Source organism: Stegodyphus dumicola, chromosome 6 (assembly GCF_044657685.1).
Source record: "Stegodyphus dumicola isolate Sdum_Otavi_A_Nest chromosome 6, ASM4465768v1".
NCBI classification, from domain to species: Eukaryota; Metazoa; Arthropoda; class Arachnida; order Araneae; family Eresidae; genus Stegodyphus; species Stegodyphus dumicola.
The window spans coordinates 27,800,948-27,938,150 of NC_140773.1; the positions used below are offsets into that span (position 1 = coordinate 27,800,948).

Here is a 137,203-nt window from a genome sequence, read left to right on the forward strand (position 1 = left end):
ATTCCGGCACTTCAGCAAAGACAGTGCCTCAGGGAAATCATTTTCATGCAAGATGGAGCCCCTCCACACGTTGCTGTACGGGTGCAACAGATGCTACGACAGAAATTCACAACAGAAAGAGTCATTAGCCGCTACTTTCCAACTGCATGGCCACCTCGGGCGCCTGATCTTACCCCATACGACTTCTGGCTGTGGGGTTACCTTAAATCCAAGGTCTATCAAGGAGTGGTCCAGGACCTGGTTACGTTGAAGGATAATATATCAAGGACTGTACGGGAGATTCCTGCAGACATGTTACTTTCTGCTGTTGTACATACTGTGCGCAGAATGCAATATGTAGTCCACAACAACGGCAGCCACATTGAACCTCATTTGAATGCAAAATAAAAGGTAATTTCCATATTGATTTGCATTTGTTAACACTCTATTTTCTATTACACAGCGCCAAATATTAACCTAGCGGTGACTTTTGGAACTAATTTTTTTTTCGCGGAATCCTTCGTCCTCCTTCTTGTTTGATCTTCCTACAAAATGTGGCGTCATTCTCGCAAATAGATCACGCTACAGAACACTGTGAGCACTGTCAGTTTAATTATGGCCACCCGTTCTATTGCATTGCGAGTTAAAATATGAATAAGATGTAGCGCTATTAAGTGAACCTCGCCAGAGTATCGGAAATATAGTGAATAAGGAAAATATAGTGAATTTTAAAAAACGATTGTATTCTATTGTGATTTATACGCTATCGACGAAGTATATTTAATTCAATTCAATAAGTTTAAATGAAATGTAGGAAAAAATGCGTATAATTTAATATCCATATAAGGAAGTCATGTGGTGTACACATCAGATTTTTTAATGACGATTTCATAGATGCAAATTTAGAGATCAAAACAGACCTTATTATTTTATATTTAAATTTCTTTTAAAGTTTATTAATTATTTTATATGTAAAGTATATATTTCAGCCACGAAAGAAATATATGCACAAAAAATATACACAAATAAGCATCGAATCTGTATTTTCGCGTGGGATTTCCCATTTTCATACATGTTTGTTTTTCCGATATATTAATTACACTGCACGTTTTTAAGAATTCTGCTAATTTATATTAAAGCTTACTGAAATGTTACATGTATAGATTTATTCTCGAAAAACAAATTTCGGTACATATTTATTCTGCTATTTCAGTAGGCTCATCAGCGGCTGAGGAGTTAAATCACTGAACACTAATAGTTCAACATGGGTTCGTTTCCAGGCAAATGAACTGAGAATATCGGCGTTTCCTTGGTTTTACATGCGTAACGCAGATACGAATCAGTTTCCGTTACAAAATTCTCCAGAAAAGTATCTCGTTCCTTGGACGAGTAATCCTTTGCGTGCTTTGCAACTTAAATAAATCAAACCAAATCTACTATTTCAATAAAGGTTTTGATCACACTTTCAGTCAATAGACATTGTAAAACATTTTAGCACGTGTTTTTCGTTCTTATTTAGAAGGTAAAACATTTCCATTGAACTGAAATGCTTACAAATTGAACTGGAAGCATTCTGTTGGATGTGTAACTATGCACAGGATCAAAAAGCATACTGCATCCCTAAAACTTAAGGGTTTATTTGTTCTGCTAACAGTCATTTTAAAACATTTTAGTGTGTATTTTTCATCTTTGTGACAAAGGTGGAGCATTTTGTTCTTCTAAAATGGTAGGAATATGGAAAAATGGTTGCGAAAACATAATTCGGTCTAGATTCAAAATTGGAAAAGATGGCATAGGAAGAAGTGGGCTAGTTGCCAAAACTGAAGATTCACCAAATATATATTTCAGACGTAAAATCCAAATAATTTCATAAGCATATTTAAACATATGAAAGTTATTGTAATTTGCAGATTCTGAGTACGTCTGATACAACACGTAATATTATTTAAGGAGAAATTCTGTAAATTCATCACGCCTGTTTTGTAAACGTATGGAAGGTAAAGGGAAACCAGAAGAAAATAATTTGCTTTTTGTCTGAAAAAGGAATATGGTCAGTTGCACTGTACAGAGGCTGTTCGCACATTTTTTAGACGATTTTGGTAAGCGGTAATAAAAATTCGTTTGCTGCAAAAGAAGTAATTGCAATTGTACTATGTTTTTAAAAGTCAAAATTATCGTCTGTGGCTTGAAAGTTTTATTTTTATTCAAAATGGCGAATTTAACAAAGCAGTGGTTCGAAGGCTACATTTACACTCTTTCCGAAGAGAAATATGCATACTCCGTTATCCAAAAACTATGTGAGAATCATGGTTTTGTGATATCTAAAGCGTCGATAGGTAATATCATCAACAAGAAAGGAAAAAAAAACGTCAAATTGGAGCCTCAAGTGGGAAAAAAATTCCAAACAATTATCCAAGGAAAAACGGACATCTTCGACTATAGCAAAGGTACGTTGTTTAACGTTAAAAGAAAATCCCCTAGTCAGAAGACAGTTGCAAAATCATTAAAATGCTCGATGTCCAATGTAAACAAAATGATAAACGTTGATTTAAACCTTAAGAAAGCGAAAAAATGCAGTGTGCATCGTCTTCTTCCAAAGCATATCGCTCAACGCAGGACACGCTGCAGAATTCTATATGAGAAACACTTATCCAAAGAAAAATGGAAAACAATTGTCACAATAGATGAAGCATGGGTGTATTTAAATGATTGTAACAAAAAAAGAGCCATTTATTATCACAAAAGGGAGAAAAAAATTTAAGTACATGGTTCAGAGAATCGAAAGAAAGTTTTTCTAAGGGATTCATGATTGTTGTTGGTTTTTCTTATAATAGCAAGTTAAAAATAAGGAGAGTGCAAAACAATGTCAAGATTAACTCCAAATAATATCAGGAACATATTTTATCGCCAATTGTCCTGAATGAAATACCATCCCTTTACCCATAGTGCCATCAATCTGTGAGACTCCATCAGGACAAAGCTACCAGTCACACATCAAAATCCACTGTAAATTTCCTAAAGGAAATGGAAAAAAAAAACTGGTATCAAGGCCATACCCTTCACTGATATCCCTACTAAATCTCCCGATGTGTTACCTATGGAGTTTTGTGCTTTCGGACTTTTAAAAACTGCATTATCCAAACGTTGTCCCAAAACCCTAAAAGGACTCTGGAAAGCTGTTCGGGAGGAATGGGATAGAATATCTCTTCTGCCACTTCAAAAGGCATCATTATCGTGAAAATTGCTGTGTCGAAAGATAGTTCAGAATAAGGGATGTCAAAAAGAACATTTAAAACACAAGAATTTTATATAATTTAGTTTTGTGAATACAATATACATCGTCTAAGAAATGTGTGAACAGCCTCTGTACAATAGTTTAAAATCTGTATGTCGTAGAAACTAATTTTCCTCGATATACAGCAGGAGAAATAAACGTTCGTATTTACATTAATATGGAAGTACATTTATTTTACAGCAAATACGAAATTCTCATTAATTTAGTTCAAATATTTCTTTTTATGAAAATCTGTTCCATCAGTTTTAAAATAAATTAATAAAAAATTCTGATACTTAGAAAATGTAGTTGCGACTCTTGTCATAACTTGAATACTAACATGCGACTTCTACTACTCCGAAATCTGCCACTCCTGTTATAAAGTCGAATACTGCTGTAATGCACTTCAAGGGATCGGAAGTTTGATTCGCTATTATCAGATTAGATCTCAAGACGAAAAAAAAAAACTTGAATGTTAAACAAAACAAAAAAGGCTGATTAATACTTTGACATGTACCACAAAAATGTACAGTGAATCTAATTTTTAAAAAATCCTATTAAACTTCAGTTGCAATTCTTTCTACGCAGATTTCTTAAATTTACTGCCCAATATTTCCCAAGCTTTTGCAAATGCTCTGGAAAATTCACTGTTTTTTGCCTGAAGCATTTTGAACGGCGAGTCATTTCAGCAATGCCTCTTCGATATCCCCGTGCTTTTTAGCTTTTGTTCGTATCCAAAATTTTTTCCATGAGCAATTATAGTCCCTATTTTTTGCAGTTTTGGATAAACTGTATTTATATCAAGTATTAGTTTCCCTGCATCCATTTTGTATTTTTCTACAAATGTTCATCTTATCTTCTGTATAGAAGATTTACTTTGCAGCTAACCATGTAGACGAACTTTTGACCCAGAAAGTGTGTACAAAATATTTGATGGAGGAATATGCGACCGTTTAGCTCTTCCGGAAGTGATGAAAACGAAAGATATATTCGTCATCTAAGTATCTTAGCCAATGTCTAGTGAGAAGACATTCATTTTCCTAAGCTGCATATAACTCATCAAAGACTCAACAGCTTTTATGAAGAATATCTTATATTTTGCAACAGACCTAAATAGAGCAAAATCCCTATTCAATTTGGTTTGGTTTGGTTTGGTTTATTTAATTATGATAAAGGACACTAGGGCTATCTGCATATAGAGAGGTACGCCTTCGCAGAGGACATTCTAAGGGAAACTGGCTCGTATACACGTTACACGTGGGGGAAACCACGAAAACGCCCATGCAGCCAGCCCGTTTGCGGGATTCGAACCTCGGACCGAACTACCAGTGTTAAACGAAATTAACGCTCGGCCGTTGGTAGGCAAATCCCTGTTCGAGTGATAGAACTTGCAGAACGTTTACATTAAAAAAAAGAGAAGAATCAAAATTTCCATTCCTAAAAAAAAAATTAAATGTAAAGCCGCAACTGATAAGATTCAATATTTTCTCTTCCCTGAATAACAATCGCTGTATCAACCTTCAATACAGTTCTGTCTGGCAGCTTAGTCAAAATATTTTAATTAAATCAAAGAAGCCATTCACAATCTTTGGTTTAACAGTCACGTACGCAGCATGATGTATTAAGATATGTTTATTGTATTCTTATTCCCCTAGAGTTTTGTGTCACACTTGTCTCCTAGTGCTTTTGTTCAGAGCATATCAAAATGTAGGGAAAGGGAAAATAAAAAATGACAAATGTGTTTTCCTGTAAGAATGGAATGCTTATCATAATATCCTAAACATGAAGGATTTTAACGGTTCGTAATTTTTACGTTAAAACTTGCAGAAGTTTTCAATCGAGATATAAAATACAGTTCGTTATTTCCAATTTTCATTTTCTTCGAGGTTCGCTTTAATATTATAAAATAACATTATGCGCATAAAAAACCCAATGAAACCAAAACTGTTCCGCAGGTTCGTGTAAGCCGGGTTCATTACAGTGAGCTTCGACTGTAGTCCATGACGTAAAAAAGGACACGTAAGGGCTCGGAGAGATTTGGTAAAAGTCAACACTAAAATGCAAAATATTTGACTAAATATTTGACTATATAAAAAAATTGACTGGTTGCTGTTTCGCTGTAAATCGTCAAATTTTAATTGTAATTTAATTTAATTATAATTATAATTGTAATTTAATTTAATTATAATTTTATTTGTTCTTGCTATGGATAATGCAGTGGAGTTTATGATGCCTCACTCAGAAATTATGGGACTTGTTACAAAGAAGAAAAATAAGGTTCCTAATATTCTTCGACAGCAATGGAGCAGAAGCTAAGGTGCTAACGTGGTCTTAGTGTCTGACAATTTTGCAAATTTCTAAAAATTCAAGTTGACGGAACGAATTTAGTGCGAGCTTTTTCGGCAACAGGTCTTTCACTTTTCTCTCGATTCACTGTTTTCTAAACCTCATTCCATAGTCTGTAAATGACACTTTGAGAAACTCCTCCGCTATAACGAATTGCGTTAGACCCGCCTCTAAACGACCGGTGTTCGTCTAGGCTACCTATTCAGCTAAGTTATCTTGCTGAATCCATTCGCTGTTAAAAAACATTCAACGCATTTCAGTTGTTTTTAATCTCCTCCTACAGAACGAATGCTACTGGTCGATTTTCACTCTTTCTCTCTATCTTATTTTATATATTTGTTTTTTATTACAAATACGTACTATAAAGAATTTTATTGTTATAAACAATAAATACTACTAAATGATGATTTTATATATATATATATATTTATTTCTAATAGGTCAGTTACCTTATACAAGGAACGGGTATATTGGGTCCAGTTGTAGTTAAACATCCCTCAGCCATGAGCAAATAGTTACGCTGATTCGCTTTGTGAGTACCTGCCCATTTTAATCAAAGTTTATTATTGTACTGAAATTTTTCATTTGGGTCGAGACTTAATTATTACTCTAATCTGCAATAAGAAAATTTATTTTTGATATAATATACCTAAGTATTAATTTTAGTAGAACTTTTTAACTATGTATCAGAAAAAATTTTATATTCATAACAACACATACTTTTTATGGGAGATTTATGTAAATAGCTCCTATAAATTATGCTATTGCATTAATAAATTAACTTTTAGAAGTCAAATTAAGATGAGAAGCTCGAAGATTGTGTTTCCAAGCTCCTTCATAAGTACTAACAATTTTTAGTTAAATGTGAGTTTCACTGGTATCAGCGTCCTCTGGCGTGTCTAAAAAAAATCTTATTGCAATATTAATCAGCAGCTCTGAACTGACAAAACTTTTATATATATAAAGCTATTCATAGTAAATAATTATGCACAGAAGTGATATAAAACGTAATAAAGTAAAAAAATAATATTTAGTGACTATCTCCAAACATATTTTAGATAAATTTACAAATTTTATTATGATATTTTAGATACACTCAGATAACGGGAAAATGTTTTAAAACTTTGGTTAGCATGACATTTGAAAACAATTCAAACGTTTCCATCATTTCTTTTCTGTTTATAAGATTTTTTGCATATATAGGAGAACATATTCGGATATCATTCCATTTTTCAGAGCCTGAAAGTAAAAAAAAAAATATGTCTATATAAATAATGCTTAAAACGTAAAAATTTCAAAATGCAAGATTAGTAGCTTTTACCTATTAATTTATATGCATTCACATTGTGACAGTTAAATACAAAAACAGAAGAAAAATACGAGTACTAGCTTGTACTTGTAAGTAAAATACAAGCTTAATGCAACATGTATTAAGCTTGTTTATATACATATATTAAGATTGTTTTTAAAAATATTTAGCAAAAGCAGCTATTATCACATTAGCCTTTAAAAGTTTTAGTAACCTTAATAAAGATTATAAAAAAATAACACGTCGAAGAACAAATGTCAAAGGTATTACAGCAGCAAGAATCAGTTAATTTATGCAAATTTATGCATTGTTTCAAAATTTAAATAGAATCTTCTTTAGCTGCAAGCGTGAACATAGCTTGAGTAAGCTCCCTGTTCCTATTCAGGATACATCATGTTTCCTAAGCAAATAAAAAGACATACAAGTCCTGACATGTTTAATGAAAGTATGCTAATATTTAAGTTGAATAGGACTTAACTTTAAGAAATTTTTAACTTAAAGATATATTAGAAATTTTATGTTATTGTATAAAATGTGTACTTTAAATTTTGTGAAAGAATGTTATTGAATTTAACATTTTGAGTGTTCTTAAGATATCGAAATAAATTTCTTATTGCTTAGTTTTCAGTTATAGTTAGTCATAGTGTATTAAAACTGCGTGACTATAAAACATGGATAAATTTTTTAAAAAAAGTCCTCCTTTACGTGCATTGTTTACAAAAACATGTAATATTCTGAAATGGAAACTAGAAAAGCATTCTTCCGATAAAGGTGAAATTTCTGCTTTGTATGCTAAAATTGAAATTGTCATGAGTGGATTAAAGTTTTAAATAAGAGTATAATATACTTGTTACTTGATAAATGTGATGTGTCCTTCATTGCGAAAGTGACGGATTAAAATGAGAAATATTCTGATGAATTTGTGTTAGTCTTATGTTCGATTGCGTGCTCCGACAGTTGGCGCCATGTTGTTTTTGTAATAACTGACAGCGCATCCTGCCCTTAGCTAGAGTGTAAGGATGTTCGAATATTTGTGTACAAGTTTTCTGTTTTAATGAATAGTTGCGTTAATGTATAGTTGGGTTAATGAATTGGTGTGTTAATAAAGTTGTGCTTTAGCAATAGGGAGTCATGTCTTCTAAGAACATTTACCAATCCCTAACCCACTCACCATAAATTCGCGACCGGTCTACACGCATAAAGCTTCAGGCGCTTCGTTCCAAGACTTCCGTGTTCTTACCTACAGCCACTTCTATGGAGGAAACAGTAACCGTGAAGATACCAATTTACAATCCTATCGAGCCGGGATTACATAAAATCACATAGAAAGTTGAACATTTGATTTAATAAATGTTCAACATTTTATGTAAATATTAGGGAAGAGATATCTGTATTTATGTGATCAGCTGTATGTTTGAATTTCTCCCTAGTGATCAGCATTAAGTGCTTAATTATGTTTTTTATTAAATTATGTGCATGCTCTAAGGTGATAAAAGTAACTATGGAATTACTTTAGGTAAGGTATTCTTTGTATCAGCACTATGTATTCAAGTGTTTGGTATCAGATATCAATTTTACTGACTGCCTGTTCACTTTAACGTACTCAAGTCTGTATTTATTACTTCTGTGTATGTACTATGAAGGTTAATTCGTACTTGGCTATTTAATAATCAGTATTATGAATTATGTTCATAAGTTTTAGCTTTCATGTATTACGTATGCATTTTAAGTGTTATGTATGCAGGTATTAGGGATCAGCTTTCTGTATTTCTGTACTCAGTATCATGTTAGTTTTTCACTTTAATATTCAGTTTTGTACTTATGGATGTATCATTCTGTCTGCAAGTACTACGAAAGAAAATGTAGATGCATGGTTCAATTTGTAAAACAACTCCAGTTTAAGTTTGTGCAAAGAACTAAATTATGCAGGAATTTGTTATCTTAGTGATAACACAATCTTTAAAAGTTTTTTCATAAGAGTCAAGCACATGGAAAGTAATCTGCGTTAAATTACGTTTGGGCGCTAGGATTATTTTTTTTCGGGGGGAGGGGGGTAATTTTTTTTTTTTTTTTTTTTTTTTTTTTTTTAGTTTACTATGTGCAAAAATTTAATAGATTACGTCTTTCCTTCATGAAGGACCAACCACTTTACAAAAGCCAAATCAATGTATGACAATTGTGTCAGGATAAGCATCCGCATATAGGCATTTAGCAAATACAGAACATCCACGGCAGTTACGTTTTCAGGCAGAGTCCTCCTTTCTTTACTTTATCTAACACAAGTTTCTGTCTATTCTAACAGCGATTCTTAGCAGTCTTTTGATTGCTTCATTGCTTAATTTTAAGTAGTTCCTAACAGAATACTCTTTCCCCGAAAAACAATATCCAAGCTTATATGTAGACTTTATGAGGCTCTTAGCCGTCTCTTCGCCTGCGTTCCCGGAGCGGCGTGGAGCAGAGAGTAGATGGTTTCTACCAGGAAGAAAACACAGTGTGCGAGGCTAAGGCCAGGTCAGTAGTCTTCCTTGATGGCGCTCACTCACTCACTACTACGAGCGGAGGCTCTCTTTATATAGCTTGTTCTGAACGTATAAGCTCATTTTGAAGTGTCTGTGGAAATTGAACAACTTAGAAGTGTAATTTTAAAAAGAATTATGAGTTATATAAATAACAGTCGCCATTGGAAATAAGAAACTTGTCTAAATTTCGATGACAAGAATATTTAATGACAATATCGATGCAGACAAAGAATGTATGTAATAAATTATTCTAGCTAAGCAGATATTAAGAAATACATGAAGCAGATATTAGAAAAGAAATACTTCCTTGTTCTCTTCCCTTTTTACTTAAATTATAAGAACGATTTTTTAATTCAGCTTTTTCGCAACAGTATATGCTCTTTTTCGCTTACCTTTAATTGATTGAAGAATAAAGATTTTTATTCTAAGTATAATTTAAGACGTGCATATCTGTTACAGAAATTTGTTTCACGTTATTTTAGACGAATTCAAAAAAATTGCCTAAAATTTATTTCTTCTGAAACGTTTCTGAGAAATGTACTAAATATTTTCAGAAAACATTATTTCATATTTAAGGTGAGCATGAATCAGAAATCAAAAATCCCATGCAACAAGCTAATCTAAGTAATTTGGACCGATTTAAGGCGTAACAGCTAGTGTTATTTGGCTTCAGCTAGTATCACACTTATGGTGAATGATTGCAATTTTTGGATAATCGCAAAGCACGCGAGGGCTATAAAGCCTAAAAAAGGAGTACTTCTTGAAGGACTATGTGAAAGACATATATATTATACATGAAACAACCCATACCAAACTCTCATTCAGCCGGCTGTTCACCGAGTTCGAAAACCGGGCTGAAAGACCAGTTATTTTTATTTGGCCGCCGCCCCTCTAATAGGCTTTACTCGCAAAGGTGTATGAAAAGTAACATATCAAAAGAAGAAAATTTTGAAATATTTATAAATAAAATATAAAATTAATAAAATATATTATGTACAGTTAATTAAGTTATTACTCTTCGCTTCAATATTCAAAAACTGAAAACCGCTAATAAACTAAATTCTAATCTTAATTCATTAAAACTCTCCATCTAAAATATTGCTGTTACAGCTCGTCTGACAATGTAGGAAAATGTAGCAGCAAAACTGTGCAAAATATTTAAGTCTTCTCATTCACTGACTTCTATTAAGCAATCTCATTCACTGACAAACAACGTAAGAAACACTAGAGATAATATTCCGCGAGAAAAATCTTACTAAATCACATAAATTTCTATTTCATTGGCTCTGTTTAATCCTCTTCTTTAAGCAGTGCTCGTTGATACAAAAATAAGAAAATCAAGTACAAAGCAGATGGAATAAAAAAATGGATCCTTAAAATGTAGACAATTAATAACTCTAGACTTTTTCCGCTACATATATTAATAGCGTTAAATATTTTTTTCTAAATACATAAAATAAACTTCGAAACAAAACATTTCAAAGAATGTAAATTATTGGACCAAAAACAACTACCATACATATAAAACTCAATAAAATTAAGAAAGATATTTTGTCAAATGCCGCTTTAATGCTCAAGGTTCCTCTGTTTTTCTTCGAATGAAATATGGAAGCTATTCACCTGTTTAATATTTCTTATGGTTTTATCGAATTAATTTCAGAGCACAATTATTGCAGCTGTATTTGTGAACAGCTCCTGTAAGTTTTAAAAGGTTTCAATTATTTTTAAAAGTCCCGCTCAAATCTCTGTTTTACGCTTTGCTTTTTATCAAATAACGCATGGCAGCTTATAATGTTTAATAAATAAGAATACCTAAAGGTTCATATAAGATTTTCATATTTACCTAAGACTTACCAGAATTAATTTTCATCGTTCTTCTTTTATCACTTACGACCAGCTATGCAAGGTTCAGGAGCAGCCTGAATGATACTTAAAGTAGCCATCGCTAGTACTGCGATGAAAACTAGACTGCGTCTCAAGAATTCCATTTCTTAAATGTCCGAACTTAATCGGTATGAATGTCTGCCTTCAAACCTTCCTTTTATAAGAGAATATAGCCTAGAAAATATGCAGCATCATGAACTATAATTAGGAAATTGAAATGAGGTGCAGTGGATTAAAAAAAATTTCAAAATGTAATGCTGTCTTCAAAACGTTATTTTAATTCATGTGGCAATTAAAATCACGTTTTGAACGCATATAAAAATATGCAATGAAATGCATATTTTTATATGCATTTCATTGCGTAAACACACTTAGAATTCATATCAGAATGAAACATATTTTTTCGACTGCAGTATAATTTTGAGTAAAGCGAAACCTCTCTAAAACGGCCTTTCATGGTTTCAGAGTACAGTAAGACCCCGCTTAACGCGGGGGATACGTTCCATCAAAGTAGAGCGTAATGCGAAACAGCGCTAAACGAGGCTATCTTTACATGTAAATATTGGGGTTAGGGGAAGATGGCTAGGAAATTGGTTAAGTATTAAATTTAAAAACTATGTTTTTTAATAAAAATAAAACCAAACATTTATTTCTTAAAGCCCAAATTAATACCACATTATTATTTCTTGCAAAAATAAAAACAAAATATAAATAACAGAACGAATATTCTTAAAAAAAAAAAACAAATAAAATTCTCAGTCAGTCATATTTAGTTAGCCTTCCGCGTTTTCAGTGTTCTGCCTTTTTGTGACAAAAGCATCTAATGTTGTTTGCCTTTTTCTTTTGCGTTGTTCTCTTAAAAGTTCTTCACAAACGGATAGAGCATCTCTAACACCACGCCTTACTTTTGAGCTCCTGTCAAAATTCGGATCATTTTCAATGAATTGATCCATTATTTCAGTTATGTAGACAAACTCCTTTTTACAAACGCCATCGAAAGTTCTTTTTGCTCTTCTTCTGAATCACTGCTGTCAACATTTTTGTTTTCTTCTTGTTCAGTTAATTCCTTGAGCTCATCATTAGAAAGACTAGCCGCTGCTTCTTGAATTATTTCTTCGACATCTTCCAGATTTACCCCTTCAAAATATGTCTGTACAATACCGCACCAAACAAGAAATACAAGTACACTCTTTCGGATATGTATTTGAAACCTATTGCTGCATAATATTTCGGGGAATCCCCGTATGCTGCGAGCGATTTCGTGGAATCCCCGGGTTGAAATAAAAGAGCGCTAAACCGAACCAGCGCTAAACGAAACAGCGTTAAACGGGGTCTTACTGTACTTTGTTGTTGTGTGGAGGGGATCAGTTTAGTGAAGTGACTAATAGAAATGGTAATATTTTATGAAATGCTTGTTACTTTCAGATGTGGTCGAATATGAAAAACGATCACTATGAGAGAGTTCACTGCATTTTACTTGAATGTGTAAAATACAATTAGTTCGCAATGAATTTCAAGTGTTTAAAGTGCAGATTGAAATTTCTCATTATTATCGTTTGAACTCAGTTTATATTTGTGTTGTACGTCGGAAGTTTTAATTTACGATTTAATATTTTTAAACGTTTCTAATAGATTTCTGCTTAATCTCAGAATAACGTATTGTTCTATTAATCATGCAAATATTATTGCTTATTTCTTATAAAAACATTTTCAACCTTTGTTATTTTAAAAATTCTTCTAAATTATGGAAGTATCTTTGACGGGTTGCCAGTAGCGAGCATGCGCAACGCGCATCGTGAAGACAAATGTTGTGTAATGATTTTGTGCTATGTGTTTTATCTGCCCCGGGATGTCTAAGTGACTGAAATATTCTTTATAGTGCCGCATTTATTTTCATCGCCAAGTAGGTGATGCTTGGAGAGAAGGAGCAGTCTGTTCATCCTGTATAAAAGAAATAGTTTTTTACTCATGAGTCATATACTGGAGTCAGATAATATAAAATTCATCATTACAGAAAGTTTGGTATCGCAGACCTGATCTCTGCGACTGGGGAAGCAGTAGCAATGAAAATTGGAAAGTGAGTGAGTAGCCGACTCACCCCACCTTACACTTATTTCCTTTACAAGTAGTAAGTAGTTGGATTGGAATTAGCTGCAGTGTGAACAATATTATTTCTGAAATTTGTTTGAATGGACAGTGTAATTTCTGTACGAAAAATGACAAAATCGAGGAAAAACATTTCATTGTGTAACGAGAAAAGCAGAAAAGAGCAATTGTTAGGCAGTTAACAGCTAAGTTAATTTCGAAGACAGAAGCGACTTCAAGCGAGTCATTTACGGATACATTTCGTAATAGAATAAACGTATAAGAATTATGTGATCTCTCTAACGAGTTAAAAGGAAAGGTGAATTCACTAAATGTTTTAGATAGCGGAATTCAGAATCATTCAGATTTAAATGAGCTACAACAGAATGTTATTTAGAGCCAAAATTATCAAAAGAAGTCACCAAACGGCTAGGCAGAGTAGAAGGTTTGGTTTGGTTTACTAGATTACGGCAAAGCACTCGAGGGCTATCTGCCTTAAGGAAGAGATGCCTTCGTGGAGGACGTTTTAAGGGAAACTTGCTCGTATACACGTTACACTTGGAGAAAACACCCATGCAGCCAGCCCGTTCGCGCGATTCAAACCTCGGACCGAACTACCAGTGTTCAGCGACTTACCGCTCGGCCGCTGGTGGGCACGCAGAGTAGAAAGAAATATAAAGTTGGTAGTCTAGTAATGACCGGAGTCTTAAGACTTCACAGAACGTAATTTCTGACAGATTTATTAGAAGTACTGTGTCACTGCCGAAGTTAGAAATATCAAAATTTTATGGGAACATATGGTACGAGACTAGACTTTTGGAGCAGCTTTGAAGTAACAGTACGTAACACCGAAACACTGGCAAAAGTTGAAAACCTCAACTACTTGAAATCTTGTTTGTCTCTTACTGCGGTTTCTCCATTTTTCTTATATAATGGGAACTATGACTGTTCCATAGTCTTGCTTAAAAAGTGGTTTGGTCGAACAGATCTTATCATAATATTATTATGTAATTCTTATATAAGCTGCTAGGCTGCTAGCTATCGAGCCAATAATGAATTCCAATAACACAAAAGGATTAAGAAAATTGCATGACGAGGATCAAATACAGTTTACAAATTTTAAAGGTTACCACAGTACTGAAATATATTATGTCTTTTAATTTTTCAAAAATTAACATTAAAAATTAGTTTGGAACAGCGATTCTCAACATTTTTACTAACGCATACCATCCAAACAAAAACTCAAAAACTTTAGTACCACCACTACATATTACAATGATTAGTTTTCTCAATAGAAATATTTTTTAAAAAATATATTTTGCCATCTCCACAACCTTATTGGCTATTTGTATTAAATATGCATACATCAAAAATATTAGATTAGAAATTGGTTACCATTTTAATTATTAAAATTTAAGTTATAATATTACTTTAATTCTAACATTTAGTCCGAAATTTGAGCCTGTATAAGAAAGATCAATTTCCTTATTCTGGCCTTATTTCACTTAGTTTTAACCTTAATTTAAGATCCACTTTTACTTTTGTTGTGTATTTACTTTTCAAATATAACATAAAAGAAAATCCTTGTTCACACAAATACATTGTGCAAAGTTGTGCAGGAAGGCAATAACAATTTAATAGCTATATTTTAAATGCCTACAATTCTTTTTTTCTTCAGCCAAAATTTAACAAGTATCTTATTTTTCGAATCTTGAGTTAGAGTTCGATTATAGAAAATTTCTATAAATTTCTCTTTTTCTTCGCGAGCTAAAATTTCAGATACATTTGAACAAAATGAATTTCTAATCCTATTTTCTTTTCATAATCCTCCGTAAAATACATGTTGAAATTATTCATCAATGAAAAACGATAATTTTTAATGTCGGATGTTAATTATTCTTTTACTTTCAAATTATTTCAGTTAGAAAACTTTCTGAAAGCGGTAAAAATCTTAAAATATTATTATCCAGTTCTTTGATTATTAGCTCGGGTTTTGTTTATCCTTGCATTTGTTTTATCTCTAATGCTAAACAAATTAACACTTTGCCCTTGTAATCCTAAATTTAATTCATTTAATTTTCCAGAAATATCCGCCGTATGAACTAAAAAGGCAAACCACAGCTCACGAAGTGAACGTTTTTAACTACAGATTTTTGAACCATTTTTTAATTCAAATTTTGAACCATAGGGGAAAATTTGAATTTCTCATCAAAACGGTGATTTAAAACTGTTGTGTTGATAATTACAATGAATCATTATGTGTTAAGAACAAAATCAAGTCAATTATTTTTCTTAATTTTATTTAATTCTGAATTATTAATTTAATGTTATTATTATTTAAGTAATATTCGATTGTGCAAAGGCTTATTTTTTAACTATTTTGGCTACTAAGCTTCATAATGAATGCAATTTGAGTGATTTTAGTTCCCGGTCGCGTAATGGCAGACCGCACATTGAGTTGAACAGTGTTAAGCGAATTTCGCTTACTGCGCATGCTTGATGGTGTACCTTTGGCGCGGGGAGAAATATACGCGACTAAGCAACCCTACGTTAGCTTATTCGTGATTTCCATGGCTGTCGAGTGTGTTCGAGAACTGGAGTATCTCGCTTAGTTTGTTAGCGTATATTCGCGCTTTTATTTTCTCATTTCAAAGAATTTAATAACTAGCATTAAAGAATTGTAAAAGTTCTTCAGTGTTATTTGCAAGCACTTGTTATATTCCTCAGTGTTTCTTTATGTATGTACGAATGGAACGTATGGTAAATCCTGAATTGTTTTTATTGCTTAAAAGCATAATGAATAAATTTTCAACTAATATAGCCTAAATTTCAGTCTTTTTCTGAACGAAAATTTGTACAGTTCCAAAGGAATGTGCAGAATTTCATAAGTATTATATTTTACATTTTGAATGTAAACACTGCTTCACATTACTTCGCACGGCAAACACGTGGGCAGTTTTCTCGCCATTTGAAAATTGGACGCAAGTGTTGTTCCAGTTTCTCGTGACGAGCCCCAAACTCCGTAGAGAGAAACCACAAGGGAGAAGGGAAGGGAAAAAGTTCCAGTTAAGAGAGGAGACGGAAAAGAGGATAGATCACTGGGGCTCCAGGATCGTGACACCCGTCGCCCTCCAGCTACAGATTTCACAGATTATAAGGAATGGGATATCGTTATGTTAACAAAAGTATACCTTTTACTTCAACTGAGAGTAATTATTACCTCTGGTAATAATTGTGGTTTTCTTGTGCACTGCGTCTGCGAATGGGATCGCACCCCATTGTTCATAACCCTTGTGCGCTTGTCACTCTGGGCAGATGGCTTGATCCACCAGGCACTGACTCCTGTTGAAATGGCATATCTCGCCATTGGATACGATTGGTACCTTTTCGGACACGACTTGCCTACACGTCTTCGGAATAAGGAAGAGGTCATGCATTTCTGTTTTAACTTCATTTCCGAGATTGCTTCAGATGACTTTTCCATGACCAGAGAATGGCATTCATCAACAACAGCCATAAATAACTTTCCAGTTGTTGGAGCAATACAGGAAAAAAATCTAATTTGACACAGTAATTACTTTACATTGCACGTATACTCTACGAAGACTTAAACGCCGGATGTGTTCACAATCAGATGGCGGTACATCTACCACATACCGTATTTATCTTCTTTTCAAATCGCGCCAACATAATAATTACGCCAAATTTGTTTCTGGGCATGCGCAGTATGCGACATTCGTTTAACACTCTTCAACTCAATGTGCGGTCTGCCATTACGCTTGCCGGTCCGACTTTCTTTATTGCGATTTATAACACCGGAATGTTTTTCCTGTTAAAGCTCGAAGCTCCGTCACTGCAGACGGCAATGCACTTGTTACAAGGAATATTACTCTCAAATATAAAACTTTGAATTACTTTGAAAATTTCATTTGCATTGCTCTATTCTGGAGAGATTCACAAATAAATATTCTTCGGTACTTCGTTTATCTACTTCGAAACGTATGTATACTAATTAATTGAACAAAGTTCACTATACCTTTAGTTTCATCTAATTGCAATGCGAAATACTCAATGTATTTTATATTTTGAATAAGTGTCTCTTTTATGGAATTTGCCATTCATCAATTCGTCGACTTACTATTCGTCATTTGATAAAGAAATATTCATTTAATTTATTAATTAGCCAATATTTCGTTGAATAATTTTAAAACGATATCTTTTACCTGCTGATGATATAAGGTTTTCTCCAATAGTGTGAGTCTGCCCAGTCTTGGGAATTCTTAGGCTTAGTAGTTAACTAGCTTCCAAAGCTTTTCGCTTGAAGTAACAAAGCTTTTCATTACTTGCTTGCTGTTTTTGAACTCCGATAAATTCCTCTTAAAATATTCTTCAGATTTATCCTTTAAATAGACGTGCTTTGATTCAAGTTGTCTTTTAACAAACGATGGTTTCATTTATTGGATAATAGTTCACCTAAAACAACCCATTGAGGTTCAAGGTCCATTTCATTTCCATTCCAAGTAAACCCAAATGATAAACAACTTTCAGTACATTTTCTATAAACAATTTTTCTTTTAAAACAGCAAATCGACAGCCTTGTATCCGGCGTAGATCCCAAACAATTGCGAGGGCAAAAATACTACCCTTTTTGCCCCCGAAATCTATTCGGATTTTCCAAAATCTACGCCGAATATAAGGTTGTCGATTTGCTTGTTTTATTTTCCAGGTCGGCGTGTTTCTCTTTGCATCTTGAATTTTTCTTTTCAGTATTCTTAGAGCTAGTAGATTGTCCTGGATCCATCACCTGTGAATCATCACTTTTGTGTTTTGTTAATCCTTTCCATTTTGAAAATTCAGGTTTGTTTTATTATTTTTTTACAAATATTTAAGTACAGAATATATTACGAGTTCTTCAAAAAGAAACGAAGACGTTCTCAAATCGCGTAGAAAAGTGAAGAATACAAAGCAACATGAAGACAAAATACCTGCTGTTAAGAGATAGCAAAACGACGTAGGGAAATGATTCTAATTGAAAATTGAGCAATATGAGCCTGGAAATGGTGGCGGCAAAAAAGGTAGGCACGCTAATAAAATCCATCAACTCTAAAAGAATTAATGAGATACTATTATCTTTATAAAGGGACTTATATTTATTTTCTGTTAAATACAACATTTCTTTCTTTTATTCTATTTAACAACATCATTAAGGACAAATTTTATGTCTGTGGCTAAACAAGATATTTATGAAACTAAAAAAGGTATTTTGCTAAAGTTTATGAGTGATTATTGACCTTGAACAAAACTGAGATCGCATAAATTTATGAGTGTTAGAGAAAAAACTTAAATAGGATGTCGGGATATTTAGTTTTTGAATTTAATATCTCAAAAATCTTTATTTCTTTGCGTCCCATTTACTTTTGTCTTGCGTACCAGCAGCGGTACGCGTACCACCGGTGAAGAATCGCTGGTCTAGAATACAAAAGAAAAAGCGAATCAACTTCAGAATTTAACGTAAGTGAATTTTTAAAGTTCTTAATAAAAGAAACAGAATGTAGACAGATATCTGGCTTGTTAATTCTTTCTAAGTATGGAAAAGTTAATCGTGGAGTTGGAAGAAAAACTTCGAACAAAATAACGCTTTCAAAAAGATACAGGAAGTGCAGCAGAATTCAAGGAAATCATTAACCAATTCATTGCAAGAAGGCTGTATTTTTTTTTGCAGAGTTAAAACACATAATGTAGAAAAATCTCCCATTTTCAATTCTAGAGAAACGATGAAAGGAAAACTGCAAGTATTGTGTTTTTGTTGTCTGAAATATAGGCACGTCATCAAACACTGGTGGGAGCTCAACATAATTTAATCAGACACATGATGCTAGAACATGCTAGACACATTTCTAGAACTGAGAGAAGTAAAGAAGAGTGAGGCCACACCGGAACCTGAGAGAATGGTCAACTTCAGTTTCTAATTTAAATTATTCATGAAATTAAAGCAGTTTAGTGCAAACTAGTAGTGCTATTTTAAGGGCAGGATGAAAAACAAGAATTAGTGAAAATTTTATATTTATCTCGATCTCAGTGTTGCTTTGCTAAAAGCGACATTGCAGATGCTTAGCGCGAAGTCCAGTTTGCAAGGAAACTGTTAAAATTATATAGATCTCGAGTTTTAAAGTTTATCTTCTTCGATTTACAACATAGACGGTTTGAATCCGCACAACTGATTTAATGGGCATAAGTGGACGAATCGCAGCTTGAACTAAATAAGCAAAACTAGTAGCTCTCTCTCGCCTTTCAATTGTCAGGAAATAAATATAAGTTATTATAAAAAAAAATATTATTTCATTAATTTTTTTAGAGCTGATTGATTTATTAGCATTTCTACTCTTTATTTAACTTTATTATGTATTAGCGTAGCTTTCAGATTTTATATTACTCCCAAAGAGGCGTTTTTTTAACATTTTGTGTGTTACCTTTATTTATTAAATATCATTTTTTCGCACTCAAATCATAAAATTCAATTCAAAAGCAATATCATAAAATAGTTTAAACAGAGCATGTCTTTAGAATTTCTGATACACAGTCTCGCACGCTGTAGATATTTTTTTTTCTCTTCTGTGCAGTGTTGCTATTGCTCTTTTGAAATCGTGGAGTTTGTTAATGAAGAATTCGTTAAAGTTTTAAAAAATATGAAACAGATGATAAAACAAATTCCAAATTTGGGCTTCCAGATGCCCATATTCTAGTGGAGGACTACGTTATTCAAAATTTGATGTGTCTAGGTACCGTTGCTTTTTTTACAGTGCGAGAAACATAGATACATTAATGCAGATTCTTCATTATTTAATTTCTTTAAATGTAATGCAGAACTCTAATATTTGGTGGCAACAATTTGAAAAGTGAAACTCCGTTTATCGTGAACCCACGCAAAATGCCAAAACGAAATTAATAGCACCTCTGGGCAAATTGTCCCTTTGCGCAAATAAAAGAAGAATTGGCATCTGGCATTAAAATTATTGTTTTTCATTGATAAAAACTTTAATATGTATTTTTCCGAGGATTATGAAAAAGAAAATTGGATTAAAAACCCATTTTGTTGAAATGTACGTGAAATTTTATCTCGTGAAGAAAAAGAACAATTGATGGAAATTTCCTGTGATGGAAATCTAATTGATGATTTCAAAAATAACACACTTTGTTAACTATTAGCTGAACCAAAAAGAACTGAAAGGCATTTCAAATGAAGCTACTAAATTTTTATTGCTTTTTTGCACAACCTATTTGTGTAAACAATGATTTTCTTCCATGCTATATTTGAAAAATAAATACAGAAAAAAATTAAAAGAGGTTCCTAATTTACGATTAAAACTAAGTGAAATAAGACCAGACATTAAGAAATTTAACTAAACCAAATGTTGTACTAAATTTTAGAATTTAAGTATTATAACTTAAAATTTAATAATTAAAAAAGGTAATGAACTTTTAATGTAATTTTTATGTGTGTATATTTAATACAAATAGCCTGTAGGTTCTTTAATATATATATATATTTAATATTTCTATTGAGAAATTAAAAAATAATCATTGTGAAATGTAGTGGTGGTGCTAAAGTTTTTATACGTGTGTTGAGATGATACGCGTTAGTCAAAAGGTTGAGTACCGCTGATCTAAAATAATTCTTTTCGTAATCACCTTCTCATATCAGGTTAGTTCTCATAAAGCTATATCACTTTCTCTTGATCAGGAAACTGAGTTATACAACATTAAGGATTTGCACATGTAAAGTGCTATTATATCTGCAGCGTCACGTGTTATCATCAAAATGGAAATTACTTAGGCACAATTAAGTACTCCAGCACTAAAATGGTGGTTACAAACATGCGTAAAAATACATCAGTGGCGTGTCGTCGCCTTTTCTGATAATTTCCGGTTTTGGCTACAATAGCATGATTGCCATATCAGTGTATGGAAGCAGCCATGGGAATGAGAGTTGGAAGCTTACATTTTTAACCATCATACCAGCGCAGAATTTGGATTGACTACATGAGGTTCTTTTGGGTTCATGAGGTTCTTCTATCCCGTTCTTCCCTAGTCAGCATATCTGATACTGGCCAGCGACAGTACATTGGCCAACGATAGTGCATTATTCAGCATTTCGTGCCCATGGTTATGCTGTATCTTCGGAGTCTTAAGCTTTACCACTTCTGAACAGGACAGGAGATCGTATCTTATCCATGTTATTCTGTATTGTTTCAATACATAATTATTCTGCTCTTGCATTGGAAAAGTCTTTTTCCACATCTCACCAACTGAAGACATTTGCTCAATGGATGCAGAGAACGTGGCTCCACCAGCAAGTATGACAAATGAAGTCTGGCATAGAATTCAGCCTGTATGGGCTATAAATATGTATCTACCATCCAAGGTTTGTTTAACTCAACAACTACTATTGCTGTCAGAGGCGGATCTTTAGAGTACTAAACTTTCCAACATCTAAGCATAAAAATTGCCTAAACGTTTAATCATTTCTTTCTTCCCTTATAATACATTGGTAAAAAAAAATTTCTGCTAACTGTTGCCAGTTATAGATTAACATGTTTGTAAAGACATTAGCTATTTTTGGAAACAGGCAAGATGAAACTTGAGCAAACGCCTTCGCCGGGAAGCGAAACACGGAACTCTGGAATATTGGCGCAGCGTGCAGAACCACTACACCACGAACGCACGCTAGGAAAGCGGGAGAAATACCTTATATGTTTAACAAGCAATTTAGTATAAAATGAAGTTCTAAGAGTATAATAGAAATTATGTTTTGAAATGATGTCTGTTGAAGGATGTATGGTTATTACATACAGTTCCATTTATTTCATTATAGTAACATTCAGGAGGGCAAAATTCTGCTAGAGAAAATGAATTCACAGATAATTGTCCTAGAAAAAGAGCCTTGCTTCTAATACGCAGACGTCTTAAGTATCATATTCATTCAATTTTATTAAAATGAGTGAGCGTTCTTCAGCTTCCATCAGTCGGATACCTGAATGAAACCTTATAAATGTTGCAGAATAGAAAGTTATAAATCATAGCAGGAAAAATGTTAAGTATTTATGAAAAATTCTAACTGTACTAATATGTTTTTTCAAATGTAATGAAGAGTAATGCTCCATTAAATACAAACCATTAATTGTCGGATATTTTATATTTGTTACAAAAGTAGAGTAAGGCAGTTCAAGAATGATGATCAGTGAGAGCAAGTCAGACTGAAGAAAATGTGTCTTAAAAGATAACTCTGAACTCACCACTCTTCTAATTCAAAACATCTGAACAAAGTTAAAGATACATCACTTTAAATTAAATGCTTCTGTCACATATAATTTATCTAACTCAGAAAGACTACTACTTACAAAACTTATTTGTAAACTACTTACAAAACTTATTTTCATGAACATTCAATAACATGCAATAGCAATTCCATGTCAGTCCATAGAAAATTTCCTTTTATCTTAAAAGGAAGAAATTCATTTTCCCTAACTGTCGTCTGCGTATATGTTTTTACACGGATGGACAAAAACGACAAAATAAGTTTCCAAGACCCTATTCATCAAATCAGTTATCATTCGGCATTCTCAATGACGGAGAAAATTTTGAGTTACTGCTAAGTATCTCGCTCAAAATCCTATCCTAGTATTTTCATTTCATTAGATAATGTAATGTTGAGTAATTCATGATGCATTTGGAAATGCGATGCAAAGTGGAATAAAAACTAACATTTCAAAATATAGTTCCTGATTTAATAAGCTATTTTCTTCTTTTTTGCATATATTTCACGAAAGAAAGGAATTTTGCAATTCACCGTTTGTTGAATTATTTATTCCAATAGGTGACATAAAATTTTTAAATAACATGAACATTATACCCTAACTTCAGAAGAAGAAATTTCAAAGTCATTTAATGAAATTGGCTACATTTGTTCTTTATGCAAATCATACTTATTTAGAATTTTTCTTCTGCCTTATTCGAAAACTGTTGGATCACTGTTATGCGAAGAAGAGTGTCTGTGCGGCATGGAGCTCTTGAAATACTCACGAGACTCAAGTCCTGTCAAGTTGATTGGTGGTTAGAGAATAGAGTATGAGACTCTGGCTTAGGCTTACAATTAGCGCGTTGAGACTGTACCTGTAGAATAATGAAACTATGAAATACATTTCATAGTTGATCCATTGGAAATTCATGAAAAGCACTTTACTTTCTTGCTTTTACTCAGTAAATGTCAGAAGCGGACGGTACAAACGGAATTTTTATTCCAATATGATTATGAAATTATGAATGCATTTTAAAGCAATAGAATATTCTTCCTCAAGGTTTCATTAAGTTGCTTAACATATTCACATGAATGCGGGTTTATAGATGACATTAAACAGATAACAAATTAAAATTGTTTTTTCTGTTTCAAAATCTAATAATGTAATTCTTTTTCGAATGGTAAATACATATACATAGTTTTCAAAAATCTTCACTTTCATCATAAAATACATGGAGGTATTCTGGAATTAAACTGTTTCATATTTTTCTTAAGCACAGAAAACCTCAGCATCGATCTAACCAAAATTTTCTTAACTCCTGGAATGAATCCGAGGACACAGCAAAAAAAATTCAGCTAACGTTTCACATTCATACTTTACTAAATTAAATTGACCGAACAAAGCTTATGAAATAATCGACCGGTGTAATTTTGACTCACTGTGGTAAATAGTGTGTGTTAAATATTGTGAGCGAATGTAGCTAACATATCCTGTTTTTCTATAGATATAGAGTTTTACTTCGTAATTAACATAACATCTTAAACCCCACTGTGAAAATAATATTATATCACTAGAGAAATTAAGGAGATTCTTGCGTGACAACTTTTTTTCTTATTTTTATTCCCATCAGGTGTTATACAAAAACATATTAGACTGAAATAATCCAAGTGTAATTAAACTTAGAAAAGAAAATAATCAACTAACCTACTAAGCAAAAATGTCAGTTACATTCAGAATGTCTATGTCTTAACACAATTAAGAGGCAATCGGCCTAGTGCGACCTTTACCAATATATTATAAGTAGGATGTCTTTAATGATGAGTTGAATCCAGTAAGATGAAGCGTACTTTTTTGCATCTAGTGCAGAGTCTCTAGAAGAGAAGTAAACGTGGCTCCACGATGTGATCTGCAGCTTGAGGATTTCTGCCGCTCGGCTATGCTTGTCTTGAGAGAAGCTGCGAATTAATCTTTATCTGCACAGTTCAAAATCATCTCAATGGCTTGAAAAGCTAGGCAACGTTTCTGCATATTTGATTTAGCTGATTTAATTCTCTGAACTATTGTGGTTATTGATTTCATGAGATAAAAAAAATGCCTGATCTTTGAAAATGTTAATGATTTCTGCTAAATTTTCCTGCGGGTTTTCTGCTTAGCTTTGTCACTGTGACGTTATTTAGGCATTTCTTGATTAGTTTGGCCTGAAGCTTGAGTGAATTTGGAAAAGTCACCTTTAGTTGGAATTTCTTGTGGTTTTTCTATCTTCTCTAAATGATTGAATTTTTTTCTGTATACCTTACAACCACGATAAAAAGAAACGTGATTTTTGTGACAGCAAATGCAAGTTGGTTTTTCATCTGGTTTTAATTTACAGGTATTGGATCTGTGATTTTGTCCGTACTTACAGCACCTGACCCTTTTAAAGCAGTTATTTTGGGAGTCCCCTAACTCCTGGCAATTGAAACAGTGAATTGGGCGTTTTCTGGGCTGATATTTTTTTATCGTGATATTAAAACCGAACATATTGTTTAAGTGATGAATTTTCTCTCCTGCAGAATTTCTTTTTAGTTCAAGGAAAAATATAGGTAAACGGATAATTTGGTCTTCTTCTTTCTTCGTTAATTGCTTTACTTTAATTATAAGGAAGCTTCTGCGTTCTAATTCTGCCTGAATTGCTTGCTCTGTGTAGGACCTTGGAATATTCTTAAGTATAACTTTAATTGAAGAGGCTGAGGAAATTTGGTACGTATGAAAACTAATCTGTGCTTTCTGAAATTTATCAACTGTAGCTTTATAATCGGCTTCGGTGGTAGTGTAAAGGAAAATCTGTCTGGCTTTGATTGTAACTTCAAATTCGTTTTTACATATTTCTCTGAGTATTTTGTCTATTTCAGGCCAATCAACATCGTTTTCTGGAATGACTAATGGGAGAATTTTCGTTTTATTTTTTGCGTCTTTCTGTGTTGTAGTTATTTTCGTTTCATCTGTAACTTCCATAGCTTCGTTAATTTCGTTAAGAGTTTCAAATCTATTATTTTGCGGAATATCTGGTGGTGGGATAGACTCGGAAGTTTTCGCTGTTTTCTTTGGATTTTGCCAATCCTTCTGACTTATTGTTTTATCATATGTTTTAGAATTTGCGAGTTCGGGGTGTCCTGAATGCTTGCTAAAATGGACTGATTTTGTTGAATTTCTTCTGGTAACTTAAATAACGCATTTCTATCGCTGGTGGGGAGGTTAATGTTTTCATAGACTCAATACAGTTTAATTTATCGGTGATTTCGTTTTCTAATTTTAGTGAGAGATCTTTTCGGTTAGTCAGAAGCTGAATATTAAGATATTCTTGTGAGATAGCTTCTGTTAAATTAGGAAAACCTTTTCTGTGTTTGTTAACTATTACTTCAAAATTTGAAGGGAAGTTTTTGAATTTCTTAGTATTATCGGCTATTTTCTTAGGACTTCCTGCGGTTTTCTTTTCTTTTCTCTGAGATTTACTTTTCTTAGTAGAAATTAGAAACATTCAGAATTCTAAAGATTCGTTTTGATAACCATTTATCACAAGACCTGCCGGGAAAAAGAATTCAGACGACTGCAAACGCACGGTTGTATGGTATCATTATCATTTTATTTTTAACACCTACCAAGACATCCCAGCACAGTTACATCCCGTCTGTGAACGTAACTATAAATTTAGAAGGAATTTTTAAATAACCTTTTTATTTAAACTTTTAAACTGAACGGATGCACATAACGAGAATATCTATAACGGGAATATGTAAAGAAATAAAACTTTCTTCATAAATTTTTATGTTGGCAAAATTTTTAATAAAGTTCCTTTCTGATCAACTTGCAATACAGCAGAGTGGAAATAAGTAAATCACTGCATGTTTAAAAATTGAGAAAAATTTAGAGAATACATGTTGATAGATTTGGTTTGCAACGAAGTTGCCATCATAATATTTTTCGGACAAAAATAATTCTTTATAGCTTTGTCAGCAGACGATGCAGATATTTTATCTTTCGTATGACATTTAGAAAACGAATTGCATTAATACATTTTCATGAGATAAGGGGTTTTCTGAACTTTGAAAATGTTAATGATTTCTGCTAAATTTTCCTGTGGGTTTTCTGCTTAGCTTTGACACTGTGACTTTATTTAGGCATTTCTTGCTTAGTTTGGCCTGAAGCTTGAGTGAATTTGGAAAAGTCACCTTTAGTTGAAATTTCTTGTGGTTTTCTATCTTCTCTAAATGATTGAATCTTTTTCTGTATACCTTACAACCACGATAAAAAGAAACGTGATTTTCGTGACAGCAAATGCAAGTTGGTTTTTCATCTGGTTTTAATTTACAGGTATTTTTATTATTTACAGGTATCTGTGATTTTGTCCATACTTACAGCACCTGACCCTTTTAAAGCAGTTATTTTGGGAGTTCCCTAACTCCTGGCAATTGAAACAGTGAATTGGGCGTTTTCTGAGCCGATATTTTTATATTGTGATATTAAATCCGAACATATTGTTTAATTGATGAATTTTCTCTCCTGTAGAATTTCTTTTTAGTTCAAGGAAAAATATAGGTAAACGGATAATTTGGTCTTCTGCTTTCTTCGTTAATTGCTTTACTTTAATTATAGGGAAGCTTCTGCGTTCTAATTCTGCCTGAATTGCTTGCTCTGTGTAGGACCTTGGAATATTCTTAAGTATAACTTTAATTGAAGAGGCTGAGGAAATTTGGTACGTATGAAAACTAATCTGTGCTTTCTGAAATTTATCAACTGTAGCTTTATAATCGGCTTCGGTGGTACTGTAAAGGAAAATCTGTCTGGCTTTGATTGTAACTTCAAATTCGTTTTTACATATTTCTCTGAGTATTTTGTCTATTTCAGGCCAATCAACATCGTTTTCTGGAATGACTAATGGGAGAATTTTCGTTTTATTTTTTGCGTCTTTCTGTGTTGTAGTTATTTTCGTTTCATCTGTAACTTCCATAGCTTCGTTAATTTCGTTAAGAGTTTCAAATCTATTATTTTGCGGAATATCTGGTGGTGGGATAGACTCGGAAGTTTTCGCTGTTTTCTTTGGATTTTGCCAATCCTTCTGACTTATTGTTTTATCATATGTTTTAGAATTTGCGAGTTTCGGGGTGTCCTGAATGCTTGCTAAAATGGACTGATTTTGTTGAATTTCTTCTGGTAACTTAAATAACGCATTTCTATCGCTGGTGGGGAGGTTAATGTTTTCATAGACTCAATACAGTTTAATTTATCGGTGATTTCGTTTTCTAATTTTAGTGAGAGATCTTTTAGGTTAGTCGAAAGCTGAATATTAAGATATCCTTGGGAGATAGCTTCTGTTAAATTAGGAAAACCTTTTCTGTGTTTGTTAACTATTCCTTCAAAATTTGAAGGGAAGTGTTTGAATTTCTTAATATTATCGGCTATTTTCTTAGGACTTCCTGCGGTTTTCTTTTCTTTTCTCTGGAATTTACTTTTCTTAGTAGAAATAAGAAACATTCAGAATTCTAAAGATTAGTTTTTATAAACATTTATCGCAAGGCCAGCCGGGAAAAAGAATTCAGACGACTGCAAACGCACGGTTGTATGGTATCATTATCATTTTATTTTTAACACCTACCAAGACTTTCAGCCCAGTTACATCCCGTCTGTGAACGTAACTATAAATTTAGAAGGAATTTTAAATAACATTTTAATTTAAACTTTTAAACTGAACGGATGCACATAACGAGAATATCTATAACGGGAATATGTAAAGAAATAAAACTTTCTTCATAAATTTTTGCGTTGGCAAAATTTTTAATAAAATTCCTTTCTGATGCAACTTGCAATACAGCAGATGCGATATAAGTAAATCACTGCATGTTTAAAAATTGAGAAAAATTTAGAGAATTCATGTTGCTAGATTTCGTTTGCAACGAAGTTTCCATCATAATATTTTTCGGACAAAAATAATTCTTTATAGCTTTGTCAGCAGACAATGCAGATATTTTATATTTCGTATGACATTTAGAAAAAGAATTGCATTAATACATTAAAAGTGTTTTACTATACAGTTTTTCACACTATGAAGTGTTCAATAATATGCTATAGGGAATCGAGAACATCACCTTTAAGCCTGTGAACAAGCCATTTACTTAAATTACACAAACATCAAGTGCGGAGATCAAAGAGGTTCAGGTCGTAGGGCGTAAATAATTAATCGTCCTCAAGTTAAACGCCGTTATGAGGTACTGTTTTCAAGAAGATATTATAGAGGACAAAACTTGTATGAGAACTTGTATCTTTACGAGTACCGCATGCGCATTAGGTAAGCAGTGCTGAATCTGTGAAAAACCGTTTATTTTTTATTTGTTTAATTTCTTTTATACATCGTTTTAAATTTATTATAGTATTGGAATAGAACATATGGCAAATATTAAATGATTCTTCAGATGATATATATATATATTGCATTCTGAGTTATAAAATTATTGAGATGTAACGCTGTTAAGTGAACCAAGCGCATGAGTATATGGTAGATAAATATAGTGAATTTTAAAAAGCGCATGTATTCTATTGTGATTTATGCACTATCGACGAAGTAGATTTAATTCAATTCAATAAGCTTAAATGAAATTCAGGAAAAAATGCGTATAATTTAATATTTGTACAAGGAAGCCATGTGGTGTACACATCAGATTTTGTAATGACGATTTCGTACTTGCAAATTTAGAGATCAAAACAGAACTTATTATTTTATATTTAAATTTCTTTTCAAAGTTTAATAATTATTTTATATGTAAAATATATATTTCATCCACGGAAAGAAAAATACACACAAATATGTACCGAATCTGTATTTTCGAGCGGAATTTCCCATTTTCATACAGGTTTGTTTTTCCGATATATTGATTTCACTGCACGTTTTTAAGAATTCTTCTAATTTTTATTAAAGCTTACTGAAATGTAATATACATAAATTTATTCTGGAAAACCAAATTTCGGTATATGTTTATTCTGCTATTTCAGTAGGCACACCAGAGGCTGAGTAGTTAAATCATAGTTCAACATGTGTTCGATTCCAGGCAAACGAACTAACGTTATACATGTAAACTAACGTTATAACACGTAAACTAACGTTATAACATGTAAACAAAACACGTAAACTAACGTTATACATGTAAAACCACTTCCGTGGTTTTATATGTATAACGCAGATACGAATCAGTTTCCGTTAGAAAATTCTCCAGAAAAGTATCTCGTTCCTTGGGTGAGTAATCCTTTGCCTGTTTTGCAACTTAAATAAAGCAAACCAAACCTGCTATTTCAATAAAAGTTTTGATCACACTTTCAGTCAATAAACATTGTAAAACATTTTAGCACTTGTTTTTCGTCCCTATTTCAAAGTTAAAGCTTTTCCACTGAGCTGAAGTGCTTAGAACACAGGATCAAAAACTGCTCCCTAAAACCTAAGGGTTTATTTGTTCTGCTAACAGTTATTTTAAAACATTTTAGTGTGTATTTTCCATCTTTGTGACAAAGGTGGAGCATTTTGTTCTTCAGGAGGAATATGGAAAAATGCTTGCGGAAACATAATTCGGTCTAGATTAAAAATTGGGAAAGATGGCATCAAAAGAATTAGGCTAGTCGCCAAATTACTATAAACTGAAGATTCACCAAATATGTATTTCAGACATAAAATCCAAATAATTTCATAAGCCGGAGATTCTGATTATGTCTTACACAATATGTAATAATATTAAGGAGAAATTCTTTAAATTCATTATGCCTGCTTATTATTATTCATGCCTGTTTTATAAACATATGGAAGGTAAAGTGAAACCAGAAGAAAATTGAGATTAAAAATTGGGGAAGATGGCATCAAAAGAATTGGGCTAGTCGCCAAATTACTATAAACTGAAGATTCACCAAATATGTATTTCAGACATAAAATCCAAATAATTTCATAAGCCGGAGATTCTGATTATGTCTGACACAATATGTAATAATATTAAGGAGAAATTCTTTAAATTCATTATGCCTGTTTATTATTATTCATGCCTGTTTTATAAACATATGGAAGGTAAAGTGAAACCAGAAGAAAATAATTTGCTTTTTTGTCTGAAAAAAGAATGGAAAAAATCTTTTCCAGGCAGAAGCAGCAGCTCTGAAACATGCGCTGTCTTATGCAGCCACTAACAGCCAAAATTCTTTTCGCATTTACACCGACAGCCAATCGGCCATCTTTGCAATAAGGAATCCTTATCATCCCAGCCCACTTATTGCAGATATCCAAGCACTCCTGAGAGCTAGATCGTCGGCATCTCCACTCCCCATATCCTGAATTAAAGCTCACTTTGAGCACCAGGAAAATGAGGAGGCGGACTTACTCGCAAAGGAGGACGCTCAGAACATAGATGCGCAGCAAATAGAGGTGCTGCTTTCCAAAAGCAGCATTAAAAGAACGTGGAAGGATGCTCTAATCCACTGGCAAGAAAACTGGGATTCCATTTCACAGGGCAGACGCACGTACGAGCTCTTCCACAGGGTCAGTATAGACAGGTTCATTTTAGACCCGCATATAACGCGCTTCGTTACTGAACACGGGCCATTTCCCAGTTACTTTTATGATAGGCACCTAACAACTACCAACGTCCGTGTATGTGGAGATGTGGGCAAGCCTGATCATTATCTGACATCATCCCCACTTACACGAGACTTCCACCACACTCTGCCAACTACAAATACAGTCGCCTACTAAAGATTCATGATCAAGCAACCTATAATACAGAGAAAAATACGATTAATGCTGCAAAAACTCCGAGCGCTAGGCACTGAACTCTGCAGTGCGAAACACGGTTCCATCTAGCCATAGGAGTCCAATCCTTCATGGATATTAATATCTTTATACCAGTTAATGCAATGTCAATGCATAACTTTAATGCTCAATTTAATCGAATAGGGAAATGCACATTTTATCTTACATTAATGTAATGTATGTATGCATGTACTATTATTGTATAATGTATAACGATATATATAGTTATAAGTTGTACAATTTGCACTAGTATATGCCTGTAGAATATAGAAAATTTTTATTATTGTAAGCACTAATATATATATACTAGTGCCTGTATTATTTATGTATATAGTTATAAGCTGCGTAATGTGCACTGGTACAGCTTTGCAATATGTCTGTAAAGTTTAGCAAATTTTATTATAGTATGTATTAACATATCGAGTGCTCTATTAATGTATAATGTATTATGTAATTATATTGATATATCGAATGCACCTTTCATGTTATGTATGTATCAATGTAATGGATATGTGTACTTGTTATTAATGTATAATGTATATAGCTATAAGTTGCGTAATGCGCATTGGTATTGCTTTCCAAAATGTCTGTAGAGTTTAGGTACTTTTTTTTACTGTATGGCATACATCGAGTGCACTATTAATGTATTGTGTATCAATATATCGAATGCACCTTTTATGTTATCTGTGTATTAATGTATTGTATGCATGTAATATTAATGTATAATATATATAGCTATAGGTATTGTATAATATATTTGGCATACCGCTCTGCAATGTCTGTAGAGTTCAGAAAATTTTATTATTACACGTATTAATTTATCGTCCATGCATCGACTATTATAATAGTGCACTGTATAATGTAATACGATGTACTACTATTGTGGTAATTCAACATAGTAACAGCACTTTCTGATGCAAGTATATTTTTATTGTATAATAAGCACTGTTATTGTAGAAATCCGCAATATCCCTGTTTTCCTCCATTTGTCCCTGTTTGCAATATTCTTTTTCTGGACAGTTGCGGTATTCAGACGATACCCGAATAGTCAGTGAAAGCCGCCCGGGTGTCCGGACCCTGCTCTCACCTGTCACCTGTACAATACATTAAAATTTGTGTGTCGTAGAAACTAATTTTCCTCAATATACAGCAGAAGAACTAAACGTTCTTATTTTCATTAATATGCAAGCACATTTATTTTACAGAAAAAACGAAATTCTCATTAATTTAGTTCAAATATTTCTTTTTTATGAAAATCTGTTCCATCCGTTTTAAAATGAAATGAATAAAAAATTCTGATACTTAGAAAATGTAGTTGCGGCTCTTATCATAACTCGTAACATGCGGCTTCTACTATTCCGAAATCTGCCACTCCTGTTATAAAGTCGAATACTGCTGTAATGCACTTCAAGGGATCGGAAGTTTGATTAGCTATTATCAGATTCGATCCCAAGTGGGAAAAAACGGCTGTAATGCACTTCAAGGGATCGGAAGTTTGATTCGCTATTATCAGATTCGATCCCAAGTGGGAAAAACTTGAATGTTCAACAAAACAAAAAAGGCTGATTAATACTGTGACATGTACCACAAAAATGTACAGTGAATCTAATTTTTAAAAAATCCTATTATACTTCATTTGCAATTCTTTCTACGCAGATTTCTTAAATTTACAGCCCAATATTTCCCAAGCTTTTGGAAATGCTCTGGAAAATTCACTGTTTCTTGCCTGAAGCATTTTGAACGGCGAGTCATTTCAGCAATGCCTCTTCGATATCCCCCGTGCTTTTTAGCTTTTGTTTGTATCCAAAATTTTTTCCATGAGCAAGTATAGTCCCTATTTTTGCAATTTTGGATAAACTGCATTTATATCAAGTATTGGTGCATCCATTTTGTATTTTTCTACAAATGTTCATGTTATCTTCTGTAGAAGATTTACTTTGCCGCTAACCATGTAGACGAACTTTTGACCCGAAACGTGTGTACAAAATATTTGATGGAAGAATATGTGACCGTTTAAGCTCTCCCGGAAGTGAGGAAAACGAAAGATAAATTCGTCATCTTAGTATCTTAGCCAATGTCTAGTGAGAAGGCGTTCATTTTTCTAAGCTGCATATAACTCATCAACGACTCAACAACTTTTATGAAGAATATCTTATATTTTGCAACAGACCTAAATAGAGCAAAATCCCTATTCGGGTTGGTTTGATTTGGTTTACTTAAGCACATTAGGGCTATCTGCCTAAGGGGAGATACGCCTTCGTGGACCTTCTAAGCGAAACTGGCTCGTATACACGTTACACATGGGGAAATCCAAAAACCACGAATCCGCTCATGCAGCCAGCCCGTTTGCGGGATTCGAACCTCGGACCGAACTACCAGAGTTCAGCGACTTAACTGCTCGGCCGCTGGTGGGCAAACCCCTATTCGAGTGACAGAACTTGCAGAACGTTTACATTAAAAAAAAAGACAAGAATCAAAATTTCCATTCCTAAAAAGAAAAATCATAGGTAAACCCGCAGCTGATAAAATTCAATATTTCCTCTTCTTCTGAATAACTATCACTGTATCAATCTTCAATAGAGTTCTGTCTGGCAGCTTAGTCAAAATATTTGAATTAAATCAAAGAAGCCATTCACAGTCTTTGGTTAAACAGTCACGTACGCAGTATGATGTATTAAGATATACTTATTGTATTCTTATTCCCCTAGAGTTCTGTGTCACACTTGTCTCCCAATGCCTTTCTTCAGAGCATAGCGAAAGGTAGGGGAAGGGAAGATAAAAAATGACAAATGTGTTTTCCTATAAGAATAAAATGCTGAACATGAAATATTTTAAGGGTTAGCAATTTTTGCGTTAAAACTTGCAGAAGTTAAGTTTTCAATCGCGATATAAAATATAGTTCGTTATTTCCAATTTTCATTCTCTTTGAGATTCGCTTTAATATTATAAAATAACATTATGGGCATAGGAAACCCGATGAAACCAAAACCGTTCCGCAAATTCGTGTAAGCGGGGTTCATTACAGTGAGCCTCGATTGTAGTCCATGACGAAAAAAGGAGACGTAAGAGCTCTGACAGATTCGGTAAAAGTCAACACTAAAATGCAAAATATTTAAAAAAATTAACTGGTTGCTGTTTTACTGTAGATCGTCAAATTTTAATTGGAATTTTATTTAATTATAATTATAATTTAATTTAATTAAAATTTGATTTGTTCTTGCTATGGATAATGCAGTGGAGTTTATGATGCCTCACTCAGAAATTATGGAACTTGTTACTAACAAGAAAAATAAGGTTCATAATATTCTTCGACAGCAATGGAGCAGAAGCTGAGGTGCTAACGTGGTCTCAGTGTCTGACAATTTTGCAAATCTCTAAAAATTCAAGTTGACGGAACGAATTTAGTGCGAGCTTTTTCGGCAAGAGGTCTTTCACTTTTCTCTCGATTCACTGTTTTCTAAACCTCATTCCATAGTCTGTAAATGACACTTTAAGAAACTCTTCCGCTATAACGAATTGCGTTAGACCCGCCTCTAAACGACCGGTGGTCTTCTAGGCTACCGATTCAGCTAAGCTATCTTGCTGAATCCATTCGCTGTTAAAAAACATTCAACGCATTTCAGTTGTTTTTAATCTCCTCCTACAGAAAGAATGCTATTGGTCGATTTTAACTCTTTCTCTATATCTTATTTTATATATTTGTTTTTTATTACAAGTACGTACTATAAAGAATTTTATTGCTATAAACACTAAATACTACCAAATGATGATTTTTTTATATAGTATATATTCATTGCTAATAGGTCAGTTACCTTATACAAGGAACGGATATATTGGGTCCAGTTGTAGTTAAACATCCTTCAGCCATCAGCAAATAGTTACGCTGATTCGCTTTGTAAGTACCTGCCCATTTTAATCAAAGTTTATTATTGTACTGTATTTTTTCATTTGGTTCGAGACTTAATTATTACTCTAATCTGCAATAAGAAAAATTATTTTTGATATAATATACTTAAGTATTAATTTTAATAGAATTTTATAACTATGTACCAGAAACAATTTTATATTCATAGAAACACATATCTTTTATGGGAGATCTTTCACAAGACTGCAAGAATTTCTCATGTTTCTTCTGGATGGCTGGCATCTCAAGAACATTACAAATTTAATATTTTAGAGACTTTCAAATTGAATTCTAAATGTAATCTACTGAAACATATTTCGCTCTAGTACTAAATAATTTTTCAGCAGGTTTATATAGCTTTTGGCTTGCGTTCGAGAACATTCTGGGCTAAACCAGTAAGAATTCTTCCAGAAGGTTCTCCATCCGTTTATGGCAATCCGTTATCGTCAATTTTGTCGCCAACCATCGTCAAATGGGGCAACCCTACCTACCCATGTCATTTTCTGGCAACCTTAAACCTGCTTTGAGGGGAAGCTATCTTACCGCGCCTGGAGATTTCGTAGCAGTATTAATTCTTACGGATTTGGTACATTTTATATGACTAGATAGCTAAAATTTTGTAATATATGAGAAATGTAAAAAGGAATAAAGGGCAATAGTTAGCACTCTTCGCTTCAGTACTCAAAACTATTAGTAATGTAAATTATATTACACATTAAAAGTGTCCATATAAAATATTTCTGCTATAGCTTATATGTTACTGTACGAAAATGCGCCAGCAAAAGCGTAAAAATATTAAATCTTTTCTCATTTTCAGTTCTCTGATAAACGACTTAAGAAACACTAAGGATCATGTTTCGTAAGAAAAATCTTTCTAAATTAGCTCAGTTTCTGTTTCTTTGGCGCAGGTTAATTCGAAACGAAATAATTTCACAGAATGTAATTTGTTGGACCCAAAATAAAATTACCACACTCAAATCATAACCTAAAATTCAGGAAATATTTTATGTGCAATGCCATACTAAATCTGAAAGTTTTTTTAATTGTTCTTAAAGTGAAATGTATGGAAGACCATGCACCAGTTTAATTTTTCTTAAGATATCTTTGCGAAATATCTCATTATAAACCCATTTGAGAAAAGAATTTATTTATGGAACGTGTAAAACATTTTTTATAGAGTTCATTCCAAACCAAAATCATTAGAACTGTATTTGTAATTAGCTCCTATAAATTATGCTATTGCATTAATAAAGTAACTTTTAGAAGTTAAATTAAGCTGAGAAGCACGAAGATTGTGTTTCCAAGCTCCTTCATCAGTAATAACAATTTTTAGTTAAATGTGAGTTTCACTGGTGTCAGTGTCCTCTGGTGTGTCTATAAAAATGTTATTGCAATATTTATCAGTAGCACCTTTCTCCTTCCTGCACCTGGCAACCGCATCAACAGCTAGATGATTCTCGAAGCCGTGTGATAAGTTGACTTCTCCACTTCTGCGCGATCCTAAAATCTCTTACGTATTACCTAGAGACTTTGAAACATTCCCATTTGGTGTGAGGATTACCACTATCGTGATGCCACCCTATGCTATGGAGCTAAATTTTTATCTTACTTCTTTTCATCTTTCTATGTTTCTTTTTTTTTTCCATTAAAATACTAAATCTTAACATTGGTGTCATTCTTAAAGTAAAGTAGAAAGACACCCACATATATATAAAATTATTCATAGTAAATAATTATGCACAGAAGTGATATAAAACGTAATAAAGTAAAAAATAATATTTAGTGACTCTCTCCAAACATATTTTAGATAAATTTACAAATTTTATTATGATATTTTAGATAAAGTCAGATAATGGGAAAATTTGAAAACAATTCAAAAGTTTCCATCATTTCTTTTCTGTTTATAAGATGTTTTGCATATATAGGAGAACATATTCGGATATCATTCCATTTTTCAGAGCCTGAAAGTAAAAAAAAAAGTATGCATATAAATAATACTTAAAACGGAAAAATTCAAAGTGCAAGCTTAGTAGCTTTTACCTATTAATTTATATGCATGCACATTATGAGAGTTAAATACAAAAACAGAAATAAAATACAAGTACTAGCTTGTACTTGTAAGTAAAATACAAGCTTAATACAACATGTATTAAGCTTGTTTATATACATATATTAAGATTGTTTTTAAAAATATTTAGCAAACTCAGCTATTATCACATTATCCTTTATAAGTTTTATTAACTTTAACAAAGATTATAAAAAAATAACACGTCGAAGAACAAAAAAACTAAAGCAGCAAGAATCAGTTAATTTAGGCAAATTTACTGAAGCATTGTTTCAAAATTTAAATAGAATCTTCTTTAGCTGCAAGCGTGAACATAGCTTGAGTAATTTCCCTGTTCCTATTCAGGATACATCATGTTTCCAAAGCAAATAAAAAGACATACAAGTCTTGGCATGTTTAATTAAAGTATGCTAATATTTAAGTTGAATAGGACTTAATTTTAAGGAATTTTTAACTTAAAGATATATTAGAAGTTTTATGTTATTGTATAAAATGTGTATTTTAAATTTTGTGAAAGAATGTTATTGAATTTAACATGTTGAGTGTTCTTATGGTATCGAAATAAATTTGTTATTGCTTAGTTTTCAGTTATAGTTAGTCATAGTGTATTAAAACTGTGTGACTATAAAACATGGATAAATTTTTTAAAAAATGTCCTCCTTTACGTGCATCGTTTACAAAAACATGTAATATTCTGAAATCGAAACTAGAAAAGCATTCTTCCGATAAAGGTGAAATTTCTGCATTGTATGCTAAAATTGAAAGGGTCATGAGTAGATTAAAGTTTTAGATAAGAGTATAATATACTTGTTACTTGATAAATGTGATGTGTCCTTCATTGCGAAAGTGACGGATGAAAATGAGAAATATTCTGATGAATTTGTGTTAGTCTTATGTTCGATTGCGTGCCCCGCCAGATGGCGTCATGTCGTTTTCGTAATAACTGCCAGCGCGTCCAGCGAACTCGCCCCATTGCCCTTAGCTAGAGTGTAAGGATGTTCGAATATTTGTGTAGATGTTTTCTGTTTTAATAAATAGTTGCGTTAATGTATAGTTGGGTTAATGAATTGGTGTGTTAATAAAATTGTGTTTTAGCAATATGGAGTCATGTCTTCTAAGAACATTTACCAAACCCTAACCCACTCACTATAAATTCGCGACCCGTCTACACGCATAAAGCTTCAGGAGCTTGGTTCCAAGACTTTCGTGTTCTTCCCCACAGCCACTTCTATGGAGGAAACAGCAACCGTGAAGATACCAATTTACAATCCTATTGACCCGCCATTGTGGTTTACTATGTGCCAATCAATATTTGCTTTAGCCGCACCCAAGCCTGTTACGGATCCGAAAACGTAATTTAACTATTGCGTCACTCATTTGCCACCGGAGATTGCTTCATTGGTTCGAGATATCATACTTCAGGAACGCACAGATTCTTCTTACTGATTGGTACTAATTAAATTTAATGAGAAAATTAAGAAGGTTAGGGCCTCATTGGACAATGGGTAACAAAGGAATTATATTTTGTAGCTCTCCGCGAAAGAACTTGGTCCTGAGCCCCGTGCTACAGCAACTATTACCCACACGGTATTTGAAGGTGCACATATACACGCTAAACCTCATAATAAATATAAAATTAAATTAGGTGCACTAGGTAATGGTCACAAATCAGTCCTCACATCCAAATTCCTTGACCAAGAAAAGATATGTGGGAAAATTCCTGGCATTAGGAGTCTGTTCTCGAAGAGCTTAAGAAAAATAAATTTTGGATATTATATATATTGGTACTGGGAGTCCAGAAATAGAAATTTTAATTGGCAGCGACGCTTATGGCCAACGCCTAACGCCGGTCGAATTAAGCAACTAAACAATGATCAAAGGCAATTCAGACAAAATTTGGATGGACAGTTTGCGGTGAGTTACAGCATCCATCCCAATGTTACGTGAGCAGTGATACAGTTACGTTGAAGACTAATTTACCTCTGAGAGAACTGAACGTTCCAGATTTGTGGCGACTAGAAACAATAGGAATTAATAATCCTGCGCAAGCGTTGTCTGAGAAGGACGGAAAAGATCTAACCCATGACTTGTTCCTTAAAGAACTTGCAAGAAGTGAAGACAGGAGTTACCGTGTTGGTTTTCCATGGACTTGCATTAACCCAAACATTCCCTCAAATGGAAATGAAGCAGAAAGAAGATTCTTTAGCACTACCAGAAGTCTGGAGAAATTAAATAAATTTGAAGATTATGACCTAGTCTTTAAAATGTAGCAGAAAGAGAATGAAGTCTCAAAAAAAGAATTAGAAGAAGTAGTAGGCCAATTACTTGTGCCATCATCCAGTTATTAAGCCAAAGAGTGCCACCACCTCTATCAGACCAGCTTTTGATGCCTCGTGCAAAGTTGGAGCACCATCCCTAAATGACTATCTCTTCAAAGGACCAAGCTTGTTAGAAAAAATTCCTGTTATATTATTGAGATTAAAACGCTATTACAGCTGTATCCGATATTAGAAGAGCCTTCCTCCGAATTGAAGTTAAGAAGTCTCCGATTTTTGAGATTTTTATGGTGGGAAACGGCACATAAAATTAATGTCTATCAGCATAATAGAGCGGTATTTGGAGCTACTCATAGCCCATTTTTGCACAGCGTGGTTATAAGGTACCACTTGAATAAGTATCCAGAAGAACTCAAAGCTATTACTGACAAACTCCTGAAGTTCTTCTATATTGACAACTGCGTAACCTCCACAAATAGTGCATCCGAATTAGAAGAGTTTATCTGGAAGTCAACTAAAATTATAACTAAAGTTAAGATTTATTTGAGATTATGGCAATTCCATCTTGTAGAAGTAGAAAAGTCTTCACCTGAGAACAGAAGTTTATTTAAAGTAGATCTTAATACTCAAGTTTCAGTTTTGGGGACTAGATAGTATAGAAAGGAGGATTGTCTAATGATTTTGCAATAAATTATACGCTGAAATAGAAAATCCTACTAAATGGAAGCTATTTATAACTCAAGTCTATAACACAGGGTATTTAAGCTCCCATCGGTTTCTCGTCCCAGCATTGTTGCCAGCCACGTTAATGATTCAGGAGGGGAGGTCAGAAAGGGATTCTCCGCTTCCAGAGATTTCCACAAAAGGACTTTCAGAAATGTTACAGTGAACTGAAACATTTATCTAACTTAAAGATAAACAGACGCATAGATTACGGAAATAAAGAAAATAGATCCATACATATTTTTTGCGACGTGAGTCAGAATGCATACGCAATAGTTATAAGGCATTTCTCCCGCTTTTTTAGTATGCCTTTGTAGTGTCGGTGTCTGCACGCTGGGCGCGTATTCCAGAGGTCCGTGGTTCGATTCTCGGCGAAGGCGTTGCTCATTTTTCACATCTCCTGCTTCCAAAAAATCCCTAATTATTCTACACAGTAATTTTCCTGCGGTTTGATGCCAATTATAAAATTTTGGTACAGCTTCTAGGAGCAAAATCGTGACTTGCTCCAAAAAGTACTTTGACAATTCGGCGTCTGGAACTTCTTGCTTTTGTTTTAGAAGCCAGATTAACAAACTATATACTTGATTCTTTGGATGTCCCTACAGTACCAGTTTATCACTCGACTGACTCTTCGACATTTATAGCGTGGATTCGAAGAATTGGCCAATTGGGTACTTTTGAGGGTAACAGAATCACGTAAATATGCTCAAAGATGATCTAAAACTGAGAAAAAACGAGTGATTATTTCGTAGCCTAGTGCCGTTTCAAATTGCGATAATAAGAGTGGCGATGTTGGCAAGCTTGATTGGAATATGCAAAAGTAGAGAATAAAAATTAAAGGAGGAAAATGACACTTGAAGCAGTTTATATGTTCACTCATTGTGTAACACTCATTGAATCACTATTACAAGTAACATAAAGAATAAAACTCGCACTTTAGACGGCTTGGATCGAAGAGGGAATACTCAGTGTACCATAGTATTAAAAGAAAAAGGCAAATATAACATAACTTAAAAATCATAGCTTATTACTATCTCCAGGAAACCAAGCCTTAGCTCAAGTGACCTCTCAACTGACTGAGCGGTTCAATCGGACAAGTAGTTGATGGACTATGAAGCGCCTTCTTCAGAAGCCGGAAGATTCACGAATTACTGCATACTACCTCCTTGAGCATTTTGCTTGTGCTATTGTACCCCATAAGGGAACAATTCACGACTGGACGGAACAGCAGAGTGATGGCACCAATTTTGCATCACTGTATATTAGGCTAAGAATATAGACGAATCCTCATTAAGCTATTGATCCAGCTTACCATGTTGGATGTGTGGGGTTCAGTGTTTGCATGGCATTTTTCCTCTCTTCAGTGTTTGAGTCCTATGTTATTATTACACAAAACTTCCAGTGCGTTTACGTACTTTGAGCTGTTGCAGATCATTTATTCCTTACGATTTTTCTCGTACCCGGAAAACAGAAGTGTACTAGGGTGTCAACTGCTACCGTCCTTGGTCCCGATCGGCTATCAGATTCATTACAACGAATTCTGTTGAAATTAACACTGAGAAACCCTGAATTAAATCCCGCTGAACACTTTAGGATGCTCTGCAAAAATGTGCAAATCTACGTCTTCTACCAGACTTTAATTTGCTAGTTATTGTAAATTATTGCCACTGTTATTCGTTTCTTTTGCTAAATAAACCTGAGAAAATTCGATATATATATGTACAGAATGTTCATTCACATATCGCATTTGGAGATACGACGGTGCATTTCTAATAAGAGAGATACAAGTTCTCTTTTTCCTATCAGTTATAATGGTTTGCCATGTACGCAAACAGAATTAATCCTTAGCATTTCATTTTCTATATATTATTGTTAAGAGAATATTTTCTTGAAATAAATGCCTTAATAATTTTGCTTACATGTTGTGGTGATGGTTACTGAGATCTTTGTTAATATAACGAAAATAGACAAAAAGTGAAAGAAATATTTTCCATTTTTATTGTTTCTTTATTACTTTTGTCGTGATATACAAGAAAAAGAGTCGAAAAATGCTCATTTCAGAATATAATGGAAGAGATCTGCAGATGTAGTTCAATATTTAACTTGCGTATCTGTATTAATCATTCTCACAGACCTCGAAATAAAATTTTCCTTTTACATATACATTTTATACTTATAATAAGTTATTCATAGGAAATGAAAGTCAGTTTATTTTTAAACACAGTGCTTTAACCAAATTAATTAAAAATATTGAAGATATAGAGACACACATAATATTCCGAAGGTCTAAACTGGGAGTCATTAAATGCTAGGCAGCACTTATTTTCTGGAGCCCGTTAAATACAGCATTAAGTACTTATTCTTTTCCTTAGGAGAAACTGGGAAACTGTTGAAAAGCTCCAGACAACTTATATCTGAAACTAGTACGAGCGAACTTAAACTACTGAAGTTACTACTACTATAGCAAATAAAAAGCTACAAGCTGTAATCAGCCATTGTCAGATAAAGTATTCTCTAATACGACGATACGTGTCCCCAAACAGAAATAACCAAGCGCTTAGCGCTCTGAATCATAATATGAACAAGTCACATTAAATCAATCTGTTAAGTATGCGGGGCACACACCTGAAACCTCTCAGCCCAAGACTAACTCAGATAATTAGGACCTGCCTATATTCTTTAAAATTTTTACTTTTGCAATTAATGGACAGGTCTAGAATTTTTTTTAGCTTACTATGTGCAATAATTTAATAGGTTACGTCTGCAGGACCAACGACTTTACAAAAGCCCAATAAAAGCACGACAGTTGTGTCAGAATTAGCCTCCGCATAGACATTTAGCAAGTCCAGAACATCCACTGCAGTTACGTTTTCAGGCGGAGTCCTCCTTTCTTTATCTAACACAAGTTTCTGTCTATTCTAACAGCGATTCTTAACAGTCTTTTGATTTAATTTTAAGTAGTTCCTAACAGAATACTCTTTCCCCGAACAACAATATCCAAGCTTACATGTAGACTTTATGAGGCTCTTAGCCGTCCATTCGGCTGCGTTCCCGGAGCAGGATGGAGCAGAGAGTGGATGATTCCTGCTAAGAAGATAACACACTGTGAGGCTAAGCCCAGGTAAGTGGTCTTCCTTGGTGGCGCTCACTCACTCACTACTTCAAGCGTAGGCTCTCTTTATATAGCTTGTTCTGAACGTATAAGCTCATTGTGACATGTCTCTGAAAATTCAACAACTTAGAAGTGTAATTTTAAATAGAATTATGAGTTATATAAATAATAGTCGCCACTGGAAACAAGAAACTTGTCTAAATTTCGATCACAAGAATATTTAATGACAATACTGATGCAGACAAAGAATGTATGTAATAAATTATTCTAGCTAAGCAGATATTAAAAAATATATGAAGCAGATATTAGAAAAGAAATAATACTTGCTTATTCTCTTCACTTTTTACTTAAATTATAAGAATGATTTTTTTTAATTTAGCTTTTCTGCAACAGTATATGCTCTTTTTCCTTTCCCTTTAATTAATTGAAGAATAAATATTTTTATTCTAAGTATAATTTAAGACGTGAATATCAGTTACAGAAATTTGTTTCACGTTATTTTAGACGAATTCAAAAAAATTGCCTAAAATTTATTTCTTCTGAAACGTTTCTGAGAACTGTACTAAATATTTTCAGAAAACATTATTTCATATTTAAGGTGAGCATGAATGAGAAATCAAAAATCCCATGCAACAAGCTAGTCTAAGTAATTTGGACCGATTTAAGGCGTAACAGCTAGTGTTATTTGGCTTCAGCTAGTATCCCACTTATGGTGACTGATTGCAATTTTTGGATAATCGGAAAGCACGCGAGGGCTATAAAGCCTAAAAAAAGGAGTGCTTCTTGAAGGACTATGTAAAGGACATATATATTATACATGAAACAACCCCTACCAAACTCTCATTCAGCCGGCTGTTCACCGAGTTCCGAAACCGGGTTGAGAGACCAGTTATTTGCGATTTGGCCGCAGCGCCTCTAATAGGCTTTACTGGCAAAGATGTATGAAAAGTAACATATCAAAAGAAGAAAATTTTGAAATATTTATAAACAAAATATAAAGTTAATAAAATATATTATGTACAGTTAATGAATTTATTACTCTTTGCTTCAATACTCAAAAACTGAAAACCGCTAATAAACTGAATTCTAATCTTAATTCATTGAAACTCTCCATCTAAAATATTGCTGTTACAGCTCGTCTTACAATATAGGAAAATGTGGCAGAAAAACTGTGCAAAATATTTAAGTCTTTGGCATTCTCAATTCACTGACAAACAACGTAAGAAACACTAGAGATAATATTCCGTAAGAAAACTCTTGCTAAAATCACATAAATTTCTATTCCATGACCTTGTTTAATCCTCTTCTTTAAGCAGTGCTCTTTGATGCAAAAATAAGATATCAAGTACAAAGCAGATGGAATAAAAAATGGATCCTTAAAACCTACATATAAAACTCAATAAAATTAAGAAATATGTTTTAAAATGCCGCTTTAATGCTGAACGTTCCTCTGTTTTTCTTCGAATGAAATATGGAAGTTATTCACCTGTTTAATATTTCTTATGGTTTTATCGAATTAATTTCAGACCAAAATCATTGCAGCTGTATTTGTGGACAGCTCCTGTAAGTTTTCAAAGATTTTAATTATTTTTAAAGGTCTCGCTCAAGTCTCTGTTTTACGCTTTGCTTTTTATCAAATAACGCATGGCAGCTTATACTGTTTAAATAAATAAGATTACCTAAAGGTTCATATAAAATTTTCATATTTACCTAAGACTTACCAAAATTAATTTTCATCGTTCTTCTTTTATCACTTACGACCAGCTATGCAAGGTTCAGGAGCAGCCTGAATGATACTTAAAGTAGCCATCGCCAGTACTGCGAGGAAAACTAGACTGCGTCTCAAGAATTCCATTTCTTAAATGCACGAATTTAATCGGTATGAATGTCTGCCTTCAAACCTTCCTTTTATAGGAGAATATAGCCTAGAAAATATGCAGCATCATGAACTATAATTAGGAAATTGAAATGAAGTGCAGTGGATTAAAAAAAATTTCAAAATGTAATGCTGTCTTCAAAACGTTATTTTAATTCATATGGCAATTAAAATCACAAAATTTTGAATGCATATAAAAATATGCATTTCATTGCGTAAACACACTTAGAATTCATATCAGAATGAAACATATTTTTTCGACTGCAGTATAATTTTGAGTAAAGCGAAACCTCTCTAAAACGGCCATTCGTGGTTTTAGATTATTTTGTTGTGAGGAGGGGTCAATTTAGTGAAGTGACTAATAGAAATGGTAATTTTTTATGAAATGCTTGTTACTTTCAGATGGGGTCGTGTATGAAAAACGATCACTATGAGAGAGTTCCCTGCATTTTACTTGAATGTATAAAATACAATTAGTTCGCAATGAATTTCAAGTGTTTAAAGTGCAGATTGAAATTTCTCATTATTATCGCTTGAACTCAGTTTATATTTGTGTTGTACGTCGGAAGTTTTAATTTACGGTTTCATATTTTTAAACGTTTCTAATAGATTTCTGCATAATCTCAGAATAACGTATTGTTCTATTAATCATGCAAATATTATTGCTAATTTCTTATAAAAACATTTTTATCCTTTATTATTTTAAAAAGTCTCCTAAATTATGGAAGTATCTTTGACGGGTTGGCAGTAGCGAGCATGCGCAACGCGCATCGTGAAGACTAAAATTGGGTAATGATTTTGTGCTGTGTTTTATCTGCTCCCGGGATGTCTAAGCGACTGAACTATTCTATATCCTGCTGAATTTATTTCCGCCACCAAGTAGGCGATATTTGGAGAGAAGGAGTAATCTGTTCACCCTGTATAAAAGAAATAGTTTGTTTATCCTTGCATTTATTTTATCTCTAATGCTAAACAAATTAGCACTTTGCCCTTGTAGACCCAAATTTATTCATTAATATGTTCTCGTCAGTTGTATGAGCTAAACACGCAAACCACAGCTCACGAAGTGAACATTTTTGAACCACAGATTTTTGAACCATTTTTTAATTCAAATTTTGAACCACAGGGAAACATTTGAATTTCTGATCGAAGTTCAAAACGATGATTTAAAGTTGTGCTGATAAGTACAATGAATCATTATGTGTTATGAACGAAATCAAGTCAATTATTTTTCTTAATTTTATTTAATTCTGAATTATTAATTTAGTGTTTTATTAAGTCATTATTCGGTTGTGAAAAGGCTTTAATTTCAGGATAAAAACAGATGCTTTTATGAATGTTATTTATTTTCCCTTATTTAAATTTATCCAAGATTTCTGTTCATTGTGAAAAGGATTCCAGAAAAGAGACGAATTTTGCTAAATCATTCTGTCGCAGTTTTGTTTTGTTGCATGGAAAGTTCGAGAAGAAATTTCTTTTGTGCAAATGACCTCTACGTGACGAAAGGTCATAAATTGCCATTTCAACTTTGATGTAAGTCATCTTGGTTGGCGATCTGGGTGTCTGGTTTTTTGGCTAAGTGAGAGAACAGTGAGCATGTGTGATGAACCTATTTCAGTCCTTCACGGTAAGAAACGTAAATTTAGTGCCAAAGGGGGGCGATAAATGAAACCATTTTGATAGACGTGTTGGCTGAAAGAAGTGAAGGAGGTTTTCGAGAACAGGCACTTTGGGTCTTGATAGTCTGCTGAGATGATGGTTCTCTTGCGTGGCCCGAGAAAAAGTAATTTTATTTCCGTAAATTATGGACGGCAGATCTTTTGTCCGGATCGTTCTGGTTGAATTTGCCCTTTTCCTTGCCGTGAACTGCAAAGGCAGGGAGCTGCTAATATGTTCTCGTCAGCTTTCACCTTAAACACTAGAGAACTGCTTTTAGAAAATGTTAGGATCCGGATTACAAATGATTTTCTCAAGTGTCTTAAAAATAAGGAAATTTGCTGCAGCTTTTTGTAAATTCATAGCTTTATACGGCCAAGTTCCTCACGTTAAGGTGGTCAATAATTTCGCTTCCTGATATGACCTGTATACTCTTCAACGAATGTAAGATTATTCGTTTCAACTCAATATTATTGGAAATATCCAATAATACTGAGTTGGAATCATTGGAGCTGAGTTATTGGAATGACTATTGGAAATGTCCAAGTGCTGTGAATGGAACTCCGTCAGTTGATCCAGGAAACAAGTCTTTGTTGCAGGGGTATACCTTTGTTAATGAGCTAAGTAGGCTTCGTCGCTACTTCGAATCTTCGTGCGAAATGGGACTCGAAATATTACCTTAATTCACGAGATCTGTGACAGTATTCTGCGAATTTTTCCTTCTCGTGGTTTTCTTCCAGGTGTCTGTACTACAGACCAGTTTCAGGTGCCCGCAGTGAAAATTTGTGCTTCACCGTGGATCAACAGATAAGTCTTTTCTGTTACACATTTTTATTTGCTCCTTTCCGTGTAAACCGAACATTAAATTAAGTTATGAAAAATTCGTTCTTCTCTGTTATCCTTACAAAGTCTAATGTTTTGTCTGAAACTCCTCTTAATTTGTAAGGATTATGTTAATTTTATTAACAGTTAAATTTTAAGTTAAAGTTCCTTTCCTGTCAAATTCTTAACTTACTACTTCCGGACAGAATGTAGTTTTGGAATCTTGCTGAATATTTAATGAGGAGGAGCGGCATTTAAACCACGAAGTTACTTACAGAGGGAGAGAGAATCAGAGTTTCTGATTTACGCGCGTCTTGCCTTTTTGGCCACTCTCTCTCTCTGAAAGCTGTTATTACGCTCGGCCGTACTCAGACCCTTGCTAAGCTTCGTAGTCAAATAAGTTAAGAGGCCAACTCGATTTGAACCATGATAGCTTCGGCTATACTTCTTTAGTTAATCTTAGTTTTAGTTTAATTCTTAGTCTTTTAAGTTCAAGTCCAAGTGCGGGCTTTGCTTTTACACTCCCAGGCGGAGTTTTGTTAAATCTTATTGAAATAATAAAGGGTTAGTTACCCATCTATCTTGTTGTTTCTCGTCACCGAACTCAAGCGATTATTCGCTTATCAGTTCTTAGATGCTTCACTTCCAACATTAACTTAGAATTCCGAAGTGAAGTACTCTACAAATTGATAATGTAAAATCTTATTAAGTTAATTACAATATTATATCAATGAAAATGGTTTACCTAGATGAAAGAATTTTAGGTGCAGTCCATTAAGAAGGTTATGTAATTTGACCTTTTCTTAAATTACTGTAGGAGGTCTAGTTAAACGTATCTTAAGTCATTATTGTCATATGGTACCTAATAATCTAGATAAAATGTAAAAATTAAAGTACTTGATCACGTCAAATGTAAAAAAAAGGAAATAAGTAATTGGCAAGTAATGTTAACCATAATGTGAATCTAAAGATAAATATGAGGAGTCTGAATAAACTTACATTTAATCTGGAAATCTTATTATATTTTATTTCGTACTACACCTTGTTATCCGATCCTCTCACAGCACGGTCCCGGATGTATGTAAACACAACTCAAAAATCATTTTTCCACTCAAGTACGATCACTCAAAACGTTGAAACGATCTAGCCCATAGGAGTATTTCAGTCTTGTTAGTTTTTCGGTCTCGCCTGTCTGTTCCTGTGTCGGTGTTTTTCTTTAGATACTTTAGCAGAAGCATTGCAAAACTTTGCCTCTGGATAACCACCTTACTTGGAAACGTAACAAAAGCATCTCTTGTTAATTTCTTGGCATAAAATCGTAACTAATCTTGAACATAATGTTTGGCTTTTAATAAAAGTAACAATTTTCACAGCTTGATTCAAAATGATTTTCACGTTTCTGGGACTATTTTGGCTACTAAGCTTCGTGATGAATGCAATTTTGAGTGATTTTAGTTGCCGGTCCGACTTTCTTTATTTGGAGAAATAACACCGGAATGTTTTTTTTCCTGTTAAAGCCCCAAGCTCCGTCACTGCAGACGGCAATGCACTTGTTACAAGGAATATTACTCTCAAATATAAAACTTTGAATTACTTTGAAAATTTCATTTGCATTGCTCTATTCTGGAGAGATTCACAAATAAATATTCTTCGGTACTTCGTTTATCTACTTCGAAACGTATGTATACTAAATAATTGAAAAAAGTTCATTATTCATTTACTTTTATCTAATTGCAATGCGAAATACTCACTGTGTTTTATTTTTTGAATAAGTGTCTCTTTTATGGAATTTGCCATTCATGAATTCGTCGACTTGCTGTGTCATTTGATAACGGAATATTCATTTAATTTATTAATTAGCCACCTTTTTCGTTGAATAATGTGAAAATGATATCTTTTAGCTGCCGGTGATATAAGGTTTTCTCGAATAGTGTGAATCTGCCCAGTCTTGGCAATTCTTAGACTTAGTAGTTAACTAGCTTCCAGAGCTTTTTCACTTGAAGTAACAAAACTTTTCATTGCTTGTTTACTATTTTTGAACTCCGATAAATTCCTCTTAAAATATTCTTCAGATTTATCCTTTAATTAGACGTGCTTTGATTCAAGATGTCTTTTAAGAAACGATGGTTTCATACATTGATTGGATAATAGTTCACCGCAAACAACCTATTGAGATTCAAGGTCCATTTCATGTCCATTCCAGGTAAACCCAAATGATAAACAACTTTCAGTACATTTTCTATAAACAATTTTTCTTTTAAAACAGCAAATCGACAACCTTGCATTCGGCGAAGATTTTGTAAAATCCCAAACGATTTCAAGGGTGAAAATACTACCCTTTTTCCCCTCGAAATCTATTCGGATTTTCCAAAATCTTCGCCGAATACAAGGTTATCGATTTGCCTGTTTTATTTTCCACGTTGGCGTGTTTCTCTTTGCAGTATTCTTAGTGCTAGTAGATTATCCTGGATCCATCATCTGTGAATCATCACTTTTCTGTTTGGTTAATCCTAGCCATTTTTCCATTTTGAAAATTCAGGTTTCTTTTATTATTTTTCACAAATATTTAAATACAGAATATATTACTAGTTCTTCAAAAAAACGATGACATTCTCAAATCGCGTAGAAAAGTGAGGACTACAAAGCAACATCAAGACAAAAACACCTGCTGTTAGAGATAGCAAAATGACGTAGAAAAATTATTTTAATTGAAAATAGAGCAATATAAGCCGGGAAATGGTGGCGACATAAAATGTAGACATGCTAATAAATCGATCAGCTCTAAAAGAATTAATGAGATACTATTATCTTTCTTTTTAAAGGAACTTGTTTTTATTTTATGTTAAATACAACATTTGTTTTTTTTATTCCATTTAAAAACATCAATAATGACAAATTTTATGTCTATCTATGGCTAAAAAAGATATTTATGAAACTAAAAAAGGTATTTTGCTAAAGTTTATGAGTGATTATTGACCTTGAACAAAACTGAGATCGCATAAATTTAAGTGTTGGAGAATAAACTTAAATAGGATGTCGGGATATTTAGTTTCTGAATTTAATATTTCAAAATTCTTTATTTCTTTGCGTCCCATTTACTTTTGTCTTGCGTACCAGCAGCGGTACGCGTACCACCGGTAAGAACCGCTGGTCTAGAATACAAAAGAAAAAGCGAATCAACTTCAGAATTTAACATAAGTGAATTTTTTGCATTCTTAATAAAAGCATATTTCGCATTGCAATTGGATGAAAGTAAAGACATAACGAACTTCGTTCAATTATTATTATACATACGTTTCGAAGTAGATAAACAAATTAGCGGAGAAAATTTATTTATGAGTCTCTTCATGACAGAGTAATGCAAATGAAAGTTTCAAAGTAATTCACAGTTTTATATCTGAGAATGATATTCCTTAGAATAAGCGCATTGCCATATACAGTGACAAAGTTTTGGGCTTTAACAGGAAAGCATGTTATTTCTCAAATAAAGAAATTCGCACCTAAAACTAAATTTACTCACTGCTCCAAAACAGCCCCCGAAGACCTGAAAATCGTTTTGAATCAAGCTGTGAAAATTTTTAATTTTATTAAAAGCCGAGTTATAAATTCAAGAATATTTAGGATTTTATATTTATTTTTTAGATATGGGCAGTTAACATGAAACGCTTTTGTTATATTCCAAAGTAAGGTTGTTATTCAGAGGCAAAGTTTTTAAATCGTCTTTTAGAACTTTGAACAGAAATTTATATTTTCCTCTGTGATTCAAAAATTGAATAGCAAAAATGTTTATTTACTGAATTATTGTTGGCACGTTTATCATATTTAGCTAATATTTTTGAAAAGTTAAATGAATTTAATTTAGGATTACAAGGACAAAGAGTTAATTTGTTTATAATTACAGATAAAATAAATGCAATGGGCAAAAATTAACTTAAGCTAATAATAAAAGAATTGGGTAGTAATATTTTAAGCTTTTTTACCACATTTAGAAAGTTTTTTAACCGAAATTAATTTGACAAGAATAAAAATCTAAAAGTTTTCAGATTTTATATTACGCCCAAAGAGACTTTTTTTTTAACATTTTGTGTGTTACCTTTATTTTAAATATCATGTTCTTCGCACTCAAATGATAAAATTCATTTCAAAAGCAATATCATAAAATAGTTTAAAAAGAGCATATCTTTAGAATTTCTGATACACAGTCTCGCGAGCTGGAGATAATTTTTTTTTTCGTACATTGTTGCAATAGCTCGCTTTGAAATCGTTGAGTTTGTTAATGAAGAATTCGTTAAAGTTTTAAAAAATATGGAATAGATCATAAAACAAATTCCAAATTTGGACTTCCAAATGCCCATATTCTAGTAGAGGACTACGTTATTGAAAATTTGATTTGTATAGGTACCGTTGCTTTTCTCACAATGAGAGAAACATAGATACATTAATGCGGATTCTTCATTATTTAATTTCTTTAAATATAACGCAGTGCTCTAATATTTGATGGCAACAATTTGAAAAGTGAAACTCCGTTTATCGTGAACCCACGCAAAATGCCAAAACGAAATTAATAGCACCTCTGGGCAAATTGTCCCTTTGGGCAAATAAAAGAATTGGCATTTGACATTAAAATTATTGTTTTCCATTGATAAATAACTTCAATATTGTATTTTTCCGAGGATTATGGAAAAGAAAATTGGATTAAAAAACCATTTTGTTGAAATGTACCTAAAATTTTATATCATGAAGAAAAATAACAATTGACAGAAATTTTCTGTGATCGAAATCTAATTGATGTTTTTAAAAATAACACACTTTGTTAACTTTTGGCTGAACCGAAAAAAGAATTGAAAGGTATTTCAAATGAAGCTATTAAATTTTTATTGCTTTTTTGCACAACCTATTTCTGTAAACAAGGATTTTCTTCCAAGTTATATTTGAAAAATAAATACAGAACAAAATTTAAAAAAGATCCTAATATTACGGTTAAAACTAAATGAAATAAGACCAGACATTAAGACATTTAACTAACCCAAATGTTGCACTAAATTTTAGAATTTAAGTATCATAACTTAAAGTTTGATAATTAAAATGGGTAACGAATTTTTAATCTAATTTTTTATGTGTGCATATTTAATACAAATAGCCAGTAGGTTGTGCAATATATATATATATATATATATATTAATATTTCTTTTTAGAAATTAGAAAATAATCATTGTAAAATGTAGCCCCTCGGGGGTTCACTTTATGTGACTGCGAGTGTGGCAATTCCGAGGTACCCTAGCCCTTCAGGGGACCATCTTCTTGGTGAGACGGGTGTCACGATCCTGGTGCCCCAGTGATCTATCCTCTTTTCTGTATCCTATCCTCTGAGTTGAAACTTTTTCTCTTTTCTTTCTCCCTTGTGGTTTTCCGCTGCAAAGGTTGGGGCTCGTCACGAGAAACTGTAACAGATCTTGTCTTTTGTTTTCGAGTATCGAGAAAACTGTCCATGCTTTTTTCCGTGCGTGGAGACCCGTGTCGCTGGAAAGGAGGGTCCTGGTTGTTGAGGGGCGAGGTACTGTCCCCAACATACTGCTTTGGTCTCTGCTTCAGCTAAACGGGAGGCACCTTAGTCGTCTTCACGGGTGTCAATCGGCTGGTCACTAGTCCTAGTTCTTGAGACTACCTGCTTTCGGGAAAGCCGACTGTGGGACTTCAGTTTGCGTATAGGTCTGGCTAATCCTAACTCAGGAATCTGTGTTCACTTGTTGGGCTCCCTGGTGGACGGGGCCGTCGCACCCGAATCTTTACTTTCTTCAATATGGCCAGCTCTTACATTTATCTAATTAAAGACTTCGAAGTCACTCAAGTCGCTCAAAGCGATAGTTCTGAAAACTCTACTGCTAGAAACGTACGTACAGATACAAATGCAAATAATCCTAATAATAGTCCTCGTTTTCTTGTTATCTCTAGTCCTTCTGGCGAGCTGCAAAAAAATGTCTCCTTTTGTGATAAATAAATACATTCATTCTTGTATTGGTGTGCCCAGAAATATAAAGTATCTTCGCTCTGGAGACTTGCTTGTTAATATAAATTCAGCCACCCAGTCCTGCTTCTTTACTTCAAGTAACCAATTTTGGGCAAGCGAATGTCACTGTAACAGCACATAAGACACTGTCGCGGTGTAATCTCGGAAATCGACCATCTGAGTGTTTCCGAAGTAGCTATCTAGCCCGAATCCATCCTATCCATCCGAGCTATCTAGCCCAAATGTCTGTGGTGCTAAGAGGATCAAGATGCGTACGGAAGGCCGGTTGATCGATACGAAACACGTGATCCTGACCTTCAACTCGCCTGAAGTGCCTAAGAATATTAAAGCAGGATACTTAAATTGTTCTGTAAGACCTTATATTCCTAACCCTATGCAATGTTTCCAATGCCAGCGCTTCGGCCATTCTAAGATGTTTTGTCGTGGCAGCCTCAAAAGCGCCCGATGTTCACACACTGGTCACGATTGTGAAAATTGTACCACTGCACCTTTATGTGTAAATTGCAAAGGGGGAACGCCCAGCATTTCCTCGCTTGTGCCCAAAAGGGAAGTCAGAAAAACAAGTGCAGACTGCAAAAGTTACTAGGAACATCACATATGCTGAAGCCAGAAATTTAATCCAAAGCACACAGGTTAAACTAAATACATTTTACGCCAATTCTCTTAAAACATCTCGTACAGTTGCCACTCAAACTTCAGTTGGTATGCAGACTGCACCAAACAAAACTCAACAGATTACAGGCAACAGGAAAAAAGAAAGCCCAACCCACATAGTACAAAGAAAAAGAAACAGTAATTCAAAGCAAACCCAAAAATGTCACTCAGAAAATAATAAATAAAAACAGAAGCCCCAGCAATAGCTCTTTTGATAGGATGGTTTCTGAATCTGTGGATTCAGATAGTATGGAAGTAGAGGAGGGACTAGTGGTTCCTAAGCATCTGCTTCCATGCAAAACTAAAACGCAGCACCGAAAGAACAAACATCAGTCATAATAGCCACCCTCGTTTCATGGAACTGTTGTGGTTTCCACCGACGTTTGCTCGACATCAAAGCTATAATCAATGCTTATCATCCTGTGTGCTTAGCAATACAAGAAACAAATCTGAAACCAGAACAACAAGCAAAACTTCGGAGGATTTCTTTCATCAGGAAGGATAACCTTACAGGTGAGCGTGCCAGTGGGGGTGTTGAAACTCTCACCGACAACCACGTGATTTACGCATGCGCGCAGCAAAAACTAAATCAGAACTTTTTAGTTGAACTTTGAGAACTCGTGATGGACGTTTGAGTGAAACATGTTAATCCTATTCTTCTGTGTTACATATATATTTTAGTTTAGTACTGTGATGTAAATTAAATATCTTATTATCTTAGAAGCCTCTTTCTTTCTGTGAGTAGTGTATAGATGTACTTAGGAAAAATACTCCCGGATATACCTTTGGATTAGAAAAAAAGAAGATCGATTAAAAGGTAAGTCTTTTTACCTTTTATTTTCTAAGAATTATTAGAATTATACATTTTTTGGCATCCCGTGCCGCGAATGAAGGCGAATTGTTGATACTTGTTGAATTATTGAATATTAAGTATTAAACAATGACGGAATTCATCGATACATTGAAAAGGAAACGCGGCCACATAAGAGCTGCCGTTACAAAATTAATTGGCCGAATCGAAATTGAATTACCAAAAACAGAAGTGAATGCAGAGGAACTAGAAATTTCCTTAGAACTCTTAAATGAAAAATCGAACGAGTTAAAACAAATAGATGCCGATATAGAAAAATTAATAGACATAAAGGATCTAGACCAGGAATTAAACGGTGTTGACGAATATCGTGAAAGAATAACTACATTTAAATACAAAGCTAACAAAAATTGAAAGAAATTAATATAGAACAACAAAACTTTAGTGTGTTAAGAAGCACTGAACAGTTAAGTGAAAGTATAGAAAGCGTTAAAATCGAAAATCATAATGTGAAGCTTCCTATACTTACGATTCCGAAGTTTTATGGCGAGAACTTCGAATGGCTGACATTTTGGAACACTTTTTCATCAGCCATACACCAAAATAAAGCGCTTGACGCTATAAGCAAATTTAATTATTTGAAATCTCTTTGGGAGGTAATGCTTATAACACCATTGACGGTTTCGATTTAACCGAAGAAAATTACGAAACTTCAGTTAAACTACTCACAGAAAGATTTGGAATTAAAGATGTACTGATAAACGCCCATATAGATAAATTACTGAAAATAAGACCTCTAAAGGATTCTAATGACATTCAAAATTTCCGTAAGTTACTCAATTTCATACAAAAACATATTCGATGTGTTGAATCATTAAATATGACCTCAGAAACATATGGAGCTTTATTAACACCTATTTTGCTTAAAACATTGCCCGCAGATTTGGTTTTGGAATATAATAAAACATTTCGAAAATCAAATTACGATTTGAATCACCTAGTGGAATTTCTTTCTCAGCAATTAATTGCTCGGGAAAAAACAGCTTTGCAGTCGAAAGAAGCGGCATCAATTTCTCTTCCCCCCCCCCGACAAACAAAACGCGAAAGCAAGCTGTCAACTTGGCACGATAAACGGGTACCAGATGTATCGTCTGCCTCGCAGTTGCTGTCTACAAATGAGAATCAAAATTATAAATATCCAAACTGCATATTTTGCGATTCAGATCATGAACGTTCTGAATGTCGGAATGCGAGTCGTTTAACTAGTGATGGGCAACTTCGGTACATTCTTGTAACCGGTACGAGAGTAACGGGTACAAGAATGTACCGTACGAGAGTAACGGGTACAGACAAGTACCCGGTACAAAATACCCGTTACTCAAGTAACCGTTACTTTGAAAAGTACCGAAAACCGATTTCAAGTACCGAGTACCCAAGTAACGATTTGGAGTACCGAAGTAACGAAATACCGGAGTAACGGTTTACTGTACCGAAGTACCCTAGTAACGATTTGGAGTACCGAAATACGCAGCTAACGATTTTGCGCTCTGAAGGAACTCTGCCACGTCACCACATGTTTGATTTTATTTGTAGGGAGTAAGATTTTGAATATCAGAAAACATGTCAACTACGGAAGTGTCTGAGGAGCAGACCATTCATGGACACAAGGAGCGCATATCACCATTTCGCAAATACAACCAGATACTACTGTCCTCGTACCAAAACCGAAGTGAGCTGTACCCTCATCGATCCTCCAGTAACGAATACCGAAATACCGAGAAGAGACGCATATTTTCGTTACAAAGTAACGAATACCGAAAAGCACCCGTTTCGGTACAGAAGTAACGAATACCGAAAAGCACCCGTTTCGGTACAGAAGTAACGAATACTGAAAAGTACTGATTTCGGTACTGAAGTAACGGGTACTTGGATGTACCGATTTTCAGTACCCTTACAAAATACCCGGTTCGGTAGTACCGACTCATCACTACGTTTAACCTTAGATGAAAAAAAGCAAAAATTGCTTAATCACGGATTCTGTTTTAAATGCTTGAACCGGAACCCTATCTCCCGCTTCTGCAAGACCAAAGTTAAATGTTCCATATGCGGTAAAGCTCATTTGTCAATAATGTGTAACTCTCGCGGAAATAATTCTACAGACATTATTGGGGATGAAAATAATAAAAAAGACTGTGTTCTGACAAATAAATCTTGCATGCAGTTAGTAAATTTGCAAACTTTAGTAGTAAAACTTCGCGGGGATGGGATCGAAAATATGTGAAAATTCTAATAGATAGTGGTTCCCAGCGATCCTACATTTCGAAGTATGCAGTTAGTATAATGAATTATGAAACAAGTGGTAAAGAAGAATTAATCCATGGTTTGTTCGGAGGAATTAAAAAGAAAGAAACTCATAATAAATATTTAATTAGATTGAGTAGTCTTAAAGGTGATTATCACTGTACTTTTCAGGTTTTGAATCAGGATAAAATATGTACTGACATTCCTCAAATTCGTAGAGATATATATCTTACTGAACTGCGAAAACATGGAATTTATTTAACTGACACGCAGAATAAATCTGTGGATTTGATGTATGAAAAATCACCTTTAGAAATTCATGTTCTTTTAGGTGCAGATGTGGCAGGAAAGCTTCTAACGGGGAAGGTTAGACAACTAAAATGTGGGTTATCATGCGTATACACTAGATTAGGATGGACAATGATGGGGAAAACTGAAAAGCGTGAGTTCTCTAACAGTACGACAACTGTATTGTCACTTCATGTTAATGATGCTAAAATTTCGGATTTATGGTGTCTTGACTCGTTAGGAATAACGGATCCTGCTACAACCCACACAAGAAAGGAAATTGATGAAATTGCTAAAACATATTTGCGTCAGTCATTAAAGAGAGATAGTGAGGGTAGATATCAGGTCTCTCTTCCTTGGTTAGAAGGGCATGAGGTTTTACCTGACAACAGATTATTAGCAGAGAAAAGGTTAAAATCCTGCGTCAAAAATCTTCAGCCAAAAAACTGTCTGAAAGAGTATGAAAATATTTTTAACGAATGGGCTGAAGAAGGTATTATAGAATCTGTTGAAGATAAGAAAACCGAAAAGTGTCATTACCTACCACATAGGGCTGTAATTAAGGAAAGTTCAACCACAAAGATTACACCTGTGTTCGATGCCTCAGCGAAGGAAAGGAATGGGATGTCCTTAAATGACTGTTTAGAAAAGGGCCCAAATTATTTGGAATTAATACCGAGTATTTTAAACAGAATTCGCCTAGATAAATACGGGGTTATATCAGATATACATAAGGCCTTTTTGCAAATAGGTGTCTGTTCTCGAGATAGAGACTTTCTTAGATTTCTCTGGTGGGAAGAAGGAGATTCCGAAAAATTGAAAATATATCGACATAAGTGCGTTGTGTTTGGCATTAATGCCAGTCCTTTTTTTCTCGCCGCCACAGTGAATTATCTCGAGAATGTTCCTGAACATCAACAAGAGGTAGCTAAGAAGTTAAGTGAATCAATGTACGTCGACAATTGTGTTGGCCAGCGTTGATACTATTGAAGAACTAAACACTTTCATTAATGTGTCGAAGGAAATTATGTCGACTGCTAAATTTGATTTAAGTGGATGGTGTTACAATAAACTTTAAAAGGAAATCCTTGCAATGAAGACTCCGATAAAACCGTATCAGTTCTGGGGTTGAAATGGAATTTATAAAATGACACTTTGTCCTGTGACTTTAAAGATAGTTCTGTGAAACAGCCTGTCAGCAAAAGGAATATATTGTCAATAGTACACAGGATTTTTGACCCGATTGGGTTTACAGCTTCTGTTACTCTGATTCCTAAGCTAATGCTTCAAGAATGCTAGAAACAGAAGATTTCATGGGATAACAATTTACCTAAAAGCATTTCTGACAAATTCGAAAGCTGGAAAAATAAATTGCACAATTTGAAAAAAATAGCTATACCCAGAAGAATTTTTGCTGACTCCGAAAGAATTTCCGATTTATCTTTACACTTGTTTTGTGATGCGAGTAAATCTGCTTATGCCACATGCATATTTATGCGAAGCTGTAATGAAAATTCCGTTACATATCAGCTCATCTCAGCTTGATCCGGAGTGGCACTTATCAAGCCGATTTCCATACCACGACTAGAGCTCTTAGCTTGTACGATTGGCGCTAGACTGGCACATCGTGTTCAGGAATATTTGAGACTAGAAAGCTTGCCTATTTATTATTGGAGTGATTCTATGGATGCCTTATTTTGTATAAAAAAGAATGAAAACTGGGCCGTTTTCGTTCACAATAGAGTGAAAGAAATCTGTACTCTAAGTAATCCCAACGACTGGAATTATATTCCTGGAACGCTAAATCCAGCGGACCTTCCTTCCCGAGGATGCAGTCCGGAAACCTTAGTCAAATCGAAATGGTGGGAGGATCCCGATTGGTTGAGAAATGATCCAGGAAAATGGCCTACCTCTGAAATTGTACCGAATTTTGACATTATAAATGCTGAAAGAAAGAAGACAATAATTTCTGCAATTAATTCGAATGCTATGACTGAAGTTAATTTTGATAAGATTTCTTCGTACAATACCATTCTAAAGATAATATCCTGCATCTTCCGTTTTGTTTGTCAGACCAAGTCCTAATGAAAGAACTTTTGTAACAATTACAGCGGAAGAAATTAAAGGAGCCGAATTAATTCTTTTGAGATTAGTGCAGAGTGAATCATTTTCTGGATTAAATGACAAAAGATTACGTGTACTTCAACCAATGATTGATTCTAACGGAATCCTTAGGGTTAAAACCAGAATTCTGAGAAGAGATGATACAGAAAATTTTCGATTTCCTATTATTCTTCCTTCAGATCATCCTATTGTAGTAAAATTAATTAGAGCTAAACATGAAATGAACAATCATGCAGGAGTACAACTTTTAATATCCGCTTTACGAGAACAATATTGGATTTTGAAAACACGAAAGACTGTCAAGAAAGTCATAAGAAGCTGTGTTGTATGTCAGAGGTTCGATACTAGTTCTTCGAAAACACCCATTGCTTGATAAGAGAAGATTTCATAGAAACTGTAATTGTCCCTGAAGACCGAGTAATAAACTGTAATTGTCCCTGAAGACCGGGTAAGAGAAGCAGCAGTCTTTGAGATTGTAGGTGTTGACTTGACTGGACCGTTGATATTGAAGGGAAATCAAAAATCATGGATAGTGATTTTTACCTGTGCTGTTTTTCGCGCAGTACATTTGGAATTGATTTTCTCGCTATCAACTGAAAGTTTTCTGCAAGCGCTGAGACGTTTTATTGCTAGACGTGGAAGACCCCACACCATCTATTCTGACAATGGAACGAATTTCAAAGGAAGTGATAGATTATTCAAAAGCTTAAATTGGGATAAAATCTTAGAACAAGCTAGTATCCACAGGATCACATGGAAATTTCTTCCACCATCAGCTCCCTGGTGGGGAGGATGGTGGGAGCGGGGAGTCCTGAAAAGAATCCTTCGAAAAGTTTTAGGACGATCGTCTCTGAATCATGAAGAAATGATAACAATTTTGTGTGACTGTGAAGCAATAAAGAATAATCGTCCATTGACGTATGTCTCGGAAGATGTTGAAGATTTATCTCCGATCACACCTTCCATGTTTCTCCACGAGATTCGACAAATTGGAGTTCCTGATCTGGATAATATAGATGCGAAATTTTTAAACAAAAGGCTTATTTATCGACAAAAACTTTTACGAGATCTACGTAAAAGATTTCGAATCAAATATCTCGGACAGTTACGGCAAAATTATGAACATGCAAAAGCTTCACAACCTCTGAAAATAGGAGATCTTGTTTTAGTGTCCGATGATAATAAGAAGCGAACAGACTGGTTATTGGCTAAAGTAACCGAGATTTTCAAATCTCGGGATGGACATGTGCGTTTAGTTAAGGTCAAGACTAAGCTTGGAGAAGTTTTGCGACCAACCAAGCGTTTGTATCCTTTGGAGATAACATCATCAGATGAACAGTCTAGATTTAGAAATGTGGAAATCAGCTCTTCTGATGAACCAGAAACTTACTGCGATCCTGATATCGTAATGACTTGCCTCAAGATCTCAAGAGCGAAAAGATTCCATCGATGACTACAAGAAGTGGTCGAATGGTAAAGCCTGTTCAAAGGTTACAGTTTTAAATTTGATTTTTCAGCAAATTTAAAGGTGGGAGTATGTTGAAACTCTCACCGACAACCATGTGATTTGCGCATGCGCGCAGCAAAAACTAAATCAGAACATTTTAGTTGAACTTTGAGAACTCGTGATGGACGTTTGAGTGAAACATGTTAATCCTATTCTTCCGTGTTACATATATATTTTAGTTTAGTGCTGTGATGTAAATTAAATATCTTATTATCTTAGAAGCCTCTTTCTTTCTGTGAGTAGTGTATAGATGTACTTAGGAAAAATACTCCCGGATATACCTTTGGATTAGAAAGAAAGAAGATCGATTAAAAGGTAAGTCTTTTTACCTTTTATTTTCTAAGAATTATTAGAATTATACAGGGGGTATAGGCCTGCTCACCTCACTGGACTGTCCATCAAATGCACTACCTTTGACGACATCCCTCCAAGTTGTCGCTACTCAAGCAAATTTTCATACTGTTGTCTCATTCGTTTCTCTGTATTTACCTCCAAATGAGAACATTGATCAGCAAGATTTAAATGGTCTCATAGAGCAGCTGCCTCACCCCGTTATCATAAGAGGGGATTTTAATGGCCATAGTGCGCTCTGGGGAAGTAAAGACACAAATTGTCGAGAAAGACAAATTGAGCAGATAATTGAAGATCATAGCCTTTATCTCCTGAATAATGGGTAAGATGCATACTTCCATAAGCCTCCAAGGACATTCCACGCTCTCGACCTTGCCATCTGTTCACCATCTCTGTTGCCATTTTGCACTTTTAGTGTCGGAAATGATCTTTACAACAGCGATCATTATCCCATTTTTGTTTCTCGTGCACGAAGAGAGTGTCGAGACTCCTTCAGTTTATACTTGATAGGCCAGACTGAGAACTCTTTTCTTCCACTGCAGAGCTCATAGAGAACATGGTAGAAGATGTGCATATCGATGATGCAGTTGCAGCAGTTACTAATACTATTATTCAGGCAGCTATGCTCTCCATCCCTAGGATATCAGGGAAAATGCTAAAGTATTCGAAACCATGGTGGAATCGTGACTGTCATGAAGCACTGAAAACACGGAAAAAAAGCATGAGGAATTTTTCGCAGATACCCTACTTTTCGAAACCTTATAGCATTTAAAAGAGCCAAAGCAAGTGCGCGAAAAGTAAGAAGGCGGAGCCAGAGGGATTCCTGGATTACACATGTGTTATCAATAACATCCTCTACACCTAATAAACAGGTTTGGCAAAGAATTAGAAAAGCATGCGGAATATATAAAGACTACTCATTTTCCTTTTTGGAAAAGGATGGAAGAGTGATTACTATATAGAAGAAATTGCGAATACTGTTGAAGAGACATTCGCTACCGTTTCTTAAGCAGAAATTACTTACATGCATTTCTTTCTATCAAGCAGCTCTCTGAAAGAAATCCCATCGCTTTCAACTCTTCCAACTTTGATCCTTATAATAGAAACTTTACTATGCTTCAATTAAGGAAAGTTTTGTTGCAGACACATAGGTCTTCTCCAGGTCTTGATGGCGTTAATAACTAAATGCTGAAGCATCTATCCTATCTAAGTCACTGACTTCCCTTCTCACTCTTTACAGTAGAGTATGGAAGGAGTGTACTTTTCCCAGTGCATGGAGGAGAGCTGTTGTAATTCCTATTGCTGAGCCAGAGAAAGATCCAAGGAATCCCTCCAACTATTGGCCAATTGCTCTTACCAGTTGCGTATGTAAGCTGTTTGAAAAAGTGGTAAACAGCCGCCTAGTGTACTTCTTGGAAAAGAATAATATTATATCCCCTTATCAAAGCGGTTTTCGAAAGGGCAGAACAACTGTAGATAACATGCTCTTTTTAGAGACATCGATTCGAAAAGCTTTTGTAAGAAGTCACCTTGCCTGTATTCTCTGACGAGGGCGTGCCTCAAGGCTGTGTGCTTAGTGTAACTATGTTCAGCTTACAAATAAACTCTGTATTAAAAGAACTTCCACCCACCATCTTGGGATTTCTTTATGTTGATAATCTACAGATTAGCTGTCGAGGGGCAGATTTGAAATACGTAAAGAGGCAATTGCAGATTTCTCTGAATAAGATAAAAGAATGGTCAGACAAACAGAGATGTACATTTTCGAAACAGAAAATTTTGTGCGTGCACTTCCGTAGGAAGTGAGATCTCCATCCAGAGTCTGAGTTACATCTGAATGGTACAATTATTCCAGTTGCATTTGCAAGTAAAATTTTTAGGAATGGCGTTCGACAGAAAACAGGTTTTCCTTTCTCATGTTTTAAAACTGAGGAAAAAGTGTTTAAAAAATCTAAATATTTTAAAAGTCTTGGCGAACACCTTCTGGGGTACAGAGCGTTGCTCTGTGCTTCGCATTTACAGAGCGCTTATCCGCTGTAGACTGGACTATGGTCCAGTTGTTTACGTATTCGCTCGGTCATCAATATTATTAAAACTAGATCCTATTCACCATCAAGCTCTGCGGTTTTGTTATGGTGCTTTCAGTATATCTTTTGTCCAGAGCCTTTATGTTGACTCTACCGAACCATCGCTTTATCTGAAACGTGAGCAATTGTCCCTTTTGCAGTATTTTAATATTTTATCGCAACCTGAACATCCTAATAAGCTGTGCTTAACTGATAATGTGTGTAACCCTTTATTTGAAACACGTCCATCCTGTGAGCCTACCTTTACTTTAAGAATTCGCTCTATTATTGAGAAACTCTCCCGCTCTGATATGTGCCCTCAAGCAGCGCATAATTTAGAAATCACACCTTGGGAAAATGCACGGATCCAGCTTCTTAATGTTTTCAACCATTACGTGAAGGCAAGCATTGTCAAATGATCACGTCGGAATGGCATTTGTAATTGAAGATCACATGGAGGGCAGAAGCTTGCACCATGCTTTCTCTGTCTTAACATCTGAATTGTAATATACTATAGTATTTTTTACATCTCAATGTTCCGCCACAAAAAGTTCATATTTATACAGACTCCTATAGTGCGCTTAAATCATTAGAATCTTCTCCCAACACTCCAAATCCAGTAATAGTGGATGTTCTCAAGATTCATATAAACTTAACGAGACGTGGATATGAAATCCTGTAATGCTGTGTTCCCGGGAATAAATGGAAATGAGCTGGCAGATATCACAGCGAAATGTGCTGTTGAACTGTCCAATCGCCTTATCCCTTTTAGACACATCTGTTGTGTTGTCAAAGAGAAGATCCGAAAAAAATGGCAGCAACTTTGGGATGTTCAGCTTCAAAACAAGTTGAGAAATGTAAAGCCTAGAATTGAGCATTGCGATTTCACTAGAAATCGTAAGGAGGAAGTTCTTTTGACTCGCCTCAGAATTGGTCACACTAGAGTGAAACAAAACTACCTTTTGAAAGCTTAGAATGCGCCTGTTTGTACAAACTGTAATGTCTATCAGTCCATCATATTTTAATTGAATGTCCAAGTTTTAATAGTCCTCGTCAGAAATATTTTAATAGCTGTGACTTACCTCTTGACCGTTTAATCGGAAGAGAGGTCAATTGTAATTTATTTTATTATTTAAAAGAGACTGGCTTATTACTTAATCTACTCTCTTTTGAAAAACTGTATATTGTATGTTAATGTGCGCTTTTATGACTTCATCCTCTGGATTTGGTACATTTGTCCACCTTTTTTTATTTACTAAGAAATTGTTTTTATTTCCTCAAATTAGATCATCCCACCTCATGTTTGACGCATTATAATCATCTTTGGTTTTGCGCCAAAAATCTCACTCATTGTAAAATGTAGTGGTGGTGCTAAAGTTTTTTATACGTTTCTTGAGATGCTGCGCGTTAGTCAAAAGGTTAAGAACCGCTGATTGAAATAATTCTATTCGTAATCCCATTCTCATATCAGGTTAATTATCATAAAGCCATATCACTTTCTTTTGATCAGAAAACTGAGTTATACAACAGTAAGAATTTGCACATGCAGTGCTATGATATCTGCAGCGTATTATCAACAAGATGGCAATTAATTAAGCCCAATTAAGCACTCCAGTACGCAAACTGTGCCTAAAATGGTAGTTACAAAGATGCGCAAGAACATATCAGTGGCGAACCGTCGCCTTTTCTGATAATTCTCTGTTTTTTTTTACAATGTTTTGTTTACAATATCATGATTGCCATATCAGTGTGTGGAAGCAGCCATGCGAATGAGAGTTGGAACCTTACATTTGTTTACCATCATACCAACGCTGAATTTAAATTGACTACATGAGGTTCTTTTGGGTTCATGAGATTCTTCTATCCCGTTCTTCCCTAGTCAGCATATCTGATACTTTGGCCAGAGACAGAACATTATTCAGCTTTTCGTGCCCATGGTTATGCTATATCTTCGGAGTCTTAAGCTTTCCCAATTCTAAATAGGTAGTAGATCGTACCTTATCCATGTTATTCTGTATTGTTTCAATTCATATATATAATTATTCATATACATAATTATTCTGCTCTTGCACTGGACAGGTTTTTTTTTTCAGATCTCACCAACTGAAGACATTTCATCAATGGATGCAGAGAACCTGGCTCCACCAGCAAGTATGACAAATGAAGTCTGTCATAGAATTAAGCCTGTATGGGTATGGGCTATAAATATGTATCTACCATCCAAGGTCTGTTTAACTCAACAACTATTATTGCTGCCAAAGGCAGATCTTACTAAAATTTCCAACATCTAAGCATCAAAATTGCCTAAACGTTTAATCGTTTCTTTCTTCCCTTATAATATATTCGTAAAAAAATTGTTTCTGCTAACTGTTCCCGGTTGTAGTTTAACATGTTCGTAGAGACATTAGGTATTTTTGGAAGCGGGCAAGATGAAAATTGAGCAAACGCCTTCACCGGGAATCGAAGCACGGACCTCTGGAATACCGGCCCAGCGTGCAGAACCACTACACCACAAAGGCACGCTAGAATGGCGTGAAAAATACCTTATATACTCCTCCTTTTAAAGGGCGACTGTGGTTTTTAGGGGATCCAGTCGCCAAATCCTGGGAGTGGTGAATCATCATCCAACACCCTTTTAGTTTGGGCGCCACTGTAGAGACATTAGGTTAATTGGAAAAGCAGGAGAGATGAAAAATGAGCAATCGCCTTCGCCGGGAACGAACCACGGACCTCTGGAATATTGGCCCAGCGTGCAGAACCACTACACCACGAAGAGCACGCTAGGAAGGCGGGAGAAATACCTTATATGTTTAACAGGCAATTGAGCGTAAAATGAAGTTTTAAGAGTATAATAGAAATGATGTTTTGTTGTAGGATGTATGGTTATTACATATAGTTCCATTTATTTCAGCATAGTAATGTTCAAGAGGGCAAAATGCTGCTAGAGAAAATGAATTCACAGATAATTGTCCTAGAAAAAGAGCCTTGCTTCTAATACGCAGACGTCCTAATATCATATTCATTCAATTTTATTAAAATGAGTGAGGGTGAAACTACCAGCGTTCTTCAGCTTCCATCAGTCGGGTACTTGAATGAAACCTTATAATTGTTGCATAATAGAAAGTTATAAATCACAGAAGGAAAAATGTTAAGTATTTATGAAAAATTCTAACTGTACTAATATGTTTTTTCAAATGTAATAAAGAGTAATGCTCCATTAAATACAAACTATTAATTGTCGGATATTTTATATTTGTTACAAAAGTAGAGTAAGGCAGTTCAAGAATGATGATCAGTGATAGCAAGTCAGACTGAAGAAAATGTGTCTTAAAAGATAACTCTGAACTCACCAGTATTCTGATTCAACACATCTGAACACAGTTAAAGGTATTTAAACATACATTACTTTAAATTAAATGCTTCTATCACATATAATTTATCTAACCCAGAAAGATTACTACTTACAAAACGTATTTCTAAACTACTTACAAAACTTATTTTCATGAACATTCAATAAAATGCAATAGCAGTTTCATGTCAGTTCATAGAAAATTTCATTTTATCTTAAAAGGAAGAAATTCATTTTCCCCAACTGTCGTCTGCGTATATGTTTTTACACGGATGGACAAAAACGACAAAATAAGTTACTGAGACCCTATTCATCAAAGCAGTTATCATTCGGCATTCTCAATGACGGAGAAAATTTTGAGTTACTGCTAAGTATCTCGCTCAAAATCCTATCCTAGGATTTTCATTTCTTTAGATAATGTAATGTTATGATCAGTAATTCATAACATTTAAAACGATAAGGATACTTCGATACATGTAAAATTTACATACTTTCCGCGAGCAAACTAGTATTAATTTCAGTCTCTTTTCTGTTCTACTAAGCCCATTGTGAGATCTTCGACCCGTGGCTTAGAATCAGGGGTAGCGTAAATGATGGTTAAAGTTGCCACTGTCATATTGTGAGAAAAACTGCGCTTCATGAATGCTATTTCTCAGCACTACATTAATGGTGTTAACATATTACTTTCAAACTTCCTTTTTGTAAATAAATTTAAACTAACAGATATGTGCAGTGTGATGCATTTGGAAATGCGATGCAAAGTAGAATAAAAACTAACATTTCAAAATATAGTGCCTGATTTAATAAGCTATTTTCTTCTATATAGAAGATTTACTTTGCAGCTAACCATGCAGACGAACCTTTGACCCAGAAAGTGTGTACAAAATATTTGATGGAAGAATATGTAACCGTTTAAGCTCTTCCGGAAGTGATGAAAACGAAAAATAAATTCGTCATCTAAGTATCTTAGCAAATATTTAGTGAGAAGATGTTCATTTTCCTAAGCTGCATATAACTCAGCAACGACTCAACAACTTTTATGAAGAATGTCTTATATTTTGCAACAGACCTAAATAAAGCAAAATCCCTATTCGGTTTGGTTTGGTTTGGTTTACTTAATTATGGTAAAGCACACTAGGGATATCTGCCTAAGGGAGGTACGCCCTCGTAAAGGACTTTCTAAGGGAAACTGGCTCGTATACACGTTACACATGAGGAAAACCCCGAAAACGCCCATGCGGCCAGCCCGTTTGCGGGATTCGAACCTCGGACCGAACTACCAGTGTTCAGCGACTTTAACGCTCGACCGCTGGTGGGCAAATCCCTATTCGAGTGATAGAATTTGCAGAACATTTACATTAAAAAAAAAGACAAGAATCAAAATTTCCATTCCTAAAAAGAAAAATCAAATGTGAAGCCCCAGCTGATAAGATTCAATATTTCCTCTTCCTCTGAATAACTATCACTGTATCAACCTTCAATAGAGTTCTGTCTGGAAAATTAGTCAAAATATTTGAATTAAATCAAAGAAGCCATTCACAGTCTTTGGTTAAACAGTCACGTACGCAGTATGATGTATTAAGATATGCTTATTGTATTCTTATTCCCCTGGAGTTTTGTGTCACACTTGTCTCCCATTGCTTTTGTTCAGAGCATATCGAAAGACAGGGAAAGGGAAAATAAGAAATGACAAATGTGTTTTCCTATAAGAATAAAATGCTGATCATAATATCTTAAACATGAAAGATTTTAAGGGTTAGTAATTTTTACGTTAAAACTTGCAGAAGTTAAGTTTTCAATCGAAATTTAAAATACAGTTCGTTATTTCCAATTTTCATTCTCTTTGAGGTTCGTTTTAATATTATAAAATAACATTATGGGTATAGGAAACCCGAGGAAACCAAAACCGTTCCGCAAATTCGTGTAAGCGAAGTTCATTACAGTGAGCCTCGATTGTAGTCCATGACGAAAAAAGGAGAAGTAAGGGCTGTTTCGCGGTAGATCGTCAAATTTTAATTGGAATTTAATTTAATTATAAATATAATTGTAATTTAATTTAATTATAATTTTATTTGTTCTTGCTATGGATAATGCGGTGGAGTTTATGATACCTCAGAAATTATGGGGCTTGTTAGAAAGAAGAAAAATAAGGTTCATTATATTCTTCGACAGCAATGAGCAGAAAGAAGCTAAGGTGCTAACGTGGTCTCAGTGCGTGACAATTTTGCAAATTTCTAAAAATTCAAGTTGACGGAACGAATTAGTGCGAGCTTTTTCCGCAAGAGGTCTTTCACTTTTCTCTCGATTCACTGTAGCAACAACGCTTCATAAAAGCCTGGCCTAACTTCAACCAAACTGCATTCCGAAAAAGTCCTTGTCATATTTATGCCAAATTTTGCATTGAACCTGTTTATACGTTAAAATAAATAAATAGAATTATCAACTTCAAGTAAATTTGGTGAACATTTCACAGAATGCGAAAAATGAATTTTCGTGTAAGATATGTATAGAGCGGAATGCAAATCATTAATATTTACTCATTTTTTCTTCACGTCCACCAACAGCTGAGCGGTAAAATCGCTGAACACTGGTAGTTCGGTCCGAGGTTCGAATCCCGCGAACGGGCTGGCTGCATGGGCGTCTTCGTGGTTTTCCCCGTGTGTAACGTGTATACGAGCCAGTTTCCCTTAGAAAGTCCAATACGAAAGCATCCCTCCCCTTAGGCTAATAGCCCTAGTGTGCTTTGCCATAATTAATAAACCAAACCAACCATTTTTTTTTCGAATAACTTCACAAGTATTTTTTCTGCAATTAATGTCTTCTACAGTTGTACAGATGAGCTTATTTAAATTTCTGGCATACGTCACCGAAATAAGCAATTCATCTGCATAATAAATAGCCTGTGTAGTGAAATTCCTTTCCAAATAAAAAAAAAATTATTGCAGCCGAGATTACAATTCGAAATCTTACTTTTCGTTACCTCCTTACCTCCTCTCAACATCCTACTTAATTTTTATGATATTGCAAATTTTCCATGCTAAATTCTCTTATAAAGGAAGGTTGAAACACGAGATATCCATACCGATTACGTGCGTGCATCTAAGAAATGGAATTCTTGAGACGCAGTTTAGTTTTCCTCGTAGTACTGGCGATGGCTACTTTAACTATCATTCAGGCTGCCCCTCGACCATTCATCAGACCGAAATGAATTCGGGTACCCCTTATCTGGACTTCTGGTAGGTATTTAAATTTTATGCGCACATATTCAGCCATATTATTTTAAGCGCTTCAAATCGCTTTTCCTTACCTTATCAAAAGAAAAGCCTGAAACAGCGAAACAAGTGGGGTACTTAAAAGCAATTAAAAGCTTCTATATCAATAACAGAACTTGAAAGAACTATTCACAAATACAGATCCAGTTCGTTTGGCTCGAAATTATTTTGTTTCGGACATTGTATTTGTACATTGTTATTTGTATTATTACCGATAGCTTTCCTGCATCATTTGCACCGAGGTGTTTGAAGTGTAGTTCTGATCACCCAACCTACACTTGTGCTCTGACAAAAGAAGAAAAACCCACCTGTGTCAGGTGTAAAAAATCGCACATTGCGACTTATAAAGGCTGCGAATTTTTTTCAGAATTTCGTAATAATAGAAAAAAGATAAGACTTCTCTCTAGCCGCCCAATCAATTTTAAAAGAATGCTGAAAAGCCTAGAAAATCAACTCCTGACGTTACTGCTGCTTCAAAATCTAGATCTGCAGATCACGATGCCAAACTAATATTTTCGGAGTCTAATAAAGTCTGCATCGCAAGTCCCTAATTTATTAAGCAAATTTTCTCGATTCTTCGACTAAATTTTAGAATTTGTCAAGAAGATTATTAAAGATTTGAAAAACTACAACTTAGTCTGCAGTTTCCTGGTACAGAAAGAGGCGCAGCCCCCCATCCACCTAATCGATTTGATTTTATGACTTAGAATCAATGGTTAGAAACTAACTAACCAAAAGGACAAAACACGAGACAGAGACCATGCTCTATCATAAAAACACTAAACACATGTTAAATCAAAATTCCGACATTAACACGATTATTATTAATAAAATTCATTAATTCCCTAGCAAATTCAAATTCAATGTTTTTTCCAGTAAATGTATTAGTATGTCCAAACTTTTTTCTTATATCATAAGTTAAATCACATTCATTCACAAAATGTTTAACTGAACCCGTAACTCCACAATTATAACATAACTCATTTTCTTGTAGACCGAATCTCTTTAGGTACTCCGGGAAGCGTCCATGCCCTGTGATAATTTGATTAAGATCCAGGCAGCATGAAATACATTTATTATATGTAGGGATCAAATTATAACTGTAATCCTTTTTTTCTATCAGACTCATTCCAATCCTTTTTCCACATATCAATATAAAATTGTTTTATTTTATTTACAAGAATTCTTATGGATGGTTGAACAATGGAACATTCCCCGGATTCGCCCAAAACTGCCTCCTTGGCCAACACATCGGCCCTTTCGTTACCAAAAATTCCAACATGGGACTTAACCCATTTAAATTTCACAACATGAATTTTGGTGATTTCTTCATAGAGACATTTAATATCAACAATTAATGAGTTTTTTACATTCGTAATTTCTTAAGGCCTGGAGATCAGACAGACAATCACTATAAATTGATATTTTATAATTTATAAATAAGTTATCCCTTATCCATCTCAAAGCATAAAAAATAGCTGTCAATTCTGCCTGGAACACTGAATTAAAATTTTCCAATTTAATTTTATCATTGTAAATTTCAGTGCCATAGTAATATACAACATAAGAAAACCTATCTTACTATCGATTCCAGAACCATCTAAAAATGTCAATTTCACCAAATTCAACAAAATGAAATTCATAATCAATAATAACTCTTTCAGCAGGGTGTATACAATAAGGATCTAAGTTATAAAAAGCAGTACAACAAGCAAAAAATTCCTCATAATGAATAAAATCAATCTTATTAGTAGATAATAAAAATTTATCGTAATAATACCTATAAAATATAGAAAGAGGCGGTGTGCCGGCCAAGATGCAGAGAATTTCGGATGGAGTAGTTTTGAAACACCTAGTCAGTGACAGGGGCCACGGCCCGCTGAATTGTTAATAACTTATTCTTTGGAGTTCCGCCGCCCTAGATCCCCAACTACCTATTCCATACATTATTATAGGTATGATAACAGCATTACAAATCATTCTGAGTATATTTCTTTTAGTAATCAATATTTGTTTTGGAAAATTTCTTTTATAAAATAATAAAATTGCATCAGATTTCTTCTGAATTTCTTTAAAATGAAGTTCGAAATTCAATTTATCATCTATAATTACACCTAAATATTTCATGTGATCTACTCTTTTCAACAGGGTACCATAAAATCTTAGTCTGGGTGGTCTAGTATTTTTGCCGGCCTTAGGGAAAAACATATATGAAGCCTTTCGCAAATTAAAAATCAACTTCTTATCCTCGGCCCAGTTCTTTAGAATATCATTCACCAGTTGAAAACGCTGTTCTAATTTTTCTAAAGATACATCATATATTACATATAAAATATCGTCTGCATAGCAGATCACATTTACGTATTCAGGAAGAGAAACATTTAATAACTTAAAAATAACGGCACTCCAGAGCAGCGGAGCACTAGGCGAGCCCTGAGGGCATCCTTTATACACATTTTTAAAAATTTTAAAATCAGCATCATACGAAAATACAACTTTTCTGTTATTAAAATAATTACACAAAATTGCAAAAATATTTTTAGCTATTTTAAAATTCTCAAGGGTGAAGAGCAATGAATTCCATATAACAGAATCAAAAGCCTTTGAAACGTCGAAAGAAACAATTATCACATCAAAATCTTTCTTCTTTTGAACTATAGTGTTTGTTAAATCATAAAGTGCATCATTTCTTGACCTTCCCGAAACAAAACCGAACTGTCTATTTGAAATAAAATTATTCTCCAAGAAAAAAAGATATAACCTATTGGTAAGCAATTTGTCCAGAACTTTTCCAAAGAATTTCAATAAACAAATAGGTCTATCTGCCTGGTCACCCTTTGGAATGAATATTACTCTTGAGATCTTCCACACTCCCGGAAAAATCGACAAACTAAAACATTTATTATAAAGTAGAACGAAAAATTTCTCAAAATTTTTAAATAAACATTTAACCATAACAGCATGTATACAGTCAATTCCAGGAGCACTTTTATTTCTCAATTTTCCCACAACATAACGAATCTCATCTATAGAAAATAAAACATCATCAGCACCACAGTTTGGAGATGTTAAAAGTTCATCTTCAACAATACCATCCTCAGGATTTCCACAATCAAATTTTTCCATAAAATAATATCTAATAACATCAGAAAATTCATCAGTACTCTGCTCATCTTTCCTTATAATCATTTGGGAAGGTCTAGATTTACGTAGTGCCAATCGAAAGTAGCAATCATAGTAGTCTTTATTATCCAAAAAAATGCTTCACCTTATATTCATATTTTGTCTTTTTAATCTTTTTTCGATAGAGAGCCATCTCCTTTTTATATGATATTTTCCTTTCTCTTCGAGTGTCTTCATCAATTTGTCTAACTTGATAATGTTTTCTTAAAGCCCTTAATCTTCGTTTACATCTCTGTAAATCAGCGTTCCACCAATATGTCATCTCTACTTTCCTTTTACGTAAAATTAGATGTTTCTTAGCATTCTTTACTATTAAGTTTTCAAATTCCTCAACAAATTCATCAAGGATAACAGGATCATAAATTCCATCCAATCTTTTTCTCATCCGATTTATATTTGGTCTTAGTTTTCTGCAAAATTTATTCAGTCTATAAATATTCTTTGTGAACACAATATTTTTATAATATATTGGCTGGACATCACAGATTTCAAAGGAGACATATACCGGTGTTCGCTTAAACTTTCCTCTTCATAAATCTTCAGTTCGGTATTAAATGTCGATAGTGAGGAAGAACCTAGGACTAAATCTGTCCTACCCTCCCCAACAGCAGATACAAAAGTTGGTAAAGAGTCCATTTGATTAAATAAAATCATATCATGCTGTATTATAAAATCCATAGTTAAAGATCCCCGATTACCAACTATTTTTGCCCCCCCCCAGCTAAAATTTTTGGAATTAAAATCACCAATAATAATAAAATACTTATACATTTCCAAAACTTGTTCCAACCTTGTTAAATGTAAATGTAAATTTTCTGCAGGGGAGAAATAAACGGACACAATTCCTAAAACAAACTGATCCATCCTTAAAGAAATGGCTATAATTTCATTCATTTTACAATCGACAATAAATTCACTTTCATCATTTGTGACAATAATGGCTGATCTGCCTTTCTCATCATATACCGCTCTCCACCCTTTATTTAAATATGGCATCTTATCATTTATAAAATAAGGCTCTTGCACTGCAATCAAATCAAAATTTTTATCTAAAATATTTTCAACTGCGGCCAACTGGCAAGCTGTCACCGCACAATGATTCAGATTAATATTTAATATTTTCATATCCAAGGGAATAATAAAAAATAAAACAATTACAAATATAAAATTACATGCCATAAAAACAGATAAAGCAGTTAAAATAATAACAAGCACAGAAAAAACAGCCCAATCGCAGTTATAATTAATTAAAATCCAAAACAATACTATTCCAATATACGCAAACGTTCAGAAATAAATTTAATCCCACGCTTATAAAGTTCACAATCCTTTGTCAAAACATAATGATTCACATCAAAACGAGTACCATATTTCAAATTCGAATCCTTACAGTTAGCACATATTTCCTTTTCTTTAATACAATTTCTAACTACATGAGATTCTGAACACTTGATACAAGTAACATAATTTTTACAGTGTTTAGTGGTGTGTCCAAATTTGAAGCAACGTAAACATCTCTTTGGCCTAAGATAAAGTTTTGCTACATAGGCCTTCCATCCAACACGAACTCTGTTATCCTCTAAAACTGAGGATCACTAGGGATCTACACGAAAAACTCTATGAGTAACTTCACTTGATTCTTTACATTTTATCCTAAATAATGGACGCGCACAGTCGCCGGAACAACCACACTCACTCCTCATTTTATCATCTTCTACATAGTTGCACACATTATACACAATAAGTTTTGGCTGTATAAATCTTTTTTTCTGTGTATACAACTTATCTTTTAAATTTTCTTTAGAATCAATAACATTTTGAACCATATCAACTTGTTTACTCTCTTTAAATCTCATAACTAAATCACCGTTTCTTTTAACAAAAGAACTCATAATCTGTGCATCTATATCATCAGGTTTTACATTCACAATTAATTCATCATAGACATCAATTCCAGGCATCGCTGGTCTAACAAATAATTCATTTTCTTTCCAATTCTTATTATCCATAAATCTATTCTTTTTATTCTCTTGTTTATGTCGATTTTCCCGAAGAGTACTTTTAATCTCATCAATGCCTTGCTTAATGTCCAATAAAACATCCGTTTTCGAATGTATAAAATTATCTTCAATACTTCTTAAATTCTGTGCAACAAGTAATTCAACAACTTTGTCGATTCCCCCTGCCAATCCTTCAGTAATCTCACGTGAGACCCTTCTAACTTTTAATTTCTCAACAAATTCATAGAGGGCCCTAACAGCAGAAAGGACACTTCCCAATTTCTCATCGTCATTTAATTTTTCATTATCACAATCCATCTTTTCTTTCGTTATATCAGAACCATCTAATATTTCACTATCAACACCTGTAAATTCTTTCTCAACGTCATCTTTCAGTCGACTCATTATAACAAAATAAATAAATATCAAGATTACAATACTGCGACAGGGCTGTATATAAAATATTCAGAGTTAAAACATATTTACAAATCTAAAATACAAAGTAAATATATTTAAAAACAATAAAAATTACAAAAATGGTCTCTATCACACAAAATTCAAGTCTGCAATCTTTTAAAATTCCCAAAACAGCAGAAAAAACATTAAATTTTAAAATATAAATGTTCTGTGCAAAATAAATAAATCGACCAACGGGCCAAAAACCACACTCAATAATGCACCAAAAGATCGATGAGTTATTCCCGGTAATATTCATAAACTCAGATCAAGTTTTTATCAACTGGCTTAAAGTCTTAAGTAGGAAGTGCAAAATACGAAGCCTTCAAAGGTAAACAAATAACGGCCACATTAAGCCTAACGTCACTCAAAAAGTTTAAGTGCAAATATTAAATTAAATATTCAATCAATCACTATGCTTTTAACCATCGACTTAAAGTAAATAATAAAGAGTCTAAAGCATAAATCAGAAATCATTTGCGCAGTAAATCCATGAAATAATAAGCAAAAATCTATTCATCGTATGCTAATGATCCGGCTAGCACTCGCAGAAATTCAGAGTCCATGAATCTTCAAAAATACGACTTCTAATTCGAAATAAAGTTATAAAACACAGATCGGAACACAAAACAAGTCAGAAAAATGCACTTTCACTCACTTAATTCAAATATTTACCAAGATATCATCCTAGGCCAGTTATGTTTTTGACTCTTTTCTTTATATTCATGACTTTCATTTTTATATTATGTATTTCTTATACTTGCATGTTAATTTTACTTGAATTGAGCCGGAACACAGCTGATTAATTACACTAGCTACTCTGGGCATAATAAAGTCATGTCATGTCATGTTATAAAATGAATGAAATATAACGCTGTTAAGTGAACCTCGCGCCAGAGTGTCGCTATGGTAAACAAATGTAGTGTATTTTAAAGAGTGCATTTATTCTATTGTGGTTTATGCGCTGTCGATGAAATAGATTTTATTCAATCCAATAAGTTTAAATGAAATGCAAGAAAGAATGCGTATAATTTAATATTGCGTACAAGGAAGTCGTGGTGTACACATCAGTTTTTTTCTCTTGTGTTCTTGGGTATTACTTTTCATATTGCAATTGTTTCAAAAATCTATTATGTATTTTAAAATTCAATAACATATTATGTATTTTAAAAATATGTTTATTATTGATTTATTATAATTGAATTTTTTATATTAAATTTTAAATAATTGGATTTTAAAATACATAAAAAAATTTGTGCATTTTTAATGTATTTAATATATTTAAATTTTGTTATGTTTAACAACGTACTTAAATTTTTTGTGTGGTTTCTTCCTTGTTGTATGATATAGCTTCATAAAGATAATGATTAATTATCAATTTTTTTATAAATTGCTTTCTAATCAATGAGATTTTGATTATTTCGATCGGTTTTATCTCTGCATATTCTACTATTAATACTCTGATCATCATTGACTCCTTTAAAATTTCACTGACCCCTACAGGGTCAACCAACACCGTTGGGAACCCCTGCTTTAGCTAAATCTACTAAAACATGGGTCATTTACAGCCTTACATTTACTGTGTATAAATTATATAAGCAAAATTTGTGCCCGCTGCTGTTTTTTTTTTTCCCTCCTTTTTTTCGCTCAGACGCAGCTGTTTCCTGTGTTGCTAAAGTGAAGCAGAGTATCCTCATAAAAATGTTTTTTTCTTTTCTGTTAAACTTCCTGTGTGTCCGTTTTCGTTACATTTTTATCTTTTCATAACAGACTATTATGCATTTTTACTACTAAAAACAGCGTGTTTCAAAAGAGAAATGCGCAGTATGCCGTTTCCGTACATTTCAGATTTTTTCGTAATATGCTTAAAGTGAACTTTTGAAAACTGTCAAGTTAAAGAAACCAAAGTACATTTTGATAAATTCCTCTTCAAACAAGTAATTTTTCTGTATCAAATATTATTTATATTATTTTTTCAATTTTTAATTTTTTAGGTTATGAAACATGGAACGATGTCCGAATATGTTCTTCTGCTTACCCAAAATACTTTCTGAGGAGAATAAAATAATAATGCTAACTTCAAAATTGTTATTTAATGCCACTGATAAACAAAATTTTGAGATTTTCTTGATTTTTCTGACTGTATCTGAAATGTTATATTAAAATGTTCACAGATATTCATTAAAGAATTTTGTGTCATTTCATTCCTTCTCTATTCTAACTCATAATTATTTACTGTGATCAGCCTCAGTTATCTATAACCCTTCGAGTGTTTAAAATTTTAAATCCCATAAAAATATTTTAATAAACGGCTTTATTTTTTAAGTAAATGATTTCATATTTATATAAAAATTTTAATGTTAGGAAGAACAGCTAGAAAAGCTTTTTTTTTTTTTTTTTTTTTTTTTTTTTTTTTTTTTTCTGTTTCTTACCTCAGTATTATTTCTCGAAATTATTTTATTAATTTTAATAATTTTAAATTTTACAAATTTATGTCGGCGATATATCACTATTATTTTCGTCTCGTTGTGGCTGATTTTTATTCTTTGTATATGATCTAATTGAATGCCAGATTAAAATCGGTTACAAATCCGCCATTCGCAAAGCTTTTATGGCCTGTACAACAAATATTGTTAGTAATGCATTTTTCAAACGCAATGTAATTCCTTTGTAGATTAATTTCAGTTAGTCTGTTATTTGGCCGTAAATTAAAGAGCCAATTTTTCTGCTTTTAGTGGTATAAATTAATAATGGTTGAACTCAAATTAAGTAATATAAAATCAAGATTATTACGTAAAAAATCACCCGATTCTATTGTGTGTTTCAGCGCGTTTACAAGTAACGAGTGAAAAGAACGTACCAATCCTTTCGTACCAAAACCCCAAATAAAAATTAAACAAACTTAGCACAGATATTAAATAAAAATACTCGTTGTGTAGCATAAATTTAGAATATTAATAAATTAATTTTTAATGAGTTGTAATTTAAATAACTAAGTGAATTTGCTACCTTGCTACACAACAAAGGTACGATGAGTGCTCAGTTGCACTACAAATATCAAATGATCGGCTATGAGCTGATAACATTCATGTTAAGGAATGTAGAAATTGCTGAACTATTGCATAACTAAGCTGTATTTTGGCATAGAAAAGCTACTAAATACTAGATTTGTTCGTCAGGCTCAAGAATTTATTCAGTTTTGTAATTCAAACCCTTCAGAGAAGTTATTCGAGAATTAGCAGAAAATGAAAAGCTTAGCTGAAATTCAGACTGGCAGCAAATACGCTTTTGGAAATTCGAGGGGTTTTGCCTGAAATAACATACTAAAAATTTGAAGAGGACGCAGTTGTCAAGATAGAAAGAGACGTATATTACGGAAAGAAAGTAAAATATTCGAAATTGCTTTACGCTCACGTCAGTTAAATTAGAAATGGATGTTCGAAGCGATAGCCTACCAGAAGACCGTGTAAAATGCTCTCAAATACGGTGTGAATAGAGCATTGTTTGTATAGATCCAATATCCCATATTACGTGTTCATAAATGGAATTCTATAGCGATTCTTTAGCTTTCTTTTTTCTATCAGAGGGTTGTGAGAAACTTTTATGAATGCAAACTGAAAAGAGTGCTCGCATTATCTGTGTAAAATTAATATTAAATTTATATTTCAATTTGTATGGCTGTAAAGATTAAGATGGCTCAAAATAAGCAACTGATTATTTTGCATTCAATATTTTCAAACTAAATTTGATTTAGTTGAAGAATCAGTAAAACCCTTACAGATTCCATGATCATCAAGCATTAAAAAAGAAGGAGGGAACTGAAGTGTGAGAGATATAAGAAAGCTAAAGTTTTAAGACAAAATTGATCATGATTATTTGAAATGTGATTTTATACAGGAAACTGAAATTGATCTACGACAGTTTTGTGACATATGTTCTGTGAGTCTATCCAATGATGCCATGAAATCATCAAAAATTATCTGTCATTTGCTGGCTAAACATTCAGGTTTAGCTAATAAGCCTGTCAAAGACTCCTCGATAATTTACAAAATGAAACAATGGCAAAAAAACTGACAAATCAATATACGTATGTATTAATAGTTTTGTAGAACTGCAGAGGATCAGTTAAACCTTGCTTATTAGAACCCCGTGAAAAGTTCTCAGGAATCAAGCAGTCCTATATAAAAAGCAATGTCTATATCTGCTAGATCAGTGAAACGCATATAAAGAAATTGGTCGAAGATGTTATTGTAGTAGAAATAATCGAAAATGCCAAATTTTATGTAACTGTGGGGGGACTTGATGAATCAAAAGACACAAAAACCATTCTTGTATGTTACACACCTACTTATGTGAAAACACATTCTCAAATGTAATAGCCATTAAAAACATGTATCGGTCTCAGCTTGACTTTGACGTTCCTTTATGTGTACGATAACATCATTGGATCTAAGATCTAGGAAAATAATTTTAAACCAAAAAGCAAATAATGAATTACTTCTTAAAGCACATTATACTATTTTTTGCTACTCTTTTTTTGTTACCACCAAATAAATGCAATAAAAATTATTATTATACAAATAAATATACGTCTATTATACTCAATGCTCGTAAATACACTGGTCACCAAAATTAAAAGATAATGAGGAAAAACAAAAATGCTCACTAAGACAATGTTGCAACCACTGCCCAACGATGTAATTATTTATGTTAATGAAACGCAACTAAACATGAAATTGCAATTCCTCGCTGGAATTCCGGTCTGTAGTGTTGTTTAAAACGAATGTGGCTTCTGAGAGTGATTCGTATTAAGTAGTTATGGCTCAAATGTATCATTCAATTGAAGTTCAAAAGTGGCGAATAAATGGTTGAATTAACGGAGGTCAAGCACAAATGGAAGTCACCTAAGATTCCAATAACCCTCAAAGTGTTTTATCAAGAACTTGGAGCCGCTTTTAAGCACTGGAACAGTTGGTATAACAACCTGGTCAAGAGCGACCAAGAGCAATTTCATCAGAAGACAGTTTTCTGTCGTTGTTGGCTCAAAGATATCGCGAAGTGACTACAGTCAGTACCTCCTACATACAAAGCCAGGACACGGCTGACACTACGTCACTAAAGTCGTCCTTATCTACAGACAGCATGGTTGCCACATGAAGCCACTTATCGCTGTTATTCCCTTAAGACAAGAGAAAATGAAACGTAGTCCCCCCTTGCAGAAGGCTTACATCATTTGGTTTTAAATAAATAAATATGTATATCCGATTTGCCCTTCATCGACTGCATTTCCTAATTTCAAATACGTATACGTTCAAATACTTTTCTTAAATAATTTTACACTTAAAATAATAAAACACAAAATGATTTAACATACTTCAGATGGTGGTAATAAAATACATGTTTAAGATCTGGCTGTTGCTGGTTTGTTTTTTGAATATATATTTTACTAGATATCCTCTTCCTTAATAAAAGAGGCAACAATAATGCATAATGATAAGTAGACAGTTGATTAAAACTAAAAAAGGACCACAAAAATGTACGTCAATTGGTTCTTCCGAAAATGACGGTCCCACTTCACTGACATTATTCTGAATTTTTTTTTTTTTTTTTTTTTTTTTTTTTAATTTTCTAAAAGAATGTTTCTAGCAAATTCAGTAAAATCGATTTATGCTCGTTTTGAAAGCAACCGATCAAGCAAGCTCGAAAGCTGAATCTACTTTTCAAGCATCCCAAGTGGCCTGACTCCTTAAATCCATTTTCACATAAATTGTGTTCGATCATAAGATTAACAAAGCATATAATACTAACCTATAATAAACAAATGAACTGAAACAAAATAATTTCAATATTTAGTAGGAGTGAAATTATAGAAATTGAAATTTCCGGGCTTTGTTTTTCATAAATTGATTTATAAGTAAATCTAGATCTAATTTCTATAAAATGTCACTTTCAATTTAAATAATTGCAAGATTTGCCAATCGCTCTTGACCAATAGTAGATCTAAGGTAATTTTAATTATTTTCAATTTTAAAATGATCTCTCTGCTGTAATTTCTGACACTGTAATTGTTAATAAAATGGGTAAAGCAATAAAAATGTGAAGAAAGGAGTGAGTTAAATTGTTGACAACTAATATAGCTTAGAGTTCAACCGCCGATGCTACATTTCCTCCAAATGATTACAAAACTTGTGGTCCATGCATAAAATCTACACTATTTATAACGCTTTGATATTTATCAATTAATGCTTTCTGCAGTTTTTGACATAAATAGAGCTGATCTTGTTAAGAGTATTTATTAAAGTCAGAAATATTCCACAAAAATTTAAAAACTTCTGAATAAGAAGATAAGAGATCAAACCTTTCACTTAAAGATGATATTGCAATATCTAAAATAAAAATCAAAAATTTTCTTTAAAGTATACTTCGTTTTATATAGGCTGAGCTTCGCCTTCTTAAAAGTTTTTTTTTTTTTTTTTTTTTTTTTTTTTTTTTTTTAGTCCAAAGGGATTTGAATCCCGAAGGACTATTAGTTTCGTTTTGGCATTTTGCGTCGGACTCATAAATGTCGGTTCACTTTTCAAACTGTTGCCACAAAATGTTAGAGTCCTGCATTATATTTGAAGAAATTAAATAATGAAAAATCTGCATAAATGTATGTATATTTCTCGTATTGTGATAAAACAATGGTACATAGAGTCATCGAATTTTGAATAACGTAATCCTCCAACGAATATGAGCATGTGGAAGACCAAATTTGAAATTTGAAATTTGTTTTATGATCGATTTCCTATTTTTTAAAACTTTGACGAATTTTTGATTAACAAACTCAAGGATTTCAAAGCGAGCAATGGCAACGTTATGCAGAAAAAACATTTTTATCTCCGGCGCGTGAGTTTTTGTATCGGAAATTCTAAAGATATGCTCATTTTAAAACTATTTTGCGATATTCCTGTTGAATTGAATTTTATGGTTTAAGTACGAAGAACATGATGTTTAACAAATAAAGATAACGCACAAAACGTTAAAAAAAGTAATTTAATTTGGACGTAATTTAAAATATGAAACATTTCAGATTTTTTTTTATTATTATTATTATTATTATTATTATTATTTATTTTCCGAGGTCTTAATGTGTCCTGGCTTTTAAAAATTTGTATCAACATCTAAAGAAGATACCAGTTCTTTACTTTCGGTGAGCGTATCACTGAAGCTTTAACAGATCTATAATCTTGATTACAGATCTGATAATATCTGATTATAGATCAGAGCGTTTTTTGAATCTCATACAAACTGATACCTGCTCTTGATGGCTGGCGTTAGGAGATAATCAAGTTTCATTTATTTAAACTTTCAGAAGTCTGAGAAATATTAAAATGTTTAGTTTGGAGAATATTGCTAACATTAATATTTTATACCATAAAACTATCATACATATAAAATTATATTTTTGAATTCCCCCCCCCTAAAGATGTGGCCTGATTTTTTTGTGTTATATTTTTTTTTTTATTATTATTATTTTTTTTTTCGTTTTGTTTGTTTCATAGAGGGCATCAAAAGCCTTTTCTAATTGAAATTTTGTTACTGTTGTTACTAATCCCCCTGGGGCAGGAAAGCCTACACCAAGCCCAAGAGCCCTTGCGGCATAAGTAAATCGCTGACACCATCCTGCTCAGACGACAACTGTCTCAGGGAAACGCCTATACAAACTAGTAGGTGAGCGAGAGAGGCAAGGAGAGGGCACGCACAGGAGAGGAATGTCCTCCCGCCCCCGTTGAATTTCATGCATCGAAGATGTCCGCTTCTGAATCTGGCCATGGCCGTTTGGAGAGATCTTGTTCTTTGACTCTGAAGTGACAGGCCTGGTTGCCCGGCGATATACCAGTGGTGTGCAGGAGAAATTTTTCACGCAATGTTCGTTTTATTTTTGTGGTAGGAATGTTTTTCATTTGGGCTTAAATCAGTGGAAGTGGAGGTAAGGAAATCACAGCCTTTCTTAGCAAGATCGTCAGCTATTTCCTTACCATACACTGCAACACGGGACGGTATCCACTGGAGGTATATTAATTTATACTGTCCAAGCTCAAAACGTTTATTACCGATATTCTTACCGGTCTTATCAATGATCTTAGGCCAGTTTTTAAGCTACTCAGTGAAGCTTCTACTGTCTGTCAGAATCCATATAATGTCACTAGTCGAACAGAGAGCATAATCGAGTGCTTTACTGATGGCGATAAGTTCCGATCTGAAGATGGAGCAATGAACAGAGTTTCTGATGCTGCATCTGATATGTTCTTCAATGGTGTTAAAAAACACCACTTCCTGTTCTACCCTTATCTCATCTACTCCCATCTGCATCTATCACTTAAAAAATGAAATTTTAACTGCATCTGTACGGCTCGACCACCTCGTATCTGACAAAGGTTTCAGTGTTAAATTTTATACATGCCTTTTTAAAACAGAAAAAAGATTAGTTGAAACCGAAAACTAATTGTAAAGGCTCTTGAACAATCTAAAAAAAAAGTTGCACCGAATAAAATTGTTGTTCGCAGCGTCGTTTACGACAAGGTTCAAACTGTGATTACAACAGGGCACAAAAAATGCTTTAGGCTGATATCCAAAATTCTTTTCTGCAAACTGCTATGTTTAAGTCTTATGTTTGAACTATTGTCGTATGTCCGCGTAAATTACTAATACCTAAGCCACTTTCCTCTAAAGTCTTTAATAAGAATATTGTTAGTCCTTCTGTTGCAGGACAAAATACTAAAAACCTTTCTTCATTTCTCACTTCTGTATTTTCTAAATTAAGATACCTCATACAAATTGATTTCTCCTCTTGATGGCTGGCATCAGGGGTATAATCAAGTGAAATAGAGAAATACTTTGCCTGTTTGATCTTATTTAAAATAGTGTGTTTTATATTATCCCCTAATAAGCTAATTCTTTCATTCTAAATTTTATCTCTGAGGTAATAAGGCAAAATTTTTTCGAGTTTTGTTAACATGTGCAGACATGATAGGGTGAAATCTTGCTATAATTTCTATACACATTAAAAAATAGCATTATTTCTTTCGAATAATTTGTTGCTGGAACCACGAGAGGCCAAGTTTGTTTCGGCTAAAAACTGGATGCCATAGAGAAACCATCGCGCCAATGCTTAGTTTCTTTTATTAATAGATTTTGAAATTCCCAATCAACAGTTTTATCCTTTCGTAATCGGACCAAAGATGCAGGTTACGGAAATGCATTTTACTTTTTTCGTGAAGATTTTTAAGTGCTCACTGAAGTGGTTCCAGCCATTAAATCCAGAACGACTCAATTTTACGCTGCTAAAACGTTACAAATTTTGCAACGGAAACAATAAACAGAAAGTTTTCAACAGAATACAGCAACCAGTCCCTTTTAACTCTTTCGTTGTTTGGTAAGATTCAACAAAAGTACATCTCAGAAAATTTACGTCCATTTTTGTCTTTTGGGTAACTAAAACTGGAAACCAGGTTTTGAAAATATCATGGGATCACATTGTAAGGCTTGTACTAGGGATGGCAATAATGGGCTTGGCCATAATACGGTATCATCAGGCACAGGCAAATGCATATCTACTTCAAAAATTGTAGATTTTACTATTATTTGCGATTCCATTCAGCTAAATTGAAAATAGTTAGAATTTCTAGATGCTTTCTTCATGATACAACTTTGCACCTTTCCAATAGCAGACCTTGGAATGTACTCTTTTCTAGACCATAACTTGTTCCTGACTCACCTCATGCGGCTACAATTGCAACTTTTATAATGTTAACTGGGTACGATTGCTCTCTGTGATCATCTATTTCGTGTTAACATTGTGGACTGTCCTACGTGTTCTCATTTGTATGACTGAACGATATATGACTGCTTGGACAAGTGCCCTGCACTATCTGCATTTTCTTGCCATGAGGCGAGACGGAGAGCCTGTTGTCTAATAGCCTAGTGGTTAAACGACAGGCATTTGATAAATAAAATAAAAGATTTTTCTACTATTTCTTCAGATGTGTTCGACCGGTTGCATTGAAGTTGAAGGTTATTCCTGGGTAAGAACACTTTCTGATTATTTGGTTCCTTTTAGAAACATTTTGGTAATTTCAATGGTAACTGAGACTTTGATGGACAACTAGTGCTGGTAGAAAAACTAGCTCGGGTATTCTCTGGGTTTTGGAAAAACTGAGTAATTTTAAAATTCTGGTTTAATACGTCTTCCTCTCGCTTTCTTTTCTTCACTAAATTCTGACATCCAGGCAATTTTTTCTGGTTTTCTTCCGAAATCTGGGTAAAACGGGAAGTAAAATAAGAGAAAATAACTGTTATAAGAACTGAGGTACGCGCGAGTAACACATGCCTACAAAAATACGGGTAGCATTACTTAGAAAAGCAGCAATCGTAATTGAGATAGGCATATACGATTAAGAATGAGATTTAATAAGGAGCATTAACATAGATACATAATAATGGCTTAAGAAAGAGTACAGTCCCAGCGCAGACACGGGGGCCGAAGTTTACATATCACGTTGAAGGCATAAGACTCAGACTGAAGTCGTTACTCAGAAACTGCCGAGGAAACTCGTCTCTCACAGTCAGCTGGTAGGGTTGCCAAACAGGTTTACTGTTTCGCCAATTGGCCACTGTCTTTGTTTATTGTTTCGCCAATTGGCGGTTTTCTCTGGAAAATTTGAGTCTGTATTGCCTCTTTGTCATTGCCGCTGCATACTCCCTCCGCAGTGTCAATGAATTGCGACATACCGATGCGGGGTCGGATTAATCGTCCAGAAACGGGTGATACAAATGTCCAAAGGTTTTTTTCCACACTCTTGGAAACAGCTTGAGAAGAGTCTATGGTTACAAAAGCGGGTTTCACTCAATCTATGGAGATCGTTTGCTTAGTCCATTTTATTTCGAGATCAAATGTTTTATCTCGTCTTTCTAGCACTTTAAATGTTCCATCATAAGGAGTTGGAATGGTTTTCTAACTCCGTCGTGTCGAACAAACACATGCATGGACTCGTGAAGTCGTGGATGAACGAAACAGGTTCTCTGGCAGTCTCTAGAAGTCGTGGTCCGGCGGACACTGGCAAAGTGGGATTTTAAATCCTCCACAAACTGTTTGGGGTATGCGTCTGTAAGTGTTGGAGTAAAAAATTCTCCTGAAAGACGAATAGTCCTACCGTACACAAGTTCAGAAGTGGTTGCTTCTATGTCCTCCTTGAGAGCGGAGCGGAAACCCATCAGGAGCGTTGGAAGGGCCGCCACCCTCTGACTAGTATCATATGCTTTTAAGGCAGTTTTCAAAGGACGGTAGAACTCCTCAATAAGTCCATTCGCATGTGAGTGGTAGGGAGACATCCTGATCCTCTTGATTCCAAATAATTGGGAAAAGGCTCGAAATAAACCGCTTTCAAATTGTCGCCCTTGGTCGGTAGAAATAACAGCCGGACAACCAAATCGAGTAATCCAGTGGTCGTTAGAAAGCCTGTGCTACTGTGTATGCAGTTATGCCTGGTATGGGTACTGCTTCGGGCCCTCTAGTAAACCTATCTATCGTAGTTAAACAGTAATAATTATTCTGAGAAGGAGGTAGCGGATAAACTAGGTCAAGGTGGACGTGATCAAATCTCTGTGACTGGTCTGGAAACTTCCTTAACGGGGTTCTAGTATGTCTGCTTACTTTTGCTTTTTGGCATGGAATGCACTGTCGCGCCCAGTTCAAGCAATCTTTACGGGGAACTACTTTGATATGCTCCCTCAAGTCGACAAATTTCTCTCCAAACATTTTTGGAGAGAAACTCCCCGCTGCGATATTACTATCCAAATTTTTGTCTACATTTCGAACTTTAAGCCTGAAATCTCTCAAAAAAAGGCGATTTTCGCACATAAAAAACTACGTTTTGAACACACAGTTTAAGCTAAGAATCCGAAACAAGAACAAGAAATTTAGATAGCAAAAACGTAAAGTATTTGACAAAAATCCATGTACACAGCGATATGTCTTAACTTTAAAAAAATTACGAATTGCACAATTTAGGTAACGAACGAATCTACGAACTACGCACACTTCGCTTTAAGCAAAATAAGTATATTTCGCAGAAGATTCATGTGTACATATTACAGAAATTTAAATTTTATTCGTATTGGAAGTCTATAAATTTAAAATACATAATTACAAATGTTTGATGTGTGCATATTTGGTTATATGGTACCTATCCCCATACTCCTTGATAGAGCACTCTAGCTGATGTGTTTGTGTAATATCTACAAGATACATAACAATTTCATTGGTATTTCAAAGCCACAGTAATCTTGTTTGTACATCAGATATAATATTGGCTACAAATACTTTGTTTTTCATTTACTGTTTTATGGAGATCATCAGACCAGATAATTGAGCAAAATGTGTCTAAAATTGCATTTGTTAGGATATAAATCTAACTATCAGTGTTCAGCAGTCTTACCACTCATGGGTTCTTTTTCGGATGATTATGAATTGCATTGAATCTAATATATAATATATTATAAAGATCTTCACATTTTACATTTCTTATGTTATGCTACTGACAATTTTTTCTGAAAATCTATTTGTTAAATGCATTAATCCTTCACACATGTTATGTTTGTAAAAGTATTGCGCCTAGTCTTCTGTGAGAAAATATTATTTTGGAAATCAAATATAAATCAGGTATTTAATTAAACTGAGATTGAAATATAAAAATTGGAAGATTTCCCTAAGATGTTATCCTCGATTCCAGCGCTCTGATACGCCATCTAGTGGCTAAAAGGTGGAAACATTAAAAATCGGTATTTACGTCTGACAATACTGCGTAGTTTGTGAAGCTGCTGTGATTGAAAAGTAATTAAACGTTTATTTTTTTATTGCTGTGGGCATTATGTGTTCAATCGTTTTAACCACTTGTAGGACAAATCTAAAGGAAATGCTTGTAATGTCATGTAATCGTAAGTTAACTACATGTTATATGCCAGGATTGTTTTCTCAAGTACTGAAGGGTAGGTAATATTTAATCTGCTGTTTTTTTTTTTTTTTTTTTTTTTTTTTTTTTTTTTTTTTAATGTTTGGTTATGGTATTATTCATTGCATGTATTTTCTATAATACATATAGAAATTTACAAAAGAAAAAGCTTAATATTTATTTGTTTACTTTATTAAACATTTCTTTCAATGGAAGTTGTTTAAGTTGCTTCGTTTCATGTGATAATACTTTCTCTTTAATTCTATAAACAAACATAATTTCTTGTTCTGTTACAAAGTTCCGCTGTTCAATTCTTATAATTGCTGTGTCGAGAATACCGACTAATTTGTCAATCGAAATTTTTTTCGTTTTCAATAACCTCTGTGTCACTTTCTTCACTATCGGAAGCGAATTATAATGACGAGGAATTTGATTTAAATCATATCAAAAAAGGAGTATATCGAGATGAAATACTACACCACAAAGGCACGCTAGGAAAGCGTGAAAAATACCTTATATACTCCCCCCTTTTAAAGAGCGACTGGGGTTTTTAGGGGATCCAGTCGACGAATCCTGGGTGTGGTGAATCATCATCCAACACCCTTTTAGTTCGGGCGTCACTTAGACATTAGGTTAATTGGAAAAGCCGGAGAGATGAAAAATGAGCAATCACCTTCGCCGGGAACGAACCACGGACCTCTGGAATATTGGTCCAGCGTGCAGAACCACTACACCACGAAGAGCACGCTAGGAAGGCGGGAGAAATACCTTATATGTTTAACAGGCAATTGAGCGTAAAATGAAGTTTTAAGAGTATAATAGAAATGATGTTTTGTTGTAGGATGTATGGTTATTACATATAGTTCCATTTATTTCAGCATAGTTATGTTCAGGAGGGCAAAATGCTGCTAGAGAAAATGAATTCACAGATAATTGTCCTAGAAAAAGAGCCTTGCTGCTAATACGCAGACGTCCTAATATCATATTCATTCAATTTTATTAAAATGAGTGAGGGTGAAACTACCAGCGTTCTTCAGCTTCCATCAGTCGGGTACTCCAATGAAACCTTATAATTGTTGCATAATAGAAAGTTATAAATCATAGAAGGAAAAATGTTAAGTATTTATTAAAAATTCTAACTGCACTAATATGTTTTTTCAAATGTAATGAAGAGTAATGCTCCATTAAATACAAACCATTAACTGTCGGATATTTTATATTTGTTACAAAAGTAGAGTAAGGCAGTTCAAGAATGATGATCAGTGGGAGCAAGTCAGACTGAAGAAAATATATCTTAAAAGATAACTCTAAACTCACCAGTCTTCTAATTCAACACATCTGAACAAAGGTATTTAAACATACATCGCTTTAAATGAAATGCTTCTGTCACATATAATTTACCTAACACAAAAGTAAACTACTTACAAAACGTATTTGTAAACTACTTACAAAATTTATTTTCATGAACATTTAATAAAATGCAATAGCAGTTTCATGTCAGTCCATAGAAAATTTCATTTTATCTTAAAAGGAAGAAATTCATTTTCCCTAACTGTCATCTGAGTGTAAGTTTTTACACGGATGGACAAAAATGACAAAATAAATTACCAAGACCGTATTCATCAAAGCAGTTATCATTCGGCATTCTCATTCACGGAGAAAATTTTGAGTTACTGCTAAGTATCTCGCTCAAAGTCCTATCCTAGGATTTTCATTTCATTAGATAATGTAATGTTATGATCAGTAATTCATAACATTTAAAACGATAAGGATACTTCGATACATGTAAAATTTACATACTTTCTGCGAGCAAACTAGAATTAATTTCAGTCTCTTTTCTCTTCTACTAAGCCCATTGTGAGACCTTCGACCTGTGGCTTAGAATCAGGGGTAGCGTAAATGATGGTTAAAGTTGCCACCGTAAGTATTGTGAGAAAAACTGCGCTTCATGAATGCCATTTCTCAGCATTACATTAATGGTGTTAACATATGACTTTCAAACTTCCTTTTTGTAAATAAATTTAAACTAGCAGATATGTGCAGTATGATGCATTTGGAAATGCGATGCAAAGTAGAATAAAAACTAACATTTCAAAATATAGTACCTGATTTAATAAGCTATTTTCTTCCTTTTTGCATATATTTCACGAAATAAAGGAATTTCGCAATTCATCGGTTGTTGAATTATTTATTCCAGCAGATGACATAAATTTTTAAAATAACATGAATTTTATATTGTAACTTCAAGAAGAAATTTCAAAGTCATTTAATGAAATTGGCTACATTTTTCTTTATGCAAATCATACTTACTTGGAATTTTTCTTCTGCCTTATTCGAGAACTTCTGAATCACTGTTATGCGAAGAATTGCAACAATATTTTAAACTTCCTTTTCTTAGTTCTTACTTTTTCTTAGTACATTACTGTAAGACTAAATTCTTTCATATAATGTTCGTTTGCTCGTGCTTATGAGTGCCTTGATGGATATAGTGGTTAAAGAAGCTGGCAGTGTACTGATGGGCGAGACTCGAATTCCGGAGGAGGCATACATATTTTTAAGTGTAGAGTGTCTGTGCTGCATGGAGCTCTTGAAATACTCCCGAGACTCAAGTCCTGTCAAATTGATTGGTGGTGAGAATAGAGCATGAGACTCTGGCTTAGGTTTACAGTCAGCACGTTGAGACTATACCTGTAGAATAATGAAACTATGAAATACACTTTACTGTTGATCCATTGGAAATTCAAGAAAAGCACCTTCCTTTCTTGCTTTTACTCAGTAAATGTCAGAAGCCGACAGTACAAACGGAATTTTTATTCCAATATGTTCATGAAATTATGAATGCATTTTAAAACAATAGAATGTTCTTCATCAAGGTTTTATTAAGTTGCTTAACATATTCACACGAATGCCTATTTATAGATGACATTAAACAGTTAACAAATTAAAATAGTTTTTTCTGTTTCAAAATCTAATAATGGAATTCTTTTTTTAATGGAAAATACATATTTTTCAGAAGTTTACTTTCAGAAGTTTAGTTATAGTTTTCAGAAATGTTCACTTTCATCGTAATATATGAAGGTATTCTTGAATGAAACTGTTTCGTATTTTTCTTAAGCACAGAAAAACTCAACATCGATCTAACCAAAATTATCTAACTCCTGGAATGAACTCGAGGACACAGCAAAATATATTCAGCGAACTTTTCACACTCATACTTTACTAGTAGATTCTCTAAATTAAACTGACCGAACAAAGGTTATGAAATAATCGACAGTTGTAATTTTGACTCACTGTGGTAAATAGAGTGTACAGTACAAAGTCTCTAATTCGGACGTCCATTATCCGGAATGATGAATAATTCGTACCTCAAAGCAACAAACTTACGCATGCGCGCGTAAAGCCAGTAAGTGTTTACCTATGCGCGCTTCCGATAGTGAGGAAAGTAATAGAGAACGTTATTGAAAACGAAAGAATTTCAATTGACAAGTTAGTCGGTATTCTCGACACAGCAATTACAGGAATTGAACAGTGAAACTTTGTAACTGAACAAGAAATTATGTCTGTTTATAGAATTAAAGAGAAAGTATTAGCACAAAAAACGAAGTAACTTAAACAACTTACATTGATAGAAATGTTTACTAAAGTAAACAAATAAATATTAAGGTTTTTTTTTTTTTTTTTTTTTTTTAATTTTGATACCCTTTAAATCATAATTGCTCTTTATTTCATAAATTACGGTTTCATATTTTTAATTGCCAACTTATTTATACTAATTTCTGCATGCCACCTTACCTATAAAAATACAGATTTAAATTGATGATATAAAATCCGGAAAAAACCCTAATCCGGAATCACCGAAGTCAGGGCGAGTCCGGAGTACGGACTTTGTACTGTATTAAGTATTATGAGCAAATGTAGCTAACATATCCTGTTTTACTATAGATGTAGAGTTTTACTTCGTAATTAACATAACATCTTAAACCCCACTGTGAAAATAATATTATGTCACTAGATAACTAAAGCAGGTTCTTGCATGAAGAACATGTTGTCCAATTTGTTTTCTTATTTTTATTCACATCAAGTCTTATACAAAAACATATTAGAATGAAATAATCCAAGTGTAATTAATTCGAGAAAAAGAAAAAAAAAACTGAAATGTTTCAGATTTTAAATTACGTCCAAAGGGGCGTTTTTTAACATTTTGTGTGTTACCTTTCTTTATTAAATATCATGTTCCTCGCACTTAAACCATAAGATCCAGTGCAACAGCAATATCGCAAAATAGTTTTAAAACGAGCATATCTTTAGAATTTCCGATACAGAGACTCACGCGCTGGAGATAAAAATGTTTTTTTCTGCACAACGTTGCCATTGCTCGCTTTGAAATCCTTGAGTTTGTTAATCAAAATTTCGTCAAAGTTTAAAAAAATAGGAAATCGATCATAAAACAAATTTCAAATTTCAAATTTGGTCTTCCACATGCTCATATTCGTTGGAGGATTACGTTATTCAAAATTCGATGACTCTATGTACCGTTGTTTTATCACAATACGAGAAATATACATACATTTATGCAGATTTTTCATTATTTAATTTCTTCAAATATAATGCAGGACTCTAACATTTTGTGGCAACAGTTTGAAAAGTGAACCGACATTTATGAGTCCGACGCAAAATGCCAAAAATAATAGTCCTTCGGGATTCAAATCCCTTTGGACTAATAATCAACTAACCTACTAAGCAAAAATGTCAATTACATTCAGAATTCTAAAGATTAGTTTTTATAAACATTTGTCGCAAGGCCTGCCGGGAAAAAGAATTCAGACGACTGCAAACCACGGTTGTATTGTATGATGATCATTTTATTTTTAACCCCTACCAAGACTTTCAGCTCAGTTACAGGAATTGAAATTCCTGTCTGTGAGCGTAACTATAAATTTAGAAGAAATTTTAAATAACCTTTTTATTTAAACTTTTAAACTGAACGGATGGACATAACGAGAATATCTATAACGGGAATATGGAAAGAAATAAAAATTTCTTCATAAATTTTTACCTTGGCAAAATTTTCAATAAAATTCCTTTCTGATGCAATTTGCAATAGAGCAGATGCGAAATAAGTAAATCACTGCCTGTTAAAAAATTGAGAAAAATTTAGAGAATTCATGTAGATAGATGTGATTTGCAACGAAGTTGCCATCATAATATTTTTCGGACAAAAATAATTCTTTATAGCTTTGTCAGCAGACAATGCAGATATTTTATCTTTCGTAAGACATTTAGAAAAAGAATTGCATTAATACATTAAAAGTGTTTTACTATACAGTTTTTCACACTATGAAGTGTTCAATAATATGCTATAGGAAATCGAGGGCATCATCTTTAAGCCTGTGAACCCGCTACTCACTTAAAACACACAAACATCAAGTGCGGAGATCAAAGAGGTCCAGGTCGTACGGGGTAAATAATTAATCATCCTCAAGTTAAACGCTGTTATGAGGTACCGTTTTCAAGAAGATATTATAGAGGAGGTTCACCAGTTGTATGAGAATTATCTATGGTATTTCCTTCCTTTAGATGTAGTATTATATTCGTACATAACCTTTTCAAGTACAATTGTCCCGTTATGAAGCACGTATTAAAGTTACGTGTTGCACATTGTTTCTCAAACAAATTTAGGTCAATGACGACTAATGCCACACCACCTTGAATGAATCCACACCAAACACTAAATCACGGTGAGTTTAATGGCTCCTCTGTGTACCCTGTGTACTCTGTGTGGGAGGGTCTGTCCTTTCACTATATTCGTGAATTACTGATATTATCATTTTCATACAGCGAAAAAGTTGCTTCTTCTTCTGCTAGAAAGATGGACAGAATCTACTATAAACTATCAGCCATATCTTTCAATACACATACTTACCATTTTCACTTATGGATATTCTTTCCTTGCAAATGATGAAATAATTGCAGGTATAGATTCAGTGCAAGTGAAGGAATAATAGGTGAGGGAATAATAGGAGTTGGTAGCGCCTACGATGCATTTTATAACGATACATACCTGGTAATCAAAAATGATTCAAACTAATTCAATATTTCAAGCTGAATTACTAGCAAAAAGGAAAGCCCTAGTATACGCAAATCAACCTTCAATAGCCAGCATCATAATATCTGACAGTGCCTCAAGCATACAAGCAACAATAGGTAAAAATAAATCACCTCTAGTCCAAGACATACAACTCCTACTTGCTAATTTTTATAAAGAATACAAACCAAAACTCTACTGGACAGAGCTCACAAAGGAACATTTGGAAACGAAATAGCAGATACATTAGCAAGAGAGGCAGCAAACAATATTACTATTCCATTATTACCTTTCCACATCCAAATCCTACTTCATTATTAAAATCAAGACTGGGAAAAGATTTAATAACACAAATGGAATGCAAATTGGTCAAGAGACAATACAGTCAGACGAACATACTTATTCTTACCAAAACCATCAAGGAATTTAATAACTTCAAATAATGCAATAACTTATTTCCTTACCTTACATGGACCATTTATTTCATATCTTCATAGTTTTGGCTTCCATCATACTGACAACTGCATCTGTGGCTCAATAGGAACAATAGATCATTATAAATGTTCGAATGCTCAATAACCAAAAATCTCCACTTTCGCCCCTTCACAACTGTCAACGCACAAATCTGGTTGAAACAACTTCTTAAAATGAATTTTCTTCGTAATAATCTGCATAACTTAATCAAATATCTAATAGGTAACTTGTGAACATTTAAAAGGAACATAGAGGCAATTCAAGATTCAAGATATTTTATGTTTCAATATATTTCATGTTTCAAGATATTTCAAAATATTTCATCTCATAAGCTGTTACAGAACTTTCATATTAGAATTAATTAATTTTTATGTATATTTATATACATAAAACATATTCTTATAACATTATTTAATGCATATTTTTATGTATAATGATTTAATGTATATATCCAAATTTCATAGTTATAAATTTTAAATAAACATGGTCCCGCTGAGTGAGCAATAAAGGAGAAAGTCTTCTTGGTGGCACAGCTGCTCACCCAGTGGTCTCCTGTCTCCTGTTTTTCTATATCTTTGAACTTTTAATTAAGCTATTTTATGTTTTTATTACTTTTGCCTTCCCACGAAGAGAGAATTGAATTAATTGAACGAGAAATACATCTCTAATGAAATTCGAAGAAATGTGTGTTTCATATTAGCAGAAAATACTGTCGCCAGTCTGTTTTAAACAGAGCATAATGTTTACGAGTAGCGCATGCGCATTAGGTAAGCAGTGCTGAATCTTCTGTGAAAACTGTTTATTTTCTATTTGTTTAATTTCTTTTATACATCGTTTTAGATTTATTATAGCATTTTAATAGAACATCTGCAACTATTAAATGATTCTTCAGAAGATATATATATATATATATATATATTGCATTTTCAGTTTAAAAAATGAATAAAATGTAACGCTATTAAGTGAACCTAGCACTAGAGTATCGCTATGGTAGATGAATATAGTGAATTTTAAAAAGCGCATATATTCTATTGTGATTTATGCGCTATCGACGAAGTATATTTAATTCAATTCAATACGTTTAAATGAAATGCGGGAAAAAATGCGTATAGTTTAATATCCGTACAAGAAAGTCATGTGGTGTTACACATCAGATTTTTACTTCCTTGTACGAAGTAAAAAGGAAGTATTGTAATCGCGAAAAGTTTCAGGCAGCATATTTCAACGAAAATATCCATTTTGACCGCTATCGAATGCAATTTAACAATGTTTTTGCGTGATATCTGTACGTAAGGACAGAATAAAAGACTCTTTTCCTTCAGAAAAATTATAAAACTGCTTTAAAATTAATTCTGAAGAGAATTTTTCGTGGCGTCTGTACGTCCGTATCTCGCATAACTCAAAAATGAGTAGCCTCAGAACGTTGAAATTTTGTATATAGGACTGCTGTAACATGTAGATGTGCACCTCATATTTTGGTTGCAATCGGCCGCAACAAACGTATATAAATATATTGATATATATATCCACTCTGTTACCCGGCTCAGTGATCTCAGTTTCTTTACTCTTATATGTTTGTAAATTGTATATTTTTTGCTTTAAAAATGATTGAATTATGTTGTTTTTATCTTCCGGTTAAGGATTTTATGCCTTTAGTAAATCTGTGTGCAATATTTTTAGAATTATCAGCAATTTTAAAGTTGTTTAATTGCCGCTAAGGCTTTTTTTAATGGCGGCCGTTGATGTTTACATTTGAAACAGGAAACTAGTGGATTTGTTGCCAATCTAGAGAAACTTAGCTTCGCAACAACAAAAATAACGAATTCATTTATTATTGCCAATTAAATCATGCTTAATCCTTTCTGGAATTTTTTCGAGGAAATAAGTGTTTAAGATTTACTTCGTAATTTTTAATATAGACATTTTGAGTTTTTATGTATTTTTGCCTTCTCTCGAAGTTAGAACTGAATTAATTAAATGAGAAATACTCAATCGTCTGTGAAAAACTGTTTCTTTTTTGTTTTGTTTGCTTAATTTCTTTTATACATCATTCTAGCTTTATTATAGTATTTGAATAGAACATGTGGCAACGATTAAATAATTCTATTCTTTAAATGATATAAATTTTGTGCATTATGAGTTATAATATGAACGAAATATAATACTGAAGGGGAGTCATCACTTTTGCGCAACACAAAAAGTGAGAATTTAAGCTGATTTTCGAGTTTTAATAAGTCAAATTGTTTTTGTCATACATATATGAAATTTTCAGTGTGTCATCTTTATACATAGATGATTATCTTTCTTGATTTATTTTACTTAATAGTGTATAAGAATTTGTTTTATAAAGAAAAAAACTAACAGTATTTTCCGAAAATTTAAAATTTGTACTGAAGCACTGCGCGCAAACTGACAATAATACAAATTTAGTTACAGTAATAATTTTTAAGTGAATCTAGCGCCAGAGTGTCGCTATGGTAAACAAATACTAGAGTGAATTTTAAATAATGCATTTGTTCTATTGTGGTTTATGCGCTGTCGGCGAAGTAGATTTAATTCAATCCAATAAGTTTAAAAGAAATGCAAGAAAAATGCGTATAATTTAATATTCTGTGCAAGGAAGTCATGTGGTGTACACATCAGCTTTTTTAATGACGATTTCATAGTTGCAAATTTAGAGATCAAAATAGACTTTATTATTTTATATTTAAATTTCTTTTAAAGTTTATTGATTATTTTATATGTAAAAGAATTGTAGTAGGTAGGAACATTGTAGCGAACTTGCTAAAAAGTTACCAGGAGCTGTAGCTCCACGAAATATTGAAACACAGTACTACATAAATAATAAGAAATTTCTCTTGAATAACTGGAAAAACTGTAAACACGCGATAAAACTGCCAAATTTAGTGCTAGAAGGCTTGCTAATGCACGAAAAAAATTAATGAATCTGACCGTTGTGAAATGTGAAAAGTTAACTCACATGAAAAATAAAACGACGGAAAAATATATATATATAAGGAAGGTACAAAAAACATGGATTATAAAATGTCAATATACAAAATGCCTATACATAAAAAATTAAAATTAAAATTAAAAATTGCCAATATATAAAATGCCTATTCATAACAAATTAAAATTAAAAAATAAAATGAAGACACAAAATGCATCAATACAATTTACAATAAACAAATAATTAAATAGCGGGAAAATGGTAAATTAACCCATTTTACTCGTACTCTCAGTTGGCTTTTCAAGGGAAAAAAACTGTTCTACGAAATAGGCTAAATACCATTACGCGTTTCGCCGAAACAGACCATTGAAGCTCTTGTATAATGCGAAAAAATTTTTATAAAAGAACATTAGTATTTCCGAAAACATTTTTTGGAATAAATCCTTTTTTGTAGCTCCATTGCTGTGTTTCTTTTTCCCTACGCGTCCGCTGAAAAACACATTAAGGTGTCAAAAGCTATTATAATTCCGAGCAATGTAAAATCAAAATCAAAATCAAAGTAGAAAAATAATAAAATAAAATAAAATAAATAGCGGTCTGCTATTAGTCAAAAATCACAACAACGTACGGGCTGGTCCTTTAAACCTTAAAGAATATGTAACTTTTATTAGAAGAATGGTGCTGTAAACAAATAAAAATGTAATCAATATTGTAAGTAAAAGAATGCATTCAATTTTGCAAGTAAAAAAACGTCGCAGGGTCTTATTAGGACCAAAAACCTAGACAATAGAAACGAAAAAAACTGACCTGAGAGGTTCCGTCATCAGCTTTCGAAAAATGTTTTCGGAAATACTAATGTTCTTTTATAAAAAATTTTTCGCATTATACAAGAGCTTCAATGGTCTGTTTCGGCGAAACGCGTAATGGTATTTAGCCTATTTCGTAGAACAGTTTTTTTTCCCTTGAAAAGCCAACTGAGAGTACGAGTGGGTTAATTTACCATTTTTCCGCTATTTAATTATTTGTTTATTGTAAATTGTATTGATGCATTTTGTGTCTTCATTTTATTTTTTAATTTTAATTTTAATTTGTTATGAATAGGCATTTTATACATTGGCAATTTTTAATTTTAATTTTAATTTTTTATGTATAGGCATTTTGTATATTGACATTTTATAATCCATGTATTTTGTACCTTCCTCATATATATATATATATTTTCCGTCGATCTATTTTTCATGTGAGTTAACTTTTCACATTTCACAACGGTCAGATTCATTAATTTTTTTCGTGCATTAGCAAGTCTTCCAGCACTAAATTTGGCAGTTTTATCGCGTGTTTACAGTTTTTCCAGTTATTCCAGACAAATTTCTTATTATTTATGTAGTACTGTGTTTCAATATTTCGTGGAGTTACAGCTCCTGGTAACTTTTTAGCAAGTTCGCTACAATGTTAATACCTACTACTATTCTTTCAAAATTTTTTGCAGCATTATGCGCAAAAGTTTTTGAGACCAAATAGGTCTTACGTCTAATTACAAGTTAGCTTTACATTTTCTTTTTCAATTAATATTTTATATGTAAAATATATATTTCAACCACGGAAAGGAATATATGCACAAAAAATATACACAAATAAGTATGGAATCTGTATTTTCGAATGGGATTTCCCATTTTCATACATGTTTGTTTTTTTGGTATATTAATTTCACTGCACGTTTTTAAGAATTCTCCTAATTTATAGTAAAGCTTACTGAAATGTTACATGTGTAGATTTATTCTGGAAAAACAAATTTCGGTACATATTTATTCTGCTATTTCAGTGGGCTCATCAACGGCTGAGCAGTTAAATCATTGAACACTGATAGTTCAACATGGGTTCGATTCCAGGCAAACGAGCTAAGAGTATCGGAGTTTCCGTGGTTTAACATGCATAACGCAGATACGAATCAGTTTCCGTTAGAATATGGTAGATAAATATAGTGAATTTTAAAAAGCGCATATATTCTATTGTGATTTATGCGCTATCGACGAAGTATATTTAATTCAATTCAATAAGTTTAAATGAAATGCGGGAAAATTGCGTATAATTTAATATCCGTACAAGAAATTCATGTGGTGTTACACATCAGATTTTTTAATGACGATTTCATAGTTGCAAATTTAGAGACAATTTTGTAAATTTCTAAAAATTCAAGTTGACGGAACGAATTAGTGCGAGCTTTTTCCGCAAGAGGTCTTTCACTTTTCTCTCGATTCACTGTAGCAACAACGCTTCATATAAGCCTGGCCTAACTTCAACCATACTGCATTCCGAAAGAAGATTTATAATCCTTGTCATATTTATGCCAAATTTTGCGTTGAACCTGTTTTTACGTTAAACTAAATAGAATTATCAACCTCAAGTAAATCTGGTGAACATTTCACAGAATTCGAAAAATGGATTTTCGTGTACGATATGTATAGAGCGGAAAGCAAATCATTAATATTTATTCATTTTTCTTCGAAGTCCACCAGCAGCCGAGCGGTAAAATCGCTGAACACTGGTAGTTCGGTCCGAGGTTCGAATCCCGTGAACGGGCTGGCGGCATGGGCTTTTTCGTGGTTTTTCCCGTGTGTAACGTGTATACGGGCCAGTTTCCCTTAGAAAGTCCTCCACGAAGGCATCCCTCCCCTTAGGCTAATAGCTCTAGTGTGCTTTGCCGTAATTAATAAACCAAACCAACATTTTTTTTTTCCTCGAATAACTTCACAAGTATTTTTTCTGCAATTAATGCCTTCTACAGTTGTACGGATGAGCTTATTAAAATTTCCGGCATACGTCACCGAAATAAGCAATTCATCTGCATAATAAATAGTCTGTCTAGCAAAATTCTTTTCCAAAAAAAAAAAAAAATTATTGCAGCCGAGATTACAATTCGAAATCTTACTTTTCGTTACCTCCTTACCTTCTTTCAACATCCTCCTTAATTTTTATGATATTGCAAATTTATTATGCTAATTTCTCTTATAAAAGGAAGGTTGAAAAACGGGATATCCATACCGATTACGTGCGTGCATCTAAGAAATGGAATTCTTGAGACGCAGTTTAGTTTTCCTCGCAGTACTGGCGATGGCTACTTTAACAATCATTCAGGCTGCTCCTGAACCTGAGCCGAAGTTATCTTCTGCAAGTTTAGCGTCCTTGGCTGGATAGAAAAAAAAACGAAATGAATTCTGGTGCCTCTTATCTGGACTTCTGGTAAGTATTTAAATTTTATATGCACATATTCAGCCTTATTATTTTAAGCGCTTCAAATCGCTATTCCTTACCTTATCAAAAGAAAAGCCTGAAACAGCGAAGCAAGTGGGGTATTTAAAAGCAATTAAAAGCTTCTAAATCAATAACAGAACTTAAAAGAACTATTCACAAATACAGATCCAGTTCGTTTGGCTCGAAATTATTTTGTTTCGGACATTGTATTTGTACATTGTTATTTGTATTATTACCGACAGCTTTCCTGCATCAGTGCACCGAGGTGTTTGAAGTGTAGTTCTGATCACCCGACCTACACTTGTGCTCTGACAAAAGAAGAAAAACCCACCTGTGTCAGGTGTAAAAAATCGCACATTGCGACTTGTAAAGGTTGGCGAATTTTTTTCAAAAGTGCGTAATAATAGAAAAATGATAAGACTTCTCTCTAGCCGCCCAATAAATTTAAAAAGAATGCTGAAAAGCCTAGAAAATCAACTCCTGACGTTACTGCTGCTTCAAAATCTAGATCTGCAGGTCACAAAGTCTGCAGATGCTAAACTAATAACTTCGGACATTACTTTAAAGTCTGAATCGCAAGTCACTAATTTATTAAACAAATTTTCTGGATTCGTCGGCAACATTTTAGAATTTGTCAAGATTATTAAAGATTTGAACTCGCAGAATGAAAAACTACAGCTTGCCCTGCAGTTTCTTGGTATCATTGGAAAACTGAACATTTAATTCTCTTCTACTTATCTCGAAGGATGACAGTTAACCACTGCACCAGACTTCAGATGGCGCCACTTTTAATACACTTCTTTTTTGCACTTTTCAGGACTTTTTATCCTAAGCCAGTTTTGTTTTGGGCCCTTTCCTTTATATTCATGACACTCATGCACTTTTATATTATGTATTTCTTATACTTGCATGTTAATTTTACTTGAATTGAGCCGGAACACAGCTGTTTAATTACTCTAGCTTCTCTGGGCATAATAATGTCATGTCATGTCATGTTATAAAATGAATGAAATATAACGCTGTTAAGTGAACCTAGCGCCAGAGTGTCGCTATGGTAAACAAATATAGTGTATTTTAAAGAGTGCATTTATCCAATTGTGGTTTATGCGCTGTCGATGAAATAGATTTAATTCAATCCAATAAGTTTAAATGAAATGCAAGAAAGAATGCGTATAATTTAATATTGCTTACAAGGAAGTCATGTGGTGTACACATCAAATTTTTATCCCTTGTGCTCTTGGGTATTACTTTTCATATTGCAATTGTTTCAAAAATCTATTATTTATTTTAAAATTCAATAAGATATTATGTATTTTAAAATTCAATAACATATTTTTAAATTCAATAACATAAAAATATGTTATTGAATTTTAAAATACATAAAAAATTTTGTGCATTTTTAATATATTTAAATTTTGTTATGTTTAATAACGTACTTAATTTTTTTTTTTTTGTGTGTGTGTGTGTGTGTGTGTGTGTGTGTGTGATTTCTTCCTTGTTGTATGATATAGCTTCATAAAGATAATGATTAATTACTAATTTTTTTTATAAATTGCTTTCTAATCAATGGGATTTTGATTATTTCGATCTGTTTTATCTCTGCATATTCAACTTTTAATACCCTGATCATCATTGACTCCTTTAAAATTTCACCGACCCTGAAATTTTAAACCGTTGGGAACCCCTGCTTCAGCTAAATCTACTGAAACATGGGTCATTTACAGCCTTACATTTACTGTATATAAATTATGTAAGCAGAATTTTTGCACGCTGCTGATTTTTTCCCCTCCTTTTTTCCTCTCAGACGCAGCTGTTTCCTGTGTTGCTAAAGTGAAGCAGAGTATCCTCAAAAAAAATTTTTTTTTTCTTTTTTGTTAAACTTACTGTGTGTCCGTTTTCGTTACACTTTTATCTTTTCATAAAAGATTCTTTTGCATTTTTACTATAAAAAACAGCGTGTTTCAAAAGAGAAATGCGCAGTACGCCTTTTCCGTACATTTCAGATTTTTTCGTAATATTCTTAAAGTGAACTTTTAAAAACTATCAAGTTAAAGAAACCAAAGTACATCTTGATAAATTTCTTTTCAAACAAGTAATTTTTTTATATCAAATATTATTTATAATATTTTTTAATTATCAATTTTTAATTTTTTAGGTTATGAAACATGGAACGATGTCCGAATATGTTCTTCTGCCTACCCAAAACACTTTCTGAGGAGAATAAAATAATAATGCTAACTTCAAAATTGTTATTTAGTGCCACTTCACTAATAAACAAAATTTTGAGATTTTCTTGATTTTTCTGTGTCGAAAATGTTATATTAAAATGCTCACAGATATTCATTAAAGAATTTTATGTCATTTCATTCCTTCTCTTACTATTCTAACTCATAATTATTTGCTGTGATCAGTCTCAGTTATCTGTAATTCTTTGAGTGTTTAAAATTTTTAAATCTCATAAAAATATTTTAATAAACGGCTTTATTTTTTAAGTAAATGATTTCATATTGATATAAAAAATGTTAATGTTAGGAAGAGCAGCTGGAAAAGCATTTTTTTTTTTTTTTTTTCTGTTTCTTACTTCAGTATCATTTCTCGAAATTATTTTGTTTATTTTAATAATTTTAAATTTTACAAATTTATGTCGGCGATATATCGCTATTATTTTCGTATCGTTGAGGCTGATTTTTATTCTTTGTATATGATCTAATTGAATGCCAGATTAAAATCGATTACAAAATCGCAAAACTTTTATGGCCTGTACAACAAATATTGTTAGTAATGCATTTTTCAAGCGCAAGGTAATTCCTTTGTAGATTAATTTCAGTTAGTCTGTTATTTGGCCGTAAAGTTCCTATTATAATCTGCATATTATACGTATATAATACGTAATATTCAGAGAAGAAAGCTACTTTGTGCTACAGTTACACGAGGAAATCAAGACAGTTATTAAGACTGTTGTATACTATTACTCTTGTTTGTCAGAATTCCATCTCTAGGAAGAAATAATTAGCATTGAATGAAATTTATTAGCACAACAATTAAAAGTCTCCGTTCGACAAATCTGTCTGATAGGTAGACTCAAATATATGTTCAGACCGTCTAAGCGACTCTCTTCCGCTCACTAACTTCATTTTAGTTCCTGTATCAGTCTCGATGCAAATGCAACAGACAGGAAGGAGTGACGTTTGCAGAAAAAATTCATTTTCAGTTTCCTGTTTGGCTTATGCTTGGTGTCAGGACACCATTCTGTATATACTGTAGAAACTATTTTAACTATGAAAACCAAATCGATGAATAAAGCATATGAAAAGCAACGTATAGTCGACGACTTATAGTATTATACATAGCTTTAATCTGAATTGCAATTAATCAAGACAAAAGGAAATTTAACATAAATCTAAAAATAAATAAAAGGGTAACATATAGAAGGTACTTTTACTGCACATATATTTCGGTTTCTAATGATGTCGAACAATTATAAGAGAATATGTTTGTTTGTGAATGCTAAAAAAGGATGCTCATGAGTTACCTTGGCGGTTTAATCCTAGTATCCGGTGCACAAGGGATTTGGCTACTTTTGGCGAGTTTATGAGCAGTAAACGGGAGATATACGATGAGTAGTTAAACGGGTCCTTTTGGTGTTGGCGATAATTTTCAAAATCGCGCCAAGGCTGCACCGTATACTAGGATTTTACCAAGATTGGCATTCTTCAAAAGTATGAAACTCTAAAACTTTTTCTGGGTATGATCATCGAACACATAGCCAAAGACAAAATTTCAGCTTTCAGAATATGAAATTGTTGTTGTTACTAGTCTTACTAGTTTGACAAAGGTCAGCATAAGCACACGACATTCGTCGTGGCAAGGAGTCATATACGTCATTCGTTAGCAAGGGCCTTGAGCACGACATTAATTAATCTTCTAAGTTCATGGACCACTACATATATAATTTTATATTTGGCGTACCACTAATATGAATTAAAAAAGGTGCTTAAAAAATACAATTATGCGCTAATAATCAGCAAACTACGCCTATTTCGTTCACATTGAAAAATTACATGAAAAGTACAAAAATCTTACCTTCTTGTACAGAAAGCTTCACATTTCCATATCACTGAAAAGGAACTTCGCGAAAAGCAAGAACAAACCCGCAAACGCAAAGCAATATCAATAAACCAACAGTGATATGCCGCCAATTTTTAATTATTGTAAACATAATAATCATCGCTTACTTAGCAATGGCGCCATTGATCAACAGTTAGACAAAATAAAAGCGAAAACTTCCAGTGATGCAATTATAAACAAGAATGCAGATGGTTTTTATGAAAATCCATCAAGATGCCTATTGAAACGGAGAAAAACTGTGTTATATTAACGACCACAATAGCATATGTTTGTAATTCAAAATAAAAGAGAATTCCAGTTCGAACTATTATTGATAACAGCCAACATCCATGGATGCCGGTGTCCGCCGATAACATCGCGGCAAAAACATCGCGGACAAAACGTCGCGGAGAAAACAACGCAAGGCGAAAACGTCGTGCTACAAAACATCGTGGGTGAAAACATCGCAAAGAGACAACATCGCAGTTCTAAAGCATCGCGGTACAAAATATCGTCGTCGAAAATAAAGCGGTTCAAAAACTTCGTAGTTTAAAAACATCGTCGTCGAAAATATCGTGGTAAAAAATAAAGTATCTACAAATCATCGCATGACAATAACATCGCAGACATGCTTTTTTCAGGTTTTAATAATTGTAAATGGATATTCCCATAATGATTTGTGAGCGCAAGAGAATGATAACTTTTACTTTCACACTTTTTTATTAACTAATAAATTTTTGCTGAAAAAGTAAGAAGGAAACTTAAGCATAGAAAATTAAATGCAACTTATACATTATACTTTTCATGAAAAATTACCAGTAAAAACTTTATAAAAAATGATTTATTAATGGCCTTTGTTAGTTAACTATGTCGGTTTAAAATTCTATTAAGTGCTATAAGTTGCATTAATTTTCTATGCTTAAGTTTCCTTATTTTCTCAGCAAAAATTTATTAATTAATAAAAAATATGGAAGTAAAAATTATCCTTCTTTCCATCTTGCGCTCACAAATCATTACGGGAATATCCATTTACAATTATTAAAACCTGAAAAAAGTATGTCTGCGATGATTTGTAGATACTTTATTTTTTACCACGATATTTTCGACGACGATGTTTTTAAACTACGAAGTTTTTGAACCGCTTTATTTTCGACGACGATGTTTTGTACCGCGATGTTTTAGAACTGCGGTGTTTTCTCTTTGCGATGTTTTCTCCTACGATGTTTTGTAGCACGACGTTTTCGCCTTGCGTTGTTTTCTCCGTGACGTTTTCGTCTGCGATGTTTTCGGCTGTAACCATGGATGCCAACTCTCCCTTTCAAATGTCGCTAGATACACCTGCAAAAGTAGTTATAAAGTCGCTAAATTCAGATGGAATTTCGCTAAAAGTAGTACTTAAAATTTTAAAAGAAGTATAATCCATATTCCCTAATAGGTTTTGTTACTCGTCATTTTTTAAACTGAATCTTCATAAAAATATAAATAATGTCCCAATTTTTGTGCGTAAAAATTTCACGGATCACCAGTGGTCCTTAGACCACCGGTTGGCAACCGTTGTTCTAAATAACATACCGTAAACATTTTCAACAGGCTCTATATAGAATTTGGGACTTAAATGTTTTACTTAATGAATCTGAATATTGTACTCTTGAAGTTTAATCTTTGGAATATGGTAACAGGTAGTTTGCTGACATTTTGGTAAGGCGATAAAGGTTACTAGCTAGGACTTTAGCAGTGTACATGGATAAAGTCAAGAGTGTGCGCAATGCCATTTTTGTGCAATTCTGGGATTTTTTTTAAGTGAAAATAGGTCGACGTGTACATGGATACCGTGTATGTGCAGTTCTTAAAAACGCGGCAAGCAGTTTGCTATTCTGCACTTTCTCCCAATTTCGCACCTAATCTTCGTCATGATTAAGCATTTTTGTTCCTTAAAAGTTCTAGCATAAGCTTAATTCGGCTAACCGATTGTTGAAAAAAAAAATGTTGAGAAAAAAAAAACACATGCCTTTACTTCGTGAAAACAAAATGGCGTCCAAACAAAAACTAGCAGGTTGCTGTAGCAGGGTTAGTCGCCAAATTTTCACCAAAAAATCGCCAAGTTACCATAATCCAAAGATTAACTCTCTTGAATATTTCTTTCCATTCCAGGAATACTTAATTACAAAATTGAAATGTACTTCATAAGGCTAGTTTTACTTTAGATTCCATATACATCAATTACACTAATTAGGTACATACATTTCAACAAATAAATGTTTAAACTACTATTGTAGAGATGCGTTCGCGAATTTTGATAAAAGTACATTCTGGCGCTTTCTGTCGTATATCAATAAGGGATAAGAATTAACGCAGATTGAAAACCTTAACTGTTTTCTAGTTTTATTTCTGTTCTGATTCGGCTGTATTATACACAGAAAATAACTAAAAAATTGATTTAGAGGAAATATTGCATACTAATAAAATGAAGAAGAAAAGAAGGTTGATCTTTACATTATGGTAACTTGGCGTTTTTTTGGCGAAAATTTGGCGACCAACTCTCCTACAGCAACCCTCTATTTTTTTTTCCCGCCGCCATTTTGTCTTCACGAAGTAAAGACATGTTTCTTTTCTTTTTATCTACTGAACACTTCTTCCAACAATCTACTAGCCGAATTACACTTATGCTAGAAATTTTATCTAACAAAACTGCTTAATCATGACAAATATTCACTGCAAAATTGGGAAAAAGTGCACAATACCATACTCCTTACGCGTTTTTCAAAATAACACATACACATAAACCATGTACACGCCGACTTATTTTTACTTAAAAAAACATCCCAGAATTGCACAAAAATGGCATTGCGCACACTCTTCACTATATCCATGTACACTGCTTTTTTCTCATAAATTAGAAAAATTTCACGAAAATACATGACAATTTTCTCAATCTTTAAACCCGGTAAAAAGAACATATATGAAATTACCTGATTGCGAAAAAGTATTTACCCTTTACAAATATTAACATTTCCACATATAAAATAAATAAAATATCCAAAAACTTTTACCTCTAAATCACCTATTACATTATACACGTCACCAACGAATTCATACATGAAGCATTACAAATATTTATTATCAAATATTTAAATTATTTCCATGCACATTTATTTCAACTTAAACATACACCAAATTCCCACAAGTATAAAATTCACAAAATAACTATCATTTCATTAAAATATAATTAAATTCAAAAACACTACTTAAAATATAAATGAACAATTAATACATACATAAATACCCATTTCGAATTCACTTTAGTTACGGCCATGGGATCCAAAAATTCACGAACACTGTTTCACACAACACAGAATAAAGCCAAATACAAAATTTCCAGATTTTTTCCCGATTTCCCCCCTTTTCCGATTAAACAACCGTAATTCGTCCATTAATATCACATGACATATCCCATGATCTCTCATTTCCCTCACACAATATAATGCGTAATCGGAACTGAGTACTGCTCACATTATTACCAAAGTCCCAGGTAGTAACCTTTATCGCCTCCAAAATGTCGCCAAACTACCAGTTACCATATTGTAAAGATCAACCGAAAAGAATAAGTTTTCTCTTCATGGCCAGATGAGTATTTTTTGCACCTGTAGGAAAAGAAACTCGGAGAATAATTCTTCGAAATGCAAAGGGGACGTTCTATGAAAACAAAAAATTCAAACAATCTCGTAAGATTTTTTTACTGCAGCAGACTTTATACTTAAGCTCGCAGACTTTATACTGCAGCAGTACTCTGATTTCCTTCCTGTATGATATTTTAAGTGAAATTCGAGATGATACACTACATTTAACTTCACATATCCTTTCAGGTTAATGTAATTTATAAAGTAATATTGCTGCTGTTTAAACATAGGAAATATTAACTGTGAGCATTTTCCGTACATTTCAGATTTTTTCGTAATATTCTTCAAATGAACTTTTGAAAACTGTCAAGTTAAAGAAGCCAAAGTACATTTTGATAACTTTCTCTTCAAACAAGTAATTTTTCTATATCAAATATTATTTTTTAATTTTCAATTTTTAATTTTTTTGGGTTATGAAACATGGAACGATGTCCGAATATGATCTTCTGTCTACCCAAAATTCTTTCTGAAGAGAATAAATAATAATGCTAACTTCAAAATTGTTATTTAATGCCACTGATAAACAAAATTTTGAGATTTTCTTGATTTTTCTGACTGTATCTAAAATGTTATATTAAAATGTTCACAGATATTCATTAAAGAATTATGTGTCATTTCATTCCTTCTCTTACCATTCTAACTCATAATTATTTACTGTGATGAGCCCCAGTAATCTATAATTCTTTGAGTGTTTAAAATTTTTAAATCCCATAAAAATATTTTAATAAACGGCTTTATTTTTTAAGTAAAAGATTTCACATTTATATAAAAATGTTAATGTTAGGAAGAGCAGCTGGAGAAACTTTTTGTTCTGTTTCTTACCTCAGTATCATTTCTCGAAATTATCGTATTAATTTTAATAATTTTAAATTTTACAAATTTATGTCAACGATATAGCACTATTACTTTTGTATCATTGAGGCTTATTTTTATTCTTTGTATATGATCCAAGTGAATGCCAGATTAAAATCGATTACAAATCCACCATTCGCAAAGCTTTTTTGGCCTGTACAACAAATATTGTCAGTAATTCATTTTTCAAACGCAAGGTAATTCCTTTGTAGATTAATTTCAGTTTGTCTGCTATTTGGCAGTAAAGTTCCTATTATAAGCTGCATATTATACGTATATAATACGTAATATTCAGAGAAGAAAACTACTTTGTGCTACAGTTACACGTAGGAAATCAAGACAGTTATTAAGACAGTTGCATAACATTATTCTTGTTTGTCAGAATTTCATCTCTATGAAGAAATAATTAACATTTAATGAAATTAATTCCACGTACCACTTGAGGTGACACAAAGAAAGTAGGCAGTGAATCACGAGAGGTTTTCAACGCGTTGTTAATATGATGGTAAAAGACTGTTAAATGGAGATTAGTAAGGTTATGTATAAATTTGATGTTTTAAGAATATCATGAAGTATTTTACCCACATAAAGATAAAGGTGTTATGCCGCCTTTTAAGAAGACACCACACACAAATTAAATTTACCTAAAGACCTAACCTAACTAAAATACATTGCGTTGTGATTTAAAATTTATCGGATTAACCTCGTATTGACAACTGGTGATGATCATGGGTAGTGATTAAATAAAACATACTATTGTTATTTCAATAAATCCATGACATTTATTTATCAAAGAGAAAGTACTTCTAAAATATTTTAAACATATAGAATATCTTCAGTATATAAAAAAAAACATTTCACCCCGGGGGAAATCAAGGGGAAAAAAAATAGGATATACACATATAATTTTGATTGCACCTTTTATCTCTATTTAGTTTAACATTTTCCCCGAAATCTATTATTCCTTCTGAATCAATTACTCAAATTATCTTCATAAAGGCTTTTTTATAAAAAAAAAAAGGTTAGTAGAACCAATTATTTATCCAACATATTGCACAGAGAAAAAAATTCAATCAAAAATACAACAATTAACAAGATCCTCGAAGTATCATCTACACTCCACCCAATTCATACAAGAGGTATCTGCTTAATTTCTAACTATTGCACTAATCTATTTCTGCAGTAAACATTACTTTACAGCAGGTACGAGAAGGTCTTCTCAAATCTCGCAACTTAACTATTAAATAACCTTAACACGATATTTTTCTTTCCACGATTAATAGTTAACTTAAAATTTCCTTCACATTTCTTCAGTTATAATTAACGTAAATTTTCTTAGCATTATTGCATAGCAAGGTAGATCACCATAAGTACTGAGTTAAGCAATTATACTCTTAAACAGATTGACCTAACAAGCCAAAATTTTCAATTTAATCGGGGCAGAAAAGATTAGCTATTGAGCTATTAAATTTTGAATAAACGAAATAAAAATGGAAACGACACTTATCTGAAAATCTGGCGGGCGGCAGCAAGGTCAAGGTGGAGCCACAAAGTGACAGGACTCGGATGTAAATGTCCAGTGTGAATGACCAGAATTTCGCAGGAGTCTGATGGTGAACTTATGTAGTCATAGGTGAACTTGGGTAGACCCAAAGAAAACGGATTGGAACAATTAGATGGGGAAAATTTCCCGTAAGACTTCCCGCAGCCTAAAGGTGAAGCCGGAAAACACCTTTTCCTTGAAGACTCGCTCAGCCTGTTGATAGATCTTGAGAAGTAGCACATGGAGGTAAGAAAATTCGGGAACAGAGATTTGATGATCTTGTAGCACCCATATATGTGTAGACAAATTTTTTCGAACTTCTATTGTATAATTTATAGACGTACCGCTTGACCGGAGGTATCATATCAGGATCGATCAGTTGATAGCAGACGAATGGTATATAGCAACATCTTCTCCTTATAGGTGGTTCAGAGAGTTTACTTAATGGGTAAAACTAACGGTTCTCGGGCCAAAGCCACGGGAATGCAGGCAGTCGCCTCCCATCGCCGAGCTGAAGACTAAAATTTACCGCAACCAGAGAACATGCTGAAGGCCAGAGGCAACCAGAGGAAAACGACGAGAAGAAGCAAGAGACCGAAATCCCGACATGCAGCTCTTTTTAGATATGACGAGACTTGACACATTGGCTAACAAACGCTAGAAATTGTGAAAAAAACCACTTTTAACAACCACCGCCTCACGCTATGTAAAATTTCTCCTTTTTTCCGAGGTGTTGAACTAAACACAAATTTAAATCTCTCCAAATTCGCGCCAAGCCTGGAGCATCTGCGAAGGCCGAGCTGGAAAACATAAACTCACCCCGCCTTAAATCCCCTATCTGCATATGCAAGAGAACTAGAAATCTTGTTAGGAACTGCGTTTTTTACAATTTCATTCCCGATTACTTTTCACACAATGGAAAATGGAAATTTCAATTAAATAATTCACTGTATCTTAAAACCTGTTAAGGCTAGAATCTTGAAAGTGATCTTAAATTAAAGAGCTAATTTTTCTGCTTCTAGTGGTATAAATTAATAATGGTTAAACTTAAATTAAGTAATATAAAATCAAGATTATTACGTGAAAAATCACCCAATTTCATTGTGTGTTTATAACAATAATACATATATTTCAAAATCATCTTTTGAATATCGCCAACAGTATTCAAATAAAATATAATTGTTTAGTCTGTAATAGTTTGTTTAGTCTGCGTCCCTTAAATATCAACTTCCGGCCATTTAAACAGCAACTTCCGGCCTTTTAAACAGCAACTTCTGGACTCTTAAACAACAACTTCCGGCCTTTTAAACAGCAACTTCCGGTTCATGGTGTAGAACAAAAACAGCCATAACTCTACTTCTAACCACCGGAGAGACAAAACAAAAATAGTTTTTAGAAACTAAAAATATAAGCTTTAAATTAAAGTAATAAAAAGGTTTTGAAACATTTCTTCAAAATTTACGATTAGAACGTAGTCGGATACCTTAATAATGGTTAAACTTAAATTAAGTAATATAAAATCAAGATTATTACGTAAAAAATCACCCGATTCTATTGTGTGTTTCAGCACGTTTACAAGTAACAAGTGACAAGAACGTACCAATTCTTTCGTACCAAAACCCCAATTAAAAATTAAACAAATTTAGCACAGATATTAAATAAAAATACTCGTTGTGTAGCATAAATTTAGAATATTAATAAATTAATTTTTAATGAGTTGTAATTTAAATAACTAAGTGAATTTGCTACTTTGCTACACAACAAAGGTACGATGAGTGCTCAGTTGCACTACAAATATCAAATGATCGGCTATGAGCTGATAACATTCATGTTAAGGAATGTAGAAATTGCTGAACTATTGCATAACTAAGCTGTATTTTGGCATAGAAAAGCTACTAAATACTAGATTTGTTCGTCAGGCTCAAGAATTTATTCAGTTTTGTAATTCAAACCATTCTGAGAAGTTATTCGAGAATTAGCAGAAAAATGAAAAGCTTAGTTGAAATTCAGACTGGCAGCAAATACGCTTTTGGAAATTCGAGGGGTTTTGCCTGAAATAACATACTAAAAATTTGAAGAGGACGCAGTTGTCAAGATAGAAAGAGACGTATATTACGGAAAGAAAGTAAAATATTCGAAATTGCTTTACGCTCACGTCAGTTAAATTAGAAATGGATGTTCGAAGCGATAGCCTACCAGAAGACCGTGTAAAATGCTCTCAAATACGGTGTGAATAGAGCATTGTTTGTATAGATCCAATATCCCATATTACGTGTTCATAAATGGAATTCTATAGCGATTCTTTAGCTTTCTTTTTTCTATCAGAGGGTTGTGAGAAACTTTTATGAATGCAAACTGAAAAGAGTGCTCGCATTATCTGTGTAAAATTAATATTAAATTTATATTTCAATTTGTATGGCTGTAAAGATTAAGATGGCTCAAAATAAGCAACCAATAATTTTGCATTCAATATTGTCAAACTAAATTTGATTTAGTTGAAGAATCAGTAAGACCCTTACAGATTCCATGATCATCAAGCATTATAAAAAGGGTGGAAAACTGAAGTATGAGAGAAAAAGAAAACCAAAGTTTTAAGACAAAACTGATCACGATTATTTGAGATGTGATTTTATACAGGAAACTGAAATTGATCTACGACTGATTTATGACATATGTTCTGTGAGATTATCCAATGATGCCATGAAATCATCAAAAATTATCTGTCATTTGCTGGCTAAACATTCAGGTTTAGCTGATAAGCCTGTCAAAGACTCCTCGATAATTTACAAAATGAAACAATGGCAAAAAAACTGACAATTCAATATACGTATGTATTAATACTGCAGAGGATCAGTTAAACCTTGCTTATTAGAACCCCGTAAAGAGTTCTCAGGAATCAAGCAGTCCTACATAAAAAGCAATGTCTATATCTGCTACATCTGTGAAACGCATATAAAGAAATTGGTCGAAGATGTTATTGTAGTAGAAATAATCAAAAATGCCAAATTTCATGCAACTGTGGGGGGACTTGATGAATCAAAAAACACAACAACTTGTATGTTACACACCTACTTATATGAAAACACATTCTCAAATGTAATAGCCATTAAAAACATGTATCGGTCTCAGCTTGACTTAGACGCTCCTTTATGTGTACGGTGACATCATTGGATCCAAGAACTAGGAAAATAATTTTAAACCAAAAAGCAAATAATGAATTACTTCTTAAAGCAGATTATACTATTTTTTGTTACTCTTTCTGTGTTACCGCCAAACAAATGCAATAAAAATTATTATTATACAAATAAATATAACAAATAAATATACGTCTATTATACTCAATGCTCGTAAATACACTGGTCACCAAAATTAAAAGATAATGAGGAAAAACAAAAAAGCTCACTAAGTCAATGTCGCAACCACTGCTCAACGTTGTAATTATTTATGTTAATTAAACGCAATTAAACATGAAATTGCAATTCCGCCCTGGAATTTTGGTCTATAGTGTTGTTTAAAACAAATGTGGTTTCTGAGAGTGTTCAAAAGTGGCGAATAATTGGTTGAATTAACGAAGGTCAAGTACAAATGGAAGTCACCTAAGATTCCAATAATTCTCAAAGTGTTTTATCAAGAACTTGGAGACGCTTTTAAGCTCTGGAACAGTTGATATAACAACCTGGTCAAGAGCGACCGAGAGCAACTTCATCAGAAGACAGTTTTCTGTCGTTGTTGGCTCGAAGATATCGCGAAGCGACTACAGGAGATTTGGTATTTTGCTTCAGGCTGCCACAGGACCTCGAATTAGCCGTGCTACTGCTGCATAAAGGCTTAACGAGGTTGAACTGTATGCATGAAAACGAATGGTTTGCTACTCCGCTCCAAGCCTAATCGGCGCCGTCGTGCAAATGCATAGTGAGTGCCTTTATGCAGTGACGATGGTATTAGAGGGAAATGCTTATGGTTAACACTTAAAATGAAGTATTATTAACATAATATATGAAAAACCAAAAACGTTGCATTTTCTGTTAATTTTTCTAAATATGCAATGAAGTATTATTAACATAATAATATGAAAAACCAAAAAGTTACATTTTCTGTTAATTTTTCTAAATATGCAAACATTTTTGTGTTTTGTTAAAACCCACACTCAGTCATATACTATATTGAAGAATTATACATATATTTGTATTATAAATAAATAACATTACAAGCTAAGCGATATTATATGCTAAACGCATTGAATACCAAATATACTGCCTAATACTATTTATTATCTTAAAATTAAAAACAAATTAATTTACATATCTAATAAGTTAAATATTGGGAAAAAATATTTCAAATAAATAATATTTCATTTTAATTATTTATTGAGAAATATAACGATAAACAGAGATATGTAGAAGTGTAGACAAATAAATAATATTTCATTTTAATTATTATTAGCATTAATTTATTAACATATTAAGGGTTTAAGTCACTTAGGAATTTTTAAAAACTTCCTAAAGCTAACTAAAAATACTAACCTGAAATAACAACTGTATGGAACAGGAATTGGCTGAGAAATGACAAAAAGTACAGTTTTTGTAATGCATTTTCAATTTAAAGTTGAAAAACTTAAAACGCGTTTTTCTCGAAACAATGTTTCTCATGTTGAGATACATTGTATATCATTTAATTTTGATCTGTATCACTTCGTATACGTATTTTCAGACAAATTATCTTTGGAAGCAGTAAGTATCCACGATTTTTTAAATAACTCTTATTTTCTCAGTAATCCACGTTTAAAAATTGGAATTTTCACAGTAAGCATTGTTTTTCAAATGTCGACTACTTGATCAACAACAATGATATATTTAAATCCTTCGGTACTCCAAAGTTTTTAAATGCACCGAAAGATTTTTTTTAAGTTTATGTCTCAAGATAAAAATTAGGACCACAAAAATGTACGTCAATTGGTTCTGCCGAAAATAAGGGTCCCACTTCACTGACGTTACTTCTGAATATTTTTTGATTTTCAAAAAGAAAAATATTGTTTCTAACAAATTCAATAAAATCGATTTACGCTTGTTTTGAAAGCAACCCATCAAGCAAGCTCGAGAGCTGAATCTACTTTTCAAGCATCCCAAGTGGCCTAACTCCTTAAATCCATTTTCATATAAATTGTGTTCGATCATAAGGTTAAGAAAGCATATAATACTAACACACATATAATAAACAAATGAACTGAAACAACATAATTTCAATATTTGGTAGGAGTGAAATTATAGAAATTGAAATTTCCGGGCTTTGTTTTTCACAAATTGATTTATAAGTAAATCTATATCTAATTTCTATAAAATGTCAATTTCAGTGGGAATAACTACAAGATTTGCCAATAGCTCTTGACCCATGGTAGATCTAAGGTAATTTTTAATTATTTTCAATTTTGAAAATGATCTCTCTCTGCTGTAATTTCTGAGACTGAAATTGTCAATAAAATGCGTAAAACAATAAAAATGTTAAGAAAGGACTGAGTTAAATTGTTGACAACTAATATAGCTTAGAGTTCAAGCGGCGATGCTACATTTCCTCCAAATGTTTGCAAAACCTGTGGTCCATGCATAAGATGTACACTATCGCTTTGATTTTTATCAATTAACGCTTTTGGCAGTTTTTGACATAAATAGAGCTGATCTTGTTCAGAGTATTTATTAAAGTCAAAAATATTCAACAAAAATTTAAAAACTTCTGAATAAGAAGACCTTTCACTTAAAGATGATATTGCAACATCTAAAATAAAAATAAAAATTTACTTTAAAGTTTACTTCGTTTTGTATAGGCTGATCTTCGCCTTCTTAAATTTTTTTTTTTTTTTTTAATTTTTATTTTTATTTTTCGAGGTCTTAATGTGTCCTGGCTTTTAAAAATTTGTATCAACATCTAAAGAAGATGCCAGCTCTTTACTTTCGGTGAGCATATCATTGAAGGTTTTAATAGATTTATAATCTTGATTACAGATCTGATAAAATCTGATTATAGATATGAGCGTTCTCATACAAACTGATACCTGCTCTTGATGGCTGGCATCAGGGGATAATCAAGTTTCATATATTTAATTTTCAGAAGTCTGAGAAATATTAAAATTTTTAGTTTGGAGAATATTGCTAACATTAACTTAGTTATATTTTATACCATAAAACTACCATACATATAAAATTATATTTTTGAATTCCCCCCCTAAAGATGTGGCCTGATTTTTTTTTTGTGTTATATATATATATATTTTTTTTTTGTGTGTGTGTTATATTTTTTTGTTTGTTTGTTTCATAGAGGGCATCAAAAGCCTTTTCTAATTGAAATTTTGTTACTAATCCCCTTGGAACAGGAAAACCTACACCAATCCCAAGAGCCCTTGCCGCACAAGTAAATCGCTGACACCCTCCTGCTCAGTGGACAGCTGTCTCAGGGAAACGCCTATAGAAACTAGTAAGTGAGCGGGAGAGGGCACGCACAGGATTGAAAGGTCCCCCCCCCTCCCGTTGAATTTCATGCATCGAAGATGTCCGCTTCTGAATCTGGCCATGCCCGTTTGGAGAGATCTTAATCTTTTACTCTGAAGTGACAGGCCTGGTTGCCCGATGATATACCAGTGCTGTGCAGGAGAAATGTTCCACGCAATGTTCGTTTTATTTTTGTGGAAGGAATATTTTTCATTAACTTTAAAAAAAATCTACGAATTGCACAATTTAGGCAACGAACGAATCTACGAACTACGCACACTTCGCGTTAAGCAAAATAAGTATATTTCGCAGAAGATTCATAAATATGTACATATTAGAGAAATTTAAATTCTATTCGTATTGGAGGTCTATAACTTTAAAATACATAATTACAAATGTTTGATATGTGCATATTTGGTTATGTGGTATCTATCTCCATACTCCTTGATAGAGCACTCTAGCTGATGTGTTTGTGTAATATCTACAAGACACATAACAATTTCACTAGTATGTCGGTCTTCACAGCCACAGTAATCTTGTTTGTAGATCAGATATAAATATTGGCTAAAAATACTTTGTTTTCCATTTACTGTTTTATGGAGATCATCAGACCAGATAAGCTGAGCAAAATGTGTCCAAAATCGCATTTTTTAGGATATAAACATAACTATCAGTGTTCAGTAGTCTTACCACTCATGGGTTCTTTTTCAGATGATTATGAATTGCATTGTATCTAATATATAATTGTACCTAATATATGTAATATATCTAATATATAACACATTTTACATTCCTTATGTTATGCTACTGACATTTGTTTCTGAAAATCTATTTGATAAATGCATTAATCCTTCCCACATGTTATGTTTGTAAAAGTATTGCACCTAGTCTTCTGTGAGAAAATATTATTTTGGGAATCAAATATAAATCAAGTACTTTAATTGAACTGAGATTCAAATATAAAAATTGGAAGACTTCCCTAACATATGTTTCTTATGTGTTGAAATTAGGAGAAAATTCCAGATTTTCTTAGATAAACAAAACAATTAAAAAAATTATACGTAGGTAAGTTGAAAAATAAGTTTCCCCTGTCGACTGTGGTCAGAGTTATGTATGAAAGTCAAAAAATAGAATGAGACATTAAAGATATGATATACCTCTATTTTTCCACATAGGTACCAAATGCATTGAGACATTTGTCATATCGCTTGATAAGCTTCAAAAAGCCCTCCAGGAAAAAAATCCGGGCTTTGCATATGGAAGAAGCGTTGAACGGCTTGTTTCACTTCAGTATTGCTTCCAAAACGCCTTCCCCGAGATTTTTCTTCAAAGCCGGAAACAGATGGAAGTCGCTTGGTGCGAGATCAGGACTGTATGGCGGATGGTGTAGGCGCTCCCAACCAAGAGTTGCAATATGGTTTTGCGTTGCCGTCGCCGAATGTCGCCTGGCATTGTCATCCAACAGCAGAACGCCAGATGTGAGAAGGCCAGGCCGCTTTTTCCGAATCGCCTCTTTCAATTTCGACAGGGTGTCACAGTAGCGCGTAGCATTGATGGTTCCAACCTCCAAAAAGTTCAGCAACAAAACTCCTTGGGCGTCCCAGAAAACTGTGGAGCACTTTACCTGCAGAGGGAGTTGTCTTGAACTTCATTCGGACAGGTGATGACGGATGTTTCCACTCCATAGATGCGGCCTTCGATTCTGGCGTGAAATGGTGGACCCACGTTTCATCCCCCTCACAATCCGAAACAGAAAGTCATTGCGATCTTCATGGTAACGCACGAGATGTTCCAGGCTGACCCCCATGCGTTGTTCCTTGTGTGTCGAGGTCAATTGTCGGGGCACCCATCGTGCTGACACTTTTCTGTATCGAAGAATGTCGTGGATGATGTTTTCAGCTCGCTCATGTGAGATTCCAAGTTCTTCCGCTACTTCATCGATGGTGATACGCCGGTACGCTCTAATCATGTCATCCACCTTCCTGACATTTGCATCTGTAGTGACCGTGCGCGTCCGTCCAGCTCTCGGTATGTCCTCCACTTGCTGACGTCCATCACTGAATGTGCGACACCATCTCCGCACCATTTGCTTCGACATCACACCTGGCCCATAGACTTCCACGAGGCGGTTATGAATTTCTGTTCCTGATACTCCACGTGCCCATTCATAGCGAATAACCGCTCTCACTTCCTCCTTTGACCACGAATTCAAAACGCACCTTCTCTCTATACCTACCAGGGCTCAAATGAGAGGCTGGTCTCCGCTTTGCACAGGCACTGCAACAGCGCCATCTGCTTGATTTGAAGCGACCTCTACCCAATGGTGTATCGGTGACTTGCGCGTTTTCCTGCTGTGTCGCCTTTCGCCCATAGCCGTTCAACGCTTCTTCCATATGCAAAGCCCTGTTTTTTTCCTGGAGGGCTTTTTGAAGCTTATCAAGCGATATGACAAATGTCTCAATGTACTTGGGAAAATAAAGGTATGTCATATCTTTAATTTCTCATTCTATTTTTTGACTTTCATACACAACTCTGACAACAGTCGATAGGGCAAAATTATTTTTCAACTTACCCTCGTATATCAACCTTTTCAAAAATACAGTATATTTGAAATTTGTGCTATCAATTTATTCAATGTGTTACATTTCTTAAAAAACAAATATCACACAAAAATGCAATACATTTTAGAAAAAGTTAAATTACTATTTGTTAGTATTTAGAAAGCTTCTGAAAAAATATATATATATATATATATATAAGCATGTGGGTTTGTTGGCTAAGTTTGGGTACCTAATATCAAAGGAAGAAGGAAAAGAAAAGAGCAACATATCATTTGCACAGGAAAACTTGAGAAAGCCTTTTTCATGTGCATTTTTGACTTGGTGGTATAAAATAAATGCTCTCTGTTATTTTCAGAGCTATAAAATGAAGTGAAATGTCCAATTCAGCATATGATTTTTGCGATACAACACTGTACACCATTTTTTCGGGGACAGTCTAAAAATTTTATACCTCATTTCATGTGAGAACCCACCGAATTTTCCATATTCACTCCGTTGTCTTTCATAGAAATAAAAATTATAACATTATTATAAATGAAAGCAAAAAAAAAAAAGAAGATATCATCAAAAGATACGAAAACAGGAATATGAGCGGAAAATAAATCCAAAACAAAACCTTCAATTGCTGGCTTAAAAATTGGTTGCCAAAAACCAAGGTTCTTTAATATTAAAAAACAGTCTCCGGCGGTGGCTTATTCTGATTGGTTAAATTTCTTCAGTTCCCGGCGGGTTTTAGCCGCCCGCGGTACTTAGGTGTTTACACTATTCAACAGTTTGAAATTGAATGTAGTATAATGCGCAGATTTTGGAACATACGTCTTTGCGCAACTAGTCAGTGGTCTAGCATTCGCAGTGTTGATGGATATTATGCAAATACGAAAATTGCAGATTAAAAGAAATGAGCTTCCTAATCACTTACTGAGTGATTTTTTTTGTCACTTTTCGTCTTTAATGTAGTAAAACAAAATTGAGTTTATTCAGTAAATGATGCTCAATTTGATCTACCTTCATCAGAGAATCCGTGTTAAAATTGAGCCTCATGTGAAATAAGCACTCTATTTTTTTATCTTATCGTCATCGTTTTTGACAACTTCTGAGTCTTCACGTATATTTCGAAGGTGTAAATATATGCTAATTTTAATTGGTTTTAAAAGAAATTACTCTCTGATCTCGTATTACATTAATTCATATAAAACTGACATTTCTTTGTGCTATGTGTGTGGTTTCTAAATAATCTGAAGTGTGTCGAAGATCGTAAATAGCTTGTTTGAAAGCATCCGGCAACTGTGATCTTGATTACATAATTTTTTAATTTAACCCGTAGTGTTAATTCAACTGTAATGTTGCAGTTCGGAACACCTCTGCACTCCTTATCACAGTTATTTATACCATTCAAAAATCTTGCGTCAATTTTATCCAGTTATGCTAACAAAGCATGTGTAAAAGTGAGAGAAAAGAAACGCGTTATTAATCATGATTCCCCAAATATATTGTGTGCTGAAAGTTTGCAGGAGGTCATTAAAAATATAGATCCGATACTACTTGAATACTGCTCATATTTAGTAGCTAGGCAGAGAATTTTTGATGCAGAAAATAGTTCAATGCTTAGACCCGTATGTTATTCATCAAGCTCAACATATTTTGAGAATAAGTATGGATTCCCAGAATCGAATTTATTAAGAACTTATATACAACCTAAAAGTTATGTAGCAGTCTATTCTCAATTATATTTTACTTTAAATGGTCTTCAGCACTCTAGAAGTTTTAAAACACGAAGTTTTAAACAAGTGACTGGTTTACGGACTAGCTCAGATACTAGAGAAACTTCTTTAGCGTGGACAGAACGAGTGCCTATTCTTAGAGGATGGAAAACTAAAGATAAAACTAAAAGTCAGGTTGAAGCAGAACAAAATGCTAAATTAAAAACACTTTTATCAAATGAAAATTTAACACCTGAAGAGCAGCAAAGACTGAGAATAGCATTTGCAGAAGGATATGTAGCAGCTGATTCAAAAGAAAAAACAAACTCAAAATTAAGTATGTTTAATATTTTTAGAGATCTCTTAGGTATAATACTCATTTTATATATCTTGTCATCTGTGATGAGTGGATCATTTCGTAAAGTTTTCATGGGAACAGCTAATGAAGTTTATCCAGAAGAGATTGATGTAACTTTTGAAGATGTAAAGGGTGTTGATGAAGCAAAGCAAGAATTGCAAGAAATAGTAGAATTTTTGAGAAATCCTGAAAAGTTTTCTGCTTTAGGTGGAAAATTACCAAAAGGTGTACTTTTGGTGGGTCCTCCAGGTACAGGAAAGACACTGCTTGCAAGGGCTGTTGCAGGAGAAGCAGATGTACCATTTTTTCATGCTGCTGGACCAGAATTTGATGAAATTCTAGTTGGGCAAGGTGCTCGAAGAGTTCGAGATTTGTTCAGTAGAGCAAAATCAAGAGCACCTTGCGTTATATTTATTGATGAAATTGATTCGGTAGGTGCTAAAAGAAGTAATTCTTTACTTCATCCATACGCTAATCAGACAATCAATCAACTACTTACTGAAATGGATGGTTTCCGGCAGAATGAAGGAGTTATCGTTTTAGGGGCAACCAATCGAAGAGATGATTTAGATAAAGCTCTCCTGCGGCCAGGTAGATTTGATGTTGAAATAAACGTGAGTGTACCTGATCTTAATGGTCGCAAAGAAATACTAACCTTGTATCTCGGGAAGGTCAAAATGGCATCTGATGTAGATATTGAAGTTCTTGCTCGGGGAACAACAGGCTTTACTGGTGCTGATTTAGAAAATATGGTTAATCAAGCTGCACTAAGAGCCGCAATTGATAAAGCAGATTCTGTCACGATGAAATACTTAGAAAGTGCTCGAGATAAAGTTTTAATGGGACCAGAAAGGAAATCTCGTATACCTGACGAAGAAGCAAATATCATAACTGCTTATCACGAAGCTGGTCATGCTTTAGTTGGTCATTATACAAAGGACTCCCATCCTCTACATAAGGTAACGATTATACCTCGTGGACCATCACTTGGTCATACAGCTTATATTCCAGAGAAGGAACATTATCACGTCACCAAGTCTCAAATGCTAGCACAAATGGATACTTTAATGGGTGGTAGAGTTGCAGAGGAACTAATCTTTGGTTCTGAAAAGATAACTTCTGGAGCAGCAAGTGATTTGAAGCAAGCTACTGCAATAGCAACCAACATGGTAAAAGAATGGGGAATGTCAGATAAAGTTGGTGTAAGAACATTTGAGGAGCATCAGAACTCTCTTATTGTAGTTAGTGAACTTTCTGCTACAACAACTGAGCTCATTGATGCAGAAATTAAACGCCTTCTTGCTGAATCTTACGAAAGAGCCAAAAATATTCTAAAAACTCATAGTAAAGAACACAGATTAATTGCAGAAGCATTACTGAAGTATGAAACATTAGATGCAAGTGATGTTAAAGAACTAATTACAAATAATATTCTCTCTCGTTTTTCTAAAAATTCAGAAGATAAAGCATGAAATACAAATGCTTTGAATTTTATATACTTATTTTAGATGCTTAATGCTTTGGAAAAAAAATCAATATAATTATTCACGTAACCAAAATAAGTCGTTAACTGTCACATTAAATCATTTCAAAACAGTATTAAAATAATATAATGACAGAAATATAATTTTATTTTTTTGTGTGGGCAAGAAAGTTAGAAATACTATATGTAATTTTTCTTTCCGTAGATTTTTAACTTGTTACTTTTGACATTGAGTTATCATTAAATTATTGATTAAATACTCTGTTAGATTTTGTATTTCTTGTATTTTTCAAATAATATGGTAATTTAGCATTCTGAATTTCATTTAAAAGTTGCAGATATTTGAACAACTAATTTTAATGAAAATGTATGTTTTCAAAATATGCAGTTTAATGAAAATACAGCTTTGCATATAAAGAATTTTGTACAGTATTTCAGATAAGAAAACTGTATTTCTTTTTCTTTCTTTAAACTGTGCAGTTTAGTAAAAAATATTGGTAGCTTTGCATGTTAAGATTTTGGGATACTCTTGTGTTATTGGAACCAGATTCAGGAATGTGTATACATGCATACATCCATATATACATTTCTGAACCCAGTCCCGATAACAGAAGAGTACCTCTTTTTTATTACCCCCCCCCCCCTTGAAAATTAGCAAACTCAAATTTGGAGTTTAGAAAGCTTGTACTTCTGCTGATAGCCTGTGAAACACCAATATTGAATAATTAATGTAGTAAATTTTTAAACTAAACTAATTTTACTGATAATGTAATGCAGGTTAACATATTAGAAGTGCTTCATTTTTTTCACCTGAATAATACAAAAAATTATGTGGTATGTTTAAAGCATTTAACAAGATTATAAAAACAAGCTTGTTCCAGAAAAAAAAAGGGCCATATTAGTTTGCCTTTAAAATTTTTTCAAAAATAAGGCAAAATATACCGAATTTTATTGATTCTTAAAAGTTCTGTTTGGTATTCATCTAACATATGAAAATTATTCAAGAATTTTAATGAAGAAAAAAAAATATGTGCTCTTAATAATATTAAAAAAAAATTTCTAGCTTTATTAAAAATTAACCATTTTGTATGATGTTATGAATTAAGATTTGAATAAGCCATTATAGATAACCCATATTGTTCTATTTAAGATGTCAGCTCTAGTATAGAATTGGGTGCCCCTTCGATTAGCGACAATTTTTTGTAAAATTTTGGCGATGAAATCTCATTTCTGGTTACCATGATAGTTTAACTCTGCTTTACCCTCCTGATTTTTTTTAAAATAAAAATAGATTGATGTGTACATGGTCACATTTAAAGCAGTGTGCAATGCCGGGATGTTTTTTTGAGTGAAAACAGATCGATGTGTACATGGACACAGAGTTTATGCAATTTTTTGACTTCTTATTTTGGTTTTGTGTAGCGGCCATCTTGAAATTGTGTCTTCCTGGTGCCGATCTTGGCGTCAAAAAAGAATCGCCAAAAAAAGGGGGCACCCAATTGTAAACTTTTACCAAGATGTCTTAGAATGACTTATATTTTTATATGATAATCCTTTGTTTTTTATGGATCTCATACGTGTAAATTCGAGCAAATTAATTTGCTCATTTATCATTTAAAATCACAGATCTGCTTTTTTTAGTTTGTTGTTTGATATTTTGTACTGTGGCAGAAAAATTGGTGTAAATGAATTACTATTATGTTGTTGCTTTTGCTATGTGCGTAATTGTAAAAGTGCACATCATGCATCTTATGCTGTTGAATAGCAAATGCCTTTGACAGTATAACCTCCTCTATCCCAGTTTTAGTTAAGGATGTGTATGAGGGATGGAGTTTGTATCCCTTTTCTCTTGTTTTGGAAATTTTCAGACTGGTAAATGTTTAAGTGCTCTTATTCTCCACCTGGAATTACATTTAATGTTATACTATAGAATCACTTTTAACCTGGAGCAATTTGCGGATACGAAATAAGAAGTTTAATTTTTATGTGTAGAAGTTGCAGCATGTGAAGTGGGCATGGTTTTGATCTATTGACTGCAATTTAATAAATAATATTGAAAATCATACAGGTTACTTAAAATTAAAACTAATACAATTTCAGATTTTAGAAAAACAAAATTAAAGATTTTAAAAATCACAATTTTAATTATCATATGAAGATTACAAATTTCTTTAGTTTGCACAAAACTTCAAATGTGTGCTTGCTTACAAGATTATCGTCACAGTTTATATACAATGAAGCTTCATAATGTCATATATGGACAAAAACAAACATTTCTTAGGAAATATTGTGAAAGTCTACAATTCTTCATCAGCTTCCTTCCATGTTACTTTGTTGCTGTACATATTGTTATCGCCTTTCCTTTACCAGTACATGTCCAGTTATTTCATCATCTTGAGAATGTGATGAAAACAAAATTGTCAACATCCATTCAAGCCTGCACCTTCTCTATTAACACTAATCTTTCCTGAATATAAGTAAATCCACACAAGTATCAAATGTGTTTTAAAATCAAGAGAATCTTTGTCACTTGACTTCTCGTCTACAAACGTGATCATAGACCACAATTTACACCAGCATTGACATAATATTCCTTATATTTTTCCTAGCAAAAACTGAGTATACTTGGTGTCTTTTAATGTGAATTGTTTCTGAAAGTCATGTTTAAACGTTCACATGATACCTTTAAAATTCACACATCAGTTCGTTAAAAGTGATCAGTATTACATTTTGATATTCTGGAAAATTCTTTAATTTATTGGCTGGATAAGGCTTCTTATGCTGGGCAGCAGAAACAAGATAAATGTTTTCCACTTTTAAGTCTTCTGTTTGTTATCCATACTTTTTCTTTGTTTCATGTTCTGAATTTCAGACTTAGACTTTCGAAATTCTATTATTTTGATGTTACTGGTTACAAAAGATTTATTGTATTTTGAAAAAGTTCAAATTTGACCATCACAGCATGACAACTTCCTTTACTGACCACAGGTATTGAGAATTCTAAAAAGTTATAGTTAATTTTTTCATGATTACTTATTATTAACGAAATGGTGATGTGTAAACTGTTCATTTTTTAATGGTTAGCAAAGTATCAAAATATTTTATCAAGTATAATAAAATATTTTATATGGTTTTAATTTACTCCTGTACTTAAGTAGCTTATTTACCGTATTTGACGGCATATATACTTTTTTCCTAAATTTGGTCTCAGAAAAGTTACCTGCATCTTATACATGAAGGACACAGGTTAACTTTCAATACTGAATGCTATTTTTAGCCCGGATAAAGGTCTAGACACACATAACTTTTTCTACATCTGCCATAATTATTTTGCGCATCTGTGAAATATCTGTCGCCAAAAAGCGCCAAAGCTCGAAGCTGATGTCGAAGTTCGAACAGGTTCGACGGTCACACTATGTCTATGGAGCCTTTCCTTCTTTACATAGACTTTCTTTGACTCAGCCGACACATGTGTCGGTATCGGTATTGGTGCTACTCTGTATAAACGTGTAGGTATCGGTGCTTAAAACTATTTGTTTTAAAAAAAAATACCCTGGAAAATATGACTACAGGAAACAAGAGATTAAGCTATACAATTCAATATAAACTAGGAGTGTTAAACTACGCCAAAGTGCATAGAAACAAAGCAGCAGCAAGGCATTTCGGTCCACCAACCTACCGAAAAAATTATTTGTACTTCAACTGCAGGAAGATCAACTGAAGACTGCTAAAAAACAAAAAGAACCTTCGATGCCCATCTCCATATTGGCCTGAACTTGAAAACGCCGTAAAAATGTGGGTGGTAGATAAGAGGAAATCTGGGATAAGTGTTTCAACCAAAATGATAATCAGTGAGGCTTTGAAGAAAAACTTGGGAATCAGAACTTTTCAGGGTCTGAGGGCTGGTACTACAGGTTCATGAAAAGGCAAGGCTTATCAATGCACACAAAAACAACTATTGCACAGAAAATGCCAGCAGATTATGAAGAAAAAAATTCTAGCATTTCATAGGTTTGTTATAAATACAAGAAAACTTCTATTGAGCTCGGTCAAATAGGAAATATGGATGAAATTTCACTTGCATTTGATGTACCATCCAACAAGACTGTGAGTATTAAAGAGTCTAAATCAGTAACCATAAAACCACAGGTCATGAAAAAACCAGATATACAGTAGTTCTAACAGGTTGTGCTGATGGCACAAAACTTCCACCGTTTTTCATACCCAAAAGAAAAAATTATCCGAAAGAAAAATTTCCAACAGGAGTAATTGTTCATATTCATCCGAAAAGCTGGAATGAAACTGTGGTTACAGAACATATGGGCGAGGCGACCTGGTGGACTCTTAAGAAAACCTTTTGGTTTCTTACCAAGGACTTTGTGTTTTGGATCAGTTTAGCGCCCATAGAACTGAAACATAAAGAATAAAGCGAGAGAATTAAAAACCCAGATAGCTGTCATTCCTGGTGGACTGACTAGCTAATTGCAGCCTTTAGATGTATCAGTGAATAAGCCATTTAAGGAAAAAGTGCGAGAACGAAGGAACAAGTGGATAGGAGAGCCACATCACACCCTCAGGTAGAATGAAGCGGCCCTCTATTTCACAAGTGTGTGAGTGAGTAAAAAGATCTTGGGAGGACGTAAGTAATTGTTAAGTCCTTTAAGAAGTTCGGAATCAGTAATGCACTTGACGGAACAGAAGACTATGCATTATTCGAAGAAGGTGATACTAGCGATGACGGAAACTGTAGTGATGATGATATTCTCGTTTTCAATGATGATGACAGTGAAAGGGATTTTTATGGTTTTGAAAGTGATTAAAGTCTAATTTCATGATAGGCAATGTTTTCCTTGAATCTGTGTTTTTTGTTGTTTCTGCTTTATTTTGTATTATGTTTGATTGCTTGCCGTTCATTCATTTATTCATTATTGAAATTTACATATGATGTTCAAAATAGCTTGCCATTTGTTAATTTTCCTTGATAAAAATATGTTTGGTAATTGCATTCAATGATTGTTTATTTGGCTTTTACGAAATGCGAGAACTAAAAGAAAGCACATTATAAGTTATTGTGTAACGCGGACTATTAAAATTTTTTTCCTTGTGTGTAGCCTTCTAAATAAGGGTGCGTCTTATATGCCGTCAAATATGGTAGTAAAAAATGGCATACAAAGGTAAGATGAAGAAGATCATTGAAACATTTTTGAGAAAATATTGTTCTCCAGAAAGCTGGGAAAGATTTGTTGTGCATACTGTTATGTATATCCCCTTCTCCATTTGCGATATAAAAGACTACATTCTTTTGCGAATATGTATGATAGATATGATGGTCTCATTAGCAAATATGGCTCCAAATGCTAGGGGACTCTCAGTCATCAGATAATCTCCTATAATCCTGTTTCTTGTTTAAAAAAAAAATAAATAAAAGAGTGGGCATTGGCTTTAAAACAGTGATTTGCCTAAAGCCACCAACTAGTTTAATTGGATCTGGATATACTATTGTAATTACAAACTGTAATATATATTCATAGAAGCATAAGTTTGTACTTTTGTTTCTTAGATTATAAATTATGATGAGTATACTATTAGAATTTTTATCAGCAATGAAGAGAAAAGTCATTTTAGTTTACTATAGGCATTGTATTCAGTAATTAAAGATAGAAACAAACACTTTCAGTTTCATTTAAGAAAGATACATATTGAAATACAGGTGCTTGTCTATGTTATCTACACAGTTTAGTCACATTAATGTAACTACCTGTCAAAAGCCAGAATAACCACCTTTCGTGGAGCCGACCACTGCGAGACATGCAGGAAAAGAGTCTGTAAGGTTCTTGAAGGTGTTCACTGGAATGCTGAGCCATGCCGACTCCAGTGCAGTGGCTAGCTGCACTAGGTTTTACAGTTGAGGATCCTTGGCATGAACAACCCGATCAAGGTGGTCCTACAGATTCTCGATTTGCAATCTGTAGGGCCACTGTATTCTGTAGGAAACTCAGTCCAGAGAGTTTGCTGGGCAGGGGAGTATGGTAAACTCATCCTGATGCTCTTTGAATCATGCTTGTACACTGCGAGTGGTATGACACTTCACATTGTCCTGCTGGTAAATGCCATCATTCTCAGGAAAAGCAATTTGCATGTAGAGAAGGACAGATGCATATTTCTGTTGATCCATCATGCCTTCCACAATTATGAGTGCACACAGAGAATGCCACAAAAACATTCCCTATACCATAATGCTCCCTGATCAAGCTTGGACACTTCCAGCAGTTGTTGCAGGGCTTTCCAACGTTTCACGCTCTATATCTCAATGTCCATCTGTCCGATGGAGCATAAAACATGATTCATCAGAAAAAGTCACCTGTCGCCACTCAGTAGATGTGCGGTTGCGGTGCTGGCATGCAAATTCCAGGCTTCGTTGCCGATGAAGTGCAGCGTAGGTGCTTTAATCAGGCATCTGCTGCAGAGGTCCATATGCGGCAACATTCGCAGAACTGTCATTGAAAAGCCAATATTGGTAACCCCTTGGTTCACATGGGTGGTCAGTTGCTCAACGGTTGCACATCTGTTCGCCCGAGTGTATCTCCACAGCCATCATTCACCTCTGTCATATATGCCCCCTGGTGCACCACATTTGCCGCATTGCTGATTTTAGATAATGCTATTTTGCCATGCACAATATACTTTTACCACGGCAGCACGTGAACAGTTTACAAAATTAGCAGTTTCAGAAATGCTTCCACCCTTAGCCCAAAAGCCAGTGATCATGCCTGTTTGGGTGTCAGATAAATTGCTCTATTTCTGCATTATGCCAACGATTGCAATTTTTCTGATTCTCTAGGACACTCTTTATATACGCTCCACTGCAATGTGCTGCGACCTGCCTTCTGTGATTGGTTATTTCACGTTGACATCGAAATTAGGTGATGGTCACATTAATGTAACTGGACTGTGTATAATAATGAATAATCTCCATTTGAAAGTTTTTGACATAATTTACATGAGCATCTGTGTTGCAACACCATTTAATGAGCAATATATTGAACACCTTGTTCAGTGAAATATAAAGCAATATGAAACAAAAGCATTCTTGAAATGTACAATTTTTATTATTTTCTGATTATATGTGCACCACCATTAAAAGTCATTCAGTTTTCTGATTAGTGATTTTAAACATTTTACTGACTTATATTCCTTTCACCAAAAAAAAATAAAGCAAACAGTTGTTGTAGAAAAAATGCAGATGTCTTCAAACTGGTTTTGAATCACGTTTAAACCCTTTGTTTTAAATTTCTAGCATTGCATTCATACAAAATTTGGTCATTTAGAAAATAGAAATTCAAGAAGCTAGGCAAATCTAGTGCTTTTTTTCTCATCAGCAAATAAAATTCATGGCCCTAATATGAGGGGGAGGAAAACCTTGGGGCTGATAAGTGAAATGATAATATATCCATGTATTCAAACATGTAGTTTGCAAATGCATGGGTTAGCTGTTGTTGCTCATATACTTAAGAATTAGGCAATTCAGACAAATGCTGATATTCAGAATGTATGTAATTATTTACTTGGTATATTTAAAGAAGCGTATTTATGTTCACTTTTCATATGTTTTACAATTAAGATTTTTATATTTCTATTTATAACACTTAAAACTACTTATTTGTCAAAATATAGATTTTCTCTCTTGGTAAATTAGGTGATGTTAGTTGGTAATTCATATATGAATAACAGTTTTCAGCAATAAATAGCTTGAATCGACTATCCATATCTTGTTCAAAGATGGATTCATTATGCTTGTTATATATTCATTTATGAAATTCCTGTACATATCTGAAGGTTTGTTAAAGCTACTTAAAACCATTAAAAAAAATCTATGAATAATTTTTATTTAATTGGAATGTTACAAAAAATTACATAAATCATTTTCTACAAAAATATTTATAAAAAATGTAACTTAAATTTAGTGTTTATGCATTATGTTTGTTAACTTATTAAGTAATAATCTGTGATCGACGACTTTTGTATATAAAAGGAACTTTTGTGGTACACTGCGGGAAAAAAGGGGGGGACAGTTCTATATTTCCTATTCTACTGGGCTGATTGACGAAATTGAAATTGCATTTTTCATGTTTCGAAAGCGCGACTTAGGATATATATTAGATTTATATATAGCACTATTCTAACATAGGTGTTTTGACACAAAATATGACTTTTTCTGAAATAACATACCAATTTTTTTACGTATTTCGATTTTATGACTCAAATTATGCCTAAATATTAAATTTTGTAAAATTTGGTGCAGAATTTGCAGACAAATTCAACAATTTATGTTGGCGCTTTTTTTTTTTTTTTTTTTTTTTTTTCCCTCCAGTTTACGCCAAGAATAGTTCACTTGGCGAACTTCTTAATATGTGGCAACCTATTTTTATTTCCCTTTTCACATGGTGCGTGAGAGGAAAAAAAATCATAATCGTTCCTTCTTTCAAATAATGTTCTTTATATTATATTTTTAATTATAATTGTTATTATTATTTGAAGTAATTTTTTCTTTTTCGAATTTCATTTTAATTGTTTAAGTTACATGGTTTCTTTCGAGTAACTGTTTTAAAAATTTCTATTTACTCATTCGAACTGAGAAATAAAAGGTGCATTGTTTATTTATATTTTTTTCCCCCAAATAGTTTCCTTTATGCTATATTTTTTAGTCATAGTTATTATTTCACATAATTTTTAGACTTTTATTTTAATTGTTTGCATTGCATTGTCTCTTCAGATAATAGTTTTAAAATTTTCTATTTATTCATTCAAACTGAGCATTTTAAATATATTTATTAATATAAATTTTCCAGAATTTGATTTTACTTATTTGAATTGCATTTCTTTCGGAAGAATACTTTGTGACTACGATGCATTTGAAAACTGCATATATTAAAAGAGAAAATACAGTAAAGCACAGTTAACATGCCTTTCTATGTTCCGTTAAGAAAAGATATATAAATAATAGATATGTATAACCGGCATTTTAAGGACTTGCATACATTGCTTTAAGCACAGTTTTATCATTGTGCCCATTGCTTTACACAATATTATCATCCTACATTTAGTTTCTTAAAATGTTATTCATATTTGAGTCAAATATTTTATTTTTGAAATCGCAAGAATCAAATATCATAACATTATAAAAGTTTAAAATAAAAAAAATACTAAGTTTTATGCAATTCCCCCCTTCCCTTAATAGCTTGCTCTGTTTTTTTTTTTTTTTTTTTTTTTTTTTTCCCGGGCATTCTGCAAGTATATTAAAAAGCATCCACTTTCTTAAACATCTTGGTATTTCTGGCATTCCTTTTAAATAAAGTTATCACTTTCCATTTCATCGAAGCCTACGGCGGTAATGTTGCTGAACACTGGTAGTTCGCTTCGGGATTCAAATCCCGGCAAATGGACTGGTTGCATGGCCGTTTTCATGGCTTTTCTCATGTGCAATGTGTATGCCAGCTGGTTTCCCTTAAAAAGTTCTTCACTAAGGCATTCTTCCTTTAAGGCAGATAGCCCTGCTTTGCCGTAATTTAATAATCAAATTCAATCCATTTCATCAGTATTTGGTCAGAGCCTTTATCAGTCTTTAGTGGCTAAGCATTTTGAAGACTGGTTTCATCAAGAGGGAAAACGTCTTTAGATAATATCCATATATGTTTTAGAGACATGAGGGTTTTTTGGAAACAGGAGACAAAAAATGATCAATGCCCTCGCCGGTAATCGAACCACGGACATCTCGAATATGCGCCGAGCCTGCAGACCACTACAACACGAAGGCACGCTAAGAAGGCAGGAGAAATACTTTATGTACCCCCTTTTAAAGGGTGACTGGGGATTAGGGGACCCAGTTGCCAAATCCTGGTGGTGAAGAATCATCATTCACCACCTTTTAGTTCGGGCACCACTGTAGGCACATTAGAGTGGTTTTTTTTTTTTTTTTTTTTAAGCAGGGGAAATTAAAAATGTGCAAAGCCATCTCTGGAAATCGAACCACGGACCTTGCACCGTGCATGCAGACCACAACGCTATGAAGGCAGGAGTAATACTTTATAATGTCACTGGATAAATTCCTGAATATTGAAATAATTTGACTGAGAAATCATGGGATGTTCCATTTATGATACGATATGATGCACTATGGCGCAATTTAAATTTATACAACCATATAGTCAAAAACCAGTTGCTCTTCAGTTTAATCTGCAATGATATGGTTTTTGTCTTTTCCGTTAGAACTAACTCAATTGCTGCTATTTGCTGGTGTGCATGTCCAAGTGTTTTCTCTTTGAACACCCAACTATTTTGAAGTAGATTCCTCTTTAAATTTTTGCTTTTCCCTTCTAATTCCCTTCTTTATTTATATATTTGTTTTCAGTTCTGACAAGAATATTAAGATTTTTCGATTTTTACACTTCCATAAATTTTGCATTCTTGTCAAATGTTTTTAAAATAGCCATTGCATCAAATGTGTTTCAGCTGAAGATAGCTTTTCATTTTCTAGACATCTTAACTATAAATAAAATTTAAAGCAAAGTCCAAAGGATACACATTTGAATTAAAAGATTTTTGTTAAATGAGAAAGAAATAAACCACTCCAGCAGTGCTTATCCTGTACCGAGTGGCCCGATTCTTATATCAGGTGCAAACAATCAAAATCGTATTATTTAGAGTTTTTAACCCTAATCATTTCTATAGTAAAGAACTTGTTTTTCTACAACACTAGAGAAAATTACTACTTAAAACATTCTTTCTAAGAAGATTAATGTAAAAATTTTATATTTATATATATTTATATCTGTAGTATAAACCAGTCGCTCTTCAGTTTAATCTTTAAATTTCTGCTGTAGTTCAAAATTATATCTTATTCTTCACACTCCATTTTCCCTTACTGCACCAAAATTTCTTATCAAAATCTTTCATTCAAATGTCATTACTCTATCCTAATCTGCTTATTGTCCAACTTCCATATAACTAACTAAGGTGCTGTAATACTGCATTTTAGTTTTAATGCTCAGATATTTTGATTTAAACTGGCTTCATCTCCATAATAGCATCCGTAACATCAATAAGGTTTCGTAAACCATAATAGCATCTGTTAGCCATGATATTTGGTTCTTGATTTCAATAGTTATATCATTATTATTTACAATTGTATCCAAATATTTAAACTTTCCAACCTCCTCAAAAACATATAATTTGTTTTCAGCAGTTGTGAACTTAGTTTTGTTCTTCATTGATGGTAAGACAAATATTGTTTTGCTGCCGACTCAAGAGCATAAAAAGCCTCAACAATTACCACCTTCATTCTTCCCACGATATCATTAATTTCAAATAAAATGCTCAGTGCACTTAAGGATAAAATTTTGCTCCAAATAGTAAAAGAATTTGTGGTTCATTTCTTGCATTTCTTTCATTTATCAAGTCTTGCAGATTTTTTTTAAACTACTATCCTGAATAAATTTATAACATTAATAAGAATAAAAAAATCTGATGTGTACACCACATGATTTCCTTGTACGGAATATTAAATTATACGCATTTTTTCTTGCTTTTCATTTAAAATTATTGGATTGGATTAAATCTACTTCGCCGACATCGCATAAACCAGAATAGAATAAATGCATTTTTACTCTAGTATTTGTTTACCATAGCGACACTCTGGTGCTAGATTCACTTAACAGTATTATATTTCATTCATATTATAACAAAGAATGCACAAAATTTATATCATTTAAAGAATAGAATTATCTAATCGTTGCCACATGTTCTATTCAAATACTATAATAAAGCTAGAATGATGTATAAAAGAAATTAAGCAAAAGAAACAGTTTTTCACAGACGATTGAATATTTCTCATTCAATTAATTCAGTTCTCACTTCGCGACAAGGAAAAAATACATAAAAACTCAAAATATCTGTATTTAAAATTACAAAGTAAATCTTAAACACTTATTTCCTCGAAAAAATTCCAGAAAGGATTAAGCATGATTTAATTCGCAATAATAAATGAATGCGTTATTTTTGTTGTTGCGAAGCTAAGTTTCTCTAGATTGGCAACAAATCCACTAGTCTGCTGTTTCAAATGTAAACAAGCAATGACCATCATCAAAAAAATTATTAGGCTTAGCGGCACTTAAACAACTTTAAAATTGTTGATAATTCAAAAATTATTTCATACAGATTTACTAAAGGCATAAAAACATTAACCAGAAGATAAGAACAACATAATTCAATCATTTTTAAAGCAAAAAATGTACAATTTACAAACATATAAGAGTAAATAAACTGAGATCACCGAGCTGGATAACAGAGTGGATATATATATAAAT

At 33.4% G+C, this 137,203-nt stretch overlaps 1 protein-coding gene and 4 long non-coding RNA genes across 7 annotated transcripts; 3 read left to right on the forward strand and 2 right to left on the reverse strand.

Annotated features, from left to right (window-relative positions):
* The first annotated feature begins 6,028 nt into the window (after positions 1 to 6,028).
* On the forward strand, positions 6,029 to 78,605 carry LOC146996686 (uncharacterized). Of its 3 annotated transcripts, XR_015041578.1 has the most exons (4): positions 6,029 to 6,131; positions 35,308 to 35,399; positions 66,162 to 66,293; positions 78,323 to 78,605. It is a non-coding gene; the product is annotated as an uncharacterized LOC146996686 (long non-coding RNA). The 3 variants fall into 3 exon arrangements; XR_015041579.1 differs by lacking the exons at positions 6,029 to 6,131; positions 35,308 to 35,399; positions 66,162 to 66,293 and adding an exon at positions 70,512 to 70,653; XR_015041580.1 differs by lacking the exons at positions 6,029 to 6,131; positions 35,308 to 35,399; positions 66,162 to 66,293 and adding an exon at positions 78,056 to 78,235.
* LOC118188093 (uncharacterized) lies at positions 6,652 to 11,452 on the reverse strand. The gene is made up of 2 exons (XR_004758055.2): positions 11,282 to 11,452; positions 6,652 to 6,838 (listed from the first exon to the last, which is right to left on the reverse strand). It is a non-coding gene; the product is annotated as an uncharacterized LOC118188093 (long non-coding RNA).
* LOC118188094 (uncharacterized) lies at positions 37,210 to 109,631 on the reverse strand. Its single transcript, XR_015041581.1, has 3 exons — positions 109,464 to 109,631; positions 45,306 to 45,509; positions 37,210 to 37,369 (listed from the first exon to the last, which is right to left on the reverse strand). It is a non-coding gene; the product is annotated as an uncharacterized LOC118188094 (long non-coding RNA).
* Positions 101,839 to 104,447, forward strand: LOC118188091 (uncharacterized). Its single transcript, XR_004758054.2, has 2 exons — positions 101,839 to 102,069; positions 104,237 to 104,447. It is a non-coding gene; the product is annotated as an uncharacterized LOC118188091 (long non-coding RNA).
* A 12,724-nt stretch (positions 109,632 to 122,355) lies between the features above and the next one.
* YME1L (ATP-dependent zinc metalloprotease YME1L) lies at positions 122,356 to 132,722 on the forward strand. Its single transcript, XM_035358444.2, has one exon. It carries the CDS (start codon positions 122,641 to 122,643, stop codon positions 124,828 to 124,830), a length of 2,190 nt encoding a protein of 729 aa, XP_035214335.1. The 5' UTR covers positions 122,356 to 122,640; the 3' UTR covers positions 124,831 to 132,722.
* Positions 132,723 to 137,203: the final 4,481 nt, after the last annotated feature.

What these genes read in the sequence shown, in the direction of transcription:
- YME1L (XM_035358444.2), top strand. Translation starts at nt 122,641, where the DNA reads ATGTTGCAGTTCGGAACACCTCTGCACTCCTTATCACAGTTATTTATA.